Source organism: Pelecanus crispus, chromosome 9, assembly GCF_030463565.1.
Source record: "Pelecanus crispus isolate bPelCri1 chromosome 9, bPelCri1.pri, whole genome shotgun sequence".
NCBI classification, from domain to species: domain Eukaryota; kingdom Metazoa; phylum Chordata; class Aves; order Pelecaniformes; family Pelecanidae; genus Pelecanus; species Pelecanus crispus.
The window spans coordinates 5,325,186-5,447,866 of record NC_134651.1 but is presented as its reverse complement, the minus strand read 5'-3'; the positions used below and the strand labels follow the sequence as shown (position 1 = coordinate 5,447,866).

General features: G+C 40.3%; 2 protein-coding genes across 4 annotated transcripts; one reads left to right on the top strand and one right to left on the bottom strand.

The window, feature by feature from the left end:
- Positions 1–51,932: 51,932 nt before the first annotated feature.
- SERPINI1 (serpin family I member 1) lies at positions 51,933–77,041 on the bottom strand. Of its 2 annotated transcripts, XM_009490728.2 has the most exons (8): positions 76,779–77,041; positions 74,751–74,981; positions 71,838–72,032; positions 70,758–70,962; positions 62,726–62,823; positions 56,522–56,608; positions 55,142–55,231; positions 51,933–53,361 (listed from the first exon to the last, which is right to left on the bottom strand). In XM_009490728.2, exons 1-8 carry the CDS (start codon positions 77,026–77,028, stop codon positions 53,285–53,287), a joined length of 1,233 nt encoding a protein of 410 aa, XP_009489003.2. In that variant the 5' UTR covers positions 77,029–77,041; the 3' UTR covers positions 51,933–53,284. The 2 variants fall into 2 exon arrangements, with proteins under 2 accessions (XP_009489003.2, XP_075572417.1); XM_075716302.1 differs by lacking the exons at positions 55,142–55,231; positions 56,522–56,608.
- Positions 77,042–104,669: 27,628 nt separating this feature from the next.
- PDCD10 (programmed cell death 10) lies at positions 104,670–118,538 on the top strand. Of its 2 annotated transcripts, XM_075716195.1 has the most exons (9): positions 104,670–104,790; positions 110,833–110,906; positions 111,515–111,729; positions 112,529–112,582; positions 113,933–114,050; positions 114,707–114,833; positions 115,231–115,309; positions 115,618–115,700; positions 117,408–118,538. In XM_075716195.1, exons 3-9 carry the CDS (start codon positions 111,634–111,636, stop codon positions 117,487–117,489), a joined length of 639 nt encoding a protein of 212 aa, XP_075572310.1. In that variant the 5' UTR covers positions 104,670–104,790; positions 110,833–110,906; positions 111,515–111,633; the 3' UTR covers positions 117,490–118,538. The 2 variants fall into 2 exon arrangements, with proteins under 2 accessions (XP_075572310.1, XP_075572308.1); XM_075716193.1 differs by lacking the exon at positions 110,833–110,906.
- The last annotated feature ends 4,143 nt before the right edge of the window (positions 118,539–122,681 follow it).

Genomic DNA, 122,681 nt, shown 5'->3' with positions numbered 1-122,681 from the left:
CCCTGTCCTCTAGTGTGAAAATCAGACTAGAGCCAAATCCCACAGCAGTTTTTTTTGAACAGCAAACATCTCTAGCACTGCATGCCGAAATGGAGGGGTGGGGGGGAAATGACACAAAACCCGTGCCTTGGTAGGCTACTACGAACATAACCACAGTGCATGAATATATACAATATTTGTATTGGTACAGACCCTAGTTATTTAATATATGTTAAAAAGAGAACGGGAATCTGGATTTCCTAGGCTATGCCCCATTGCTGGAAATGAGGCGCACGGTAGCTCCCCGTGAAAGTGCGTGTTAATATATAAAAGGAGAAGGTGTGGGATTTTTTTCCCTTTTTTAATAATGATGCCTAGCAATGTTTTTAGTTTAACTTTTTATATGAATGTAATTTAATTCATTTTTCTACTAACTCAATTATATTGTTTTATAGTTGGTTTCCATTCTTTGCAATTTTCCTAACTGCCCCAGACGCAGTGCTTATGTTTCATAGGAATATTTTTGTCAGCAAGTATTTTGGGTTTTCTAGTTACCATAAATCAGATTTACCTTATGTATAAAAAAAAGTTTACCTGATACTGTAAAATGTATAATATGTACATAATCTTCAGAATACAATTATTTTGGTAAATTGGCCTGTATTTTTAATGTCACGGTTGCAGTATTTAATTATTCGAGGCATAATAAAACTTGACTGCAGTCAATAAACTAGAATACAGTTACTGATCTTTCACAAGCGTGATGCTTTGGTTTAGTTTTCCCAATGATGCCTTCATGCTCGATTTTAGAGACTGGCAGAGAAGGGGAGGCAGCGAGGAGCCCCGATGACGTTTTGGGTGCGGTGGAGCAGGGTGAGGAGCACCGTTAGCGATGCTGGCAGGTTTTGCGTTCTGTGGCTGCGCTCTTTAACTTGTGACTGCGGTCCTTCTCCGGCTGGAGCAACAAAGCATCTTGGCCTTTTCTGTCAAACGTGAGTCTATGGAAGAGGAGGAGGGAGGGGAGCCCAAGCCCTTTTCCGCACAACCTTCTCCCACAAACGGGACGAGCTGTCCTCTCCTGGCTGCCCCATGGAGCGGGAAGCTATCCGTGCTGTCTGTGTTGGACCCACTCGGGCTAGGAGGAGAGCCCTTCCTCCCTGGCAGAGGGAGCAGGCTGCCTCTGAAGGTACAGATACATAGCAGAATACAAAGGGCTCTGCCTTTTCAGTCTCTCTCGCGCTTATAATGAGCTGTACGCTTCAAGCATTTCTGTTAAAGGCTACAGCGTTGCCTGTGGAGATGCGGAGAACGCAGACTGTCTTCCGCCACACCAACGGTGTGGAAAAGGCCGCTTCCAAAGTCATCTGCGGGTACAAACGAACTACCAGCACAGCGTCTTCGCATCAAAATAAGCTGCTTCTTGCTTCCCTCCAATTGCTTAAACAATTTGCTGGCTACAGATGAAATTAGGTGCTCGTGTGTTCTGCCTCGCAGACCCTGCCCTTGCCGCTGCCGCTGGGCACAGAGCATGTTTATTAAGCAGCTCTCACAATATCCTTCTGGTTACTGTCGGCCTGTGGGGCTTCACTTGGCTAACTTGTGGCTCCAGCAAGAGTCCAGAGAGACAATAAAACTCTGCCCAGAATGAGAAGCTTCAGAATAAGGGCTCCTATTGTGCGTCGTACGAGCCAGCATTCACAGCAGATGCAATATTTACTTCAGCAAGCATAACAACTTCACATCTAATGTGAATAGTCTTAATGAAAGCCTGTTCTGTCCTTAATCAAGGGCCTATTCACTTCAGACGAGAGTTACTTGACTGAAGATCAACTTTCCAGCTAAGACTTCAGGCTTGGCTGCCGAGAGCAGTGTGTAATCTCCGTAACGCGCCCCAGCCACCGCTCCAGCAACAACTGATGGTTCTTTCCCACGACTCCCCGGCCAACGGTGCTCCCTGCCAGCGCCTCAGAGCTCACGTTGGCGTGACTCAAGATGCAATCCCTCACTTCTTCCAATATTTTTTTGCAAAGGCCGAGGGCAGACCATGCCAGACCTTGCCCAACTGCCTCAGCTGTGGCTGCTCACCCTAAAATGATTCTGACCTCTTTGCCTGACACACGTCACCTAGTGCCAGACCCTGCAGTCCCGCTGGGTAGCTGAGCTGGTGGTAGGAAGGGGGACCCACATGGCTGGTCCTCATTGCCATAGGATGTCTTCTGGGATACACGGAATGCTGACTGCCTTGCTAAATCAAGAAGTTAATGTGTTTATGTGACCTAAAAATAAACTGGAGGTGGCCCACAGCTCCGGCTTGGGGGTGTGCAGAATGAATGGCAGAAGGAAATGCTGTCAGTTCTACTGCTCGCAGAGCATGACTCCCAGCATGCTGCTGTGGCAAAGAGGACTAACAGGAGTCCCGCATCAACAGAGTGAAAGTACGCGTTCAAAGGGAGAATCATAGAATCGTTTAGGTTGGAAAAGGCCTTTAAGATCATCCAGTCCAAATGTTAACCTAACACTGCCAAGTCCACCACTAAACCAATTAACGGGAAAGTAGCAACCCCACGCCTCCTGGCTTGGTGGCTGGATCATTTATAATGAAAGTAAAAACTAGGAATCATTAAGGTTGGACAGGACCTCTAAGCTCATCAGTCCAACCATCGACCCAACACCACCATGCCCACTAAACCATGTCCCAAAGTGCCATGTCTGCCCATTTTTTGAACCCCTCCAGGGATGGTGACTCCACCACCTCTCTGGGCAGCCTCTTCCAATGTTTGATCACTCTTTCCATGAAGAAATTTTTCCTAATATCCAATCTAAACCTCCCCTGGCATGACTTGAGGCCGTTTCCTCTTGTCCTATCACTAACTACGTGGGAGAAGAGACCAACACCCACCTCCCTGCCCCCTCCTGTCAGGCAGTTGTAGAGAGCAATCAGGTCTCCCCTCAGCCTCCTCTTCTCCAGACTAAACAACCCCAGCTCCCTCAGCCGCTCCTCATCAGCCCTGTGCTCCAGACCCTGCACCAGCTCCGTTGCCCTTCTCTGGACACGCTCCAGCACCTCAATGTCCTTCTTGCACTGAGGGGCCCAAAACTGGACACAGTATTCCAGGTGCGGCCTCACCAGCGCTGAGAACAGGGGGATGATCACTGCCCTGCTCCTGCTGGCCACACTATTCCTGATACAAACAGAAGAAAAAAGAAAAAAAAAACCCAAACACTACAAACTAAAAAAAAAAAGAAGTTACATCGCTTCTGGATTTGGCAGCAGTAGGATGGCTATTGGCGTCTTGTGACCAGGTCTAGCATCTGCTTGTCAAAGTACTGGAGACCATTCAAGGAACAGGGTGAGAGTGATGGGAAAACTCAGCTTATAGACAGAGAGTTCATGCTATAATCAGCTGAGGAAAGAAATGCTGGGGTGACTCGAGAGAGAGAACCCACAGAAGCAGCCAACTGGCGAGACAGGAGTCCTCAGCCTCCCAGTGAAAAACAAAACCCCACAAAAAAATTCAGGCCAGAAATAGAGTGTAAATGTTTAGTAATGGAGTTAGTTAGGCATTGCAGCAATTATTTTAAAGGCTGTGATGAATTCTTGATCACTAGACATCTTTTAAAAGTCTTTCTAGTGCAGCCCCAGCTTGGGCATCATGAGAGAAGTCCAACTGCCTACGATAAATTGAAAGGTCAGTCAAGAGGATCACCATAGCATGCTCTAGCCATAAAATACACAAAACAATAACACTCAGGGCAAAAAAAATAAAACCCAGTGGAATTCATTCCATAGGTCAGGAAATCCTCCAGCGGATCAGCTACAATATTATGGCTCCACAACTCACCGCAGTAAAATGACCGCTCCTCGCCACGTTGCCTTTAACAGCTCCGCGTACGCCAGGGAGTTCGAAACCATTTGCAGGCTGAAAGCCACCACGCGCCATCAGGGAGCTTCTCGGCACCGGCGTGCAAACAGCACGCTTTGTATCCAGGTTTTGTCCAAACCTACGCGGTGCCAGCACGCTAACTTAAGGCTTGAGCTAACCCGAGCTGAAAAGTGAGTTAGATAGCTCTACTTTAAAGCAAACATTAGAAAAATCGCTGTGATTAGGAAAGAAACACACAGAGGCACTTGTCGTCCAAGTACAAACTAGTTTCTGACAAGTTTTATCCACTTTTGCTGCAGGTTCTCATGACAAAGGAGCCGCAGAGCCGTCATTGCTACAAACGACCTTCACTCAGCTTTTCGAGTCTGAGCACGTAAAATGTGTTTACGGTGTGCACAGAACTTCTTACTCTGCTACATGCAGGAAATAAATTTATATTATTACAGCCAAAATATTTGCAGGGTGAGGAGAATGAGAAACCCAAAGCTGCGTATCCAGAGCAAGATAAAAAGCTGCGTTCAGTGCACCTGACACATCATCAGCCTTCGAACAGGTTTCCCTTCCACAGTTCTTGCTTTAATAGTTCTTGCTGGTTCAAATACAAAATTATTCATTATTTTCTCATCATCGTCACTTCTAAAGGGAATAAAAACCCAAGTAACTTTGCTGTATCTACTAAGAAAGTATTTTAAAATTTTTATTAGAAGTTCAGCATATTAAAGGTATTTATCAGCTCTGTTATAGTCAGGGATTTAGCTGACAACATTAGCAATGCCTCCACTTGTTCCTACAGGCTGAAACGCACGATGGAAGATTCACAGGCACGTTGTTATCGTTAACCTATGATTCCTCAAAACACAATCGTTGCACTGTAATAAATATTTTTTTCCCCTCAAAGCTTCTTCTATCTGCAGGTCTCAAACTATTTTAAAAAAAGCACTAAACCCTAGCTTAAAGAGAGGCACAGAGGCAAGGTGGTGCAAGTGATTTGGAAAAGGTTTTTGAGGAAACCTGAGAACAGAGGCCAGATCGGGGCTGAGTTTATCCCCAGAGCCCTGCTGTACCTTCTGGTCACGATCTGCAATACTAAACCACATCTTCCACATGTTTCCAACTGCACAGCAAAATGGTTTTATCAGTTCAAAAAAAATTTTTTGCAACAGACTTTTGACCTGGTGCTGAGCTCTCGCTATTTTATTCCTACAGGCCTTGCTTGTATGAGTTCCTGGCCTTCCTTTGCATCACCTCTGATGTCAGCTGGGGCCCACGTGTTTCTTTAGCTCCACGTCTACATTTCAACTGCGCGAATTAATGGTCCACCAAAATTCTAGAGGTGGACAAAACTATTTTTTCATTGTAAGTGCTATGTATGTCAGCCACGTACGTGATGACAGTGTCACAAATTGCCTTGAAAACTCTTGTGGTGCCCTCAAAGCCACAGGCGCAGATACTCCAGCAAACAACCACCACAGAGCTAAGCAGCCAGAAAAGCTGTTGTTTTCAGAGAGTTGCCCTCAGTGATCAATCGACACGATTCCCAGCGTTTTCATAGCCCTACCGGCTTTCACAGGGTGCCCACAAACAGCTCTGCTGCTTCGGGGTGGGTAGGAGTCCCCTTCCCAATCGACCCTGCCAACGTATGAGTGCTGCCTTCTTGTCTGCCTATCTGGGCTAACTCGTCCATCTCTAGGTGCCACTTACATCCTTAGAACAGCTGGGAAACACGGTCCTTTCTCCCCAACGCTTCTTTGATTTCATAAAATAAACCATTGCTGCCTGCAGAATAATTCAGCCAGTTCCATTCCTGCTGCCCATCACCCTACCATGGTTGGTGCTCGATTGAACTGAAGCAACTTTGATTTCTACAAAATGTGACTTGCAGGCTCCGGTAAAAGCTTTTGAGGTAAAAAGAAAGGACTTGGATTGACTACAGCAGGAAATGGCTCAGCCCTTAGTGCCTGCATGAGATTTCTCCCTGGCTACCTACATTCTCGGTTCATTTGTTTCTGTTTGAAAATGGGCCTCTGGAACAGCCATCAGTCACCCTGAGCAACAAGCACGCTCATTTTTGGGGTTCTGCAAGCAATGCACTTGATCATCGCGTGCTGCGCAAAGCGTGGGCAGTTCTGCACCCTGCTTTGGTCGCTGAGCCCTTGTGATTCCCCGGTCACATTTTATAAGAATGTGTGGTAATGGGGTTTTTTCGGAACGAACCTCTTCTGCTCCAGGCTGCAGGAACAAACGAACATCTCCCTGCATCTGATACTAGAGGAAAACCAAAATGTTGACTCTGATCAGAGGTACACAACAAGCTGTTCTGTGATTTCTTCCTGTTTCTTTGTCCTTTTCCAAGAGGGAGAAGGCAACTGTAAAGATGTGCTTGCTGAAAAAAACTTCTGCGTAAAGAAAAATGTCGTGGCTAAGGATCAGGGCTGAGCCACAGGTGTGCCACAGGTCAGAGCCTAGCTGTCAAGCAAGCCACAGCATTGTGATAAATTAGTTACTGGTTCCTAAATGTTTGTAGGGAATTCTCAAGTCCTCAGCAGAAGGCTCATGCGATTCATCGTGCCTTCCTCACGCAGAGGATGGGGTCAAAGACTGGAAGAAGGTGGCCAGGGCTGGCCCAGCAGTACCTCCCGCCGAGGGCAACAATGGCGAGAGATGTGGCTCCACAGCCACCCCTGGCTCCACAACCTCTCTTTTCTCAAATGAGCCAAAAATATCTACCGTATAACCCACCGCCACAAGGGCGAGGTTAGGGGATTTCATGCATCAGAGGTCAAACAAATTGGAAGGTCTGCATTTACATTAGTGTATCTCTAAAGGCTGCTGGGTTTTACCATGAATTTATATAGCGTCCAGTGGAAACGTCCCTCTCCTTTTCAAGGATTTTGGTTTACAACACAAGTTAGCACAGTTTTCTCTCCTGAAAGAGCTCATATTCATGCCAAAGCCGACCATTTTACATTTGTCCATGAGGTGCAATTAAGACCTTAACTATGAACTGAAATAGATAAAAGAGGTGAGCTTTAAGGAAAGGTTAAACTTCACAGGGAATTTTATACACTGCCTTATGTCAAGGGAACAGAAAAAGTCCTAGATGGCACTTTGGAAAAGGCAGCATCCTTAATGAATGAACAAATGATATTGTTAGCTGTTCATCAGAACAAAATAGCCAAAGTTGTGTAAAAATGAGATTATGAAATTAATTCACAGACTATTTGGGATACATTATTCCACCGGTGTCAAAGAGTACGGCAAGAAAGAAACGACAAGCCGGATCTCTCCCGGCAGGAGCTGCAAAGTGCCTTTCTAAAGTAGTAATTGTGGTGAGTAACACAGGTCAGCCCCGTGCAAGATACTCCCGACTGCAGAAGCGCCGAGCTGTTTGTGTACAGGAGATATTGCAAATTGAATGCAAACAGCCCTCCCACATTACAGGGAGCCAATTTTCCGGTCATTTGTTGTAACAGGAGAGAAATGCCATGGCTCCTATACATTAAGCTGAGATGGTTTATAAGACTAAACGGTGCCCTCGCACTCAAAGAAATCCTACCTGGATTTAGCTTTACTAATAGTTTTATACTGTAATGCCAAGGAATAAAATGAGTATCTGGGAAGACATAGAGGGGATCAGAGTATTCATGAAAAGTTGGTACGGAGCACAAATGGGAGGTGGACTACTGCCAGCCACCTCGGCGCACCTCAGCACGACCTACTGAGAGCAATAGTGCTGCCAGAGAAAACGGCTGCATATTTAAGTCACAGCTAACCAGGGTCTGTGCCAGGAAATCGGTATTAAATAAAGATTAAAGGAGCTTTCTATTTCACCACAGGAATAACCAACAGGTCTTAGAAACGAACAGATGCAAATGGCTATTGCAGCAGCTACACCTTTGGAAGCTGAAGAGTGACCTCGTGGCAAGTATCGGACCTCACAGTTGTTTTATCAGCCGCAAAGGACAAGGTTAATTCAGCACCAGCCGGCGTGCTGGAGCTACTGGGAACCGGGGGATATGGAAGGGACCCGAGCAGGTGGGCAGAAGTGGAATAACTGGAGACATAGCCAGGGCTACTGTGCCAGAAAAGGTGCAGGGATGAAGGGCGTAAAACCACATGATGCCAGGTTTCATTGGCTCTAGCGTCCACGGAGCCATTTGCGTTACCTTGAAATTATACAGGTATGTATAAAGAAAACACGGGTATACAGAAATACACGTTACAATTCAGCGCAAGCTATTTCTTAACATATCTACCTGAGCCTTGGGCAAAAGGCCCCTGTAGATGAGCTCAGCTTCGAGTTTCCAGCTACTGTCCTTCTCCTGCAACCTGAGTTAGACCTTTACGAATACCTACAGCCCACCGGCCCTTTCATGAAGAGCAGGAATGTTGCGTGGCACAGCAGAGACAACTGCACTCCTTTACACAACTCGGGCTTCCAAATGCTCGAGAAGACATGGAAATGGTTCCACTTCTTGTTTTATTGATATGTCAGATGGCAATGTTATCAGATCAATTTTTGCTTGTAAAATTAGAGGATGCAGTGTGATAACTAAAAACGCTGAGATGTTTCCAACCTCAAGATCAATATTTTGATAGGTTTTAAAATAAATTTGTTGAAAATAATGCTGTAACTGAAGAAAATCTTTGTAGAAGTGTTATAATTCACAGTGATAAATGTGTGAAGCCACAAACCACGTTATTCCTGAAATGACATTGAGATTTATTCTGGAGAAAGTTTCTTTAAAATTAGAATATTGGACAACCTGATACCCTTTCACAGTTTAAAATAATAGAAAAGTTATTTAGAAAGGAATTTCACATTGGTGTTTTTGTATAAAGGTTCATAAACTCTACCAGGAGACATATCCAGCTCTGCTAGCCTGAAAACTGAAAAACTAAGAGATTGTGTGGGTTATTTGGTGTGGTTCTGCTACAAAGCAAGGTGACTCAGTGCAAGTATGAGGAAAGAATATGTCATAGCTTCTAGCCTTGCTTCGATTTGCCATATTGATTTTGACTGTAATGTAATTAGTAGTTCACCAGGTTATTCTGCATGGTGGTTCCACGCTGGCAGACATTCCCCTTAGGGCTTGTCCTCGCAGCAAATGTCATTAAATTCACAATTTACCTTAATGCCCGCTACGTTCCCCATCCAGACAAACCTTCATGTCATATTGCTTCAGTTAACACGAAGAACGGTTGGTCTACTACTACTTAAGTGTGACACAGAGCACCGTTTTCCTATCCTTTCTTACCCTGTTTTTATTTATACTATTTAGGTTTCCTGCCTTTAACAGTTGTTCTTAGGACAACTGGGTTTCCAATTCTTCGTGTAAATCTGTACAAACGGCACTGCTACCTCAGGTCTTCCCCTTACGCACGAAACTGCTTTATTGAGCCTCACGGATTTAAGCCCTTTGCAGACAATGTCACCATTAAATTAACCTAAACTCAAAATTTGAGCTGCATATATCCAATCCACGTTAGGAGTGGACCATCTGCATTATAGGAACTATAATCAGTGTCGTAAGGAGCGAAGGAAAGAAGGGGGCATTTTCATCTTGTTGGATAGCAAAGGTTTCACATCTCATAAACTATTAAACATTATAGTGTAGAAAAAAGAAGAGATTATTTGAAATTCCTCTGTATCTTAGGAAACTGCTAAGGATTCATGAATATTTCAAGGAGCCCTGGCTTTCTGGAAAAGTTCCTTGGTTCTCTTTGGTGTGCTACAGATGTGGATTTTTTCATACCAGGCACAGGATCACAGACACATGGATTAGGATCTAGCGTATATAAATAAAATCTTTCTATAGGGCAATCCCACGCCTTGCTCAGTTGGTTCACGTGAGCACAGAACAACTGCAATTTCACAAACTGCTAATTCTTTTTGTGATTAACGTTTTCTATAGCCAAATGCGCATTTACACAGAACTTGGTCTGCACGATTTGCTCATCCTGCGTAGTCTCTTACTCTGTTCACAGGCAGCTGAATTTTGCTACTACACGCCTCTTTGTAGAGAGTAGTATTCATCTCGAGTAACAGTCAGGTTCCAGTTTTCAGAAATTTTTCTTTCCTTGCCGTCATGAAATTTGTATTTTTCCTTCTGATGCTGTTTTCTTGGGACAGTTGTGCCCAGAAGCCAAAGCAGCTGCCAGGTTGGATTTCCAGGGGACCCTGCCAGAGGCTCCCTGCCTTTTTCTGTTTACTGATCACTGGGCCCCCAGTTAACACCCCATGCGCAGAGCCGCCCAACGCCACAGAGCCTTACCATCGCAAGCCTGGTGCGAGCGGTGGCATCTGTAACGCGATGGAGTCCAGCCCCTCCTCTCTGCCTCCAAAGCCCACAGATTTCATCACAGCAAATGCATGCAAGGAAAACACAGAGAAACAAAGGAACAAGGCTTCGGCCCTCCCAGGAAGGGCTTGGTTTGTTCGGTTCCTTCTGATTTCATAGGGAGCTAAAGGCCTTCCACATTTTCTATTACCGGGCCCCTAATCAATAACTTAGCCGCCAGCGAGCAAACCACATTCATCCTCTGCAAGACAGGACATACATCTGTCACAGACAGAAAATTGTAAGCTCTTAGTAAATTTTCCCCATCCCTCACAAGATCTGGGCCCACAGGGGTAGCATCTCTTGCACAGTACCAATGCAAATTGATGGATATATCACCCCTTTTTACACAAATCATTTACAACGTTCTCAAAAAATGACAGATCACTTCATTACTTGCTCTTACCAACAGGCAGCAAACACGCTAACGGCCAAAGTAATACAATACCTAATAAGAGGATTAAGTAGAGAAGATTTCTATTTAATATTGTATTAGCAGTAGCAGATACCTTCCCTGCCCATTCTAACTCCCTCACAGGATACAATGTCCACGCTTGTAAGGGAAGCTTATTGACACCTGATCAGTCAATAAATCCGTTCTTGTCTTTTAATGACCCCAAGAGCTGTTTCCACACGCTCACATAATCTTACCAGCAATTTACCCTCTTAAATTAATAATTGCCTTTAGGGCCTTTTAAACCCTAGAACCTGATTTAGCTCATTTGCACCAATTCTCTTCTAATTGTAAACCAAGACTCAGCACAGAGTGGGATTAAGCCTCACCAAACCAAACGCAGCAGCACGTAACAAATAACCAAGAGAGACCGAGACAACAAGACTCCTTCTTTGCACAAAAAGCTCGGACATCTACGAACGGTAGCAAAAAACCTTCTCAAAGGAAGAAGGATGATCCCGGAGTTAGGACACTGGATTTGGAATGAGTGGTTTTGAGTCTTTGTTGCTAAAGCCTGCATATGACATTTGCAATTAGTTTCCCTTCTGTGTTTCAGTTTTCTGTCTGCGTAAATGGGGAGGACAGCACTTTGTTATCATACAAGGACTTGATCGACAAGAATGTATGGAAGATTCATATACAAGTGCATTAAAGCATCCATGCTATGCTAATGTCTCCCATTTAAATACTATAAAAAGCTCAGTGGGCTCTTGACTGAACCATTAAGTGAATGATAGCCAAATCAGAAATGTCCAAGAAAAAAACCAGAATTACATGCTGCTATGAAACACTGGGCAACTCCTATAAAAAAAAAAAAAAATCGATGGGACAGCATAGTCGTAAATTGCTGGGGAGGTGAGCTTTATTTCACGGCTCATAAATGAAAATGAATGTCTAACAACCTGTCAGTCCTGACAGCTTTGCCTCTGGAAAGAGCTGGCTTCTCCGGTGCTGCTGCCGCCGCAGCCTCCATCCCCCGGACCCGCTCCTCCGGGCAGCGGCTCCTCTCCCAACGCAGCTGCGCCCACGCACAAGGAACCCCGGGCTGGAGCGTTAGCCAAGGGCAGGGGTATGCCCATATGGTGTCTGGTCCCCAAAATACCGTGAGACAGCAGAAAACCTCTCAAGCCTCGCAGGGCTGACCCCACCGAAAGCTGCAGCAAACGCAGCATCGGTCAGTCGAGCTGTGCAAACACCTCTCTAAATTGCAGGGTTTATTTTTACATGTTCTGCTCTCTACCTAATGACCTTATACTTCAAATAAACAAGTTATTCACCAATAACGTTATCGCTCCACTTTAAAGAAGGAGGCACAGAGAGAAAGCAGCCTGCCTGAAAACAAACAGAAAAATCTATGACAAGACTATAAATTGAAAAGGGAGCAGGGTTCCCACGTGCCTTGAAATTTGTGTCCCAGTCCAGGACCTAACCAAAGCAGAAAGATGCAGCGTTAGCTAGCCGTTTTTTTGTTAGGAAAATTGTTAACACATGGCAGTCGTCAAATAAGATTGGCAGCAGCCGTAGCGCTACAAAATACATTACAAGAGGGAAAGATGTGTATTTCAGAGACGTGGACTTTGGTGACTGCGCTGTGCTCACTGAACTGGTAGGATGGCTGAATTTGAGGGAAAATGCATGTTAATATGCAAGATGTCCTGCAAACGTGAGTAGCTTTGCTGCTCCCTTAGCTTGCTGGCAGAATATTTACCTACCTTTGTATGCCAGAAACCTAGCACGTGCCAATAAATTATCTCTTTTTGGATTACCATACAAATAACTTGTTTTGATGCTGGCTGTTCACTTAGGGAGCATAGTGCCAACCTCTGGATTCAACAATAAAAGCCAACAGGGGATCTACACAAATTAGCACTTTGTGGCCATATCTAGACATAAAGGTCTATGGGAACAATAGATAAAAATCAAATAAATTACATAAATCCCTATAGTTCTGGGGGAAAAAAAACCCAAAACCAGACTCAGATTTAACCATTGCCCCCTACTTCTTCGCATACGGAAATCAGAACAGACCTTTTTATCTGACAGTGAAAAGCATGAACTCCTGAAACCTTGAGATGACAAACCAGCCTAAAACCAGAATGCATTTTGCCTCAAGCCAAGTCCTTCACCTTATCCTCTCCCCAGACACTGCACTTGCCTTCAGCTCCCTGCTTCAAGCTGCCAGCCTCCTCATACAGCCCATGCCAGGCAGACACTTCCACCTCTCTCTCTGCCTAATCTTTCAACTATTTTCCTTTTCCATAGTGGTTTTGGGTTTGGTTTTTTTTCCCCCAATAATGATTTCTTATTACCCTCCAAAAGGCATTTGAATCTGTTTTCCCAACTCATACAGCACAATAAATTATCAGGAATTAAATTAGCTATCTAAGAGATAATAGACTTGTTCCTTCAAGGGCTAAATGAGTTTTATCATACTTCATCTGGAAGGGTGAAGATTTAAAAGTGTGCTCTTCCAACAGGTTTTGTTCCTCATCATGTATACTGAAGCCTATCTTCAACAACCACTCAAGGGACCAAGAAAAATCAGCTGCTCAGCACAGATGGCCTTGAACTAAAGGTCAAAGAAAAGAGCATGAAAAACATGGAAGTACTTTAAAACTGTTGTTGCAGACAGCAGTTACCTTTCTGTATAGGCTTCACTGTCTCTGAAATGCCTTCTCAGTACTACTGCATTCAATTTAATTTTACAAGTTTGGGTTTGTTTTTTTTTTTGTTTAGCTTTACTTTGTGTTTTAAGTGGGATTTCTGGTATCTCTCAAGAAAGGAAAAAATATTTGCTTCATTGTGGAAGGATTAGGAAATATGGATGGCTGAATTAGCCAAGACATTGTCTAATATTAAAGCAGCCTGGACTCTACATTAGACAATAAAAACTTAACAACAAAATCCCTCAAACACAGACTATGAGAACTATTTTTTCCCCTGTATATAACATCCTGATCCCCACTGGCAGCTGAGTGGATGAAAAAGCTCCACTGGACATGACTACATCTAGGAAAAATGCTGGCTAAATACCTACTGCCTAAAGTCCCTTTCAGCTTGTCAACTGACACGCGAGCAAAATCGAGTACAGTATTACTTCGACATTACCGCTTAAATACTGCTCTCAAATCACGGCTTAGTGCCGCACTCTGTACAGTTTCTTTGCAATGCACGCATTAATACGGAGATTATATGAAGACAGACATCCCTGGTATAACCGGTACTGAACCTAGAACGTTTGCAAGACCCACCAGTTTGTGCTGCCAAGCTGGGCAAAGAAGGCTTTTGTGTACAGGATCTTCCCTTACCTCGGTGAGGCTGGACCAGATGACCTCCAGAGGGTTCCATTCCAACCCAAACTGCTCACGACATTCATCACAACCTTTCTGTCACAAGCACTAACGCTGAATTGCCTTGTCCTGACCACAACAAAGTAATTCCAGCAACCAGACGCACCTGGGAGGCAGGCAATCAACCCCAGCTGCCTTTGGCGAGGGAAGAAGACGCTTGGCTACAGCATGAGTGCAAATATGCAGCAACGGGGGCCGTTGGCTAATGCACACCCAAACTGAGGAAGGGAAATCTTGATATGACTTCACTTGAAGTGGAACTGAGTCGGGGGAGACTTAAATTTCATAATTTTGCAGGAAGAAATGGTGAAACAAAGCGCAACCGAAAGAGTTTGTGATAGATACGTGGGGTGCTTTGAGGAGCTGAATGTGCTCGGCTCTACAGTATTTGTTGGCAGCTCAGGATCTCTGCACAGAAATGGCACCTTGTGAGTCTAAAGAGAGACCTTTAAAATGAACATCTAGTTAATTTTAAGAAGCACCATAATAAAGAGATTTTATTCCTTTGGGCATCCTATGAAAGAGAATTCTTTGAGGCCTGCAGGAAGCCTTGAAAAATAATTTCCACAACCCAAAAAATTAGCACAAAGAGGGGGAAAAAGCACTTTAAGGCCAAGGCCAGCTACCTCAGGCAGGCTCTTTCAGGCATGCTGGACACAACAGACTACACTTTTAGCAAAAAGTCAACAACTGGGAGACCTGGAATGGCTTACGGATGGGAGGAAGAGCAGCAAATTGCACCTGATTATTACTGTCAAGAAGTTCATTGTTTCTCTGTGAAATCTATGTTTCTTTTTGCTGTGGTTCATTCCACTGAAAAAAAAAAAGAAAACCTTTTTATTTTTCTAATTAATTTTAACTTTTGGCAGTTGCACTGCAGTTTATTGGCCAGGGTTTGGTGGCTGCTCTGCTTTCTATAGTTCTTATTGTTAGATAGTTCAGGTCATATTATTTTGCCCAAGACACTATTAATTGCTGTGACAGTTTTCAGTGCTCCTACAGATATCTATCTAATAGATAAGGCACTAATTCTGTGAATATCTTCTCTTCCAATCAGTGTGCTTTGTAAAACAGGATTATACACTGAAATGAATAAAAGGAGATGCTATAGTGAGTAGCTAAAATTAGTACTAAGGGAGTTACAAAGCCCCATGCTTCAGGAATGAACCACGTACCGGCTGGTGACAGGCAGACTTGCCCTTCACTTATCTCTAGGAAAGGACAAGAGCTAAGCGTATCAGAGAAACCCTATTCATTTTCTTTGAAAGATTCCACCTTGGCTCTACTGCACATAGCATACCATCCATACAGCCGTATCTCAAATTAAAGTATGCATCTCCAAGTAAATTAGAAAAACAATTTGTTTTACAGAAAGAGGTGAGTTACAATGTAATTAAAACAACACAAGAAGGCTGGAGAAGGAAGGATGAATTCAGACCAGTCCTAAGGGAACTCCAGTCCTTGCAGTGCTTTGAAAGAAGACATTCCGGTAGTGTACATCATCAGCACAAGAATTTCCATTAGTTACTCCCAGGAGGCACGGCTCTCCTCAGGTAGATGGCTTCACAAATATACCTCTTTACCACAGCACACTGCCCAAGCACAGAAATCACTCACTCCAAAGTCAGTTTGTATTCAGAAACAAAAAGGAACAGATTGAATGGGAACACAGCAGCAGGCTGCTTCGGAAAGATTTAAAGTCGCAGCAGACAGAACAAAAGACGTGCCACTTGCGTAGCACAAAACGCACTCGTAATTTACAGCGCAGTAGCCAAAGAGGGTGTTTCAGCATGCTGTCCCATGGTGGAAAGCAGACAGTACTCTTGGAAAGTAGCTAAATGCAAGGAGAGTGTTAACCTTCAGCAAAATACAGTCTTTCAAGAAACTTGTTTACCAGCTGCTTTTCTGCAGCAAAGTCACATTCAGTAATTAATAACCCAGGCTTTCTGGTCTACAAAAAGGTGTGTAATAATTATCTTACCTTGTTTAGCAGCACGTTGCCTCCTTATTTGCTTCCACTCGTAGGTTGCCAGTTGTCCTCAGCCTATTAGGAAGAACTGAGGCTTCAGCAAATCTGCCGAGGCTGGAGGAGCAAATCACAGTAAGTTCTATGGGGCAAGCACTTGCACAAACCAAATTCAATCTCAGAGATCCCCCCCATCCCGGCCACTCCATGCACATCCTAGCCCTCCAGCTACTCTTTCTTTGGAGGCTCCAAAGTACAGTTCGCCAAGTTTTTACCTTGTTAGGCAGAGCCCACGGATGTTCACTGGCTGTAGCTGGCTATGCTGCTTTTCTGGCCTTTATTTATATGCCCGTAGCCCATTCTTTGTAGGAGACTGTTGACCTCTGTCCTCAGCTTCCCAAAGAACCTAACAAACACCCTTCCCACGTCAGGAGGGCTGCCTTCTATCTGGAGATAGCTGCCTGGGCCCCAGGCCTGGAGGGCAGCGTGGTTTTTAATTCACAGGCAGGGGAAGGAGGAGATGGAGGAACAGGAAGACCAGTAGCAACTGGAATATGAGCACAACCGGAGCCCAGCTCACTTAATGATGGGCCTTACAGCATCCATGCTGGATTCCTGCCCTGCAGAGGAATCAGGCACATGGAGGAAATATGCTTATAGAGGGAGAAATGGCTTTCATTTATACACAGATGTTTATAATTAGAAACAGAAACCGAGATTTTTGTTTTCTCCTAATATTATCATGTAATACCTTTCACGGCAGTTATTTTTAAAAATACCTTGTTTCTTTCAGAGGGGACTACTCGCATACATTTACTACCCAAACCAGCCCACCTCCCCCAAACCCTGGTCCTTCTCTCGCATTATGAACCGCCCTATCTAGCTGCACGTACTGTCAAATTGCTTGGCATTACACACACACTTACCATGTCACATTCTATTTTGCTGTGAATGTAGATGTTTGGGATACCTGGGGCTGTTATTACTCACCTGGACTTTTTCCTCTACGTACAACAGAAGACATTACCTTTCCAGCCACGTTTATAGTTCTAAACTTGAAGATAAGTGTGCAATGAGCACTGCATCAGTCACAACGAAGGTACCGCCATACATCTTCTAAGACCACCGAGGCATTACCTTGTAAAGCTCCTGTTGAAATGTGCCTCTTCAGCTTTGTTCTAACACCGCATTTCCAGCCCTTGCCCAGGCTCGGTCCTCTCATCCCGGTCTACGCAGTCCATCTGTCCTCCGGTGTATCCCCGGTTTCTCCCCAGCACACACCCTCTCACCAGCCTACCCTTTCCCGGTCAGGCTCCCCAGGCACAAACCCTGCCTCTGCACCGGCCTGTCCCCCTCCTTGGGGCTGCAGTTCCCAAATGTCTGGTCCTGGAGAGCTAGCACTGCTTCACAGTAGCACAGGCTTGGACCTGTAATAAATTATACCAAGTTTCCAGCAGGGTTGGTTAAAAAAAAAAAAAAAAAAAAAAGAGTTCCTTGTTCTTCTCTTGAATTACTCATCATGGCAAGGATATAGAGACCTGCACGTGCTGTTATATCCCCTAGACAGCGCTGTGCAGGACTTTGCAGTGCCACACAATTATGCTCGAGCTCAGACACCTTTCATCACATAAACCGCTGCCCTGCGCGTGCGTGCTGTGCTAACGTTACCCTGCATCCAGCACCCAAACTACTTCAGGCATGCAGGTGTCGTGCTGAGTTGGGATATGAAGATCCAGAACTTAAAGGCAGATTTAGGGCAGACTTAATAATGGCCTTTTCAAGAACTGGCAGACATCTGTGGTGTAAATAAACCCAACTAGAATAAATGGGATCATATCTGCAGAGAAATTTGTCCTGGACTTATTCTGGCACCTTCAAGCTGACAAATAGTAGGCACTGAATATAATAATGAGGCACTCTGTTACGGTGAGGTTTTTGGTTCAGAGTGCTTGAGTGTGATACTGTCACAGTAAAAAACTTAGGACAATTTTATCTAGTCTTTGTGGCATGGGACATGGTAAGCACTTTGAGCACTTCCCTCTATAGAATCAACATTAAATTCCATTTCCTCTACAGACATACATCTACCCTTTTGATCTTAAGCTGTGATTTTATAGTTGTATTTGTTGTAATGTTTAAAGGAAGACAATAAAAAAAAAATTGCCGAGGAAAACAGACTGCCAATACTTCAAGTTAGAACCAGTGGTAAAACATTAAGCTGAGCGAAGAAATGCAGCAGGTCTAACCTCCTTATTCTTTGTCTTTCAGACACTGCTGATTTTAAACATCCTCCAAGCTGAACACATGCCTCTATAATGCACCCTGATTTAAACATCTGTCCTCATGAAGAATTCTGCCTTTTAAAGAGAAATAGGGACAGCTCATCGAGAATGGATGCCGTTTGACTGATTTATTTAAACCCACAGAACTTCTTGCTCCACCAACAATGCCATTTTGCCTACACGATACCAAACATACCAACTGCAGTGGTGGACCTGAAGGTGGAACTGGGAGAAACTGCAGGGCAGGACCTGAGACGCGCAAGGAGAGAACAGCTAGGTCTGGGAGGCAATGAAAAGCTTGCAGCAGCCCGAGCGACCAGAGACAGCCTGGGCTAGGGTTTCAGGCTCATGGGAAGCATTAGCCCAACATGGTGAAGGACTTTGCAGCCCCAAGAGTGTGACTGAGCTAACACAAAAAAACACAGCAAGATAAAACCTGGGAGAGTAAAGCTCAAAGATGCGTAAAGCTGAGAAAAGGTGAGAGCTAAGTAATGGCTAAAAAAGGGCTTGGAGCCCTGAGCACAGGTACAGTCTCTTGTTTGGTTTTCCTTGAGTTCAGAAAAATGGAACTTTGTACATTTTACACAGAAAATTAAAATTGTATCAAAGAAACATCTGACTTCATCATCCATGCCTCTTAATAGGAGCATTCTTAAACTGGGTCAGTGCTCAGGTAGTAAAGAGTAATTATAGCAATCTATTAGAAAGAAAATGTGTGTAGAGTAGGAATGGACAATATATTATGTTAACACATAGTAAAAATAAAATTATGAGTATGAAAAAGAAAAAAAAAACCTGGCTTGGATTTCACTCCCCAAGGCTGACTGCACTGTCTCCTGTAGCTTGAGTATTCATGAACTTTCTGGTCATTCCCAATTTGTTACTGTACATGCTTGTCTCATCCCTGTTATGGTCATTATGTTTATTTTTATAGCTGCTTTTATCCAAAGCATGTGTTGTCAATGGCCTTCTTATCTTCAGTGCTTTCAATTACATAATGTGGCACGGTACCTGGCAATTCCAAAGCAAATATATCTTGGGTGATAAATTACAAATGAAAAATGAATGCTCTGACACATCTTAATAGCTTACTTCCACTCATGCTTCCTGCCAGTGTGCCTCTGCATATCTCATACATGTATCCAAATAGATCAAAACATGTCGGTATATTCATGAAATTAATTTTTTCTTTTAGCGCTGATAGCAAGGAAATAATCAAAAATGCCGAAGGTTCTTTATTGAACAGCAAAACTTAAGTGGCAGTGATCGAAAATGGCCTTACATAGACCAGAAGGTATTTGATTTTAATCAGTCAGGAAGGAAATGGTAAAACCAATTAATATACTCGGATCTTCAAAATGAGGTTCTCCAGTGAAAGGGGAGAGTGTTCTGCTTCTCAAAGGTTAACAGCCTCACAGTGCCCTTTTTGGTAACCTAATCCCTAATTTGTGAGTAGTTTCCTTCCTTCCTTCCCTCCACACAGCAGAATAAAGCTGTGCTTCTGCAGCCTTGAAGTCACTGGAAGTTTTGCCATTGACTTTAACGTGGGAAGGACTTTGGTAGTCACTTGTGTTTGGTGAGGAGATAAGCAAGCACTGAGAGCACCGCTGTCCTGGCATCGCCAACACACAAATACCATGAGCAGAAGCCAGGGCAGACAAAAGAAAACTAATCCCCTTCCTGGCCACAGGAACATGCGAGTTGGTCCATGGAGGAAGAGCTAGGCTGCCTGCAGCGGCAGCCAAAGCGGAGCCTGCCGTGCAGCGAGATGCCAGCAAACTGTCAGAGCCCGGCGCTCTGTGCCAGCGGTTTCATGGTTTATGATGATGCAGCAAGCACCGCGACCCACCACGTCACCCAGATCCTTTCCCACAGCATATTTCAAAGTGCGTGCCAGGCAAATTTCTTACAGTGACCTGAGAGTTGACAAGGACCTCAGGAAGCCACTTGTGATGTCCTTATAACCGTTCCGTGCTCCAGCCCAAGCAGGCTAAACCCTAGGGAATCATTGACAAGTTATTTACTCCAAATAGGTGTATAAATCTGGGCTTGAGCCATTTGCATTAACATTCGTGATGATGAATTACAGGCTTAACCGCTCAGCTCTGATTTGCCTCTGACGCACTCTCTCAGCCTCTGAAGCTCGGTGTAAGGAACTAAAAGACATTTTTGCAAGGTCTCCTTTTGCAAGGAGAGCCACTGCTTTCCTCTTCACTGTATTCACATTTAATCCTGGTGCTGCAATGCCCAGTCCTGGAGAAGGGTATTGGCTCAAAGTCTTTATTTCCTGAGTGATTCAAATAATTTGGACCAATGTGAACACAGGTTGGTTGTGCTTCATGTTGTACAAGGTTAATGTGTATATGAGCAAACGGTCGTCTTTGAAATGCTCATCAGGAGCTGATGATGTCTTTTCTGTTACAACTTTCTTTGCTTCCATGACCCAGGTACTGTAATACTTACAGATTTTGTAAACCCTGCTCTGAAATTCCTGGGATCATAATAAATGGATTAAATGAAAAGTCTTGTTTTCTCTCTGTTCATTTAAGGAATCTGTCTTTTGATTTGATCTTGCTCACTTTTTATTTTGTATTGAGAGATTTAGACACAATGAGAAATGAAGAGACAGTTAAAATGAGACTTGGGAACTCCATTCTGAGCACTATCAGCCCTGGACCTGTCCCATGATGTTAGACAAGACTTTGGGAACACTTCGCTAAATTTTCATGAAATGTCAGGTTTGAAGGAATCTTTGTGAATAATTGGAAATTGATTTCATGATACTTTGACACTGAGCTCACAGGTAGCTGTTATTTTAGATTTCAGAGTGCAGTCACAATAGATGAAATCTCAAAAGCTCTAGTGAAATAAAGGCTCTGCTTTTGTTCCATTCCTCCCAGATTTTCTTGAAGCCAGAGATTAGGTTTAGATTGACCACTCCATAACGTAACTGTGGAAAAGCAAGGGAGTAAAACTTAAGAGTAATTTGCTCCAGGCCCATATTTTCTTCAGTGAAGCTGAGCGTAAGTTTGGCAGGAAAAGAAAGTTAGATAGTAATAATCTAATTTAGAACCCAAAATGTATATTACTTTATCCCCAGTTTGGCATGAACTTGAGGCCAGTTTCAAAAGGTTCCTGCTCCTGGGGTTTCTCGTTGACCGGTAACGTTGAAATGTGTCCAGTGTGCTTCCTTGGTCTTATGGCTGTTGTCCAGTCAAACAGCTGGAACCTAATTGCTCTTTTTTCCCAGCTTCCCATGTGACATTTCTGATAGCGAACATCTCATTTAAAGCTCATTGCAGCAAAGTGACTCAAACATTACCTGTACATTCTTGCTCCTGGATGCACTTTAAATAAAATCAGCAAGGCTCCCCAGATATTACCTCGTATTTCTCTGGGATTCCAAAGCCAGAGCATTAAAATAATGAAAGGAAGAATTATGAGAGGAGAACCGGCTTCCTGTCCGGAAAGAATAAATCACTGTCTGTGCTTCTTTCTTGTGACTGACCCAGGACTCAGGTCTAAAGAGCAAAGCCTCTGAGCGTGTTCCCAGGAGAGACTCAACCAGCTCCTAATTACATGTGCAAATGGGTGGTAGCTTCACTAGGAGCTTGTAACTGAAATGTCTACCCACGGGACTGGAGCAATTTCCCATCTCAGTCTCACTTTCTAATGCCGAATTCTGGGCAGAGAGCCTAGTCCTCAAGTGCTTTTTGCTGTGATTTGAACATCGCTGATTTTAATGCTCCTTAGCGTCTGATACCTTGGGAAAAGGCTGTTTCCCTTTCCCGTCTCCGGACGCACGGCCTCACAGCAGTCAGCATTCAGCTGATCGCTGCAGTCTGTCTCTGGCTGGGTCAGTAAGGGTGCTCCTTCAGGCTCTGTTCCTCCTCCACTTTAGCTCCCTGCCTTGCTTCTGAGGAGATGGTGTTTTTCACATACATCCTCAGATGAGAATAATATAGTTCATCCTTTGTTTTTAGCCTTTCCATTCCCAAACACAACAGTGTGGTTTTTTATGTTGATTACTTTATTATACTATATCTGGATTAATTTCTAGATCTGTGGTAGACTACTAGCCTCACTCCTCAGAAAGCTTTCAGGTTTTCTGTTCTTATCCTCCCCCCGTGAAAGATTCCGGTTCCTCTGGACCAGTTTGCTACGCTGTATGGCACACAATGTTCTGCTTTTCCTGTTTCAAAGCTCTGGTTGCCTTGCTGTTTCTGCGTAAACCACATCACCTCTCTCTGAATCTGTAACAGCTTGTTGCTGTGTATTGTTGAACCGTACCCTCTTGATTCTGTAGTGTGCTTACGGAGGGGTTTGTCATAGTGGTCTGTTCCCATTGCTGGGGTGGACTACACTGACTGCATCTAGTTATCAGACCCTGTGAGCATGTAAATACTGGGAAGGAACTGGCCTGCTTCTATGAATTGCAAGAATATTTCCTGAGCATGAGCCCTCAACCTGACAGCTCTTTGCAGTGGTCCGTTGTCTTTTGCCTTTCACAGCTGTAGAAAAGACTTTGAGTGAGATACTGTTATACATTCCAAACCTTGTGATCTAGTTCACGCAGTATTTTGATCAACTGTTTTGACTGCTAGGCTGTGGGAGAGGTAAGGATGGTCTTAAGGGAGAACCTGGAAACTTTTCAAGCTGGTCGTTTCTCTTGCCTGGATCCAATACAGACATTATACAGAGCTGCTGTGACCTTTCTGCTGATAAGTCATTGCACTGCAGAGCTCTACAGGGCTGAGCAGTCATTACTCCTCCCCATGTAACTGAACCAAACCGTGCCTGCAGCCAATACACAGCAGAGAATTTATTGACTGTCTCTGGAATTAGGCAATTCTGTTAATTGTCTTCATTTTCCAGGACTCTGTCATTCTTTTCCTGAACCATTAGGGGCACAGCTATTTGTGTGCCAGCATGAGCTGCCTGGAAAAAAAAAGCTAAAATTGAACAGCAAATGAATCAAAGACAAGGACAGATACCTCTCAAAGATAATTGCATTCAGATATCCTGGGGAGCCTTTGCAAATCCCTTTCCAGCTTCCACAGCTCTTTTCCCTCATTGTGGCTTTGGTTTGAGGAACCCCTATTTAGCAACAAGACATTCCTAAACAATGCCAGCAATGAGTCAAAAGACTTCTTCCCTTTTTCATGATTTATCTCCCCAGTGCTCTCTAGCCATACCAAATTCCCAAGCAAGGACTTTTTGCATTATTTTTTGTTTCTAAGGGTCAAAACAATTGGGGTGGCTCCGCCTTGCCCATCTACAAAGCGCATTAAAGAGCTAGGACATTGGTGGGACATAAAGGAGGAAACTGCATAGCCTGAACTTTTATTCAGGTTTTTTTTTTTTTTTCCTCTTCTTCACAGACTGGATGCTAATCCCTGTACCATTTCCCATAATGAACATGCAGTCTGGACTTGACACGTTTTAAGTAAATGCAGTGGGAGTCAATAATTGCAAGTTGTTGTCTACATAGAGTTCCTCGACAAGAAAGTCACCCAATATGTTTAATACACCAAACTCACAACACTCAGTATACACATTATGTCTTATTTACATATCATTTATCCATACTTACTTGAAGTCTGTGGTATCAGAAACGCATTCAAAAAATTATATTTCTGCTTCAATATCTCTTTGATCAGAAAAAAATAGTAACTTCCATACACAGGATTTATTGTATCTCTTAAGTGAGGTGGTTCTAGCACAGTTGTGATCCTACAAAAATACAGTGCTAGAGTATAGTACACATTCTGAAAAAAAACCTGATATCTGGGGGTGAACAGTCCTCTGGCAGTTTTGGGATACCGTCCAGCATTTTCAGATTTGGCAAACTGGAGAATACACTTAAAGAGAGACAAAAGAAAAATAGAAATTGAGATAAATAATCTTGGGAAATGTTGAGAACAAAATAGACATTGATAAAAACCAAACTGTGGATTCAAACATATCCAAAGTAGATTTGCATGACTGAAAATCTTGATTTGTCATTTGTTGCAGAATTTATCTGATAAAGAGCTAATTAAAAATGTTCAGGTTTCACTCTGTTGCACAAGTTTTATATCCTAGACCCAGTAAAGCACTACAAGTATCTACATTTTTAATAGAATAGAACCAAATCAGTTGTCTAATGCAAAAGAGAGGGCACAGTGTTAGCCTAGACTGAATTTCCTACACTGCTGAAAAGCAAAGATTCAGACTGCAGGAAGCGCAACAGCTTTTATCCTTCTGCAACAGAGAAACCAGGCTCTCTGCAAAGCTTTTTGCACTTCTGTTTTTCCCAAAGAAAAGAAGTCCCTGTTTTGTGGGCATGATGCCAGACCAAAATGGATGGCTCTACCTCCTAATATAGTGTCCCTTTTAAACAGCACATGGGTATCTCTAACCTCGGTCATGAAGCCTGCTGTTTTCTTCTTCGGAAGAGTTGATGGAGCCGTAGCCCCCCCATAAGCATCCCACAGGGTGTTAACCCACATGCTATAGTATTTTTTCCTGTGCCTTTTGAGGGGAGCGTGGACTCCAGTGCTCAATCTCGGCATGTAACTTAGGGCTTTATCTATGCTGGAAAATGATTCATTCTGTCTTCCAACACTGGCAGTGAAAGTAATAGCAGAGTTATCTATATTTAATTGCCTTAAGAACTGATTGGGAGCAGAAGCATAATTAGTAATTGTTAAAAAGTGCTTTTCAGCTTTTCTCTTCCTGAACCTTTTGATATGTAAATAAAATGTGAAATCCATTATTTTAAGTTTACTTTTTAACTTTCACTTTGATATCTGCCTATCTACCTTTAGAAAGCAAAAGCATCACCATCACACTGTCAAAGGGATGCCTACTAGACTGAAGGAAAAAGCCTACTGGAAATTCAGAAAGGTCTTCATTAAACACTTTCTTTTAAACTTCTTTTTTTTCCTCCTCCCAGGAAGACAGGACTTCTTAGACACAGGCTGTAAGGTTTATCTCAAAAATATCAACAAAGCCTTCTGTAGATGGCTGCCATGACTTTGTGTTTGTAGTGGGGAAAAACACGCAACCATGCAGGTTTCTGGAGTTCAGAAGGAACACACTTTGTTCCCCTTTCTGTGTGCCATTTTTTTCTGGCAACAGGGTTTTGGAGTCAAAGCAACTGGGGAAAAACGGAATGGGGTGTGAGATGAGATGAGATGAGATGAGATGAGATGAGATGAGATGAGATGAGATGAGATGAGAACATGCATGAGACTTAGAATAAATTATCTTCCCCTGAATTCTCTACCCTTATCTCGTATTTGAATTTTCATTTCCAGTGTCTGAGGCAGCTCTGTTAAGTCTACACTGCATTGCCTGCAACATACACCTACAGTGAGCGGGGTGTTCAAGGCAGTGCAACTTCCGCAGTGCTGCCACAGAGAGAGGAGAATCCAGAAAAATCAAATGAAGGTAACTTAGTTTTCTCTTGCTTTAGCTCCCATCTTTCAACACATCCTTCTGATTCCATCTCTGACATGCAATGCGATTTAGACTCCTTTCAGAATACACGAGGGATGCAAAGAGACTTGAAGAGAGTTTGAGTAATAGGTAGTTTCTATTAATAAAAGGGAATCTAATCTATCTGCCCTAGTCATTCTCTCTAAACTTGATCCATGGACTTAGTTCGGTTCAAGAACTGCTAGTCATGTAATTACAAAACCTCGTAGGCAGTTTCTGAATATTTTGTGGCTATTCTCAGATACTGGCTCACCAGCCCATGTTCCTGGAGCATTTATGACAGTTGAGACTATGGGAAAATAAGAAGACTGCTCGGGAGAGCTTGTTGTATTTGAGATCCTATTCCTTTTGAACTCTCTCACAATCATTTATTTGTACTGTTCAACTTTTGTTGGCTATGAGATGGTAAGACTTACAGTTGTCTGTATCTTTCTTGAAATTCACAGGGATTCCTCTTGAGTATAAGGGATTCAAGTGGAGTATGTCTGAAGTCTGATAGTCCACTTAGTGTCATAATGTTATTTTCAGCAAGTGATAAGTGCTGAATCTGAGGCATCTTTGGCAGCTGTTTGAAGGATGTAAAGTAGTTTTTATTGACATTCAGTTCTCTGCATCTGTAAAGTATAAAGCATATGGCATCACTGATCACATCTGTAATATTATTTACCTGTAAGCCAACACCGGGATGGCTCTTCACGTAGTCAAAGTCATGACAACTTAGGGCTTCCAATGAGAGATACAAGAATTTGATTCCTTGAGACCTGCTTTCACACTAATTTTACATTTGTGTTATTTTTGCCTACCCATGGACTGCAAGATCATATCCCTACACTTTATACTGTCAGCTTTCTTTATATTGTACAATGGATACATCATTATTGTTGTTCTCAATAGCACAGCTTTCCGTATACCTAGACATACGACAACATAATAGCAACAGATAGATTGTAAAAATATAGCTGTCATGCTCACACCTGGCCTCTCTGCTTGGGTTATGTTCCACCATCTCTTCATATACATTCCTTCAGTTTTCAACAATTTTCCCTTTTAGCAATAATATCACTGAACTTGATGAGCCTCATGAATTATCCACCAGGGATAAAGGAGACATCACCGGACTTCTTTACTGAGTATTTTCAACTTGGGAATGACATGAACTCAGAATAGGAATACACTGATGGATTCTCAATATAATATCCCCCAAAATATCATATTTTGGCAGCTCTCAAGAGTCTGCTCCAGCTATTACTTAGGTAAATAATAGTTTTTATTTCTATGATATTGCATAAAAATAGAAACAGGACATTTTGTCTACCTTGGCAACCTTATGGCACTTAGGTCTGTCAAAGAATTGTCCACCAACCAAAGTTTTTCCACCCGAATTAATCTTTGGAGAATCCTTTTGAAGTTTTCCACCTGGTGAAGATCACCCAGGTCCTGAAAGGAAAGGTTCAACTCCTGGGAAGGGAAAAACAAGAGAAACCACTTACTTCTTTTTTTTTTTTCTTGCTTTCTAATAACTGTATCGTTAAATCTTCTCAATGTCAGAATTAGTTAGAAGGTGAATCTGTTTTATTATGCTGCTCTTGTAACAATTTGTGGTGCCAATGGCCAAATTCACCTTAGAATCATAGTGATGCACTGCATAATTCCTTGAAAGTAAAAAAGAAAGAAACCATCTCTTAAACATGTGAATCGTACTACCCAGCCCCTCCTTCCTCTTGACTGGGCATGCCTCTGTGTGTGTGCTCTGGGTGGAGAAAGCGGGACTGAGTGATTGTGGCTTACTGGTGTGGCCTCTAAATTCATCTGGAAAAAAAAGAAGTGCTGTGCGGTAGCCCCATATCAATATTCCCCAGTGTTCGCGCATAGGGAGAAGCATGACCCAGAGCACTGGATCTCAACGTTAGATGAAGTTACTACCTGATCTCAGGGAGGTTATAACTCACTGCTGATCAGAACCAGCAGTAACGTAGCACCTCCAGCCAAAAGAACTGCTCAGGCTGCTATGAGGAGGGAGTGAGAGAGCTGAAATTAAACTACTCCATTCCCTAACCATTCATTTACCATCAGGCACTAAGCAGGCAAAGAACATCATAGTTCTTATATGCCGAAACACAAATGAAACCCTGTCACAACACAGGAGTTTACTCTTTGCACAGGGTCAGAACCCAAATTACAATATATTCCAGTGTGTCTTCCAGCCTGCAAAAAACTTCTGGTGTACAATGTCATGGTGGCAACCTGAGCTTTAAAATTGCTAACTGCAAGGAGCAGCTGGCACATTATTATTTGGCGTATTTACTACTACAGTACAAAGAATGAATGAGAAAGTTTTACAGCACAGTTTTCCCAGTTCTCTTGCAGTTTCTTTTGCCACTTCTCTGTGTCAGTTACTTGTTTTCTTTTTTTCAAAGTATGTTCTTCTCCTCTGAAAAATAGCTCTTCTTCTGAGGGCCCTGGTCAGAAAAAAAAGATTTACACTAGTGGATGTGACATGGAACTGGCACTTAGTTACTCGCTGAAAGATTTTATATATGGCTGGGAAGATACCTGAAATGAAGAAACATAGATAATATTACAGGTGCATAGGTTTCCAGGCTTCTAAGATGTAAATTAATGTGGAGATTTTTCTACCATTTCTGGGCTCATAATTTAGCAAGCAATCTAAGGTTGTGATGATTTGGTACACGGTTAGTAAATGACATTTCTTCTACAGCTCAGAATAAAAGCTTTTTCTAAATGATTGAGCATAAGCATCTGAGTTCTGAAATTCTGTTTCTATATATTCTTTCACATGCTATGAGTTTATATAGCGATTATGTATTTATCCTTTAATTGTCATGAGCAAGGCATATGTTTGTAACTTCCAGTCCACTGACAACAACTGCAACTGGGATTAACAGCCATACTCAAAACCTCGTTTGTATTAAGAACAACACGTGCTGAAGACTTAAAGTTGATGGGTCTACTGAAATGCTTAAAGCTATGCACATCTTCAAATTCCTAACTAAAGCAAGGACAGTGTGGAATTTTTCAACTGTTTAGTCCCAAACATGCAAACACCAGATTTTAAAATCCACCTTTCATTCCTCATTCTTGAGCGTGTCTGTAGATTGTAATTGGGCCAATTCAGTCTTAAAATAAAATACATGTGCCACTGTATGCAGGACTGGATTTCACTCTCATCTTCTTGTTTGGCATATCGCTATTGCATTCTGAACAATATTTAAATGTTAATGAACTTCTGAGAGAAATAATCAACACCACACTAATACTAAAAATTTTCAAATTATAGGTCTGGCTTTTGTTTCCCATTTTCAAAACTACTAAGGGTATTTTCCTAGTGACTAAAAAGTAAACATGTACAATATGGGATGAAATCCTGCCCCTTTTCAAAACAATGGCAAACTCCATGATTTAAGCTCCTAACATTTAAGGACATACTGTTTGTGTAAATAGAGTTAAGGCTTAAACATGAATATGTCTTTTTGATCATTACCTTCTCTCACTCGGGGACAATGAAGCTGATTTCCTCGTACATCATGTTCTTCTATGTCACACCAACTGAGATACTTGAAGGAATCAGAAGGAAGCTTAAAAAAAGCAAAATAAAGATATAAAAGAATCAGTTAAGGTTTTCCAGTTTCTGGCATTGTGTTTTCTCATCTTTCTGGCCTTATTACAATAGAAATAATATTCATACATGTTTACAATGTCTTCTTCTGCCTTAATACCATCTGGTGAATAGCAAAATGATGTATGGAAGTGAGAATATAATGGCATGCATTTGTGTAAGCATATGCACGTAAACACATTTCTGGACAAGCTTACATACACTATATCCTGAATGCAACTGAGGCACTAAATCTAAATACAGAAAATCTGCTGCTGTAGCTGAGAATAAGAGGTTTCTGCCCATTTTGCTTTTCCATTAAAACATGTTCTGTAATTGCCAGGGCATCAGTCTCCCAGGAGGGAGCAAGAAATATAGTCTCTAACTGCCTGTAGCGTATGGAGTAGGTGTGATACGTGTCATGCCCAACAGACAGCACTGTGATTGCCTAAAGTGGGGGAACCTCTCAGTGCAATGCAGCTTGGTTATTTGCTCAAAATTCCAGGATTTCTTTCACTGGAAACCACGATGGTGGAGCTGAGGGGGGAGGACAGATGGAGCACGCACCTCTGACTCACCCCCTCCCATTAGAGCTGAGCTACACACACCTCCAGAAGCTGGTAAATGCTGTGAGGATTCACAGTTTAGGTGTAGTTTACTACAGCCCCTTCTGGTTTACTTCTACTGATTGGCTCAAATACTGGACAGAGATATTCTCACAGATTATCTGTATTGTTACCTTTCATAGTACTCCTGGTCATAGCACTCCTGGTTATGACATTTTATAGCAAATGTACACAGCCTCTTCAGGATTTATTATTTTATTTATTTTATACTTGCCCATTGCATGCAGTTCTGTGCAGAGTGCTCAAAGGCTTCCTGGGCCACTGAGTCAAATCCCTTGCCACTGCTGACACCACATCATATAATCTAATTTATAATCATCTGATCTAGCTTCGGAAGATAAAAAGAGGCAAAACATAATCAGCTTCAAAGCTGCGGAAGAGATTTCAGCCTTAGTTACTCTTTGTCAGTGTCTCTCCTTTATAAACTTGTTATCAGACTGGTAAGCCAAACACTTACTGGGGAAGGTAGCCCAGAATCACAGTTCTGCCCGAGGAATCCTCTGTTTTGTGATAAAACTGGTGGAATAGTGTGTGTATCGCTTAGGATGGAGCAGCAGGATGAACAGGATTTACAGAATCTTTGATTGCTTGTAGTCAGACCTGAGGAACTAGAGAGGAGATGTTAAACAAGTAATCAATTCTGTTCAGAGAAATGCAAACTATTTTCTAATAGCAGAAAATACAGAGTAGCAAGGGGTAGGCCTTACTACCAGACAACAGCCACATGATCCTGAGGTCAAACCTTAGGTAGGGCAATCCCTTCCAGTCCCTTAATGGGACCTCTCACCTGAGTACCATTTACTTACGCATACGAGGCTTTCACGGATATGGCAAAACATTAGAGAGAGGAACTTACTGGCAGTTTGCTAGAAAAACTCAGTCTTGGAGAAAATTAAGAACTGAACTTGTTCAATAGCATGCTATGTCCCCTTCTATCCTGTATAGCCCTGCTTTTATGGATCCAGGTTGTATGAAAAGATACCTCAACTGCATATTTATTTTAATCCCTTGAGTATATTTTAGTAGAATATCAAGGCTCCAAAGAGTTGAGCTTTGTTCAATAGAGTCTTGAAGTCATGTGCTTCCGTGCTTTGCTAGTTCATTGCCTAAGAACACATTCAGAAGTACATTTTATATAGCCCAAATGATGCAACTTCACCAATTGTGGTTCAGAGAGATTGAATAATTTGCAGACTGGCAGCTGCAATTTAGAAATTTGCCACGGAATACTTAAAAAAAAAAATTTAACTTAGCGTGTGCATACAGCACTATAATTTGACTTTTACTGTACAAGCTCTGTGAGAGCTTGCCAGAAAGTATCAGCTGTCAGTAAGCATCATTAGAACAATTATAGTCAGGAGCAGAAATGGAGAATAAAAATGCAGTTTTAAAATGGTCTAGTAAGGATGGTAATGAAAGTTTCATATTGAGTGGAACAGACAAGCTAAATAGAACATCAGTTAAAACTTACAATTACAGATTATTGGCAAATAATCATGAAGAGATGTATTCTGTTGACCTTACTAAGACTGTTTTGCCTTTTTCAAACATCATCGAAACCCAGTATTACATCTTTCCTGGCTTTTGCCTGAAAGGCATACCAACCGCACAGAACAGTACTGACATACGGAACTACTCCTCCCTTCATGCTTTATGCTTTTTTTTTTAATGGGATCAAACCAGCCCCAATAAACCGTAGGTGACTTAAAGGCAGCTGAGCAAGCTCAGCGTTTCTGAAAATAACAGCTATTTACTTAGGCATTTTTAGAGGTCATCTTGGGGCAAACAGACCATTTTCATGTGTGTGTGCTGCTACAGATCAGCAGGCATTCACACACACAGCAACCCTGTGAAAAGAGGATTCACATTCGGTCAATATATTTAAAAAAAAAAGTGCTGGGAACTCTTGCTTAGCCCTATCTTGGTATTTGTTTTGCTTCTGCTTCCTTGTATGTTAAATGAGGTTGTACCAGAGAAATACACAGAAATTCTTTTATATTTAAGAAAAAGATCTATTATTCTTCTCAGTTTTGGAAGCAGTTTGTAAGGATGTATTCAGCTGACTATTTATAACTGCAAGATTTTTGAAAACCTACCTTCCTCTCAGCTAGATACTACCTCCTCTGCTGAGACATGAATATCCTCTCCTAGTCCCTTGAAATGTGGGATAAAACATTGTAGCTGAACCATTTAACATGGTATCTATTCTGATCTTTTGGCAGAAGCCCACTCACAAAATTCTGTATCAGTGAGAGAAAACAAAACATAAAGTTCCAGAATCAATATGGGATAGATTAAGACTTCTCCAGTCAAGTGGGTAGTGAGATTTCTATTGGAAAGAGTGACAGAAGGAAGTATTTTTCATCGCAAAACTGCCTGAGTTTAATAAGCACCAGCTGGACCTTAATGTTATGTCACAGAAGATTTTTCTGAAGGAGCAAGTGCAACATCGCTTTTCTTTCCCTTGCTTTGTTTTCCTTACTCTTTTGCTGCAAAACTGATGCAAAAGAAATGGCAATGAATGAGGCAGGATGCAATTCCAAACAATTACAGATCACACAATACATGAAAGTAACAAAATTTTCTGCCTTGATTGTGAGGCCCTTCGGCTGGATATGAATCTCCAATGACACCTCTGGGAGCAGCACACTAGATTATGTCAAGCATTAGGGGGAAAAAAATTAGATTCATGATGTCGTCCGGGCTGAGTCATTTCCTCTCACTTTGCCTGCAGTAAGAAATTGGTGGTTATCATAAATCATAGACCTAAACTCTTATGAGAGTGGAATTAATTTCACTAATGGAAACCCTCTGTGGCAATAGCATTCCTCCATTCTCTCTCTTTGTGGGCTGGGTGGGTATCTATGATGTCTTTTAAGCAGAGATACTTGACTATATTTTAAGAATTCTATAAAAGAGGATTGGAAACGAAACTTAAAATGTTAAGGGGGAAAAATGTCGTGTGTGACCAACTTCTAATTTCTGAGGCTGGCTCTCAGTCTAATTGTTTCTATCATGGCTACAGTTTTGCCACTGATGTCAAGCCCATGTACAAAATTTCAGAATACTCAAGTCAACATTAAACATCTAAAACTTCCATCTGGTTAAAGTATGACTTCTCCCACTTAGCTGGAGTTGCCAGCCTGCAAAGCCAGGCTTAGCAAATTTTCTTGGCTCCCTCTACAGTCAGTGGAGACAAGTGGGTATGTCCAGATACCCACTTACTCAACCCAGCCTCGATGCCTATTATTTTCAGCTGGGGTGAACCACAGTCCACACTGTCTATATGAGGACCCCACAGGCTTTCCTGAGAGCAGACACAACTTCAAGGCACCTGAAGTTTGAGGAGGAGGATCCCACTTTAAGGGCCTAAAGGGTGCTTAGAAATAGCAAGACTTCTGACCACTTCAAAAAAGCTCAGGGAAATCATTCTGTTCCATGTAGCATCATTGAAATATATAAAGTAGCCATTTCATCTAAATAATTAAACAAACAAACATTGTACAAAGCAATTCTTTGCTAGCACCTTGAAATCTAGAGTGCTGCATATGAGCTGAATAGAGGTAGCATGGACTGTGGGGGCAAGTGAAAGTAGTCATGACTAACCCCCAATATATTTTATGCTTTTCCCTCAGTGGAAGAGCCAGTGGAGAACTATGTGGCTGAAATATTTTGTAAACTGGAAGGAATGAGTACAGAACAGCTACTGCATTTTTCAAAACATGATTTATGAGATATCAGGCCATATCTTGGAAAATCATGCACTCCTACAGAGTTCACTGTTAAAAGTCACGCTTTATCAAGACGCCGGTGTCAGTCGTGTGTCTGTGAAACGGGTCTGCTTCTCCTCCCACTGACACCTTCGCAAAATTTTCATAGGCAACAAAATGCTGTAAATTTTCTAACTGCAGTGCAAGTACATTTGAGTCCAGCTGACTTTAAGGGTAGAATATATTAAAAGCCCATGAAATACTTTGAAGAGCTATAGCTGAGCCACTTCTAAAACTACACCAGTGACAGATATTCTGAGTGAAAAACATTCCTCCTGTGTATTATTTTAAGATATCTGGCCATTTAGAAAAGACTGCCAGTCAAAAGACGCCTTTCTGCTGATATAACTGGCAGCCTTGATAAACAAACATTTTGGACTCTAGAGCACAGGTTCAGCTTTGCCTCATGGCAAATGGAAACCTCAGTGGCAGAGGAGTAAAGATAAAGAAAGCTATAAGCAAACTCTTGCAATTGGGATTTGAAAGGCTTTTGTCCCAGTGTTTTGAGCAGTTTTGGGGTCTGGTCTAGCTTCCAGTAGTCTTATGCCCAGCTACTTTTCATGAACCAGCAGACTCGAGCAGGCTTAGCTTTCACTGAACCATGGCTGCTTTCCCTGTAGATCTGAAATGCCCTTCATAAAAGATATGGGAGCAAGTAGTAGGGCTATTCATACTACCTCTTTGCATATTCAGTGTTAGAATTCCCATGGTGCTCGCTACAGCTTCACACCCCACCAAATCACAGAACACATATGATGGAAAGGCCCGTGCTCCCACGCGGTTGATCTCAGTGGAAGTCTGGTCAGATTGCTATTTAACAGCAAAGCGCTCCAAGCTCTTTCAGTCCTGCTACTATGCAAGTGAAAAACATGGACCATTCTAAAGGAACCAAATCTAATATATTTTAAGATCATCTTTAAGGAAAAAAAACCCAACCTAACAAATAAACTAAGAAAAGGGCGATATATGCTCCCAAAGCAAAGAGTTCTTATATCTAGGTCAGAGCTGCTGATTTTGCATAGGTTCTAGGACAGCTGGTTATGGATCTGTCCAAACCACTTGCACAAATAGCTGTTTGCTTGCATGATACAAACACCCAGTTATTTACGTCGTCTCAGTCAATTGCACATGCCAAAGCTGATCAACATAAATGAACTCCAGGGTTAACTTACAAATGCAATTTGTATAGGTATTTAAAAGACAGCAAACTCAGAGTTCAGGCTGTGTGTTGTTCAAAATGCACACAATTTACTGCTATGTAGCAGCTGTTGCTTGTATGAAACATTTATTATGAGAACTCTGTGAACTTAGAATAGTAGAGGACTTGGACATAGTGTTTCCATGCTCTATTACCTTTCAATTATTTTTTATAGGAGTTTTATGAGACATTATGCAACATTTTGAAGCAGTTCTTTTGAAGCATAATTTAGTGACAAACACACCTGTAAGTTATGGTTACAGTACATTCTTGCTGTTAGCTGTATCAATTATCTTGCTTTATGCATCATAAAATTGCCCCCCAAAAAGACAGAATTAACAAAATTAGGTCTTATCACCATAATTATACATTCCTAGCATATTAACTAACATTCCATGCAGCTCTTCATGGCTCTAACTTGCAACGATACAAATTCCACATCTCAATCAATGTGCCTTTCACACATTTTTACAACAAATTACACATTTTTGTTGAGACACCTTTTGTCTTTCAGTAATCGGCCAATGACACCAAGAAAAAACCCCATTTTTCTTTCTGTTTTCACTGCACAACAATCTCCATCAGCAATACGGGTTGGTACGTTTTAAAAAGATACTCTATCCTGTAACACTACCTTTGTTGTCAAAGCATGTCAAGCCAGCTGTGCAATGACTACAGTTACTTCTCTTCTTTCACCCTCCTACCTTTCAGACATGTCTTGCTGCTGCATAAAATCCTCACATCTTGCATAAGGCTATTTGTCTACAGCCAAAGCTTATCTTCCCATCTTTGCCCCTGCATGGCGAGGTAGTTCTACACCCTCTGAAGAGAGGTAACCTGCAAGGATCCTGGCTGGGGCTGTATGGATTCCCTGTCTCCAAGGAAACACTGTCACCTCGCAACGCAGTCACGTTAGGAGCTATTGTTACCAATCTCTTAAGCACATCAAACAAATTCCTGTGATGACCTAGCTGGTATCAATGAACCTTCTTTCCAGAAGGTGGCTGAAGATAGGTTGGTGATACCTGTAGCAAGATACGTGATCATCCAGAGGAATCTCTGCTGTGCTCACTCCAGTGACTTCACTTTTCTGAATTGCTTTCACAGTTTTGCCCACTTGAAGTTTATCTTTTCTTTGCTTAAAAGATTCCCTGCTTCATTAATGGTTGTTAAATGCCTTGTTAATTTATCCAGGAATTTTGCCTGAAAAGAAAATAGATACTTAAAGAGTCTCATAGTTTATTTAACCTTCATGAAAGTTCTCCATGAGCATCTCTTCACGCTGTTGAATGTCTTTGCCTCATCTGAACGTGCTCAGCCATTTTATAAACAATCTTCCAGGCTTTCTGCTTCGAGTTTGCATCTGAGAATGAAAACAAGAGACTCTTCTCTTGGCGGGAACTGACAGGTCAGTTTTGTGTCTATTTTTAGATTATATTTTTCTTAAAACATTAAAGCTATAGGTTCTGAGAATAAGTCTAGCGAAGCTATTCACTTCAAAATGTGTTTGATATAATGTTCATTTGGTTCACTCAGACTCTGGCAGTGTGCCACTGATGGAATTGCAGCAGCCCAATATTGTTACGGGCATTGGCTAGTCCCTGCTGAAGTTTACAGATGGCTTTTAAACTCTAACAGTAGTTACGGGAACCAAGTTTCAGTGCTGTGCTGTGTAAGGTTATAATAGAGCAGTCAATCATGCCCTATTGATCTGCATCTCCCACATTATGGGCACAGCTCCTTCTTCACTTGAGCTCCTAGGCTCCATACTGAAAGAAGAGGGGATAAATAGATTAAGATAAATGTGGAAAAAAGTACACAGTAACCCCCTCTGCCCAGGGACAGTCAGCTGGAAATACCATGTAGTCACGAGCATCTATGGTTCAGACTTTCTACCTTTCAATTTTTTTCACAGAAAAATTATTCCCTATCCTCCCTTTCCTTCAGACTTCTCTCTTCTCTTCTTCTTGGTTGTTATAAAGGCTGATAGTTATAAAATTTTTCTGTGTAGAAAGGCATGTGCTTTCCCCAACAGTGACTGAAGTCTCCAAAACATTCTCTTAGAAATTCTGCTGGCAACCTTCACTGTGTCAGTATAGTACAGGAGCATAATGTTTATCAGAAAATTTCAGCTCCTATGCAAAGGTATTTTGTGGTTCCAAATGTTGAATTGTCAAATCATTATCTCTAATTTGATGAAGTAATCATTCCACACAGGTTTCACTAAAACTTTAGGTGGTACAAACTGAGTTTATTACAGGGTGGGCAGGGGATGGGGTATTAAGAGTTTCATCAGGTCACTTGAGCATATCTTTTCTCCATCTGCTAAGAAAAAAAAAAAAATTCAAAATTAAACAAGACTGTAATTTGGGGCCTTTCTACTTACTGTTTTTTCCTCTATATATAAAATGAAAGGTTTTGGTCCACATCACAGCCTGATGGGCTTCACATCTTCTGTGGCAAATGCGTTCCTCACAAAGCATATGAAAAATTATCTGTGTGCTATTTCAGTGAAATGACGTATTTAAGATGGTGTCTGCCTTTCCATTATAAACACTATTTTTCAGATCTTTACAACCTGCCCATAAAAATGCACTTCTGCCAAGAAATTCAGCAGCATGTCCCATCCCTGCAAGAAAGAAATAGTTTTCCCCAACTTATCCAATTTTGACCAGTAATTTTGTCTTTGAAATGGCTGAGCAGGGCAAATACAGGGTGGGCATCAGTCTTAAGCATGTGGCTCTCATCTACATTCGACCGATCGGATGCTTCCCTGCATGTCCTACAGATACAGCTGGTGCACTCCTGAAATATGTATGAACTGGGCAGAATACATCTCACTCCGAGATCTGATTAATGACAGAAACCATTCAAATTATTATGACTGCTATAGACCACAAGAGGCCCTATTGTTCTGTGCACCATAGAAAGTCAGTAAAATAGAGTTTGCTCCAGAGAGTTTGTAGTCTAATTGAACAGAGCAGACAGACAAAGAGTAGGAGAAAGGAAATAATATTATCCCTCCCCCTTTTATACAGAAATAACTGAAATGCTCAGACCATGAAATCCTGGTGCTGTGGTAGTCAACAGCAAAAATTCTGTTAATGTGAATTGGGTCAGCATGCACACAGGATTCACAGAGACTGACTTCGTTAAGATCAGACTAGGTGAACAATCTGGCTTTAAAGTCTATGCTTTTACATGGCTGAGTTTTTCCGATCTGACATCATGTTACTCATCGTTAAAGAATACTTAAATGACACTTCTCTGTTATAACATTTTTCTGATTCAGGGATACAGCAGCTTGTAAAAATCAGCTTGTTGATGTAATTTCATGTTCTTTATGTAAAGTTCATTCTTTACTTAGTGTTACCCTGATACTTATTGGTGATATCAAACCATTAGGTTGATGCCACCAGTAAAATCAGATGTAAAAACTTAATGACATTATAGCGACAGCAGAAAGTTAATTTCCATATTGATCTTACCTGGTTTGACTGTATCCGGGAATCCATGGCATTCAAGTTGGATGAATCAGTTAGAGAGAGAGAGAGAATTTCTTTGAATATTTCATTAGTATAATCTGCATGGATAGTCATAGGAAGCACTAGAAAAGAAACACAATATTAAATGCGTTATGCTCATCTGTGCTTCAGCAGCCAAGCAGGCACACTTACATAAACTAACTGGTTATTTTGCTGAGTTACCTAGGCAACAAATTTCTTTTTGTCCTGCCCATTCAGGATTCCAGTAAACTATTTGACTCCCACTGGTAGGATCTGGAGAACATTCACAGGAAAAGCCAAGTACAGCAGAATAAAGTCTTGGATAGAAGAAGAGCAGAGTTAGTGAAACATTTCATGAGGGTTACCAGACAAAAAGGAATCAACAACTAGCTGCATAAATAATTGAAGTGAAAACTATATATGTCTGGTTTTCGAAGGTGTTACAAAAGCCATGAATTCCAAGAGGGTTAGAGGGGCTGTAACCAAGCAACAAGTACTGAAACTTGGTCCTCTATTCTGGAAAAACAATGGGCTTACAAGTCATAATGACAATATCTGGCACTAAAGATTGAGTCTTCCCATTGATTTCATGGTCTTTGGATCAAGCCATAAAAAGAGATGTTTATGGAATGAAGAATGGCATTTTTATTTGGTTTAGGAGAGACATTTCAGTATCAAATCTGACTTTTCTAATAAAATACAGGCCAACAATTTCTGGATGATGTAGACTTTTTCTGACACTAAAGAAAGATCACGTGTAAGTAATGTTTTGAGATTTTTTTCTCAAAAGTTTCTTTTCAAAAAAATAATGGACATAACTTGTTTTCTCTTGCATTTGTCAAATTATCTGTGGATGCATGAAAGAGAAAACAAGATCATATCCCAAGTGAAGTTGGTGGCACGCAGCACTCCTGTTGATTGATGTGCAATAATGATTTTTCCCATTACATGTCTCACTGAGATGAGATATATTTCCCCTTTCACCTTAAAACATGGCTTTTTATATTGAACAAAATTATTGCATCCCTAATCCACAGATGCACATAAGCTTACACTTAACCTTGTAGCCCTTAAGAGTAATGCCATTGGATTCAACTGGAGCAGAATCAAACTTGTATGCACATGCAGAAAAATCCCAGAAGGTATCTGCCAGATATCTGCCAGATTTTTCACAAGAGATTGAACCAAGCATTCTTTAACAGAGGTCATGGTTTAGAGCTCATTGAAATTGATAGGCAAACTACCATCCATTTTAATGAGCTTTCTGTCAGTCTTCACTTGTCCAAACACCATTTCTGTCTAATTCTCAAAATGTGAAACACCTTATCCAAAGCTGCCAAAACAAACAAGATCAGACATTTGATGAAGCCACCCAGAGATGAAAACTCGGATATGAGGGCAGTCTCGTTTGCCTCCATCCACATCTTTTATTATAAATCTCGTTTCATCTTTTCATATGTTAATTGTTAATAATTCCCGATGGAATACAACATTCATTAAGTACTTCCTAATTTATTGAGCATAAGCCTCATCAGGTAATTTTAATCATATAAAAATCATTCTAAATTCATTTTGATAAATGATTTCCTGTTGCAGTCTTGTAAGCTTCCTTTTACACTGTGTCATTTGAAGCAGTATCTCTGGTTATTCTCCTGTCTAACTTTCATCATTGCAGATGCCACTGTATTTCCATAAACTGTTTTATTTATTTGTGTAACTGCTGCAACTGCTAAAGAGTTATGTTCCCTTTTTTGTGGAGAACTGATTACCTGAATTATATTGAAAAAATTGTTTCACTTCATCCATCAAAACCCTGCCTTCCTGAAACTCAGGTCTTGCAAATATGGGAATACTTAGGAGTCACTAGAGCACTCCTTTATTAAACCGGCTTTATGAAGTTGTCATATGTTAGATATTTAAGATAAATAGGCGTAATCTCTTTAGGTATGGAATGGGAAAACTACTCACAATACATTTGACTCATTCAGTCTGCCATTATCAATACCAGCAGTTCTCATATTTTTTATACTGGACAGCCTTTCCTTTTGTCTGAAATACTTTGCACCCTTCCCTCCCTTTCTCCCCCGTACCTTCCTGCCTCACATGTCCATCTGTTTCATTCATATACTGAAATATGTTTCGTTGTGTGCATGCACACACAATATACCAAGCTCCACCTGCACAGCAAACCCATTTTACATGCATATTTACAGATATGCGTATTTGTACATGTATAGATATTTGTGTGCGTATGTGTGTGTGCACATATGCAACTACTGTGCAAAGACAGGTAAGGAACAGAGTGTAAGTATTCTTATACAGATGAAAATTTCACAGAAGACCATTGAATTTCAGTACAAACGTGCTTTAAAACATATCTACTCTCTTTCAAAGATCTATCCATTCTTACTTTTGTTTCAATGATACAGTATGTTTTACTGAACTACATTTCTGGTTGATGTTATTCCATTTCTGGGCCAAGATGGTAAAAGCTACCCAGCTCTACATATGCTAGGAAAGGAGTGAAAGAACGGGAAAGCATGCAAAAGCAATACAGTTGAATAACAAACATAATTCGTTTGTTTAAAATTCAGAGACACCTGCCCCCACTGCAACCAAAGAAGGAGCTGAGAACTATGAACATGTATTTACAGGCAGAACTTATTCCTGACATCTCTGATTTTTGTATCCCTATTCTTTCCCCGAGTCTTATTGCAAAAAAAAAAAAAGTAGTTCCAATGAATGTCTTGTTATTCACTGTCTGCAAAGATAATAAAGATGTTCTCTAGCTGAAAACAGAAAGCAGGGCCTCCTATGATCGTGGGGAAAGGAAGAGAGCAGCATTGTGAGGAGAACCATCTATTTTTATTAAAGGTGTTTGTTCATGCAGCTTTTGTCAGGAAATCCAAATAATTTGCTCCCACTTGCTTTCAGTTTGAAAAAAATGGCAGCCTTGTGTTACAAGAAAGGAGAAACAGCCTTGTTTCTCTCCAGTGCTTCTTTTATAGGAAGGAGACAGACACACTGTAGCTGTCCACAGTTCCTGCATTTAAAGCTAGAAACTGGCATGTCCTGCCAAAAGAAATTAAACGTAATGAAAATGTGTTTCTGGTCAAAGTCAGAGACTGCATTTGCTGTATCACAGTATATGCGTCCTGAGGGCTACACGACTTTCTCCTTTCAGCAGTACTGGGGGTATTTAAGCATTCTTGGGACTGATTTTCCATTGCTTTGACCCTCGGCTAAGTAACTGTACCTGCTGCTACGCAGGTGTGAGTGCTGGCCTCGCCAAATGGGGAATTTCTGAGTAACGAGCATTTTGCATTCACAAGGCACAGATATAAATATCTATTTTAAATCAGGTCTGCTGACTTCAGTACAGAAGGCATTCTTGACTCATATACATTCAAAAGACAAGAAGACCTTAAAGCGTCTCCAGCTGGATGATGCACCTTCCCCCTACTCCACACAACACTGTCTTTCACGTTTGGGTACTGTAGGACACCGAATCTGTTGGCAGGCCTTCCCAGAGCATGTGTCTGTAATCACTGATAAGGGGAGTGCACCATCAATATGCATTAGTCTTTCCTGCCAACTGATTAGTTTCAATCAGGGTCCAGTAAAAGCAATCCACTGGCTTGAAAGAGAATGACTTCATCCAGTGCCTCTCTCTGCTTTAGCTGTTTTCAACCAAAATCCCCTCTGAAGACAAATCTAGATTTTTTTCATAGGTTTGTTCCCCCACCACCACTTACATTTTGCTTTAACAGAGATGAGGTGATATAAGCAGCAGCTTTTCTCTAAGGAAAAAAAAAAAAAAAAAAAAAAGAACTAAAATCCATACTATTTAGATCCATTCTGATCTTTGGACTTCAGAGAGGCAAAGTCCACTGCTGGCCTAAAGGGGGGTTATGAAGGTGCTCTAAAACTACTTCATGTCACTATATTCTCCAGTCACAGACCTGCCAGACCACTGAACAGTCTCAAACATAAACTAAAGCCATCTTTCAGCTGCTCTGCTTTGTCTTGCTCTGCCAGATCCATGCTGTATTCCAGCCATTGGGAAATACAAATTTTCTTTTCTCCTTGACTGGCACTGGGGGAAGAAGGGGGCCCTGTCTTCAGCAGGAAACATTCTGTGCTGTTGTTGCTTCTTCAGGCAAACAACTCTTATTAAAAAACTAAGTGACCAGATGTAATTCTCTTGATTAAGGTAGTTTAATATTTCTATCGATACTTGCACTTTATTGTGTTCTTTCAGACCCCACAGTTTTTGCAGTTGAATTGTGAAAGATCAGCAACTGAGCTTCAGTAGTATTCCTCCTCATTTTGCATGCTGCCTTTGCTGTTTTGTAGAGCTACTGAATACAAAATGAAGCTGCAAGAGTGTGTCTGCTCTGTAACTAGCAAGGCATGAAGTACTTCTTTCTACAGCTGTGGAGTACATTCAGAATATTCAGAAGAGTGTCGCAGGAGATGTGATTCAATGTGTGACATTTAGTGTGCTATTGTGTGACACCAGATGATTAATGCTCACAGCAAAACACAGGCTGGTTTAAATAAACAAAATTAAATATATTTTTATGATTATAGAAATCATGTGTTAAATCTGTGAGGGAACATCAGCTGCCGCTTCCAAATGCTTCGTATTTGTTGGCTTGTTTTTAAATGCTTTGATTGTTCACTGGATTTTCCTACGACATAAATCCATTGACACTTTGGCCCAACAAGGCGAGTCAGTAATTTGGACAGTAGCTTGGGACACAGTGGGTAGCTGCACATCAGTCTCCATCTGGTTTTATGATCAGCAATTTACAGCATCTTATTGTTCCCACTTTCAGCCTTAGAAAGACATCACGAGAGTTTAAATGGGGACCTCAACCCCGGGCCACACTAGCAAGGTTCTCCCTTCCCTGCCCCATGGGCGTTGGACCAACTGTACTTGTCGGGCACGCAGCATGAAGCTTACTTTCTCTGTTCGGCAATGTTATTTTCTGTAGAATGAGTCACTTGGGCTACAGTCAAGTGGGTGGATCAGAGACCAGTTCCGAGTCCAGTGCGTGCCCTGGCAGCGCTCCAGCTGCATATTGGAGCACAACCGAATGAGTGAAACCACCATCCCTCTGCATCTTCCCCTCCACGGGAAGGAAATGCAGGCGTGCAAACCACTAGACCACAGCACATGCACCTTTGGTGATCACAGGCACAGGTGTGGAGGGGAAGCCAAAAGGAGTACCAGCATCGCAGAAGAGGCAGAGCCACCATCTCCCTTCAGATCCCAGACCTTAGCTGACAAGCAGGTAAACCAGCATTTGCCTACACAACAGCCGTGCCCCATGCGAAGCAAAATTTCAAGGTTCAAGGTAAGTTTTGAGATGGAGGACAGGAGCAAAGATTGTGATTTTACACTCCTCTTCCAACTGTGTTGGGGAAAACAGAGTCCTAACTGCTGTGTCTGTGCAGGTTTAGAGAGTATTACAGCAGCAGAAGTCACCAGCGGCATTATTGCCGTGCTTACAATGGCATGACACACAAAAGGACAGTGTCATAGGTCCCCTTTAGTTTATTGGGAGATTGTCTGTTCCGTATGTCTGTGCTAAATGTGAATACAACTGCAAAATGAATAATATCCAAGCTCCATTTGAAAAAAAAGGCTTTGTACAGAAAATGTAAAAAATAAGCGGGGCTTTACAGCATGAAAGATATAAATGTAAAACATGTTTTCCACTTGAAAACCTTTGTTTATGGAGTCGTCAGGATGCATTTTCTGTGGAGACAGCAAAGACTTCGATCTGCCTTTTTCCTGAATACTGTTCAGATTATCGTGCTTACAATGAAGGGTGGAAAATGGGCTGCCAGATGGCTAATGGCCCTTCTGAAAAATAGCCTTCTATGTTGCTTTTTGGAAGTCACTTGTCATGGAACTATCATAAGATAATCTCCGTACACTTGTCATTCATAGAAGGAAGCATATTTTAAGCAGGTGTTATCAAGGCTAAGAGAGCCTGAATTAACTTGTCTTAAAGATACTTCCTAGTGCACTGCCAATACATCTACTAACAAGACACTGTATCTAGAAAATACATGCAAAGCAATACAGAGGCAGCATATAAGGGAATGAGTTCTGCCAGCTCCTCAAACGGGGGTCACGACTCCTCTTCAGGGCCCTCTGTGTTGACAGTGGCTGGGTGGCTGGTGAGCTTTGCCACTGCCCACCGTGTTAAGCACTGACATCCCTTTATTTCACCAGGATTCTCTGCCTGCATCTGTCTACTTATATTTACCCTGTGAATTCTCTGTGCAATGATTGTAGGCAGAGAAATATGCTGCCAACTGTCTCAAGAAGCCTGTATTAATCTCATTTAACTTCAGGGACCTAAAGGCAGGAACCTAGACAAGCTAGGCTCCCTAAACAGTTACTGAGAAAGGGAGAGGGGGCAAGCAACCTTTCTATTCCATTATAGGCATCCTGCACCAAGGAAAAGTCCTCCAGCCTCTAAAACAAGAGGCAGAGAGTGGCTTAATTATTTTGTACTGCATTGTCTTATGGTTTCATGCAAAGATACTTAGATGAGGTTTTGCTTAGTTATTGTAACATAATAGTAAAATAGCAACAGTATTTGTGATTCTCACAGTATGCCCGCCTTTAATGGAGTGTACACACACGCCATTACACGCTCACGTGTACACACACAAAATACACCTTCATAAATTCTACATCTTAATAGAATAGACCAGACCAGACTATTTCAGTTGGAAGGGACCTACAACGATCATCTAGTCCAACTGCCTGACCAATTCAGGGCTGACCAAGGTAAGGTGTGTTGTTAAGGGCATTGTCCAAATGCCTCTTAAACACTGACAGGCTTGGGGCATCAGCCACCTCTGTAGGGTGCCTGTTCTGGTGTTTGACCACCCTCTCCATAAAGAAATGCTTCCTAATGTCCAGTCTGAACCTCCCCTTGTGCAGCTTTGAACCATTCCCACATGTCCTGTCACTGGATATCAGGGAGAAGAGATCAGTACCTCCCTCTCCACGTCCCCTCCTCAGGAAGCTGTAGAAAGAAATGACGTTGCCCCTCAGCCTCCTTTTCTCCAAACTAGACAAACCTAGAGTCCTCAGCCGCTCCTCATAGGACATGCCTTCCCTTTCACCAGCTTTGTTGCCCTCCTCTGGAGGCATTCAAGGACCTTCACATTCTTCTTAAATCTTGGGGTGCGGAACCACACACAGTATTCAAGGTGAGGCTGCACCAATGCTGACCAGAGCAGGATTACCTCTTTTGACTGGCTGGTTATACTGGAATGCACCCCAGGATGTGGTTTGCCCTCTGGGCTGCCAGGGCACACTGCTGGCTCATACCAAGCCTGCTGTTGACCAGCACCCCCAGATCCCTTTCTGCAGGGCTGCTCTCCAACCACTCCTCTCCCAGTTTATACTTGTGCCCAGCATTACTCCATCCTAGGTGCAGAACCTGTCATTTCAACTTGTTAAATTTCACCCCATTAATCATGGCCCAGTGCTCCAATCTATCTAGATCCCTCTGCAAGGCCTCTTGTCCCTCAAGAGAGCCAACAGCACCTCCCAGTTTGGTATCATCAGCAAACTTGCTAATGGTGTATTCAGCTCCTGCATCCAGATTGTTGAGAAATATATTGAACAGGACTGGCCCCAGAATCGAACCCTGAGGAGCACCACTGGTGACCTGTTGCCAGCCAGATGTAGCCCCATTCACTATGACCCTTTGAGCCCTGCCCTTCAGCCAGTTCTTCACCCAGCGCACCATGAACCCACTCATCCCACAGTTGTCCAACTTGTCCAGAAGGATGCTGTGAGGGACTTCATGCATGCTTATAGCCTTGACTTTCTTTTTTTTTTTGTAGAAACACTGTGACTACAAGTCCATTTCATATTTTCAGGTAAGTGGCCTGAAGTAATTTTTGCAAACGAGGCAAATTCATAGATATATCAATACCCACCTGGTTCTATGACTCATGCATCAGGGCACAGCCTGAGAGAAATCTGCACATGGTTTAAAACTGAGTGAAACTAATGGCAATCTTTTTTTTTTCTTTTATGGACTACAAAGGCTCCAGCTGACTCTGATAAAAATTAGCTTTTTCTGATGATGCTCTTTGCTATGGGTGTTTTGCACACTATGCGATTGTTTGCTTGACTTAAACATTTAAGGTTATGGATCTAGACATTCCATAATTTTTGCTCAGAGGTAACTGCACTTTCTCCCTTAGGATGGCTTACGCCTACCTTGTTGCAATCATCATACTGAAGAGGAAGAAACGGTAACATCCTCGGCTCGATACAAGGCAAGCTATTTTACGAATGGTTCCAAGCTCTCTGTCCCACATGTGTCATGATTCAGAAAGTCCGTAATCAAGAGATCACCTCCTCACTTTGTTCCATAGATGTATATGCATTAAACTTGGAACAACACTGGAAAATAAAGGAATTAAGTATTCAACGTTAGCCTGTTCAACCTGCACCCTAAGAAACTGTAGCAGTAAGACCAGCACTGAAATATTGTGATAATTCACAAGTAATTTCTGTTCAAAAAAAAATCTGAAGTGAACTGTAGCACATCATCTGCGATTCTCTTTTTGTTTAGACCAGGGAGAAAATTCTACAGAGGAAAAATCAATGGAGACACATATGTAAAACAGGCAGCAGCAACATTAGAATTGGCTGCTTTTACCTCTCTCTGGGTTTCACTGAGGGTTTTAATAGCAGCTCAGCTGATGAAGACATATCCTTGGTTCAGAGCTGGCAGGAGAGTTTTATGGACTGCTACTACACGCTGGTAATTCCAAGCTGCAGCCTGACCCAAAGAGAATGTTTCCCAGGAGAGCCAATGAATTTTAAGGCCAGTACTTCTCTTGTAATAGACTTGTGAAATTTTATTAATTTCTGTGTCAAACTATGCCAGCTTTCTGGCTGTTACCTTTAGAAATATGCCATTTACAAAGTAGATTGACAATAACAAAAGCCTCAAAAAAATAGGCTTTTTGTATCAGGCTGTTGCTTACTGGTGAGGCTTTGGCATCATCCAGACCATTATCCTTACAGGTCTCAGGGCAAGATGGACTTCTTGATGTCTTTTATTTCTTTGCACGTTTTGACATATTTCCCTCACTCTGTTCAGGCAATGCTATCATACGGTTACCGCTTGTAAGCACTCCAGCATTGCAAGTTGCTTGGTTTTAAAACATGACTCTCAAATACATGTAAACAGAGTAAAAATGTTAAACTGTGATTGGGTCTAAACTTTTTTGGTAGCATTAGAATACTTGAAGGAATGGTTGAAGCCCATCTAAACAAATTGTTCGTAAAGAAAACCCAGGATTCTTCCATAGCCAATTCCAATCCCTTAATGAGAGCACAAAAGACATGATTTAGACACAACCCAGATTTCCTCTGTATGGTTTTTTTCTTCCTCGCTTAAAAGTATTTCTACACAAATGCAGAATCATTTTTCTGTAAGAATTCTTCCCTCAGTTTGTCCAAAAGATGACTCTTCCATAGGGAAGAGAAGATGTGCATTTATGAAAGCTAGATAGTAAAACTTGTTATTAGTAAGGCATGGGTCATATCTGAAACATCATTCATATTGTGATTCAGTGTGGCTGAAAAGATAAAAACTCAGGCAACGGGCTAAATTCCCCAGCTGCAGGAACAATTGCAATCTTTTTCCTCAGCCAGGTCCTAGTAGACCTAGAATTTTAGTACCACTATCTGCCAGATTAGTTTCCAGAACAGTGTTGCAAACACATCATGAAGAAAAAAAAACCTTTCAGACTATTTGATCACAGTCAAAAGTGGAGAGCACCATGAAGACTTCTGCATACCATGCTTTTTAGGGACAGCTGCCAACATTTTGAGCTTTGCTGTGCTTCGAGTTGCACCTACCTGAGAATGATTAGCTGCCTGAGCTCCAGGCACAGCCATTAACAGAGTTTGGAGGCTCCATTTGCAAGGTGTTTTGAAAAAGTCTGAACAATTTCTAAAATAGTGAGTAGAACTGAGACTGACCTGTTGTTTGGCTAATACATTTATTTTCACCACCTTTCTCCATTTACCTGCCTGCCAGAGTGACTGTGAATAATGAAGGATATCGGAAGGATATCCTTCATTAGCCTTACAGCCCGGACTATTGCACTGTGCTATTGTCTATAAACTGCAATTTAAACTCCATTTTACTACATGACTTTTGTCTATCCTTTTATTCAGTTTGCCTGATGCCTAGAGAAATTGGTCCATGACTCAGGCTTCTAATTACTGCCGTGAAATGAAAAACATTCATGTGGATGCTGTTGTAAGAGCAGTCCTATATAAAGAGAACATCGCTTGAGAAGCAGGTCATTGGAGGTAACAGGTACATGGTGCTGTTCATGGGTTTTACAGTACCAACTATGTTTGTGTATTACAAATGGTTTCCCATGTGTAACTTTGTTTTATAGCCCTTAACCAATACCAGCTGGAAGCTACCGGACCAATTAACAAAGGTCCCCAGTAAGCAGGCAGAGTCTTCATTCTGCCTGGACCCCTGTAACTACTGCAGCTTCATAGAAAATCCTTGGGGACCGCTGACAGTTTTACAAGCTAAATTAATCTACACTTTCTCATCAACTGCGTCAGTAGATGCGAAGTAGCTCACAGGGGAAGTGAACTCACTTCTTGCTGGTATTATCTGAGTTACTAAGGTACTGTTTTCCTCCTTCCTGGCACTGGGTTTTGGGGGTAAACCATCCATCTCTCTTTAATCCATATATTTCCATTTTCCACTGTAGGGACAACAGCAAAGATTGCCCATTAAAAGGGACAGAAACAACTCAAGATTAGCTTGTAAGCACCACTTGTGGACTATGCCTTGTCATCTTTTTTAGAAAATCCTCACAAGAAAAATATTGCCTCCTGCCCAGGAAGGGAGCAGAACACCTGACAGTGGTGTAACCTCACCGTACAAGGAGAGAAAGATGCTGGGAATCTGCTCACGCAGAAATTCTAGTGACTGTACGCAAGGCAGCAAGGAAGGGGGGAAATAAAAGAGGTAAGCAAAAGCAAACAACAACAGAATAATAGGGCCAGCATATCAATGACTTCAACCCTAGTTATTTCCCTCCTGTAGTCAAGAAAATGTGTCTCCTGTTGCAGCACTGACACTCTGAAGTAACCACAGTAATGCTCTACTGCTGTTCATGGAGATGGGTTGAAAGAACAAACTTTTTCTTTTATTTCACCCCACACCAAGTACACAATGCGATCACGCAGGCTATAAACTGGACAAAAATTCCCCTATGAGCAATGAACTTAATCCAGCAATCTGTTAGGAAGAATCAGAGAAAAGTTTGTAACACAAAGCAGTTTTCTGGGGCATTTGTTCCCCCTGCTGCTGATTATTAATCTCAGGCACTTGGGTCCAATTACGCTCTCAAACTCCAGCACCTCTCATTGACTTTACCAAGACCTACATATACTTGAGTCCCATTCAGGACGTTCAGCTTTCTGAAACTCCCATAGGATTACTGTCAGCAGGAAGGTACTTCTCAGCTTCTTAGAATACAGTGACATCTTGTGGTTTCTTCTTTTGTCCATCATTGAAAAATAAGAATTAGCCACAAAAGCTTTGACTAAATTTTTCGTGTTTCTGGTGTAACACTAAGATCTTACTTGTTTGAGGTGCTTGATTCCTCGAAACTGATACAGCAGTTTACTTTGCCATCATCAAGCCTTGTGGAAGGACAGTGAAAATTAGTGCTTGGAACAGCAACAAAACCATTCCAATTCATCCAACATGACAAATTTTTGTTTGAATGTAGCACTAATCTAGAAAAACTGTTTGGTGCTCAAGGTCATGTAACAAGTGGGATCTTACTAGTTAAATAAGTCAGTCTCCAGTGGTAGCACCACTACTAAAAGGATTCGTAGGAAAAGTACTCTTTCCAACTGCAGCTCTGAAAAGCATTTCCACCTGGACTCCAGTAGATGTACACAAGAAAGAGAAGATGATAGCATCAGGCAACTGCATCTCATACTTAAACTCCATCTGCATCGCAGAAGGATCTCAACAGACAGTGTCACATCATGGGTCACTTACACAGCACAACTATAGAAGTTTCAGTAATTTATTTTCTGATATAGCCTCCAACACAAAATACAGTTTTTATTTTTTTTTTAAGACTACACACCTAAACTCACATATGAGCCACTATTGACAAATTCCCCTTACCAAAAAAGAAAAAAAAAAAACCAACCCAAACAAAAAGACAAAATTATTTTGCTACTTTTGTCTCAAAAAAGCAATAGCATCTTTGAAAGGAACATTATACAAAATCTAGATCAAAACCCACAACGGAATAGTATTCATATACCTCAATAAACTGGTAACAATACTTAAGATATTACCACTACTGAAAAACAGTATTATTTGAGCTGTTCTCACTGTGGTCTACAACTAACGTCTTTGCATAATTTGGCAATAAATCAATTCATGTTGTTGAAAACCAGATAATTCTCAATTTTCAAGAAACATGAAACGGCTATTTTGCATCTGCAAGGACTAGGAGAGTATCAAGTGAAATAACTAGTGTTTGCATTTGTTTCTGCTGGTTTTCCTACATGCCCATTTAGGCAATTCTCAGAATCAGATTCAGAATACACGATTCTGCATCATTCCACTTATACCTATGCTCAGTCCATCTGCTAGGGAAGTCTGTGCACTTGCCCAATATCCTCTATAAATACTTCTGACTGGCAGCTGTCCTTCCATAATTCCATAGCTTTAGTTCAAATCTATCTTCAGTCCTTCCCTTGGTAAGAAGCATCTATGCTGCAAGGAACTAATGCAAAGAAAACACAAAATTGGTCAGGAAGAACTTTGGATGGACTGAAAATAAATGTAACTGAGGGTTGCCATCTGCTTCCTCATGTCTTTCCAACTCAGAGTGAACATCTCAAAAATTAGCCTGGAAAAATGCAAGAGCTTAAAAATCAGGCTCCCATGAGGTTAAAACCACAAGAGATCCTTAGCATATGGGTCACTTTTACAGACACTAGGTGATGTTCACAGAATCACTTAAACATGAAGAACCAGCCCTTATGTAACTCCATGTCAAAGGAGCTGGTTTTACCTGCAGAGAGGCTAGTTCTGTATCTGGGTAAAATTAGCCCTGCTCCTTCTTTTCTCTCCCAAGCATAACATTTTTAGCTATACAGAACTAAAGTTACAACTTTTGTCTAAATTTGAATACAAAAACTGTCTACCAAGTCCAGACTATAATACACTAAGGGTAATAAGCAACAGCAGTACACTAAGGAGCTCCATTTTTCCTTCTGTGCAACAGAACTAAACAATTCAAGGAGGCAGGGCTAGACATGTTCAAATGCTCTTTCTCCTAGGGAGCATAACCAGCCTCCACAGAGAACATCCATCACTTCACAGTTTGACCTGCGTGATTTTCACCAGCAGTATAGAAAAAGTGAACAATGTGTCAAATTTTGGAAGTTCTGCTTGCATGAATAACTTTGTGAGCAATATCTATGCTGTTTTGAAGTGAATGTATGCCAGAGAAGCCTATAACTAAAACCAAAGTTCAGCCAATACGCATTTGTTTCCATAGAATTCAAAAGACAAAACTCCTATTGACTGAGAAGAAACCCACTTATTATCCAAAAGTTTGCATTTATGATCCGTTTCGAAGGAGCTCCTCCCTTCTTTTCTCCTATTCTCTCTTACCTTTTCAATAACTTCTGTTCTTTTTTATATTGTGCACAATGAGGGAAGAAATAATTATATGCCTCTCTGGTGACAACTGGTCCTTCTCCTCCTGCAAATGGAAACAGCAAGTAATTCCCCTGCTAATATTTACTTGTGGTATGTGTCATTCTCCTCTCTGTCAGTTTTTTCTCAATAAAATGTTAGGGAATAAAAAGGATTATGTTGTTCCTTCAGACATTTATTTATGAACAGAACATTTTTAGACACTTAATTTTAAGGGTTTGGGGTTTTTTTTTTAAACTTTGAGAAAGATCATTCCAGATCACTGACGTGAGAGACTGCAAACCTTAGGTTAAAGTAGAACAACTGCTTTGGGGGAGAAAAATATGTCCACACGAATTACATTACTATTCAACTATTTTACTTCAGTCACATACATAGCTATTCTACACTGACTAGTCTCAAATATTCATGCGATCAGACTTTATTGGCATCAACAATTATGGAAGGTGAATAGCAGAGTCGCATGCAGGAGCATTCATAAAAGCAACATTTTAGAATCACGTGTGGGAGAGTTCACATAAAGTCTACCACAGTTATCTTGTAGAATCAAATCCACTAGGCTTAATTTGTTCCATTAACTTTGACGAGAGAGCATATCGCAGTCTGTTTACTACTTTTACAGGAACAGGAAGAGATCACATTGTCCAGATGTAGTTCTTCAACTCTATAAATTATCATCAAGGTTTGCCATTTGCATTATTCAGAGCTGCACACATTCCGCTCCTGTCTCATTGATCAAGTCTGGACTGTAAAAAAATGACGAATAATGGATTTGCAAGGTTTTTTGCTTTACAATTCACTAGAACAAGAAATGGTTGTTGACATGTACACAATTTTATTTTAAGGACACGGCAATCACAATGACAGAAACAGAACCATTACTTTAATACTGTAAGCCTTCCTCTGGAAACTGACTTGCACACACTTAGATCTGAAAGCATTTTAAACAATATCTTGGGGGGAAAACACAGCAAACCTTAAATATATTAACTTCAAACATTATGTGCTTATCTCCTCTTTTTGGTAGCTGGTGGCAGTTAAAGCTCTTCAAAGTCATGGCCACTTGTATTCATTGCTTCAGGGTGCATTACCCTTCCCATGAATAACACAGTACCTGTGGAAAAAGTGGGAAGGGAGGAAGGGAAGGAAAGATGTCAGAACCAAAAAGGAAAAGTTGAGGTTATGACGAATACCGATAATAAGTCCTAGAGCATGTGGTGCACAATTTTTATAGGAAAGTATGTCTCAGAGAACTTGGTAGCTGTGAAAGGCAACGGATCAACAGCCCTAGAGAAGTGGACCTCTTTGTATCCAGAACCAATACAGTACAGAGAAGAACAGTGAAATCCTCTGCGTTTCAGTGCCTCTGCTTATCCAGAAATCAATACAAAGGTTCACTCTCATTTCAATGATTCTGATGAAGGCCCATGAAGTACTGCCGCTGATGTCAAGTGGTTATATGACACAGTACTGGTTTCTAGGCTGGGGGGCTCCAAAGGTGGCAGCTAACCTTAACTGAAGTGTGAACACCTAATCAGAGTAACCTTCATGACCACTTCTGACCCTCACACGCCTGAGCTGCTGGACAATGTTCCTCACAGAATTGAAAGCGAGCCCTAGAAGCCACCACACCAATCAGTTAACGATTATTAATAGACAGATACTTTTGAGTTCACAGATTTACTCTACATTAGAGCATGCAACCCACTACAAGGAATTCTTTATATGAACATGGCTCCCCTACGCTATTTAATCACCATTTATACCTTTACCATTTTATACATTTCTATCTAACCTGTTTAAACACAGTAATCAATCATGAGCACTTAGGGTATTCTTGAGAATAAGGGTAACCATCACAGAATTTTTTTCCAAAAGGTTTCTAGCCTTAGATTTCTAGATTAGTAACGAGCTTTCAGGTTTTAACTATAGTTGTTGGCAATTCCTCTTTCTACACGCAACATCAATGCCCATACAACATTAAGAACTGCCCCAAGGCTACCAAGCTCTACTCTGTTCCGATTTAAACTTTTCTTTTGGGGGAGATTTTTGTATATCGAGTAGGGAAGAGGGCAGATACCCTCCCCCAGACACATTTTTGCCTAATTATATGTCTTCAATAGCAAGGACGCTCAACATAGTTTTGGTCAAAAAAAACCCCTAAGAGTTGGTATCATGCCTTGCACACAAATGACCCCACCTAGCTAGATTGTAAGTATTACTGCAATTTAAATGGTTTAATAAACATCGATACCTACGATGGGGATCTCAAATACAGAAAAAAATCTGTCAAACTGAACCTACCTGAGTTTGCTGGTAGAACATGTAAGACACCACAACATGCATACCCATATGATAGTCTGTTTTGTCACCCAGTCACATCAAGACAAATTACAAATACGAAGCTAAGGAATTACTTAATCATTGCCCATTTTGCTGGTGAGTACTGTTCTCATCCCTTGCCTGCCACAGAACACTTCAAGAGCACAACAGAATTATTCATAGCTGTAATATCTGTCCATTATGCAAATAATTTGGTACCAGGAACATATCTCACTGGTCTTACTACAGCCAAGCTCTTAACGGAGTACAATGATTATGGATATTCAGGGCACTAATGCTGTGTTCTCTGAAGAGAAATGGTGAATTTTTCTTCCCCAGGGTTTTTAATCATGTAATTGTGAATATTTTTAAGAATTATGTCAGATTTTGGTGTCTTTCTTGGAGAAACATTAAGGGGACATAGAAAAGGTCAGTCTTTCAATATTAGCTATTTTAAGACAAATTAAGGAAAATTCATAACAAGGCCAGTTCACTGATGAAAATATGCAATTTTCTTTTGTACACTTGATGATGTACTGTGAAAAATGTGAAAGAATCTGCAACATTCTCACCTGTTCTTCTGTTTCTGAGCAAAAAGAAAAAGGGATGATCAACTATAACTTGAGGATACAGCACTGCCATTCTGCTAATGGCAATCATTCCTAAAGGAAAAAGAACATAGGCAACTTGTTAAATATCACTGCACATTCTCCTGCTCTTCATGAGAGATACTTGTGAAACTCACGAGCAGACACAAGTCCCACACTCTCAGCACTAAGCATCACCAAGAAATAGGATGAAAAAATATAACTGAAAATGAGAGGGACCTACAGAGTAATTGCATGCCTGTTTACGCTTTAAGAATGATTAACAATGGAGAGTGGCACAATTTCCCAGGCTGAGGGAGCAGCTTATAAATTTTAAGATCCAGAACCTCAAGAGGAGTTATTACCCCTGCTCACTTGTAGAAAGATAATGTATTACGGTTAGACAGCACTGCTGACCTGTTTTAAACAGCTCCAAGCCTGCAGCTGATAGTAAAAGGTAACCCTTAATAACTAGGGAATATGCAACAACTAAATGGGCTGATCTTGCAGCTTTTAGCTTGAGTCTTTAAATAATGCAGAGCTTGAAAGTGAAATTAACTGGGAATCAAGCAGAATTTGGCTCTGTGTTATTTTTATTTGGAGATGCATGGATTTCTCCAATACATTATTATTATTATTATTATTTCCCAGTGTTTCATTTACTTTTACATTTTCACTGCACTGTTAATAAAGACTCATGCATGACAGTAACTCTGTCCATACTAATGTTACAATTCAACCCTGTTACTGATATTCATGACCAGGGAAGTCATTCTTCCTTGCCTCAAAGACTGGTACAAGTAGCAGCAATTAGAAATCACCTAATGATACCTATTGGCAACTAATGTAATTTATCTTCAGGAAGAGCATGTGATAACCAAGTAAACCAAACACATGGCCATCTAGCATTAATAGGGGCCAGCTATGTTTTTGCATTTAGGACTTCCCATCTTGCATCTCTGTATGCGAGCTTATTAAAATGCAATTGCAACAACTCTCAATTCCTTCTAACTATTCTGGATCAAATGCCTCTGACCATCTCAATTAGCAGATCAAAAGTTACAAATGCTGAAGTAAAGAAAACACAAATTGCAGTCTGTACCCTCCTGACAATCAGAAGCAAAATAAGGAAGATGAGGTTTCCCAAAGGATGCTCAAAATTCTTTGGGAAAACACACCATGTTAAAAAAGCGCTAACACTTTTCATTTCCAGGATTCTCTTCTGAAAAGCAGTACCCTTGCTATGCTGTGTCTTCACGCTATATGCTATTTAGCTTTCCTGGCTGTACAGCAAGTCAGTTTTAAAAAATTAATTAACACAGAATAACCAGACATTTGATTTAGTTCTGCTTTTCAGTCAGGTACCTGAGGCAGCAGCAGCTTCTGATCCTTCCTCATTAACTTCTAGAAATGCCTTGTGAAATGCCTTTGCAAGGTAAAGTTCTTTGTTATCTGGAGAGGAAAAGGAAACACACTTCAAGTGGCTCAATAGTAAGATTGAAGTATTTAAAAAAAAACCCCAAACTGCCAAAAAACCCCAACACTATTATCCACCTTCTATACCAAGTAGGGAAGGATAAGAGCTTTGTGCATAGGAATTGCATTAAAATACTTTCTGCCAATGCCTTTAATAGCATCATTTACCTCGCTTAAATTTGTAGTGCTCTTCTACGCTATGAGTATTAAAATAGCTTGGCATTGGCTAGAGCACCAGTACACCAGACAGAGTAAAAGACAATCCTTGAACACAAGATTTTAAATGCAACCACTGGGAAAAAGGATTATGACATTATATGGCAACTACTTATACATAAAGAATTTTATTTCCACATTAGGTGCAATATAGACTTCCTCAAGGAAAATCAGGCATTTTCTTTCTTCTTGTCATTGTATTTAAAAGAAACTGAAGATAAATATTTATTGCAAAAACCACCATGGAACTAGGATTTTTCAGCCTTGTTTGTTTTCTGTCCTTCTTTGTCAGTATTTTAATTTCAGTCCAAGCCTACTCCTGCTTAAGTCAGTGGATGTTTCATTAGTTTTCTTCAGTGGCTAAATGATCAGACCTGTTGGAATACTCAGCACCTTGCAGGAAGCACACATGTAACACCATTTAATCTGTTTGACTAAGTTTCATCAGAAAGACATAACAAGGATTAGATACACATTTATTGTACCTGCATAAGATCCACAGTAATGACAGAGCACAACCGGCAGGTAAGAAAGGAATAAAAGTTTTCTCAATAGGGAGATACACAGCTATGAAATTCTGATCTAACCACCCAGTGAGACAGCTATACCATTTTTCATTTCTGAACCCTCACAAAACGTTCAACACCAAAACTCTAGCTGAAGGCTGACTAAGGAGGGAAAGTTTGGGACTATTCATCTAATTGTTACCCATTTATTTTGGCTCTCGCAATGATAGCCACTAGTTCTAATCTAATGCAAGCTAAAACCAGAAGAGACAGCAATATAAAATGCCTCTCCCCAGCAGATCTCGTCACTGCTACATACACTTAGAACTGAAGCAAACCTCCTAGTTCAGCTGCTTAACTTAAATCTCACCAACAAAAGCCCCAAATCATTCCTTTGGGATTGTGTGCAGTAAAACATATACTAGATTGCTAACTCTTGTACTAGTTCTCGGCTTCAGTTGCAAGCCTTCAGTAATGCTATCTTGAAAGCTGGGATAAAGTTTCCGCCGTATTACTTTAAAGCATGGGACATGCAGCATCTGCTTGTCTTGAACACTAAGCACAATTCTCACAGCTTTTGTCTCCTTAACTGTTAACAGAAAGGCCACCTGAAAACACAATGTGGTTGCATTCCAACATCACCTTTAAGCCTCAAGCATTACCTGCAAAAAATAAATCACAAGCTAACTAAATACTACAGTCAAGTGTTAAATAGTCATCTGCTAAAGTTTCCATTCCATTATGGACCCTTTAAGACTCAAGTTTTCAAAAAAATGTTTTAGAACAAACACTGGATGTGCAAGAACATTTACATAGGTGATAACGGATAGATACCCAAGGCAAAAAGGGTGCCAGATCCACGCACATCAGTAATTCCTGTTGTGCATGTCTCACGTTAGGCGTGTGCTGCCTTTGTAGACACGTCAGTTAAGATTCTTGGTAAGTTTATTGGTCAGTTCTGCAAACTCTACCTTCCAGGCAGCTGTATTTTGCTGTCCTTGCTTGAGACCATTTCAAAGCTCTATTAAGCATTTAAGCTATACAGCACATACCAAAGGAAAACAATAACTTTGCAGCCTTTATAGAAAAATGCTGGTTTGGGGTTTCTTATCTTAAACCCAAATAAATTTTTAGGTCTAATAACAGACAAAGAACTGCCCACTTAGCCTAATCATGTATTTTGATCACGTTTGGGTTTTTTTTTTTTATTACAGTACTTAAGCCTGCTCCTGTGACCTGCAATATTCACAGCAATACTCCATATTTTCATCCTGAATGGTTTCTTTTGCATACTGTGGTGATGCTTATGGTACACCAAGGTACATTTCTGGTCAGAACACTTAGGACCTCAGAAGATTGGTCTCCATCTGATGAGCTTATAGACCCTAATTCAGACAGCGTAAACATTGCTAACATTTACCATCAGGTATAATAGTAGGCCTACTTGTAAATGTATTCAGGATTTGAGTATTAAAAAAACCCCAAACAATATTTTGTTAAGTTGGCAGGAATACAAGAAGTGCACTGCAGATGAGACCAGCATGTCCAATTAGTCTAGGACACTGCTCCAGCTACAGTAGTACCGTTGCTTCAGAACAAGATATAAGAAGCCTTACAGATGAAAACTAACTCTCAAAAGAAAAAGATCCTCTCAGCCAGCATGTGCCTTATACCCTAAACCAAGTTTCTGATCCACAGAAAATATAGAACAGCTTTATTCAATGTAGTACAGATAGTTTTGATTGCTCTGAAGCATTTTTTTTTTTTTTAATCCTACCAATCTCATGACCTCAAGGAATACCCAGCAAAGATCTCTGGTTAAGTTTTCCATAAGAGAAGTACTTTCTATTTGGTTTCAATTTGTTGCCTTTCACTTCATTGGACATCTTTGTCCTTGGATGGTGAAAAGAGCAACTCCACATCCCAATTTACTTCCATCTCTTTATATTGCCATGATCACATCCCTCTCATTCACCTCTCCCTGAAGTGAATGAATCTGTGTTCATATGGAAGCATAACGTTGTCACCTAGTGTTCAGGCATTCTTCTCTTTGCTCTGTTTTATGACTGTCAAATCACTGACTGCAATACTTCAATATCATACAGATCTTGTCATTATTACACATATTTCCTTTATGGCTTTCACTGTGGATAAGTTGGGGCTTACCTGAGTATCCACTATCATGTCATTTTTCTCTAGCAGTGTCTCTGAACCTGGATTTTCACAGGAACCAACATGATTTGATTGTTAGCATCTCAGATAAGTCCCATGGAGATTTGGTATCAAAGTTTAAGCTTTCTGCAGGACCCTAGACCAGATACCCATTAATGTGTGGGAGTAGTCAGAGGCTTACTCCTAATGTACATGACTCTTAGCATCACATTTCATTTGTCATTACACTCCATATGCTTGCAGACTCCTACTCAGAGCTGCCAACTGGTTGCTCTGCAAGTCTCATTTCAAAAAAAATGCAGGTTTATTGGCTTTTCTTGCTTAGGTTGTCCCAGAAAAATTACACCTACCTCAGTCAAGACTTTGAAGAACAATTTACTGGACTGGTGCTCTTCTAACTACTTTATATTGTGAATGTAAGTCATTAAGATTACTTCACTGCTTACTGAAATGCAGGTCACCTCGAGGTTAAAAGCAGTTGCCATTAAGGCGTTATACAACAGTAAGAAATATTATGATCATGAAAAGGAAGGAGAATTTTAGTATTGAAATTAGTTCAAGGGTAAGTCCTAAGTGGTGTCAAAATACTCAAGTAGCAAGTTTACACGCTGTGTAAATTATCCCAAATACCAGAAGTTGTTTCAAGATTATTTTGAACACCTGATAGAACTGGAGATGCCAGTAAAACCTGTCAGTCTTTTGCTGAAAGTGAGAGTCAGAAAAAAAGTGCAACTAGACAGTCAAATAGGAATGCCCTCCTATTCACCTGTGTTAATTGACAAAGAACTTAATTTCTGCAACAGAGTAGCATTTAAAATGTGCATCCGGATTAATACTTTCTCTTTGGTTGCTCACAATCCTAGCATTCTGGAAGGTAAAGCTGCTTTGTCTACTTCCATTTTTGAGATTGAGTGAAAAAAGCAAAAAAATTCTAAATATTGAAAAATAAGTCTCTAATCCTACAATTTGATTTATATCCATTAAGCCCACATAGAGTTTCACTGAACTCAACAATCTGTGCCTGGATCTGATCACAGGATTAGGGCCGTTGTTGAAATTGCAGGCGGCTTTCCTTGACAATCATCCAAAGGCAAGAGCAACAAGAGAGGGGGAGGAGAGTATTTTTAAATGCAACAGAATTTCTCAAAAATGTCCTTAGATTTTTTTTTAATTATTTGTATCTTCCTAAATTAAAAGCCCAGACAAACATTTTGTTCAAATATCTGCAGTTAAGGTTTCATGAAGTGCTAAATTTTCCAGAGGGCTGACACTGAGATGCATGTAAACTTCTGGCTTCAACTTCCCTGGTACTTGACATACTATTCAGGTATTTGCAAAAGCAAGCTTTCAACATTTTTCTTCACAATTTTTTTTTCCCCCCTTCCTCCTCCCTCCCCATTTTACATTGTGAAAATTAGAAATAGGAAACATATTCTGTATTTTAATTACTTAAAATTTCATCTCCATAGCATCAACAGCAGGGTTTTCATTAAAGATGTTACTTCAAAAACATTTTCTTATACTTAATTTATGAATGACCTTTTCATCACCTGGTGGCACACACCCTTTTGGGTGAAAAGCAAGAATGTTACAGTAAAACTCATGAATTTTCTCTATACACTGCTCTACATTACTTAATAAACAAGTTAATCTTTAAATGGCAGAGGAGTATGGTATTTTGATTTTGTATAGTACAATTGCCAAAAATATAAAACTTTAAACAAGTCATTAGTCGCATGGATTAAAACACAAGCAAGTTCCAACCCTTTTGCTAACCTCTTGACTACAGAATTAGTCCCCGATATATAGGTCAATTTTACATGAAATAAGAGCCAAACGCTGCCTTTGTGGTTCAATCTCCCCTATGTATTTTCCATTCTCCTCAGTACTTTTCCTCAAGTAAATACTTTTCTATATATAGCCCAGAAATTATTGGAAAGCTTACTTTTCTTTGGAGTGCCAGAGAAATTGAAGGTGTTATTCTGAAGAAAAACGGTACTTTTTTTAAAGAAGGATTTTTCATTTATTCAAATTTTTTTTCACATTACCTAACTCCAGCTTTTCCCACAATTTCACTGGAAGAGTGAAAGTGGCAAAGGAGTGGAATAAGCTACATGACACACTATAAACAGTATTTCAAACTTAGCAAAAGTGAAAAGGCTACGAAAATCACAAACATTTCTGCTGTAAATTTTAGAGGATGGTTCACATTTGTTACCACTATTTGGAATAAGCCACACAGGTGTGATTGCTTCCAGAGACAGACAATTAAGAACAGTTATTTCCCATCAGCTAAGGATCTAGCTGGCTGATTAGGCAGTAACCCATAGAGCAGAAACACACACAGGGAGCAGTATATAAGCATAAATTACAAGAACATTGACAGCAATCTCACACTGGCACATGCTTTTAGAAAGAGAACAACTGGGTTTGCCAAAATTCAGGTCTAGCCAGACCACGCTAAATACACTGCTTGCGTGGCTGCTTTTGTTACGCCAAAATGAAACAGCTTCTCAGGCAAAGATGACTCAACTACCTTTTGTGCCACTTCAATACCTTTTAGGAAAGGTATTTAAAAGCATAAATATATCATTTCCACCGGAATTTCTAAATGTACTGCATAGTTCAACTTCTGAAAATGAAGCGTTGACAACATACTGAAATAGGCAAGCAGCATATGTGACTAAATTGCTTTTATCTCGGAACTCTTTCTTTCCTGTGCTGTTTCTATACAGCAGGTATCTGGGGAGATGACTAATTGTACAACAGCTTAATGCTCTTAATGCTGTGAACAAATAGCCTCTGGAGATAAAAGATGATAACCCCCTTGTTGTGCGAATCCCATTTGCCATCAAGGCATTGAAAACATATACTGCTCTAATGTGGGTCTGCCTCTTATATAGCATCACACTTTCTCTACATTTCTAATGAAATCCAATTCTGAAATACTCAGGGTGAACTTTCCCAGGCCAAAAATTCCCCACCCCACACACATACCCTGATGGATTTCTCCCCTGCCCCACCTGCTCCTACAGTAAGCAAACTCTCACATTATGCAGAAATCCCAAAGGATCCAAAAATTGCTGGCAGGTTTGGGGTTTCCCCCCCCATAAAACCACTTTGAAGAGCATGTTGGTTATCTTTAGGTGATTTTATTGCTTCCTCATATACCTTGAGAGACAACACAAGAACCTCTTACCAGACATCGCAGTGAGGTCAGCACTACTGCTGAACAGCTCCGTAATTCCCAGACCTCTCCAGACATCCTTCAGATCAATTTCCTGTTCTACTGTGAACCTGGAGAATGCAACAGAAAATTACAAAGAGCCCAGAATGGAAGTACTATTTATTGTTATTAGAAGGTTAAAATTTCTAGGTAATGACAATTGAAACACCGAGGTAAACAACGTAAAGTAGGAGATTCGGCACTGGTAGTATAGCATAGTGACACCTTCTACAAAAAAAGCTTACAAACAAATTAGTTTACTTTCACAGGTGGGATTTTTTTTCTTAACGCAGAAGCAATCAGAAGTATGCTAATGGAATGTACAGTCCCTGACCATAAAACCTCAGTGCAAAATGATGCAGTAGCTAATGTAAATGCTTACTTTTTATACAAAAGGTTTACTATAAAAACGGAATTTAATTGTATACATACTAGAACAGAATATCAAATAAGGCAAAGGACAGCGCAAACTTCATAGACAGCCGTTGGCAAAGAAGGAGTAAGAAAGATATTCCATTTTTATTTAGACAGTATAAGCAAAGACCAGGAGTTACGACCATGAATATAAAGCATTTCTGACTCAACTTCTAATTACTCTGGTGGCAAAATTTTAATTGGGTTTTGATTGCGAGTAAGGAACAGGGAAAACAAATAGTTGTTAGCACAAATGCACATGTGAGTACAACCTGGCAGGATTTCAGGGCTAGCTTGCAAAGCTATGTTCTAAGCTATGTTACTATGCTGGAAGAACAAATTGAGATTAGTCCTGAGGGCAAGATTTTGGGCAAAAGCTTGTTGTCTTTACAAAGACTTCTTTTCAAACATTATAGAAGTTATGCCTGGTGTCAGTAAGACAAAAAAAAAAAAAAGACTCAAGTCCTTTATGTATGGCCAGAAACAGACTGGACAGCTGGAGAAACAAAGAAATACATCAGAATAATAATAAGAATGGCAGCCCCAACCAGAAAATACCAGAAGTCTACAGACAAACACAAGAGACCAAAGAGAAATGTTTGTTATGGGTGAGTTAGGGGTTCTCTGTAGAATGACCAAACAAATTATTAGTGATTTAAATTATGCCAACAGTGACTGGTTATAACTGTACAACAGAAAATATATAGTCCAAAAGGTGGTGTTACAGTTTCTCCAGCAAGCCATTCAGTCCGAAACAACTCTGCAATTACACTGCAGTCCTTAGTGAAGGGTCTTACCTGTGCTAGAACCAAAAATAAAATAGAATGTTTTTCTGTGCAATTTCTTGTAATAATTCTTTTTCAGGACTAAACTTCCTCAACTACATGTTCTTTTCAGAGGAAAGGACAGGCCAGAACTCTGAGCAAAGAACAGCTGATGAAGAGCTGAGATGTACGATACATTGGCACGTACAAGCCCTGGCAGCTTGAACAAGAATAATCTGGATATCAAAAGACAACTGGGTAAGGGTCAAGTGGATCTTCCTCACTTACAACATTTACACAGAATGAGAAAAATCCAATATACAATCTACATTCTTAATGAACTTAGAAATGCCATAAGAAGCCAAAAATCTGTGATGGAATAGACATTAGTCATTACCCAGAGAAGAATTTTATGCAAGTTAAAATAAGATCTGGAGATAGTTCAGGATCGATAAATCACTGGCGGCACCGCAAGTCCAGATGAATTCCAGGATATGCCTGGAACAAAACCACACGAACTGATTCTTGCGATTTTATTTTTTTAGCAGTTCTCAAAAGAATCAGAAGAGACCAACAACATGTGCCGGAGGAAGCTTATGGTGCTCTGGCATATTCTGCATCAGTCAGTGTGGGAGCATTTAAAAAAACAAAAACAAAAAAACCACCAAAACACAAAGATGGCATTATCTTTATGAATGAGATGTAGGTACACAGATGAGATGACCTGAAAACAGCCAACAGGATTGTAGGAAAGGGCAATGTGTCCTGTTAGCTTTCTTCTTCAAGAGGAATCATCACTCACCTTCCTCTTAGAAAGCTGTGGACACTTGCACTGGTCAGCAGGGAGCTCACAAGACCTTCTGCACAATTTTAGCTTTAAGCAAGTTGCTCATTCATTCAAATTTCCCACTGGTTTACAGGCTCCAACCCTACAGACTAGTTTTACCCCCACTACACACTTGTAATGTAAGTCCAAATCTATTTTAAAGACTTCAGTAAAAACCCTAAGAAAGATTAATTAAGACTTGATTCCTGATTCCAGAGTTAACTAGGGTTAAACACTACGGAGGTTCTGTCTGTGCACATTGAATAAATCCAGAAATAGTTCCTCCTATATTAAAACTATACTACAACGTTTTGAAAAACACATCCAACCGTACCTACCTTACAAACATTCAGAAAAGGCAAATTAATGTTAAAGTGCATTTTATAAAAATTTCAGAGTGGTGTATTTTCCCTTTTTTTTTTTTTTTTTGCTTTTATTTCACCACAATTAGTATTAAATATATCAAGCTTTCAAGATAATTTAGCTAGTAAGTAGCAATTTCAAATGAGTAAAGAGTATCAGGATAGGACACTAGCAAGAAAAGTCTGCATGAAAACCAAAATTTGCTGTCACAAATAAGAAAAATAACTGCAAAAAAGCATTTTTTCCAACTGCAGAGAATCCCTATAAGATATAAATGGAAATCAGGCAGGTTTAAGTCTGTGGACCACTAGACAGAGAACACACTTATCTGCTAAGCAATGAATTGTAACCCAGAAAGCAAGCATGACAAAAGATGCTCTTGCATACTAATCAAGGAAGAGGTGTGGGAGACGCTCTTGGGCAGGAAAAAAAACCCACAAAACCCCACCCCAAAAAAGTAAAGCCCCAGCTGAATATGCATCTGAAAAAAGAAAATGCAAACAAGTTGATTGGTTATATTGCTGAAGAATACCTATAGGAACAATAGTAGCAGTCACTTAATTCCTGGATAGAGGCTATACCCCTGACTAAAACCTCTGGAAAGGCAAATACTGAACAGGTGGATGCGTGAAGGTCTCTACACTACCTATAAGAGTGAGTTCCTGCTTTTTATGACAAATAAAGTAGACCAAAAGTATCACATCTGCTGTATAAATACCAAGCCATCCCTTCACAAAAATAAAATCGATTACTTCCCTTCTCCTCTTTTAATTTTGTCATATGGTAAAAACTCACTCTGAACCACTATTCAAAATAGCATCTCCCCTCCTGTCTCACATGCCCTGAAGAGCAGCGAGAGCTACAGATAAGCTATTCTTAATGATATTTCAAATATTTTGGCTGACATCAGAACTAGCCTCTTTTGAAAAATAATAGTGCTGCTTTACACTTTGAAATACAATTTCAGGCTATGTAAACCGACATAAACATTCAGTACGAGTTATCCTCCAGTCATATTTGGATTTCTTTGCATTCCTTATAGACAGTGATGTAGGTATTCAAAATCAAAGCTGACAACCTAGAACATAGAAGAGACATTCAATCTCATTTCCCAAGCCAGACATTTGCTGTACCTCCAGACTTTGGAAATGCTGAGCTACGTGATACTAGCCCTGACACATGGGTATTTGCAGTCTTTGTCGCATATAATGAACCAGATGGTCATATTTTTTTCCACAATCTCTTAGGTGCTTCTGGTGCTAAAAATACTATGAAAAAACAACTTCAACACTTCAGTATCAGAAGTCATGGAATAGTTGCAAGTGGGAGCATTAAAAACCACAAAGGGAAGTCTGAGAAAGCTCAGACACTAAAGAAAAAAAGATGAGGTATTTTCACCACAGGACCAGAACAGAAACAGAAAGACTGGTCCGTTGAGTCAAGAGGAGAGCTTCTGTACTTAAGCAGTTCTAGAAGGTTCATCAACACACATGTTCATAGGCATACACTTCTACAGACCACCTTAAAAAGCACTGGGCAGAAAGATATTAATAAGGGATAGAGACTCTGCCTATCAGCTGTTAGCCAAAGTCAAGGAAAAGTGAAGACGCGAGTTTGCTCTATATTTAATTTTTACAGTGTTCATTTGTAAAGTCTCTCTACTTCCTACATGTAAGAGGCAGTCTGAAAAGCTGAACAAATACACTTCCCTTGATTTCCACTGTCTTTGGATCTCACCCACATGAAAAGAAGAACAGAACGAGACACTTAGAAAGTAGAATTAGACTGAGAAACTAACAAACAGTTCTCTGGAGAGTTTAGCAGAGAATGATGATGTTTTCATGAAATTTAAAACTTACACAAGCATTAGATTAAAACAATGCATTTATGTCATCGACAGTCTCCTCAGTTATGTATCTGAACCTTTAGGTTTTGGGTAGAGCATTAACTTTAACATACCATAGCAGGCCATCTTTCTTCCATTTTACAGACTTTCAAGACAAAAAAAAGATGGCTTCATCTTGTATGATGCTGTCCAACCCTTCTGAAATGCTGAATTTTTCATGAAGTCCTTAGACGCTCAGGATCCACAGAATCAAGGATTAGGGTACACTTCCTAGTTATACAACAGAAGTGAACTAGAGCCTAGTGTGATTTATCCCAAAGACTGTAATTTCAAAAATTCGTAATAGTTCTGAACAAGCAAAAGCAAGAAATTCCAGGTTTTCAGATTGGTTCTAATACATTACATTCTGCAGAACAAAAAGCAAAGGAATGGCTCCATTGCTTGACATCAACAATATTCTTGCTTGGAGGACAGGTCCTTGGGATCCCGAGTCACTATTTTAAGCTAGCAAGCAGCCTATAATACAAAGCTGCCAGCTGATATCAATTCCAACATTTCGGTTGGAATTTCAGCTAGGTTGTCCTGAGGTGCTAGAACTAGCTTGCATGATTTAACGGCCTGAAAACAAACAAGCAAGCAACAAAAAACCCCCACTAACAGCAAAAACAACCCCCCCCCCCCCCCCCATACTGCTGCTCTGATCAGGTGAAGCAAGGCAGGTTATGGTTCTTTCTCTGGCAAAGCCCTTCTATCCAGGGCTAAATATGGACTGCAGAAGTTGGCTAAGGGTGTATTTCAGTGGGACAATTTTATGCCTCTTCCGTGACCATATCTCAAGAACAATCAGCACTGGCCTAATCCTCATGAAAAGGGGACTCAAGAGAGCATGTTAAGAAAATGAGAGATTGTCTGGGTTTTTTTTGTTTGGGGTTGGTTTTGGTTTTTTGGTTGTGGGTTTGGTGTTTTTTTTTTTTTTTTTTTTTTTTGAGAGAGAGAAAAGAACCCTCAGCTAAAGAAACTTGTCATTTCAACACTGTCTAAGGCATTTTTAAGATATTTTAAATGTACAAAAAAAAGCAAGAAGGTCATTATAGAGAGCCAGGCATACTGGAAACAATCCTTAAGAGGAGATCTGCAGACTGTAGCGCTGTTATTAGGTGCCAGTTCCTCCTATGCTCTTCAAAGAATTTATGTTAGAGACAGCTTTGTAAATTAGATTCATGGCCTGTTTCACTCTTGTGCAAAAAGTGGATTAAAATGTTGATCACTTTAGTCTGGGTTAAGCTGGAAACAATGATTTGAAAATGAAAATGAGGAAGTATAATTTAACAGTTCTGTACAAATGTCTCCTTTGCTATTAAGAGGAATAATACACAATTTCATTTGCACACAGATAATACAGACAGAAATTGGAAAGTTGTGATTAACTCTGCTTTGGCTAGTCATTCAGGTTCTATTACAAATGTATAAGTTTAAAAAATGTTCACTTTATAATTGGATAGTATCTTTCAGGATATAAAAATTTAATTTTATTCCACTGCTGCTTTCAGTTTCTCAGTGGACAGAGCCTGCAGGCCACATTTCATAACATGCCTTTCTGAGTCAGAGCATAAAATATTTATGAAGTGTTTATTTAGAGCATTGATAAAATCCTGCAGATCACCTCTGAATCCCTAATGGAAATCCAACACCTTGGGACATGCAATTAATCTTTGGAATTTTTTGTAAGGAAAAGTGCAGTATCAACACATGGAATTTCAAGCTCATGACGGCTATCTTTTATAATCTGAAAATGCTGAAGGTAATCAGCACCTGGTTGTACCTGCTTTGCCTTTGTATAGCCTTAATTCACAAATGTCTACCAAGTTCTCTGAGGTTCTTAGATAAGAGCGACAGGCATGACAAGTAGCCTGAGGATGGAAGAAATAAGGATGTTATATGACCACACAAAACCTAAGCCTCAAACTCATGTCTGAGAACCTGGCTACAGAGAATCCTGGAGTCTCTGCTTCTGGTTAAAAGCAAACAAAACCCAAAACTACCTCCATTAACTTAATTCAAGCCATAAACATAATTAATATGTTTTCAATGACATTCATGTATTTAACTTTAGATACCTAAGCTTCTTAAATTTGGAAGCTAGTTTTCAAAGATTCCCTACATAATCAATGGACAGAGACTTCTGTTGTGAATCTCGCACTCTAAAAATTCTTTGAGAGATGTCCAACTTCAGCACCTGATGCACAGGCTGTGAAATGCTCCAGTTATAAAAGGAAAGCTTAAGGGATGGAAGAATCCTCATATCTCTTACTTGTCATTAACATCTAGGTAAGGTTTGCCTAAAGCCAGCAGGACAAATAGCCTAGGAGAACCCCCCCTTCCCCTGCACCTTAGTAGAGTGTTAACACTAAAGCTCCTGGGACCTGAAGCTCCAAGAAACAAACAACAACAACAACAAAAAAAATCACAGGAATAGCATACAGTAGGTTCAGTTTGTATAAAACCTGCAATGCAGCTCTTTGCTGCTCTCCCTGCTTCTTCAAAGGAAATGCTACTTAAAAAAGAAAGGAACTCTTACTAGGGGGCAGAGAAAAATAGCCCCAAAATGCAGCTGCTCCCTCGCGACTCTGACTCCAAGTGTAATAGCTTTAAAGAGAAGCAGAATTCCATCTCGAGTTGGAATCAGGGCACACTGACAGCACCAGTCCACCTCAACTTAATTTATCCTGCCTACCCTTGTTTTATTGTGCTCAGCTGCACTTAGCTTCCTGAAAGTGGTCTTTGCTTGGAAAGCAAGCTGATAAACTGCACGGATTCTTGCCTGCTCTTTACACAAAATACAACAAACCCAAATCTCCAAGTGACCGGAAAAACAAAGAACTATTTTAATGATGAAAAGGATTCACTATAGTTTATTTTTCCTGCTGCCATGTACCAGCTGCACAGTGCCACAAAAGTAGAATAAGCAGAAGTGATCCACATCAAACTTGTGCCATATTGTTATATAAACACTTCAGTGAAATCATTATGAATCTCTTGAAGGACATCATGATCCAACTATACATTATTAGTGACATTTAGTAGTAAACAACTCAGTAAGTGTAGGGCAAGGATGAAAAATATTTGAAGGTAGATGAAATAGAATTCTAGGAAAGATAACTAAGTGGTATATGTGAGCAAATATGCCACTGAGCACACACAACTTATGTCTACGAATGAACTAATAGAAGTTTCATCCCTTCCGGTAGTAACGTCTTGTTATTCTATTGCTCTTCTAAGGAAAAAGAAACCAGCACTTATTACAACTGAGAAAAAAGACGAAAGACACGAATTGACTGGAATTACCTCTCAACACTCAACCATTTGTGTCTACACAGACACACACCATTAGAACTTTTTAAATTAGCAGCACATAGATATCTAATTAGGACCTAAATGAAACATTTTAGCCTTTCTTAATTCAGACTTGCAATATTTCTATGGCTCCCATCTAAATGGAACTTATCCATAATGAGTTCTGCAATACTCATTCAGAGTGGATATATTCCTGATGATGAAATTCTTCTTTCTGGAGCTTACACATGAAAGGGATGCAAATGCAGTGCTCGTCTGTTGCTCAACCAACCATCATTCTGCACTGCATGCCCCTGGGCTTTCTTGTCAAAGCATCCTTCCCGTGGGTGCTACATAACCGCAGACTTGATCAAGATGTTCAAGTTTTACCTACTCTGCTACTCCAATCAATTTGAATGCAGTCTTTCCCCTTCTACTGACAGGGGAGCATATTCTCACCTTGGTAAATACACTTCCACTTTCTGCTTCTTTACAGAATTAGCCCATTCATTAATCAACGAGGCTTTGACCAGTGGTTCCAACGTGACCAGTGGAACTTCCTGTCTGGAAAGAACGATCATCATACTAATCTCATCTCCCTCATACGGTATTTCCAGAACTTGATAGATACCTCCTGCTTCATTGGAGCCATCACTGAACTCTCCTATGAAAGAAAAACAACAACAACAAAAAGCTATTAGAAATATTTTCTTTTGGGTTTTTTTTACTGGAGATAGGGGAAAACCAGAAGGTTAATACTAGGCAGTATTTATTAGATATTAGAGACAAAAATTACCCTCTTTATTCTATTCTGTATAAAATTTATATTAGTTTCTTCATCATATGATTTGAGGCTTACGTCTGCTTTCTTAAAGAAAACAAGCTTATGCAATCACAGAGTTTGTAGATTACCACACTTCTGAACCTATTATCTAACTTCAGTTGATTAGACAGAAGTCTAAAAGTTGTTAAGACTGCCAAGACTTTCATGGAAATGGGCACAAGTATTTTTTTATTCAGGAGAGGTAATTTCTCAATGATGAGACCTAGTGAAACACTGCCAATTCTAGACACTGCAGAACCCACTTGGAGTTCAAGCTCAAGATAAAACCAATCATTACTTCTGCTGTTCAAAGAACCCCTATTTTACCTTTCTAAGGATATCACAACAGCAATGAGCAAACACTATTCATTTTAATATTTAGCACAGTACAAGAAAAACATTTTAGTGAGAAGCAGGACTAGCTCAATAATTGTAAAGAGGTTAGATATAATGGATAAACATTCTGAAATCCACCATGTGGCACCAAACACATACCTAAAAAAAGGTAATTAAGAAAGAGGCCTTTATAAGTGTTGCTATCTTGTTATAATACACAAGCACACTCATTACAAAAAGACATCAGAGTCCCTTCATTGGGCAAACGCCTCATTTAAAATTCTAGGTGAAAGAACAGACAACAATACAAGTGAGTATTACTGCAACAAATCTATTAAGGGAAGACTTATTAGCTTTAAATTGCTAAAGCTCCAACTCACCATAGTAAAACTCTCCCTGCTGGTACATCATTGGAATCTGCACTTCACTTTCATCATCTTTAGTGAAAGAAAAAGTTCTGGTATTTTCAGGTCTGAACTGTGATTTCCAATTGCCTTTAAAGTAGATCGCGTTGATGAGAGCCAAATGAGTTAGAGCACCAAAATCTCTTGAAGACACAAAATCTTTGATCATATCTAAGAAGAAAACCAACTGTCAGTCTGCATGTCAAATTGAGCATTAAATCAAAACTTAAGACAGCTTGAAAAATGCAAAAAAATAAAAAGCTGTGCTAACATGTAATTTCCAATTCAGAGGTTTCATTAAATCTCAAATTAAACTGCCAGTGTTTTGTAAACCTAAATCACAGTGTAGGTGCATAAACCCTTCCATCGAGCACATGTTAGTCAACTGTTTCTTGATCACTACTTAAATATAACCCACAATGAAATCAAGCGGAAAAGGGGTCACATAAGGCATGTTTACACTGGTGCTGTAATACGATTCAGCACTATCCTCTTAAGGTCAGACCTTCTACAAACTTTGGCTCCAACCCAACGAAGCGCTTAAATGGATGCTTAATTTAAAGTGTATAAGTATACCCACTGGAAATTCACCTGGGCCAAATTCTGAAGGAAGCATTCAGTTTCTAATCAAGTAATATCCAACAGACTTCCAAGTACAGACTAATCATAAAAAACCCCATAAATTTCCTAGCATTTGTTCCACTGACATTAGCTCTTGAAAAGCGAAAGAGAAAAAAATATCTAGCATCTGCTCTATTCATGGGAGGTATGTCAGCTGAGCATGGCAGCTGCTTTGCTCCTACTCCTCAATAAGTCATTTGCATCAGAAAACAGTCTGTTACCTGCTTTAGCTCATCTTAAATGGCTTGCTTTTCAGCAAAATAATTTTGAGTTTGTTAAATTTGGTGCACTGACCAGATTTGTCACTGTTCTTGAAGAATTACAGCCTACTTCAGATAGCTTTCTTGCTCACTTCTATTTTTAACTGACATTGCAATGCAAGGTGTTAAAATAAACACATTCCTCAGTCTGATTATTACTTCTTAACCCATGGTTTAAAATACAGATTAATTCTGCTTTCTGGAGCATAAGACACTAACTGGTGTGAAATTTGTGTATCGTAGGGCAGTATTTCTGGGTTGCCGTTCGTAGTTCATTTATTTTATCTAGAAAATTCTTAGAATTGAGGTTTGACCCATACTGCCATACTCACTCTTCATGGTCGGGGGAGGAATAAAAAAAAAAAAAAGGAAAAAAATAAGAAGGAATACACTTCCAGTTTTTCCATTTCTGATTGGTACATCATATTCCCTTGGATTTTCCAGCCCCATCTTGTTAATACGCTAATGTACATTAAGAATTTTTGTGGCCAGAGAAAACTTTGACAGTTATGTTTTTTGCTCTGAGCCTCCCATCATGCTTAACATGCTGGAATTGGAAACCTGCCTGCCTTGTACCCCTTTCCTAACGAGAAAATGAGCCTCCTCCGTCAGAGCTGGCAGGCAGGAGAGAATGAGATCTAGTGGTCAGAGACCAGGCTGAGGGACTGTTACTATCGCAACCTAATGCTGAGAGACCCACAGCTGCCTTTGTTAGCTCTGCACAGCTCCTTCCAGGGCAATGGTTATGAGCTCGGTCAGCACATGTGGCAGGTATTAAGCAGGAGAACTTGTTCTTTCTAAAAGAGCATTTTACTTTGCCTTCAGACAGACACCACGTTTCTCTGAAAACACTCTGCAATCTGCTGCATCACTTACATTCCTTCTATTTCTGTAGCTTGAGATAAAGGGTAGAATTTAGTATGAATATAATAGCTGCCATTTTTCCCTTGGAAAAAACCAGATAATTTCCAAAATGGAATAACAGTATTAAATGAAGTGTTTTTCCACTTTGGTGCCATACATTTCCATAAAGCATTATGGATTCTTAAATGCTCAGACTACACGGTGATGTGTTAATTCCTTACAGGGGATCCCGATACCTTCAAATTTATAATGATGTGACTGATGTTAGAGCCAGATCCCTGTTGAATTACTCTTAAAATATCAACCTCCAGAGTGTGCCAGATGAACTAGAATGAGATTATGCTTTGATCCCTACAATGGGGGACAAACTTCACTCCCATACCTTGAGACTCTGCATGTATTCAGAAAATGTCACATCTTTGGGATTCCACAAGCGAAGCAAGCACTGCATCATGCAGATCTGAATGTGCATATTTACATCGGTAATTTTGTGCTTACTCCCCTGCTGCAAATTTTTATTGTGAAACTCTGTTGACAGTCTTCCTAAGACCAACTACTTTCTCAACATCCTATCTAGTTTTCTCACATTGGAAAAGACTAAATTACAGGGTCTGACTTTGTGGTTCAAAATCATCTTTTATATTCTTTGGTATTCTGTTTCTCAGTACCTTCTAACTATGAGTTCCTCAGAGAGCTAGTGATACTCCACACATCCAAAGCATAGGCCAATAACCCCTCTGTAGACAACTTTTCTGCAGTTAGCAACGGTACTTATCTATTTTTTTTTCTTTTTGTAATTTAATACCAAAATGAGTTTTAAAATACTGTTAAAATGCCTACCATTAAAACATTGTCTTTCAATAAATTTTACAGGTACTTTAAGATAGTAAGACAAGGGAAAAATATTCAGACAGATACTACCATATGATTAGCAGTGGTTAATATTACTTAAGACAGATCATCCCTGCACGGGGTGGGGGGAGATTTCACAAAGAGCTGACACTAGAATTCTTTTCATGGGAGGAGATACTTTAGTTTCAAATGGAACAGATAAAAGCCAAGGCAACAAGTCAACAACATTGTATAACTTTGGAAACACAAACACTTACTGCAGGAAGTATATAAAAGAATCACGTGGACTTACTGTTTGTATGATTCTCCACCCACTTATTGATGTGGGTAGCTACAGCTGCACTTTGGCTGAAATCTACATTCTCTACTTCAGCTTTAAAGTATTTTTTCACCAACTGCAGAAATTTGTCACTGATATGAAACCCATTCTGCACATAGAGAGAGTTAGCAATATTCAGAACATAATGACTTTCTTCAGTAGTTGCCATATCAGAAAGGTCCTTCAAGAAAGTAAACTCTTCACCTGAGGAAAGAAAAACAGATTCAGTGTTTCAGAAAACGAAGTTATTCCATGTTTTTTTCTGCTGGAAATTCAGAAAGACATTTTCCGAAAGAAAAAAAAAAAACCCAAAACAAACCAACAAACTTCCCCTCCCCCCCAATAAAACTGTTTCTAAACCTACACACACCTTCTGAAAGAACAATCTACAAGGCAGAAGAAATCATTTAGAGCTTATTTCTTCTATTATCTATAATTAGCGTAATTAACAAGACATTTGGATCTCATCACAGACAAAGCTATCAATAGTAATCCTTTCAACACTAAAAGGGTAATTAAAAGAAATTATTCCTGTAAGTCACACTTTTATGTCTTGCCACCACAAATCCTTATCAGAATTTTCGTTACATCCTAAAAGCCAGTTGTTTAAGGAAAAACAAACTTCAAGTTTTGAAGCTAAGGACTTCCCCATAGACTTCTCTCTGCAAAAAACAGGTCTAGAATTTTCCAGGATCCTGCGTGGGGTAGCACAGAATCATTTGCTTGGATAATGAAGAATCCTGAGTAGGATTAGAAGTAGTCTGCTTTAAGACAGGAAGCTTGTAGTCTTGCATTATCTACCCGAAGCTGAAGTTTGTAATTTAAAAAAAAAAAAAACCTTAAAAATTGAATGCAATGATATACTCCAAGCAGAAATCATTGGAGTACTTTCACCGAATACCACTCATATGCAAGAACAGCGAATGGCCCAGCTCAAATCAACTGCGTAACTTCTTCAATTATAGCTAAGGGATAATTTATCCATGTTTTCGAGACAAACTGTGGAACTAAGTATGTGCTGTAGTCTCCGGAGAGAGGCATCATCTGTGCAGCGGTACCATTGAACACATCTTGAACACTGTATTCAGAAATTCCTCCCCAAGATCCTTTCACCAAAGACCTAAAGACCAGTACATTATATGAATAAGAGATTTCATTCAGGTTTCAAACCAATTACTTTGACATCAAAACTCATAGAAATTGCCTCTTCAGAGTCATTTTTTGCCATTCACTCATCCCCTCCATTTGCAGTCATATTGCAGTTGCTTGCACTAGCAGAGTGTGCTTGCACTCCACAGCACAGCACTCCATCCAGACGCATGACTTAGCTCATGCCATACTGCAAACAGGACAGTGTGGTAGTGCTGTTCTCTGCTACAGAAACGAATCCTGCTTCTCAGAAAGGCTGATGGGAACACGCGGTGTATCGTGCTGAAACAGCCAAGATGCTTGTATTTCCGAAATTACCTTGTATATCTGCATGCAACATTATGCAATGCAGACAGAACATTAGCAACATAGAATTAGGGTAAGGAACCTACAGGTTCTACCTACAAGAACCAAACAAGTTGTGTCAAAGTGAGAGACATTTCCAGTTAAAATAGTAATATTTTCATACTTTCTTATAAGCAATATTACTAAAACTACTGCTTTCCTTTTCCAAGTTTCACTATAATCCCCCAAAATGATGTTCCTAAAAATCTTCTTATAACTCTGAGGCAAAGCCATGCTTATTTTGCAGGTGGAAAGCAAGAGCAACAGTTAACTGCAATTGCTTAAGATTCAGGTGTTGAAGCCAGGATTGTATGTTAGCATCTCGAGCTTATGCAGAATCCACTGAAGCATGCTTCAGCATGCTCAGGCCATCAAACAGGATGCTAAGAAGCCTACTGATATATAACCCACAGACATGACCAGGCCACTTCTATCGTTGTTCAGGCATTGCCATTTGTTTCTTGAAGACAAAAAGCCCCATAGTAGAACATGACTGAAAGGCCTTACCATTTTTTAAGCTGTCAAAACCCAAGGAATGTCGAATTTCTTTCAAAGTGGTTCCATGGGCTCCAAGCTCTACCATTCCCATGGCTATTGCAATGCTCAGGGGAGAGAAAAGAATATTCTCATCTTCTCTTGCAGCTCGCAGCTGATTGTAAACATTCACAGAAAGCTCAGCAATGGTTTCATCAGGAAAATTTGTCTTGAAGGCTTTGCTTTGCAAAACAAGCAAAGACAACAGTCCAAGGAAATACATCTCTCGAGATTCTAAGATCTGCAAGAAAATTTTAGAGAAAATAAGTTAACCTTGTTTAAGTAATAAAAGATTCAACTCGAGAGAAAAAAGAATAGTAAACTTTTAGTCTTAAATCTGTTTGTGGGAAAAAAAGCTAGTTATGGAGTTCAATGCACAATTCAGTTATTTGGAGGAGAAACTAGTAACGATCTATTTTCAAAAAAAAAAAAACCTATTTCATTATGTGACTATGCTTTTGAAATCTTTCAGCAATAGATTAACAAAACACGACTTCTACAGAAAAAGACCTCAAGGACATAGCAACAACGCCTTTCCTACTCTTACTTCTTAATTTTGCTGTTGTCATTGTTAAGCAATGCTGATCTGGAATTAGTATATATTTCTGTATTTCTTCACCAAGGAGACCTGCAAATCCACATTTCTTTCATTTGACCTTCCAGTAAGATGTGACTTAGTTCAGTCACTCTAAGCCCCAAACTGGTCAAACTATTTCAAGCAGGGTAAGAGAGCTTGCTGACACTGGTGACAAACAAAACGTACCATGATGTTGCTCAGTTGCAAAACACATGGCAAGCAGCCAAAAAGTCTTTGAGAGAAAATAAATCATGCCTTGGTAACCAAACGAAATCCCTTTTGTTAGTAAATAATGGTGAAGTTAGGTGGTTATGCTGGCTAAGAGACAACACCTCCTCAGAGATCTTTAGAAGATAAAGTTTTGCATACACCAGTGAGAAAGATCCAACAGGGGAAACAAGAAAGTAAACTAAATAGAAAAAAGGGGTTAGCACTAATGCTTTTGACTAATCCATCCTCCAAGCTCTGCTAAACTGCTTCAGTAAGCAACAGTTCTCACTCCATCCCAATTTAGCTCATCACACAACTACCGATATTAAAATTCCAGCTCCTGGAGCAGCGTACGTATGTCTCCATCCTTCCATTTTTCCTTTAAACTTCATGCTCCGTTGGCATATGACCCACTACTGCCAAGTGTCTTGGGTCAGAAACACCAAGCCAACAGAACTTGCATTTCAGTTCCTTCTCTTTGCCATTTTCGGTACCTCTAACCCATAATGAAGCAAAGATCCCTGAAGCAGTAGGTTAGACAGTACAAGACTAAAAGCGTTAGTCCAGAAGTGTTTACATGTTGTTGTGCCAGTCTGCAGGGCTTGTCAGCATGGGACAAATTTGTGTGAATGTGCTATTCTGTTGCTCAACTGAAGTCAATTTGCATGCAGCCAGCCCAAGTGCTTCTGCCTTATGCTTCCCAGCTCTCCTGTGCCTGCCGTTACCATGGGTTTCTATATACCTGACACAGAGACCCTTAGTAAGCTTTATATTATGCATTTCATCTTCAAAGGACTATGCAGCATTATCTAATTAACTCGCACAACACTGGATGATACATAATTTAAGCATTATTACTCAGATTCTGTAGCTGAGAAAATATAAAAAGCAACAGGGTACATAGACGTGCCTTGGCAGCAACTGATGCAGTCACTAGTTAAGATTCCTCCTGTCCCCTAGCCACAGATCAGCCTTTTGTTTATTTTTTCACTGAGAAAATTAAACAGATGAACCGGTGCAGCAATCATACATGCTTCAGGGGAAAAGGACAGGCTTTTAGTGTGACACGGTAGCTAGAGCCTTGTTTCTCCCCTGCCCCACATCTCCTCTCTCACGATTGCTTCCAGACATGTATGAAATATGCCCCTTTTCTCAATTTCTAATAAGCCCTCCTCTATGCTGTAATCACTTCATCTCTCTGGACTACCCGATCAATCTTCCTCTGATTCTTAGCAAGATATCAAAAATCTCCACCCAAGGCTCTTATTCTATTTAAGAATGGCACAGAATAAGTCATATAAGCCTAAAGCGCCAGCTTCATATTGTACTTACTACTTGATGCCTCCATATTTCAGTACACTTATAAAACTATCCGGCACTTTGCCGCCGCCCGATGGAAAACACTTCAGTCTGAGCCACGACCATCGCTATTCACGTCATAAAGACTGAGACTATCTTTATTGTCCAAAAACATCAACATACCACAAACTTCCCCAATAACTGCTTTTCTTAATAGTAGGTTGGGGTTTTTTTTCAGCCTGTCCATTTATTAATTATTGACTTAAGGATATTAAGGTTTCTGTTATAGAAAATAACTGGATTTCTCTGTTTTCTCTGTGATTCTGGGCATTCTAGATTTCTTTCTTTAAAAAAACCAAGAGCACACATCTCTCCTAACATTACATAATATAAGACTTCGTTCAGCACATCCCTGTGATAGACGGAGCCCAGTATTAGTCTCTCATCCTAAAGGCAAGGATGGTGTATAAACTTATGGCACGCAGGAGGTCTATAGCAGCATCAAAAATAGTACTCAAAAAAACCAGATAAGCAGAAGCTCATCTGTGTTTTGTTGAGGATGAATGCAAAGCATCAATCGTGGCTTTTAAACTGGCCTGCAAATTTGGGGAATCTCACATCCTAATCTAAGCAAACAAGTTGCGCTGCTCAACACGGATGCAATTACAGAGAGAGCTAAGCTTCCCGCCGCCCCGTATCAAGAACTGTTTGAGCTCACTTTGAGACCTGACAAGGTTTCAACAGACGTAAGATAATCTTCAGTTTTAAAAAAGGAAATTTCCCCAGCCTTTTAGTTGCAGAGGCAGCTATTCAGCACTCCATCACTGGTCTTTGTGTGGCAAACAATTCAGATCTCCCCACGCTTCCCCTTCCACATCACTTTTAGTCTAGAGAGGTTTTCTAACAGACTTCACAGAGAAGTTCCTCGTACACACATCCAGGGAAAAGGAAGAGCCAGGGAGGCGGGAAGAAGCTCCCAGGTATAGGCAGAAGATGTGGCCAGCAGTTTTGCTGGCAGTGCTTTCTTAAGATATTCATGAAAATATAACTTTCTTACAATGTATGAGTAAGAGTACAACGTAAGGGAAGATGTTTTAAAGCAAACTGAAGATCTGTGGGAGATGGTCAGTGGGGAGAAGGCTGTAAAACAGAACGGACATCTGATGAAGCCTTGCCAGCCAACGTGACAATGGTCTAATCTTACCAGTTTAATCTGAGATGTCTGCAGTAAATTCTTCAGTTCAATTCTTCTTGCACTTGCTGGTACAAGCGTACACTGTTCTACTGACAACTGGGAATCCAGCTCTTAATTATCATTCTAGTCGTAACAGTTGCTGCCTGTCTGATTCTGCCTTACTTTAGGCTATATTACTTTTGGTTTTATGCTTCCTCATGCCTCTTCATGCAGCAGGTCTTGATCCAAAGAACAGCCAAGCACTTATTATGGTGCAGCATGTTCTCAGCATCTCTCTTCAGTAGGAGTCGAGGGCACTCTGTTTTGTTTCCACAGCAGTACAGAGAGCATTTTTTAAATTGACTGTACCCTATTCACAAACATAATTTAAGTGAAGGAAATGAAGCTGAACATTATGTAATGTACGTCCAGGACGTTAAACAATTCCCGTGAGTATCATCAAACTTTTCAGTCGGTCTTTTTAGACTCTTCCTCGCAGTCATCAGCAGTGCAGTCTGTCATTGCTGTTCTGCATCAATGAAATCTAGTTAAATAATACCGCATCAGCTAAAAAGGAGTCAAAGTCCACACTGAACAATGTTTAAAAAAAAAAAATCAAGAACCATCGGTTTTAAATGTTACTGCATACATTTTGCATTTATTGGGTACCTATATGAACAACAAAAAAAAGCTGTTAAAATTACTTCCACTACTCAGTCACACAGATGTTAAGACCAAAGATACGAATTTCTCATTTGAGGGCCAGTCTCAGTCAGAATCTAAGTTTTGTTTTATTTTATCTTAATTGAGGCATGAACACCACTTTCTCCTACCAGGCACTCAAAGAGTCAGTGCAGGCAGACAGACATGCTCCTTGCAATAGCCGCCTCTTGGAAAACAACTGCGTATCACAAATCATCACTAGCTACAGAGGTTTGTCAGAGTATTAGTTTTGCTCTTGCTCGCAACTGTTCTCAGGGAAAAAGTGCAGCAACAGAACGCTAAACAATGCAATATCGCTTCAAAAACCTGAGAAACACCTGTGCCTCCAGACGAGACACTACTGCACGGTTGTGCCTGTGCAGGTGTATCTGGCGACTTTGACCACAACTTCGGTGTGAACGGGCTTCGTTAACACACATACACTTCTTTACTTGAACACCAACTCCACTCAGTTTGACATTCCTGCATGATTCTTCTGGTGTTTCTGCTCTGGGTACAGAGACATGCCTGTTTTGTCTGGGGGCTTCTTTCGCTTTTGGACACTGCTCTGTACAGGGTTTAAGTTTCTTGCAGCCATCTTAAATGAAGGCACTCCTCTCTTTCTGATTTTTCTTGGTTTTTGTCACTTCCCTCACATGTTGCTTAAAATAATGAAAAAGAGATTCCAGATATATGTTGTTCAGTAGTTACTTGCATTGAGGTCATGGCTAGTTCAATTCCTGGGAAACTTTTTCACTCAACATTTCAGACACCTTCTGCAAAGATGTCATCACTCCCAAAATTCAGCCTACAACATTTCCACAACAGGTCACAACCAGCTCAGTGTAAAGGCAGCATTCCCATTCACTTGCCCTGTGGCCAGCAAAAAGGTACTCCAGTACAGAAGGAACACCAGTTTTAATAATGTTTGAAGAAAAAGATTAATAGACTAGAATACAGCACTGATTAACTATAGCTCTTGTCTTTCCCCAAGCATAAGGCTGGAATGACTAAGAGGAAGTAGAACAACATCACCCCCTCACACCCACAAACTCTGAACTATTCAGTTGATCACATATGCTTTCAGAAAAATGCAACAGGGGCAAGCATCCTCTGTAAGCCAAGATATTTTGAGATCTCATATCAACAAACCCAAACTGAGTTCACAGACATGAAGTACCATGAATTTTGAAACAGTAAGAATTGGACTCAATGTAGGAAGATGCAAACAATTCAGTTAAGGCTTGAATTCTAGTATCTTGTGCATAACACACAGGTTGAGAAAAGGGGTTATAATTTCCTTGTCTTTTACACCTCTACAGATTGTGGGTTTTATAAAGAAATTCATTTATGGCTTTAAAAACCTAGAAAATAAAACTATGATGTATTGCCTTAGTTCCTCAGCACACAGACACTAAACTAAGATTAGTTGCCTTAAAGATTACTCTTGGCTACATGCAAGCTAAACACCAAAAGTGTGGGAAGCACAAATGAGAAAAACTGCTGATTCCTTCTGATCAGCGTATAAAAGAAAAGCTTGGAGAGAAAAGCAAGTGAAGTAACAGGATTGATTACATTCTCTCCTGTAAAGAAGAGCATCTGCAGGAACAGACAGAAGTCTAGCAGAACAATTTTATAAAGTGAGAGATGAATTTTCTTAGGGAGCAAGCCCTGCTGGTCAGAGGAAAAAAAACACTATCTATTTAGGTAGGAGCTGGGTGCCACCTCCTTCCCCTCAAACCCAACCACAATTGTATCACGTTTGTGACAGATTAATTATGAAAGGATAGCCAAGTTTGGTGAAATTCAGCCACTACTGCTTTGCCAGTTAATAAACGCGACAATTGCCGCCGGCACCTCTACTCTAGCTGATTTCTTGCAGGCAATCTTATCAAACGATACAATACCAAAGAGGGAGAGACTGCATAACTAGTAAGAACAATTTAGAAAATCAACACAACTCTCCCTCCAAGAAGAAACCAGCGAACACCAGTTGAGCAGCGAAGACGCACTGAGCAGTTAACAAGATCATCAGCTCTTCACCAGGACCAGGCGCTGGTTGTCATGGCTACCCTGAAGGATGTGCAAAGGAGCTATGCAGCGGTAAGGAAGAGCTCCTGGACTGGTTTAGCCTTGCTTCGGGCACGCTGCCCTGCAACAATGGGGGAACGTGGCTGCTACTACAAATCTCAAGATTCTCACAAATCCACTCAATCACTTTGTACTGCAGAACAATCCAAGAATTGTTTCTTCAATCCTTTCTTGCTTGGCCCAGGAATCCAACCTTTCAGATTTCTATTTATTTAAAGATTGGGCAAAAACTGCATCTCCAGCTAGCACTACTGTTCTCACACCCGCAACGTTGTGCTTTTACCTCTAGAAAATCCCACAGAAGTAATGTGGCACTTCCTCCCATCAGTCGCTTACTTTGTTCGTTGCCCTTTTCCTCCCGTTCATTCAGCTGCTCTCTCCCTCCAGCACAGGGACTGACAGACAGTGTACTGTGAAACAAGGCTATAACCTGAGCCGACTTAACCTGAAAAATAATTTCTTTTACATAACAAGTGAAAGCAGACAGGTATACAGGGGACAGCAGTGCGAAGGCTAACCGCTGTAATCAAGCATCTAAACGGGAAATCTACATCCTACCAACTGCTCTAAGGGTCTACTTACACAATCCACTACGGCACGCTTAGATGTGGAGTTGAGATACAGGAGAGCCTGCCTGAAGGTGATAGGAGGTATATGAAAGTACCAATTCGCAGAGCAACAGATATGCAATTCATGAAGTGTTATTGCTTATAGCCAGAAGAATATACCCAAGGAAATGGGAGGATAACTAGATGTCCATAAAAATGTTTTAAGTTATGGCTATTGTGGACAGTGCAAGCAGTACGTGAAGGTATCTACAAAGTACTTTGGTTTTTAGAAGTAGCGACAATCATGTGAAATGATACATGCCTCTTGATACCAGGCAGGCACATAAAAGCTAGCTATGACATGTTACATTTAGCCAGCAAGTCAGCTCCTTCATATTATGGCATGTATCTAAATTTTCTGTGTTGCAAAAAATGTTTATCCTTAGCTTATGTGAGCACATTACCTTGTCAAACAGAGATTCTACAGACACATCTAGAATCATTAAGCTTGTCTGAATGTTTGTTTCAGCGATGTGCAATGACATCCATATTTCAATCTGCACAAACATTAGTAATAAAGTTATAGGATTTTATCACCATCTGTCAATTATGGAGTCACTGCCTTCTGGAGTAGGAAACCTTGAGGTTAATTTCATCAGAGAGCAGCACAATAACAATATATCAAATACTGGGCTATTTAAACCTCTAGTATCTAGTGACTAAGACAAAGAAAAGTCACTCGATAAGAAGTGTTTGGACCATACTAAAACCTTGCTCTCCAAACACACAGCAAGGCATGCCCCTCAGGATTCTTTATTTCTAATTTTTATATGACCCCATAACACCAGCAGCTTCTAGAAAACCTGAAAGGAAAATGGCACACTGAAAACTTTCATATTGACAATTTCTACCATTAAATCCCAAATGTTTTTAAACTTTCATGGAGCTTGGCACAGAGTCACTAACCTGCTGAGGCAATTATGCAAGCCAAAGTTGTCTTAATTGAGCTTCCTCAAGCATAATCCCTCAGCTCCAATTAAAAAATAAAAAGAGAAGCTGAGAAGCCATGTCCAAAATACTTAAATTTGAATAGCCTAAAGCAAACATCTAAATCCATGTCTAGACAATTAAGCAAAGGTGGTCTTATTTCAAAAACTAATAGTATAAGGTCTGCAATTGAGAGGATCCATATATAATTTCTCTGTTTCTTTTGTCTAGGAAAAAAAAAAATTAAGAAATTGTTTGGCAGAGTGCTTTTATTTGTGACAGCTACAATGTGCCCCACAAAGTAAAAGCTATAAATAAGAAAACACAAATCAAACAAGTTATGTGAAGGAAAAAATTTGAAGTGTTAGAGAATTTGGGGATTCTAAAGGCTTAGAATTGGGGGTCTGCATGTAGCCCTTCTGTGAAAGTCAAAGCCTGGATGAGGAGAGCTTCAAGGCTAGAGATCGAAATATGACATTGGATCTGCTTTCAACAAATCAAAAGGGGGAGTCTACATGTCAAGTCCCACAGAAACAGCTTAATCAGGCACAGATTGATTTTTTTTTTTTTTAAAAACATATATTTCTGCTTCAGTGAGGGTTGTCAGTCCTGTACACCATGCTGAATGAGGTCATTCCCATACACTCTGGTCTTATGGTGAAGATGTTGAACTCTATTCACTATTGGCAAGAGTAGAACTGGCTGAAAGAATCAGTGAGTTTCATTTCAGAAGCATGAGTTATGTGCATTTTGATATTAGACAGCTTTCTGGGGATACTATTTGACTAACAAATTAAAACTTAATATACCATCAAAACAGTGACCAGATCTCAACTACTACTTTTTTTTTTACATTTTGCAGTAAGTTTAAAATTTGGGGCATCCTATTCAGAAGTGAAATGGCTGGATTTCCCACAAGAACAGAGCAAGACACACACAGAAAGGTCCGCATCGGTGCCTCAAAGTCGCCTTACCTTAAACCTGAGGGCCCAGCAGTGGGAACCTCCCCTTTGGACTGATTTTGCTATGGAAGGAGGGACAATGACACAGGAGATGAAACTGGTCTTAGTCGGAGGCTCTCAAGAACCAATTTTGGCAAGTTCTACCTTTGGAATTTTTCTTCTTTCAAATGTCTGGAGGGTTGACCAAAGCTGGATGCCAGGTGCCCACCAAAGCCACTCTGTCACTGCCCTCCTCAGCTGGACATGGGAAAGAAAATACAATGAAAGGCTTGTGGGTCGAGATAAGGACAGGGAGAGATCACTCAGCGCTTACTGTCATGGGCGAAACAGACTCCTCTTGGGGAAATTACTTCAATTTATTAACCTACTCTGATTTGATTGGTAATGAGAAATAAAACCAAATCTTAAAACACCTTTCCCCCACCCCTCCTTTCTTCCCAGGCTCAAATTCACTCCCGATTTTCTCCACCTCCTCCTCCTGAGCGGCACAGGAGGACAGGGAATGGGGGTTGGGGTCCGTCCATCACACGCTGTCCCTGCCGCTCCTTCCTCCTCAGGGAGGACTCCTCACACTCCTCCCCTGCTCCAGCCCGGGGTCCCTCCCATGCAGACATGAACTGCCCCAGCGTGGGTCCCTCCCCCGGGTGCAGCCCCTCAGGAGCAGCCTGCTCCAGCGTGGGTCCCCCGCGGGGTCCCCAGCCCTGCCCGCAACCCTGCTCCAGCCTGGGCTCCTCTCCCACGGGGCCACAGCTCCTGCCAGGAGCCTGCTCCAGCGCGGGCTTCCCCCGGGGTCACAGCCTCCTCCAGGCACATCCCCTGCTCCGGCGTGGGCTCCTCCCTGGGTGCAGGGGGATCTCTGCTCCCTGTGGCCCCCATGGGTGCAGGGCACAGCTGCCTCGCCATGGGCTGCACCCCGGGTGCAGGGGAATCTCTGCTCCGTGCCTGGAGCCCCTCCTGCCCTCCTGCACTGACCTGGGGGGCTGCAGGGCTCTTCCTCTCACGTACTCTCACTCCTCTCTCCAGCTGCAGTCGTGCAGGTTTTGTTTCTCCCCTTCCTAACTGCATTATCCCAGAGGCGCTCCCACCGTCGCTGATGGGCTCGGCCTTGGCCAGCGGTGGGTCCGTCTTGGAGCCGGCTGGCGTTGGCTCTGTCGGACATGGGGGAAGCTTCTGGCAGCTTCTCACAGAAGCCACCCCTGTAGCCCTGCACTCCTAAAATCTTGCCACGCAAACCCAATACAGAACGAAAAGGCCAACGTAGTACTCCACTCAGTGCAACCATCTAGGTACGCTACCTTAAATGAGACAGTAGCACTATTTTTCCTTCTTCAGATTTCCTTAGGGCAGTTTGGAAAAGGAAAGGAGAGGCAGGGTGTGATCTGATTCTGTAGTAGTCATTTTCTATCAGAAGCAGCAAAGATGGCACACTGCAATCAGTTATTTTAGATACAAGAAGAACTTCTTGCCTGCTCTTGCATGTACTGCAAATTCCCTTACTTAAAATAAGTCACATTTCTGTTATTTTACTGTGAAATTCAGTTGATCGGCAAGCTCCCAGAAGCAAGCTCCCAACTATAATTTAATTAAAAGGGCAGTAGCTAAGTTTCACCATATGCAACTGCCAGATGCAATCACTGCAGTTTAAGTCTAAAGGCGACGTTACTGCATGTACTGGAGCGTAGTTTTATAAGTGATGAAAGCTGTCACTTATGTCACAGACTTTGCTATAATGCATTATGGTATTACAGTTTCAGCAGAACCAAAAAAATATTAATAATACATTTTGTTGAAAGCATTTACAGCAAGTGAGTTTGGAATATGTTTCAAGTGCCATACACGTTTTCTTGCAACTCCATATTTATGCAGAAAGTCCCTTGAGATATGTTATATTAGACTATAGACTTTGCCTGGCATTATACAAGCTCTCACAGCCAACTGTAAACCTTCAAAAGTTGGAGGACTGAAGGGCACAACTACTTAGTGGCAAACAAAAACAGAACAGGAACCCTTCACTATTCAATGGTCTACAGGACCAGGGAATACTGCGTCAAAAGTACCTTCAAGTTGTGTCTCTTTGGAAGAGACTTGCTGAATACATTTCAAAAGCCTACCAACCAACTCAAGAAAAATTTTACATATCTTTAACAAAATGCAATGAAGAATGATAGTCTTTAAATCATCCCAAAATAACTAAATAGACAAGGTATATATTCACTGTGAAACTGTTTCAAAAGTTCAAAGCAGAATCTCCAATACATTGTTCAGCTTCCTTCACAAGGACTTCAGAAGAAAAACAGATCAGGCTATGGATATAACTATGTCAAGAAGATGAAGAAAGTTAATTAAAATGTATTAGGATTTCAGAAGAGGAGTCTATCACTTCATAAACTGAATGCAAATGTGACAAACAAAACAGCTTGCTTTCCCACAAAACAACATTGGCTTTAGACTTGCAATCAACATTGGGCTCCATTTACATTTAGGTAATGTCACTATTGCCAGGAGAGTTATTATTCACTTATGTTAACACTACTCAGATCAGAATTAGTTTCTCACAGTACAGTATTAAGATACACAGATTGCTTTAGAAAAAAAAAAAAACCACAAAAAATTAACCCTAGCATTAAAAGTAGATGTTATACCCTGATTAATTACAAATTGCAATTCATCTTTACAAGGATTGTTATTTATAATGCACAGATGTTGTTTCTCCAACTCTTCTCAGCTTCACAGTCCGTTTCTGCATATAAGATGCAAGACCGCAGCAGCCGCAGCCACTGGTGAGCTTCCAGCCAGCTACAATTACTCTTAAAGCAACTGCGTGTATCAGACAGACTGTCACGACAGCCCTGGTCCTGACAGCCGGCAACAGCCGGGTATTACGCACTGGCCCACACTCGCTCTGGAGCTCGGCAGCGTGCCGGCAGAGCTCCCCCGGCCACCCCGGCAGCCCTGGCACCTTCCATGCTGGCAGCTGCTCCGGAGCCAGCCAGGGACCGCGCTGGCGGAGGCGGCCAGGCCATTACCATGCAGTTAATAGAGCTGTCCTGGCACAGCAGCTGAAGCTGGACAGGACCGATGAAAGCCTGTTTTTAAAACCAGTTGAAAGAGCTGTTTTGGCAAGTGTGCTGAGCCTGACCAACACAGCCACGGTTGATACAAAAATCAAAATGAAAACAGCCTGTAAAGCTGGTCTTGCACAAAAACTTCAGAGAGAAAAGAATGAGAAAGAGTCGTCACTCAGAGGATGTTTACTTCTGAACCAGCAAAATGGAGTCAACAAACAAGTACATTTCATCAAAATCAGTAACACTGAGAGAAAAACTTAGCACTACTATGTAAGCTTCACCACTTCAAATATTTATCTACGATAACAGCATAACATCTGTTACAAAATAAAGACTTTTTTTTCTAAAAACTACAGAATAATCTGGATACAAAATTCAGCTAGCAGCAGGATTTTTTACTCCGTATTTCACACAGTGGAAAAGTCCAAACAAGGCATATGGTAAGAATTTCTTTTTTGATGTGAAGGATGCTGGTCACCGATCTTCCCAAAGGAGTGAGAAGCACGGAAAGACCATGTGGAAAAGAAAATTAAACTTCTCCTTCCTCCTGCCCTAAGGCCAATTCCAATTCTTGCCTCTTCAGCTTCAGCATCATTGCTATCTGCTCTGCTAGTAGTTTTCACATATTTTCAAATATTTTCATTTGTCTCTCTTATCTCCATCATTTCTTCAACTCCAGAACTCCAATTTTATATTGCTTCCACTTGAGAGCAGATCTGCAACTATCTTAAGGGGGGTGGGGGGGAAAAAAAAAAAAAATTACAGACATGATTACATGGTTACAGACACCAATACAGACAACTAATCAACTCACATAGAACCTGGACAGGAGGAAAAAACAGCTAGTGTGGCATAGTGGACAGAATTGCCACTAAAATCCTTATTTTTTTCTCCCCATCATCATTCAAGTCCTTCCTCCCTTTCGCTTCTTCATAAGCATCCATGAATTTACCAGCTTAGGAAAAAAAAAAGCCCGGGAACAGTAGTAGCCTCATACTGTTCAAACTGGGTGAGCTGGCAGGGTATGAAGACAAGGAGCAAATTCAGTGCCCTGCATGTGTTACTGAAATTGTTCAGAGAGAATATTTGGAACAGCAGCAGCTTCAAGGGATAAATGGGAAAGTTGGAAATGGAAAAAGAAAAAAAAAAAAGGGGGGGGGGGGGGAATCCCTGCTGTGCAGGTATCTTATCCACAAGAGAAGATATGCAACAACCAAAGAAATATAGCTTCTTCAGCTAGAGTCAAAAAACAAGGCTCATTTTTCTTGGAGGGAAAGGAAAAAAGAAAATATTCACATTTTTGTTCTAATAGTTTTATTTACCCTGGCCTTGAAGCTGTTGATATATGCCTCTCAGCTCACCATGGACAAAACAGCTCGGTTTAGAGTCCAGTATCAAGCTGTGCCTGGAAGGTAGAATCTGGCCTCGAAGCGCGCTTCTGCGGATCCCTGTTCAAGCCCCATTGGTTTGTGTTTATGAGAACTGATACTGTTCCAAGTACCCTCTCAATGATGAGCCATTTAAACAACACATGCAGGGAGCTGAATTTGTCTTAATCTTGCTTGTTCTCCCACACAGAGAAGTTTGTATCATGTTAGATCTGATTCTAAACGCTAAAGCAATTCACATGAAGAGCAGCACTCATGAAGCACTGAAGAAACAGTCTACTTCTGTTGTTCACTGGCTCACATCTATACAATCTCCCTGTGGCTATATAAACACATTCATGGTACATTTTACACAGGGTGTTTGGGTTTTTTTTTTTTTTGTTCAGTTGGTTGGTTTTTTGTGGGTTTGGGGTTTTTTGAGGTTTGGGTTTTTTGTTTGTTTGTTTGGCTTTTTTTAAGATTTTCAAATGGGTTTTTGTAATTTGAAAACTCCAATACCTTACAGAAAGTAACAAAGTCATTTCTAACACCCAGAATGAAAAATGAGGGTTGAAACCTCATTGCCACCCCCTCCCAAAAATAGACTACCTGTTTTCCAGCAAGTCTTAGGATTTCCCCCCAGGATTTCCTTTGGCAAGTTAATATTAATTCTACCTTTTGTTATAGAGACTATAATACTACTCCCATTTTTTGTATTATATGCTATGATTCATGTGCGTCTAATATTTTACATTGGCGGGTAATATACACATTCTTATTAAAAATTAGGTTAATCTTTTTAATTAGCGTGGCTTTGAAAACTAAATAGGCTAACCTGAATTCTTGTGCCTGTATATAAGATCCCAATTTTCAAGCTTTCCACAGGTTATCTGATTGTTATGTCTAAATTAAGTTGTTAAATAGGCAAGGTGGACAGCTGTACCTGAAAGCAAGGAATTTAGACCCGGTTTGTGCCAACCAGTTCCATTAACACAGCCATAGCAGAAAAGATGTTTTAATTTTCAATCAATATATCTCAGCAGCAAACTCATTAGCCAACACTCAGCCAGAACGCATTGCCTCACACAGACCTCCTGGAGTTGCTGCAGCTGTATGCAAAGTGTTGCCCAAAGCGTGAGCATTTTTTTAGTTATTCACCACAGAACAGTTATTCTATTGGATCCAAACACACCCCAACGTGTAAATGGGTAAAAGCTCATCTCTCATCGCACAAAGAAATCTGTTAATCCTTGAAGAAGCGCACAGAGATCAACTGCACATCTTGTGGAAACTAGATTGTACACCTCAGCCACCTCTGTCTCATCATCAGATAAAATTTATCACCGTGATACATGAGATACTGTTTAAAATTATGGCTAGCCCACCTCTTAGTGGGAGAAAAGCAGGCATGGTGATAGAATTTGAAGGGGTAACATTACTTACAGTATGAAATGATCTACCTAAAGTTCTTTTTAAGTTTATTTTGTCTTTGTTCAAAGTCATCCAAGGCAGAAGATAAAGGCTCTCTAAGTGAAGCACAATGCTCAAAGATTTGTTGTTTTACGCAGTAAACAGCCTGTGTACAGGTGAAAGCAGCTCAACTGTATCAAGTGTTCAATCCTGTTTGACATTCAACAGCATGGATTTCTGTGTGGCTTAAAAAGCAAACAGTAATCAGCTGAGACATCAGCTTTGTGCTTGTTTTCGTAAAAATATAGGGAAGTCAATTGCAGCACACATCAAACCTTAAAGAGGGCACGTCTTTCCTAGCTCCCAAAGTCTGCAGTAACCAAGCCTATTATTAATAATGGAATAAAAGTTCACTACACATTTTTCCCCACTGCTAAATTAAAAAGCTAGGACTTTAAACAATCCAGTCTTCACTGCATACAGACTTGTAATATTTGCATGCTTACTGAGACTACTAAATACAATAATAATGATGTCAAACATGACCACACACTTGCCTAGGTAGGACTTAAATTTATGTCTCTATATAGCCAGAAATTAATAGCCCAACATTTGTTTTCCCATGATTCACGGGGTTTCAGGAATTGTTACGATGTACTAGGAGGGGCAATGAAAGGCCTAGTAAAATAATGGATTAAGAAAACTCTCAGTACAGCAAGACTTGAAAACACACTTACCACAGCTGTAATTACAAGCCTGAATGGCCACAGCTGATCCCTAACCTCAAACACTGCTTACACTCCCATTCAGTGAGTCTGCATTAGGAAAAAAAAAAACAAACCTTTACTATGGCCTTATTAAACAAACATTTCTTTGTAATTGTTTTAAAGGTTCTACTAGTTTAACCTGTTTATATAGAAAGAGTCAGACCACGACATTACAAAATTAGAGCGTTAGCTATCTCAAAGTCCTCAAGTTATTCAGACTTTCATAAGTCTCACCGCTGTCTTTTTGCTGAATTGTTTCAGGAAGGGAACTGCAACCGTATTCACCTGCTGTTTGACATTGGCAACTCACCACTCCCTCTAACAACTGCTGAGATTACTTTATCCAGGAATGCATACTAGAATTTTTTCCCTGTAATGTCCTGATCAACCTGTGGATCTCTCAGATAGTGTATTTGGTTTATGATATTGCTAATGAATTGTCAAAGAGGTTGAGCCAGTTACTGTGAAATAAAAGCTTCTATTCTCAAGCAGTGCCTTTCAAAAACCAGAAGTATTTTGTCTAAGTAATTTTCTCCTAAGCTTGACTGTGACACCAGTCTAGCTATGAATTCTTTGAGGCAGGTGCTTATTTTTTAATTGGACTAACAATGATGCCAGTTGAGGTAGCCAATTATGAAAGTAATGCGGATTTAAAAGCTCAAGTTCTGCCAGTTTGGGGATGCTTTATTCCAGTCTCTATCTTTGATATCAATCATGGAGGGAGAAGAAAAAAAAAAAAAAGGAATTAAAATACCATTCTGATTCTGTGCATATAGTGGATGGGACAAGCAGAGTCTCAAACTGTAGTAACAAAATGTCAGGCTGGACTTGAACAACAGCATTTTGCTGGCAGAGACAATGAAGCTCTGGAACAGGTTGCCTGGGAGGTCTCTAGATCTACTGATATCCACTAGATCCCTTTAAGGTTAGACAAGCATGTCAGGAGTCAAGAGACAGTTGACTGTGACTTCGGAAAGTACATGAACTAGAGGAGTGAGTTTCAAAGTTCCTCATATACAGCATACATTTTCTCCATCCCCCATGTTCTGAAAAAGATACGCACGCATACATGTATACATACACACGTACATCCCTCCCCACCCACATACATTCTATGGCCCCATTTTATACGAATCATAAAACTAGGTACCTCTTAAATACTGAAAGCAGTGCTGAAAAGGACTTTATCTACCTAACGAGCCATGTTTCACATGGAAGACGCATGAAAGGGAAAGCAAGAGAAAGACTATATAAACCTGCTCCTGATCTACGTTCTATGCAAAATGAAACAACTGTAAAGGGAAAACCAAGAAAGGTCCAGCTCAAAATCCCTTCTGGTTCAATGATTTTGGAATTCTTCAGCAAAGCAGGCATGTAAGGTTCAAATCTCTGTTCTGCATCAGATATGTAAACACAGAAGTAATCACTGGTTTGTGAGTTTTATGGCTGGCATATAAACCCCGTTAGTTCTGTTCACTATGCATCTTTGCTTTTATTCAAAAGGTCTGAAAGATTAAGAATTTTTTCCCTTGGCTTGAACTAATATTACAAAAATATTTTGGAGCTACTCAGAAAATTTTGCGTGTTTAGCCACTCAAGCCATAGGGGGGAAAAAGTTAATTACACAAGCCAATTACGCATTTAATGTCCCAGGGCCAAGTCACTGTATGTCCACAGGAAGCATTAATAAACATGATTTACCTCACTTTATAAAAGTTGTGACTACCATTTTTCAATAACTGAAGCTATCAGCAATATGGTACTTCTCTATACCTTACAAAATTGAATCAAATGGCAAAGGCTACTTGAATTTAGCTCAAATGCCAGTTTCTTGTGAACATGTTCTCTTTTTGTTCCTATATATAATGTCAAAATTCAGGGCTGGATTTCTGAGAGTGCAGCACACCAGGGCTCAGCTGAGAACACACAGGAGGAGCCAAGCACACGAGGTAACAAGCCTCTATTTTGGTGCCTAAATGGGAGGCAAAAAAGGTAAAATTCCAGGGTTAAAAAAAAGACACACAAAAAAGTATGTCTGCTTGTTTTCAGAATCATTACACCTTAAAGACTATATGTAGAAATGGCCCACTTTGCATTTCAGTTACTGAACACATGAGAAGTATTTAAGAAGTTTCCTCTATGGAGTAGAAAACATCACAGTACTATGTACTTACAGTCCAAGACACATTAAAGTTAATTCAAAGACTTCAATTCTGTCGTATCTTGCATATATGAAATCTGCGTGCACACAATAAAAACCTTTCATAAGTTCATAAAATTCTTTTTCTGTAATGAAAAACGTAAAGCCTATTTGAGGAGAAGTACATAACCTTTCTGCAACTGCAATACAGTGTACAAAGTTGAAAGACTCAAGCTGAAGACAAACATCTTTGGCTGCTGATACAGGAGAAATTCAGAGATAGAATAGACATTTTATTTTCAAATATAAGAGACCAGCAATAAAAGAAAAAATGCTGAAACTACCTTGATCTGTAATAATAAAAAAAACATTGCCACTTGGGTGTTTTTACCTCAGCAACCTGATGCCTTTGTTACGGGTTATTGATATTCCGCTTCTGAACTGCTACTGAAATACCACCAAGCTGTCGGCTCCCATTCAAATACTGACCTGGATGCATCTTTCATGTTTTGAAGGCAGACAAAATAATTGTAAATTGGTATGTATTGCTGTAGACTAGCAAAGCCTAATATTTCAATTATGAGTGAAAGGGAAGAGATTCCTACAAAGGAAACAAAACTGGTAACTTTTCTTGCCATACAGACATGATGGTTACAGTATAATTTAGCACATAAGCAAACTTTAAGAATTGCGTGCCAAATTACCTTCAAGTGCAAGTCTTCCAACAAACTATACATGTCATCAGCCTTTGATATGCTTAGTTTGATAGAGAAACATGCTATCAACTCATCAGGTAACCGCTTCCAACATATCAGAATATAGGAAGATCTCAATACCAACTTAGACAGCATGTATTAGTGCTTGCACTCCCTGTTTGCATTACCAGATATAACAGCATCATGATTTTTGGAAGGCATTTTTATCACATAAAGGCTACTGCTAATATCACTATGCCAGGCCTTTTTACTAGAAACTTCCAAAACTTAAACAGTGGTTCATCCAGCATACGCACGCCAAGATTAGCCCAAAGTTAAGTCTTACCATTTTAATAGTTTTTCAGAATAAAAATATTCAGATTTTTACTCAAAACCAAGAAAAAAAAAATCACATTCCTGCAGAAACAGTTAATCTCAGGTGAATCTGTTTCAGAGGCTACAGCCCAACACTACTCAGGCCTGGAAATACTCTAAAACAAATTTAAAAAAATGTACCAACAAGAAAAATAAGTGATTTCCCTAAGCGTTTCCATAGCTTGCAAAAAGACATCAATTACCATAGCTTGTCTTCTAAATTAATGATTCTCAGTGATGGATTATTTATGCAAGTCAGCCAGCTGAACATTATACTTTGACTCTGGGGAGAAAGTATAGCATGTCTTAATTAACTATATTGTGTATAAGCCAGAAGACAAGTCAGAAAAATGTTGTTTCTCTAGTCAACCAGGTAAAATGTAAGAAAATAAAACTAGTGGTAATTCAAATACGAAAAAATCTTCAGTAGTCTCCATAATCCATATTTAACGTGAAATATCAGGAGCACGTTGCCTCAAGTAAACTCTGTAAAGTAGTTCCAAATTGCTGTTTTGTTGAATGAACTGACTTCAGATCTACTCCGTTTAAGCGTGAAAAAAGATGGAAATTCCGTGTCAATATGCCGTTTCCTGTCATACGCACAACCTTGCAAGACTTCAGTGATGGCACATTTTCTAGTTTCAGAAGGATATCAAGTATTTTCAGAGCCTTGACTGAAATTCAACTCAACGCTGAATTTTTCTATTAGTGAATGATACCTTATTATCTCAAGTATTTTCTTAATGAATGCTGCATTCTAACGGCCTCCTTGAATGTACGTAACATTTACGTGTTGTGTAAGTCTACCAATGATATTTGTTACTTTGATCAGGACAGTGCAAAATACTTTTACAATTCAAACAATATCTAGGATTTGCAATTGTTAGCTTTCAAAGGGTTATTCAAACACTGTATTGAAAGATTTGCAAAATAAAAATGGGAAGTCTATGATAAATGTTACCATTTATCCTTAGAGTAATAGGAATGATCTCATATCTCTAAAATTCTATACTAAGCTGCTCTAGGATAGCAAAGACCACCATGCCCGATGAATTATATGACCACCTAGTTGCTTACGCAGCTTATATACAATACATTAAGGTTGATAAAAGTATTAATCACATTCAAATAGAACTTTACCTTTTAACAAACTAATACCCAGATGCCTTACGTTCATTATGGAATTTTATTTTATGAGGAGGAAGAGTCTGTTTTCATTTTATATTAGAGAAATGCAGGTTAAGTATAGATTAAATGAGGTGTCCACTACCAAAGGATCTAAAAAACAAGCAAGCTTTTTTTTTTTTTGTCTTCTTCCTTTAAAACTATCCTGTCCATTGGCGTTACCTTCTCTGAGCTCCCCGGACAATCCTAGAAGCCTTTGAAAGCAAAAATTTAATTTTGGCATTGTTCTCTTGGTGCTTCAGCACTATTTCTGGGGATTCTTCTAAAGCCCTACAATTCTTAAGGAATTAAGTAATAACTCAAAGACAGGACAGTTACATAGATAAGGATCAGGAAAAGATGGTGAGTATCAATTCAATTAGTCTCTACCAATCCTGAAATGACAAACAGTGGGAACACACATTATCATACATCTGCCTCCATAGGGCTTTCACGACAGGTGACAATGATACCCTATTAGACCTAGCTCCTGTAACAATTCTTATATGCAGATTTGAATTTATGTTGCCTTTTTTTTTTATGTTTCTCCTTGCAAATACAAGACATGCTAGTGTTCTTGTTGAGCGATATGCTTCCATCACTTCAAGAATTTATTTTCACCGACTGAGTGGAAGCTTGTCCTCTTGAAGCTAAAGGGTATTTTGCTGTCACTTCATATATGAAGACCTGGAATCGGTTATGTCAAATTCACAAGTGTACTGTGTTTAGCTATTGTATGTGTATTTTCCTCCCTCACATTTGTATATGAAAAATTACCAATGGCATTTTTTTTGCTTCATGCACATCATCCCCTCAAAATAAATCTACTTACAGTCAATTTGTTTCTCATTCACTTTCATGGATATCTTCCCTACACACCCTGCTGCTCCATATCCCCCATAATGAGACATTTCTGCTTGCTTGTTTTTCTGATATTTGTTTTTCTCGGTATCTCCTCATAGATCTAATATCCCGCTTTCTTTAGTGTTTCCACACATGCACGGTAGGGAGAGCAGATGGAAACTGCCAGCTACAGATGACGCCAAGTAGTTTCTGTGCAAGCGGAGACTCCAAAAGCTCTAAAATCCACATGAGTTTTTGTGCTACCATGACATTTTCTATGCCTCAGAGATGCTGGGGAGGACTAATCAAAGGCACCTTCTTACAGGAAATTGAAAACAAGCATGGCTGTAGCATGCAGTGACAACACAGGTGACAGTAAATTGAGGAGCTACATTCAAGCACGCATGGCACCCAAGGCTTCAGAACCTGTCCCCAGGAAGAGGAATGAGAACACTCACAGCTACAAAGCACCACAAACATTGTTTCAGGCTGCTTAGTCCTACCAGGCATCATCCTTCTATGAAGAATGTTACTTCATGTCTTGCTGAATTCCCAATAGGTACTTAGAGATGCTCTCTACACACCTGAGTCTGTCAGATGACGGGCAGGGGGAAACATCAGAAGAAGTTATTCATTAGCCATTCGCTTGTCTCTTTGCTTGTCTCTGACCTGAGGCAAAGGCAAAATATCCCTTCCAGACTTTCACTACTAACAGTTACGGACAACATATAATCCCCAGCCTGTGACACTGACGTCAACATTACTGCAGGAGGAAAATGAGATCATAGCAACCAAAGACTCTAACAGGATTGAATTAAAAGGGTTCAGCTATGCTTCTCCTACGTTTATGTCGTAAGCGCGAGATGTTTGTTCAACACCTTGCCTTACTTCTCTTAGATTCTCAGACGCTGCTGTCTTCTTCCCAGCTCCTCAATTTGCAGACCTCCACTAGTAGCTTCTTTGGACAGAGAGAACGGGGAGGACAGATGTGTTCATGAATTCTGTGGCTGGATTAATCACAGCCAGAGTCACCAGACAAGTTAAAAAAGAAGATGGTCCATAGCACATGCAGTCATGAAACAAGATCTTATTTTTCACGCTAGACCATGGAGGTGTAGCAGGCACATTAAGCATTAAACCAGAAGTCTCTTCCATCATCTTTAACTCAATGTCGGCCTTGTCAAATATTATCTGAACCTTTATTTTAGAACCGTGGAGTCGGCTTTGGTTTTTTACTTTTTTTTTTTTAAGTAACAAAAACACCTGCTGCCTGTAATGTTACTGTGAATAAACAATGTTACTTTAATAAAGAGGTTTTTATTCACCATATGTAAGTGCACATGCTTTTAGAGACAAAATAGAATTACTACAGTGTTTTAAAAGTCCATATCCAGTTTAATAAGAGACTAGTTTATTCCTCTTTAGGACTTGTAAGAATCATTAGACATCTTTCAACTCCCACTAATTACTTTGGTTTTGGCAGACATTACTGTTTCCTCCTCCTGCTTTTTTGAATAAATCTGAACCTAACAAGTCAATAAACTGACATATTTACAGTAAAAATAACTTGGCTTCCCTCTCTTCTTCCTCCCACTTCTCATATTTCTCTTTGCAGATGAAAAGGTTATCGTTCACCTACAGGCTTTACATGTACTTCCAGCAATTTGGGTAGGGACCTAGGCGTCTTTCCTTTACATCAACAAGATCTCAAGTTGAAGACCTGATATTACAGTAAGCTGTTCGTGTTGTCTTAGGTTTTTATCAATAGCTTTAAATAGTTTAGAAAGTAGAGCAAACGCTTTCTTTTGAAAAAAAGATATCCAAGAAAGAAAACATGAGTTGCTTCAGTGAACTTAAATTGCTATGTGAAGTACACAATCATTAAATGCTCCAAGAACTGCTTTAATTTAAAAGTGGGAAGAAAAGCATTTGAAAAGGGCAGTTTTAGTGTACCAATTAAAAAGGATGTCTTAAATCTTTAAACCTATTTTCTTTCTAACTACAACTTACGTAACTGAGATGTATGGGGAAAACTGGGGCAGCGAACGTTACCTCAGACATAGAAACAGTTACTGAAAAACGACTTTTTGCTATATCGTCAAGGAAGGAGGCAATCTCCAGTGCCTAAGTGATCGTGAGGAGTTCAGACAGGCTGTCTTTAGCAAAGTACCCATGCTCCTAACATTACCTTGACACGCCAAGGTCGGTTAAATAAATCATGTTGAAAAGTAGATGTCCAAGTTTTCCAGCTTACTCCAAACTTCTACAGAATAATCAAGGGCTGGAGTGGCATCGCTGCTCAAAAAGCACCAGATGCAAAATACAGCTAGTGAGCAAGTGTTTGGGCATATTATCTTATTGCAAAGATAATTAAAGTGTTTGCTTTCCTGTGGTGTCTGAGCAAAATTCTCAGAATTCAGTCAGAATTCCAAAAACACAGCAAGTGTTGTTCAGAGAAGTTAGAAAGGAAATGAGAGTTCTCTCTTCTCAGATGAGGAAGTCCCCCAAACCCACTGCGCATACAGAAACATGGATGATAAAAATAGATGAAAACAGAAGAGCACGGGAACTGAAGTTCTTCCAAGGTTTGGAAAGACCATTCTTAGCTAACAAGTGCTCGCTTCTGTGTATTTAAGAAATCCCACTGCACACATGGTACAGCTTCAGTTTCAATTCTGACAGAATTGATCTTTCTAGAAGCAGCCAATTGTCCGCTAGCCCCACCAAGTCATCATGGGTTTAGAACTGTCAGACATACACAGCAGATTAGAAATAGTTTACATTATTGAGCAATTATTTGTTTAGACAGAATGGTAATGGTGAAAGACTGCAGGGCTGAAGTACATAAATAAGTGGAAAGATGTATTCCAACTAATAGGCTAGCTATTCGGTTAAAACTGAATACAACCATGTTGTTTAACTTCCTTCTTCTAGATGGAAGAGTACTGGTCATTATTGATTCTTCCTGAAAGAACAGTCTCAAGGTCTGAAAAAATCTTTCTCAAGAATTAGCATAATATTTAAACACTCAAGTAAACCAAAAATCCTTTACAACACAGGAGGTTAAATCTTATTTAACCCAAAAGCCAGACACATATTTAACTCATTAACTTGTATCAATGAGAAATTTTCTCTTTTCCCATCTCATAGCGACAGCTGCTTTGCAATGACTCTAAAAGACCAAAAAGGATGCAGATAACTCACGCAGCTTTTATCACATTAGCCACAGTCTGCAGTTTTCATAATCATTAGCTTTGAAGTCTATTAAACAAAGCAGAACATGACCTTACAGTTGATACTTTAATCACACCACATAAGAACAATTCTTCACCATACATACTTTATTAAGGCCACCAAAGGAGATGCTTTGTTCAGACCTACTCAAAACAGAGGCAGAAAAGAACATTACTGTTGCACAGCCAAGTGAAGCCAGGGAGCGAGCACACTGCAAGGAGGGTTCGCTGCTTTTAAATGCAGAGTCACCGGACAACTTCCAACACGTACCTCTGATTTTGGCTGGGCTGAGGGATCAACAAGAAGCAGAATGTATGCATGTGTACAAGACTAACAGAAAAAAAGAAATTGAAGCTCTTAGTTTTAAAGTAACGTAGCACAGCATAGCTTCACTTATTAGCAAAATGCACAGATTATCTTACCTACATTTATGTTTAGTACAATATGTACTTTAATACTCACCCTTCTAGAAATAGAATTTTGGGGAGGGAAAATGAAAAAAGATGACATGGCATTCTTTCAGTAAAGCCAGGAAATTGAAGAGACTTCATTCAGGCATTGATTGATCCTACCTGAATTCTCACAGTAGTGTGTTGTCACAGACCTTCTCCAACACAAAACCCCTTTCTAATGACTGTACTAAGCTCTTTACATTATATAAAAAAAAAAATACATATTCTTAATGTGATTGATGCAGTTTACTTACATCCCTGTCATTCTGTACTGCTTTAAATACCAAGCACAGAGGGAAAGGAAGTCCAAAAACTTTACCCTTATTATTTAATTGTGGGATTTTTTTTGTTTGTTTGTCTTGAAGTGGATAGATTGATTACCTCCAGCACAATTTCACAAAGAAATTTAAAGAAAATGTGCTGTTCTGTCAAGTCAATCATTCAAGATTCAAAAGTATTTCCTTTCCTCCTGCAGGAATGCATGTTACATTATTCCCACCCCAAGTTCTGCTAACCTTTTGTCATCCAGTTCACAAGACTAGCAGGGCTCAAAAGACAGACATTAAACCCCAAAATTTTACAGGTATTTCCAAATTTAGCTACTCTGGTCTTTCATATATTTCAGGAAAAATACAAGGTTATCACTAATCACAGTTGACTATACAGACGTCTTGCCGTACCATCTGCCCATTACACTGACATGTAACCAGACATACTGACTGTATCAGCGATATGCAAGTGTGCATAAAACAAACTCAGGCACAAACTTTTAAAGCCATGTTTGCACATCAATTTTTAACATTATTTTGAACACAAAGCATAATGAAGATGAGGACAGCCTAAAGACTGAGCATAGGACAGATGTACCCTATATTAATTCATATTCAGCCAGTGTTTTACAAAGACAGAATAACATACTGCCGATGCAAAACATGGATTGTCAGAAATTATTTTAAAAGGTATTCAGCCACGCCAAAAATGTGCCTTCATGGACGATGAGCAACCAAAAAACAAATTTGAAATTTTGAGGAAAAAACCATTAGATATGTTAGTTGAAAAGGACTTTAAAGGGCTAAGAGTAACTAGATCCTGATGTGAAGAATCCTACCAGCACTAACGCCTCTCCACTGCTACATTTTGTGATACATAAGATTAGAAGGTGAGTTAAACTACACATAAACATGACATTTACATCTACAGAATAAATTTCAAAAGAGTCATCACAACCATGCAGCCTTCACAGACACGTGCTCCTAGAACTCTGCTAGACTACATACGAACATATACACAGTTTTCCATATGGGAGGAAGAGATGACAGGAGGTAGCAAGAGAGCCAAGTCTTAAGAACGAGCACAGAAACACACCACACCAGTCACTCAACAGGTACATTAATCCCAGGCCACTTTTGGGATCAACTTGAGCCCGCAGCGCTGTAGCTAAAGTGTTCAGTAGGCCAAGACACACAGGATATTTTGTGGTTTCAACAATGAATATGAAAGTAGATGAGTGACAACTTCATGAATACTTTCACATGCATGTGAACAAATCATTTGCTGAAAATGGTAGATAGGGAAACAAAGTCAAAGCAAATTTAAAAACCCAAACTCGATCTCAAGTTCGACTTAAGAATGTGAACACCTAAGGCAGACAGTCTTGCGAAGATAAATTTTGGAACTCATGACTGCATTTAACAGCAAACTTAACAAGCCTTCATCTTGTATTGCCTCTTTAAGTTGCCCTATGTAATTCTGTAGACAACCCATACCTTAAAGAAAAAGCCAACAACCGCTCCTCCTCCCTCCCTCACCTCCTTGACAATTATTCCTCATCACACTCAACGAAGCCACAACACTCCTGAAAAATACAATGGACATAAAAAAGGAAAGTGCAAATCTGGTCCAAGACCACACTATTTTAAAAAAAAAAAAAATTTGGAAAATAGCATATTCTATTTTTAGTGTTAGCACTGGTAGGACTGCAGCTTTGTAGCTTTACTTTACAACATCCTGATTTCACTGAAAGGATAAAATACCATAGATGTGCCTTTGAATCAATCTATGCTACGATATTTTGGTAAACACTCCTCACCTAAGCCGAACAGCATCATTTTCCATTAGACTGAAGTACTGATCGCATCAAAAATGAGGAGACAAGAATTAGGGAATCAGAGATAGTAGGTGATTAATAATACACATTTCATACACACTGTGCAAGTTTCAAGTAGCCCTTTAATACCAAGATGTGTGGAGTATTTCCTATGTGAGAGATCATACACAGATCTGACTAAAGCAAAACAAGGTGGGGTGGGGAGGAGAAAATTCAGTTACGTTATTAATAAAGTATAAAAATCCAGGTGCTTTTTTTTTTTTTTTTTTTCCTTTTTTCCCCCCCATGGTGTTCGTGCTCACCTATGTGAAGGTGGTGGGGAGCGGTACCGTGCGTGGGGACGCGCACACGATCTGCCTGTCCCCCACAGACAGATATCAAAGTCTTCCCACTTCGCCATCTCACTGCTGCAAGAACTTACAGCCCGTGTTTGACAAGTTTAATACTTTAGCTGTTCATTCGCACGGTCGCACCGGAATCCACGTGTCTTATTAACATTAGCTAATACTGATCGGTATTTTTATAAAAAAAAAAGCAAGTTTTAATAGCGATGCATCAGAAACGCGGGCACAGACCCAGAACTGAGCGAGCGCTTCCACAGTTGAGCTCCTTTTAAATCGCGTTTAAAACTTTACATCTTAAAGCTTCGCAGTAACGCGATTACCCCGACAAATAACGCACGAGTTGACTCAGATTTTTTTTTTTTTTTTTGAAGAACCGAAAGACAAAATGCCCCGTAGACACAGGCGGTCTGTCACTGGACCGAGTGACAGGAGCCCAGGGCAGAGCAGCCCCTCACCAGGGGGGTTCGAGCCCAGCTGCGGGCGGGCAGCGACCCCCAAGGCCACCCCCACCTGCCCGACACCGCCTTCCTCGGCACGGGCGGGCTCCGAAAAACCGCGGCCGCAGCACTTACCTCACTACAACTTAAAACCCAAGTGCTCCTGCCGAAGCGCGCCCGCCGGCGAGCGGGGCTGCGGACGCCTCAGCTCCCGGCAGGCGGGAGCCCTTTCCTCCCCGCCGCTACCGGCAGGCGGAGGGACAACGGGTGACCGAATACCTCAGGGGTTTGGGGTTTTTTTTGCCCAACTCTGAAGTTCTCCAACGGGCGGGGAAGCGGCTCTGTTCCCAAGCGGCTCTGTTCCCAAACGCCGCCGCCGCCTCCTCCTCTCTCCGCGCCCCCCCCCCCCCCCCCCCCGGCCCCTCAGGCGCTAACGGAACGCGGCCGCCACCAGCGCCTTCCCGCCTCGCGCGAGCCCGGGGCGTGCCGGCGGCCCCCGCGCGCAGCCCCTGCCGCCACCCGCACAACAGGGAACAATGGAAAGCTTCGCTCAATTTAAGAAACATAACCGGAGCCGCCACCCCGCCACGTAACACCCCCGGCACCGCCAACAGCCAAGGGACGAGCGCACTCACCGGCCCACTGCCGCCGCCGCCACCACACCCCCGCCCGCCGCTCCGCGCTCCACCGCGGCTCTGCGCCCCCCCCGCCGCCAACGCCTGTGTAGCCTCACCGCCCCGCCCCGCCCCGCCGAGGCCCCGCCCACACCCGCCGGCCCCGCGCTCCCATTGGCCGCTCCCGCCGCCTTCTCCCCCCAGCCTGGCCCCGCCCAACGCCGCCTGGCATTGTGGGGCTTGTAGTCGCCGCGCGGCGGACTACAAACCCCAGGGGCCGGCGCGGCTGCCGGTCCGTTCCGGACAACGCCTGGTGTGTGGTAACAGCAGCGGACGCTTCCTCCTCCCGGGCGCTTCCGGCGCGGCGGCGAAGCCCACTCGAGAGCTCCGCGGGCTCCGTGGGTCGGGGGGAGGCGAGGTGAGGGCGCTGCGCCTCGCCGCTGTGCCGCCCGGCGCGGCGTGCGGCCGCGGAGGAGCGGGCGTGTTTGGAGGAGGGTGGGGGTGCCCGCTAGTGTGTTTGCGTAGGGCCTGGCTCGCCCTTCGGGGCTGCGCCGCGTTAGGAGCGTAAAACTCTTCCCAGCATCGCGGCCTGGCCGAGGGGCGGCGGCGGGGCGGCCGGGGGCGGCGGGGGCGGCGGGCAGCTCCCGCCGCAGGTGAGCGCGGCCTCGGGCCTCGGCGTGCGGGGCCGGCGGAGGCTGCCCCTTCCCCTCCGGTGCCGGCGGGAGGGCCCGGCCTTGGCGGGCGGGTGACCCGTTTCCTCTCGCCTCAAGGCGGGGGTGCAGCGGGGCGAGGGCTTGTCCTTCTCCCTGCCCTTCCCTTCCCGCGGCCCTCCGGCGCCGTGGGCGGTGCGGGGCCCTCCCGGCTGCGGGGTGCGGGCAGCGGCCGAGGGGGCTGCCCGGCCTGAGGGCCCTGGGCCGCCCCGCGCTGGCTGGCGAGCCCCGGGAGGGCGGCCGGGGGGCCGCCCGGGCCTGGGAAGCGTAGGCCCGGATGTGTGGATTATTTTTAGCTCGCCCTAACGTGGGAGCGGAGCTGTCTGAAGCGGCTGCCGCAGGCGCCAGCGGCGCGGCCGGTGCCTCCTCAGGTAGGGTAGGAGAGAAGAAGGCACCGGCTCCTTCCTCCGGCTCCGGGGCCGCCGCGGAAAGCTCCGGAGGCGGGCAGGGCCAGCAGACAGCCCGGGCTGTGCCTCCCTCAGCACCGAGCGGTCTGGGGAGACGCTGGAAGCCGGGGTGGCCCATTCCGCTGCTCACTCAACTGGTGAGTTTGGCTGGTGCCTCTCCTGGAGCTCACGCATACCAGGGCACAGGTGGATGCCTGAAACCCGGGGCCAGGCCTGTGCTGTTCCTGTTGTCAGAGGAACTGACTGCCCGCTGGTATTTGTTTACTCGCTGGAATGTATTTGTACATTTGAAACTGTCTTACCTGTCCGTGTTTGCTGGAAGTAATAGCTTTGCTTTCACATTCCCCAGAAGGGCTTGGAAGAGAAGCAGGGGTATGTTGTTGTGATCCTAGGCGCTAAGAACCGCAGCCTGTTTCAGTTACGCTGTGTAATAATTTTAATGTTGCTAACTAGTGAAATTGGGGCACAGTCCAGGAGGCTATAGTTTCTCATGTGGTAGGCAGACACAAAAACCTGGGTGTATCAGGACAGGCTAAATCACTTCCATTTTCAAGTTCAGGATCGCAGAAGAATATGAACTAATTGTAAGCCTGACTTCAGACTAGGCTTGGATTTTGTTTGTTTTTAAGTTGACGTGATTCTAAAAATAGACATCTTGGGTTTATTGTGAGCTCGTGTGATTTCTGAATTAGTCATAGGAATCGCTCTTACAATTATCAAATGCATAAGCAGTTACGCTTTGTCAGAGTGAACTCAACTGTAAGCGGCTATTATAGGTGTATGGAGATGTTTGGAAACTGCCTATCTCTATTCTAGTGACTGGCATTTAAAGATACTTTTAAAACTTCATTGCTGTTTTCTGGTGACATTCCTTTTGTTAACTCTTCAATGAAACTGCTGGGTGTAAAGAGTTAATAGAATATGGGATCAATACAGTAGAGTGTGTTTTTTAAGCTTCCTGTTATCTTTACTGGGTTTTAAAATACAGAGACTGTTATTGTAGCAGTTGATCTATATGCTAATTCCAATGAATTCAACGAGACTGTCATGAAGTCACCTCAGTTGTAAAAAGAAGGAAGGTAGTTCTGTATCTGAAGCACAAAGCCTTTAAGCTTTGTACCATATAGTCAAAGTTATACAATGGGAAATAATCACAGTCTATAATTGAAACACAGAGCTGGCAGGTTAGTTACTATCTGACAAGGAAAAGGAGGGTGGGGGATTTTTTAAATTTCTTTTAAGTGACCATTAATGAGGGAAACTTAGTTACCAAGCTGTGTGGGGGGTATGCATGTAGTTAAAAGAGCATAGTCTGCATTTTTTCTTTCTTCTGTAAAATTTGCAACTGTAATTAGTAAATTACCTAAACTCCTTCCTCCCATGCACATTGGCCTTACAAATAGGAGCCAAGCTCTTTGGCTCTGAATTCTGGGTAGAATTCATGCTGCTATTTCCCTTCCCCCACTCTTTCTTCCTGAACTTAAATTAGTTTTTCTGGTAACTCAGGGGTCTCAGATCAGGTTAAAGGTAAAACCTCCTCTTGAATCCTCACTGCAAAAAGTGAAGGAGAACTTCTTGGCAGTTAGGATAGCCTTTTCTAGCAGGAATAGAGCTGTAGTTTTTGCTAGAAGCCAACTGTTGAAATAATCATTCTGGTAGATCACTGCCTCAGGCCCTGTTCCTCTTTAGTGCTTTTCTAAAAAAGAATATTAATGTCTAGGTGCTTAAAGTTTTCCAGGTCTAAGATGGATGGAGCCTGGAGAAGGGAACAGAGACAACATCAGTGTATAGGTAGATCTACTGATGATGTAACTGAAGATTGAGATCCTGCCAACTGATACCTAATGTTTCTGTTGTTTTAAAACTCTTCAAGTTGTAATCATGAGACTCCACTCTCCTCTCCTTAAACACTGTTTCGAAAGATGGTGTTAAACAAACAGCTTGCTTGCATGGATACCTTGCTTGTTTTTGCTCTGGTCAGTGAGCAGGTGTGTGTTTGGGGAAGATTACTGCACTCTGTCGTGGTTATATTCTCACTAAGCAGCTCTGCAGTTCTGCTCCTTGATTTTAGTGCGTGACCAAAAGTCTGTCAGTAAATGACACAGACTAGAGAAAGCAAATGATCACCTTAGATACTGATAACAGTAGTTACACATTTTGGGAAGTGTGCTGGTTTTTTCTGTTTACCTTTTGTGGCTTACAGGAAGTTTATCTTAATGTAGTTTTTTTCTGATAAAAGTTCAGTTGAATGATTTAAAATGTCATTGGATGGAGAGGGACGAATAGGTCTACCAAAGAATCCTTCCAAATGTGTTCCTTATCTAAAATGTACCAGTTCTGCCAGTGTTTGCTGAATGGCTGGGATAATAGTTTAGTGCTAGAACTTAAAGGTTAGAATGTAAGATTTGTATTGACAGCAGAAGTATGTACTCCATGTTAATATAGAATAGACTATATGATTCTATCTCTTGGAATATAGCTTGATGTGTTCAGTGGCTTCAGTCTGAGCAGCAGGATTGTATTAGCTGGCATCTTAGCATAGTTCTCAAATTTAGATTCTCTTTACATTCCCTATATCATTCTGTACATTCTCTCAGCTGGATGATTTCATCTGATGATGCAGCATGAAGCATGACTTCTAATTACACATATATAAATTTGAATCTGTGGGATCACTGTAACAAAAACGATCAGGCTGGCATGCAGATTAATATTTGGCAGTCTGTCTATTCCAGACAGCATATCTTACTCTCATCTCCTTGTCTTCCCCCTCAGACCAATTAACAAGTTTGCCAGCTAAGTAACACCTTTTTTGCATCTTACAGCAATTTGCCAGGATTTTCTGAACCATGCGACCACATTGTGCTGTTCTAATAAATCACCTTTCCCATGGAATCTTATTCCTTTTTTTTGAGAATGTAAAAAAAAAACAATTGGCAGGTGAAACTAGGGTAAACTCATCTCAAATAAAAGACTCTTGAGATTGTAGTGAACTGAAGTTAAGCTTTTAGAAGACAGTGTTGCCATAAAGCTTGGCAGCTATGCAGATGGCTGCTTTTGATCACATACCAAAAGAAATACTGAAAACTCCTAGCTGGTCCATGATAATGTGCATTAAACTTTGGCTTTAGTCAGGCTGTTCTGAAAGCTAGTGGACTTTCTAATAAATTAGCTAAATAATAGAACAGAAGCTTCAGTTTTCATGGGGGTTTGGTCCATAATCAGGGTTGAGACCTTCTTTAAAGATACTTGTATGTGGCTTAGTGCAGCTATGACAAACTGTCTTTCTGTAATGCAAAAAAATGTGGGGTGTTTTTGTGAAGATTTTTATCCCTGCTATTTAACAGTAGCAAGGACTGCAGTGCATCTAAGTTATATCTGAAAGATGTGACGAAGTTGATCCCTAGCTGCAAAGACAAATAGCGTGGCAACATTATCAGTCAGATACTTGCATGATACTTCCTGGCGTTGTATCTTCTGGAAAACGGGAAGAGTTCTGGAATAATGAACAACCAGTGTGATACATTGAATATATTTCTTTTCATATCTTGGCAACAGAAGTATTTGATGTTCTTATGTATTTCTTGCGTGCATGTGTATGTAAATCTACCTCTTGTCTCCAGTCGCAACACTTGTATCCTTTGTGTTAATATAAATCCAAGGTTTTGTATTTTGTTTGAAGAGTGTCAGTGTCTGGTAAAGAGGTAATAGATGGTGTATAATTGTTTTTATATGAGGGGTTTAACTGTACTGTAGATTAGTAACAATAGCTTATGGCTCTTCAGGAGAAAATGAGTTCTTCGTGGTAGTCCACAGTGTAATAGTTTTTCATCATCATAAAAATCCATCATTTCAGTTAGTATTTCCTTTTCTTTGTGGATACTGCTAACCCATAAAAACAAAGTAATTATATCTAATGCTTATTTTGTCCTTTTTTGCCCTTCTTCCTACGATCAGAAATCTTTTGGGTAGACTAGAACAATGTTCAATGACCTGATTTAACCATTTTAAAAACTTAGTCTGTTGAGAATACAGTACTCTAGATTAAAAACTTGCAGTAAATTAACCTGCAAATGCTCTCTTCAGTGGTGCTTGTTAGTGTAGTATCTTGCATGAATATATATTTTTACTGAACTTCCAAAAATGTAGAATTAAACAGTAAAATAAACAGCTCTCCATCCGCTCTGCCCTTTACATGCCAGCGTCTTTAGTGCAGGGAATATGCATGTATAATAAATGGGACAGCTTGTACTTGCCGTTGCGAGTGAAAACTTGTTCAGACAAGTTCCCTCCCCCCATGTGAGTAGACCTTACATGAATTTATGTAACTCTGAAACAAGTTCTTTAAAGATATTCAACTTTTTGAGGAATGATGCATATTCACTTGTATTCTTCCATGTTATTGACAGCTGTAAAATATCTACGGGTAGGTGATAAGAATGTAAGAGTCCTGATCTTTGCAATTCCATCCACATGGACATACCTCACTTGCACAGACCCCTTTTAATGTCTCAGTAATCCTATTCTGTGGCTATAGGAATCTGCTCATGTATGTCCTGATGAAGGGTTGGAACAGTAAGAGAAACAAAGATGAGATTTTGCAGTAAGTAGTCCGTGTCAGAAGACTTGTATACAAGAGCTGTTGCTTGTTACTATATTCATGTTTAATTTTTGGTTCAAATCACGTTTTAACTGTTGGCTGTTTCTGTAGTGTGACCAGTTTTTCACTTGTTTTCTCACTTTGGGGTATATTCGTACTGCCTAATCACATGCTGAGATGAGACATGCATGATATTTGTAGTCATCCAAGTTCTTCTCTGTGCTTACTGTAATCAATAACAAATTTCACTTGTATAATTATAGCTAAACTACTGCGTACCTGCCCTGGGCAAAAAAGAATATCTGTTCTTCTATTTCAAACAGCTTGAAGATTTTTAGCTAGTGCAGAGCATAATGAAGAATATAGTTTGAAGAAATATCTTGGCATTTTTTTAACCTGTTCGAACTATTGGGAAAAGATACTGATTACTGTAGTAGCTTCCCTTAAAAATTTTACTTTTTTCACTTACTAAAATATCAGTAAAATCAGAACACAAACATACAAATGTCTGAAGCTTGTTAGGAGGAAAAAAACCATTAAATACTCCAAGGAAATCTGAAAATTAAAACTGTTAATCTCTTTCTGTGTATCTTTATTCCTAACTTGGACTTTAGGTCTTTAAACTCGATTATGTTATATAAAATATTTTAAAAGAATCTTATGAAGAGAAAATATAGCGGGCTGTAACAAAGAGTTCTTATGAACTGTAGGGTGACCTTTTTTTCTTTTCCACATAATTTCAGGGTCTGAGCAATCATCACTCTGTGTTGGATATGATGAGCTGGACTGGGTGGAGAATTTCCAAAACCTGGGTTCAGTTACTGGAACAATAATTTTCCATTGAGTTAACATAGCTGTTGACACACCCTGAGTGGAAACATGACTTAAGACTTTTGCTTATGAAAACAAAATGTAGTATTTGGAATTCTAATGGGTAGAAAGTAGGCACTGATGTCCAGCAGAATCACAGCTTGATGCATATGCAAAAATATGGAGTATTTATAGATAGTCTTAATGTTAATTGTCATAATGTATCTGTATGGGTTTGGGGTTTACAGCTGTAATGTTTTTTGAGCTTTTTATATATGTGAGTTGTAAGGAACCTTATGCTGCTGCTTACGAGTGGTAGCAAGATTTTTGTAATACATATCAAATAAAACCACTTTCAGGAAAATTAATTCTGTAAGAACTTGAATTAAATGTAGTACCCTACTTCTTAAAATACCTGTTCACTTAACAGATTTCACTTAGGGTTTTGAAGTTAAATGAAGTGGTCATTCCATATTTACTCAACTCATGTCATAAGTAATTCCTAGTTTCTAGGCAGTAACAACTAATGTTGTTTTGTGCCTTTTCATTTTTAGAACCTGTCGGTCATGAGCATTCATAATTGTGTTTGTTTTTTTTTTCCTCACACAACCTAAGGACAATATATTTTTCAAGTTCTTCAAGTATTCTTGCACAACGAGGAAAAAGAAGAAACATTTCAGTGAATGAGGAGTTTTTTGCTTCTATAGTGTTTTCCTTGAGAAGTGGGTCTTTGAATGAGGATGACAATGGAAGAGATGAAGAATGAAGCAGAGACCACTTCTATGGTTTCCATGCCTCTCTATGCTGTTATGTACCCTGTCTTCAATGAGGTAAGTCACGTTTGGCTTTAGAATGTAATAATCCCCTTGACATTGGGGAAATACGGTCACAGTAACAGGTTGCTCATCTTGATTGGCAAAGCTTTGTGTCTAACACCATCTTCATAAATGATCCAGCCACCAAGCCAGGAGGCGTGTGGTTGCTACTCTCCCCTTAATTGGTTTAGTGGTAGACTTGGTAGTGTTAGGTTAATGGTTGGACTGGATGATCTTAAAGGTCTTTTCCAACCTAAACGATTCTATGATTCTATGATTTTTTTCCATGTCCTGTTTTACCCTTCTTTCCACAAATACAATTTCATGCTCATCAAAGATTGCTAGTTGTCTTGGCCCTGATCGATGTTTCTTACCTTTTACAGAGGCTTTTCACAAAAATGCTAGGTCTGGTATTCTGTGGCAGGAAGTAACGTACAGCTGAACATGTACCTGTGAACAGCTTGATACATTTTAATTTTACTGCTAATGGCTGTAATTTAATAAGATCCTGTTTTTCTGCGAGTACCAGAGGTGGTCAAGATGTTCTCAAAAGCTTCTGTCAGACTTCCGCTGTAGGCTGGATAAATGCAAAATAATGTCCACTGACATGTTTGATTTTTATGGCTTTATTTTGGGGGGAAATCTTTCCTTTGGGATTAAACTTTATAGTCTCTCTCCCTCAAATGAGACCAGTAGTTTGAATGCTTCTGTCAATTCCCTTTTTCATTATGCTATAGAAGGCAAGGCATGAGTGCTTGACTTGTTTTGTTCAGATAACATTAGAATTGCTAATAATTCTAAACTTTTATTGCAGCTAGAAAGAGTAAATCTGTCTGCAGCTCAGACACTGAGAGCAGCTTTTATTAAGGTAAGAAGTAACTTGTATTGCAGAATAACTGTTTAAAAGGTAAAACATATATGATGAAGCTAAAAAGTCAGCTGTCTTGTTTCCTTGTGTCTTTGTGTCTGAAGACTGCATCCTTGATCCAATAGTCTAAAAATAAAGTGGACAATTGCATGGACTGTAAGTTTGAAATGTCTGCAAATGTTATGAGTAGAAATCTGAATGATACAAGCATATTGAGCAGTTTTAAGTAAGCAGAATCTTGTCTTGTCCATGTAGTACAAAAGCTTAAATGAGGAATCAGTCAGTGAAGGTAATAAGGTAATAAACTTAGTCTAAATATGACTATGTAGAATAGGTGCTCGTGAGAAATAGACACGTAGCAGACTTTGAAAATGGTTTACAAAGTGAATGGTAATGGGATTTTTTTGTGGGTAAGGTCAATGTTTGTATTTCTATCCAGCAGTAAATGGAAAAAAAATTCTTCCAACTTTTCTATTATATTCCTGAAGAATGAAAATACAGGTATTCCTTTAGACTGCTGGTGATCTTTCGAAATTCTTTAAACAAAAATAATTGTAGACGTGACATCTTAATGTGTGGGCTGTGCAATTAAGTAATACTTCCTTGTTTCTACACTGAAATCTAAGTGTACCTAGACAGTCTTAAGTCTCAACTAGAGCTTGTACAAGTTAAATGTTTTTACGACTGGTGGTAAGGAGCTAAGCTGAATGCAAATAATGTAAAAACTGAGATGCTGATGGAAATGGTAGCGCTAGCTAAAAAAACCACATACCCGCATTCCTATTCAACACAGCATAATTCTTTCATAGCAGCACAGGTAGTGTGAATACCTCCACTGTTGGTCTAGCTTAGCTTTACTTAGATATCTCATCAATCAAAAGTTTTTTTTTTTCTCTGAAAAAGCAATTCCAAGATGATGTTTGAGCATATGATGTGATTCATAAGAGGCACATTTATAAAATGTCATGTGGAAGATGGGGGAGTAGCACCTGTGTTTGAGTGAATTAAATCCCAATGGATACAATATGTTTGTCTCAAAGCTTAGTGTTTATGGAAATAGAACAGAATATAGAATTTAATGAAAAAAAATTCTTACTCGAATTGAAATGACTGGAAAGGCTTATTGGAAAAGTTGTTCATACAAAATCATTGTTGTAATCTGAGAAAAATGGATGTTGTAGTGGAAGAATGATTTTCAATGTAATCTCCTAGTTTAAAAGGCATTAGACTTTTTAAGTTTCTAGCAAAGTCCTGCAGTATATGAAGCAAGTTCCATAAAAATCTGCCTTGGTGCGCTTGCGATATCCATGTCTTGCATATTGAAGAATAAAAATTTTCTTCGCTGTACAGGCTGAAAAGGAAAATCCAGGTCTTACACAGGACATCATTATGAAAATTCTGGAGAAAAAAAGCGTGGATGTAAACTTCACAGAGTCTCTTCTGCGTATGGCAGCTGATGATGTAGAAGGTAATATCTTGTGTTGAATAAGTGTATTTTTAATTACACTGTTAACTAGGAACATGCATTTCTCTATCTCTGTTTTCAGAAGAGGTTATTTGTTTCTTAATAGATTTTTTCAGCATGGTAGAAGAATATTTGTATTTTCTGAATGCCTCTTTTAGAGAAGTTTAATCTCCCTGAAAAACATACTTGACTAACTAGAGAAAGAAGGAAAATGAATGTTTAGAACTATGTTTATGTGGGTGCATAGTTCACCTTTTGCAATGCGAACAACCAGAAAAAAGCATATATGGAGTATAATACTCACCTTCCTTTTCTCTGCTTCAAACTAAAAGCAGTAGTTATACTGTCAGAGAAGGGGAGCATACAGTAGCCTTTAAGTTATTTTAATACTGCATTTGATTAGTGTAGTGTCTTCAGTGTCTCACTTAAAGTAAGATGGCCTCTTTTTCCAGCTTGCAATAATAAAGATTATTGTTGCACTGTGTTGCTACTGATGCAGAGTGTATTCACTGCAGTTTTCTGGTCATGGCTATTTTTGTGCTGTTCACCTTCAAATGTAACATGTCAATACTGCTGCATTTTGTGAACTAGTGTTTTTAGCTGTCGTTAGAGACTTGAGGAATAACTAATGGTGTTTTTGAACGTGTTCTTCTTGTTAGAGTATATGATTGAAAGACCAGAACCAGAATTCCAAGATCTTAATGAAAAGGCACGAGCACTTAAACAGATTCTTAGTAAGATTCCTGATGAGATCAATGACAGAGTGAGGTTTCTTCAGACAATCAAGTAAGTACTGTATTATGCTTGGGTGGGGTTTTTGTGGGTTTTTTTTGCAGATAGAGGGGTCAAACTTTTATTTAAACCTGAGTGTTCAAATGCTGTAGGAGATGCTAGCAATGCTGTTCCCATTGGAAAGGAGCCTGATCCTTGCTTATAAATGAGCAGAGTTGAGGATTTTTAACAGGAGCCCCATGTTACTAGACCGAACTTTGCTTGCTGATTCCTAGTTTGAATTCCTGTATCACTGGTCTAGCTCTTTGCATTTGGTTTTGCTACATGCTGTCTGACATTTAGTCTGTAGAGACTGTTTTAAGAAGTATTTGACTACTAGGAGGGGAGTAAATTCCAACATTTAAATAGGATAGCTTGAAGATATTACAACTATCTTTTTATTGCCAAATAGGGACATCGCGAGTGCAATAAAGGAACTTCTCGACACAGTAAATAATGTCTTCAAGAAATACCAATACCAGAACCGGAGGGTATGTGCAATAACTCTTTTTATACAATATTTTTAATAGTATAAGAGGAAGCATATCCTTTTGATCAAAGGATGAATAGGAGAGCTTAACAGGTCAATGACATAATACTTTATCAACAGGATTGTTATATGGTATGTCTTAGCAGTCTTATAAGAAGAGGGTGATTTCTCTGCATGTCATCTAAAAAAAAAATCAAAATTCTTATACCTACATAATGTTAGACAATCTTCTCGGTTTAACATCAAGATTCTGACTGTACCCAACAATATGTGAACTAAGACTCTGCTCCTGGTGTTTTTGTTTCTTAGGCACTTGAGCACCAAAAGAAAGAGTTTGTAAAATACTCCAAAAGTTTCAGTGATACTCTGAAAACCTATTTTAAAGATGGAAAGTAAGTATGTTTTTGTACTAACATTTTACATAATGAAAGGTCTTGTTGACTAGCAGGGGAAAATAAGACAAGCTTTTGGGCGTAAGTTACCTTCTTCAGGACTTGCTAATATTTTTTCCTCACCTGCGTCCTCAGACCATCATGGCTGCGTTAAAATACTTTTATTCCTTTTGTAATCCTTTCGAGGAAAGGGAAGTCTGTTAAATGCACCACCATACAACACCCATGGGCAGTATTAGCTTTGAATTTGAATATGGGAAGTTAAATTTCATGGACTTGTGTGGTTTTTTCAGTGACAAAAAATTTATGAATGCTTTATTGAAAAAAGTAATCTATGTATTCGAAATATCATTTGCAAACACTAAACATCTGTGCAGCATTTTCTTTGATTTGCATTTTTATTGTCCTTTCTTTATAGCTTCTTATAGTGCTTTGCAGTATTTGGAATTACTCAGCTGATTAATCTTTTTATATTTGAACATTTTAGCCTTCAAACTGAGGCTTTTTTCAGGTCTTCACCTTGGGTTTTGAAGTCACTAGTCTTGTATATGTCACTGTAGTGACTGTTTTGGATGAAGACTGTATCCCCCTCAGCTTTTGACAGTGCCAAAGTGTTCTACGTGCTGCTGTTTTAAAGATGAGAACTAACTTTCATGTCTGGTCTTGTTGAGCTTGGCAAAGACTAAGAGCACGCAGGGGATGGTGTGTAACTAAAGGAGAGAGAAGTTTTGAGACCAGCTGTGAATACTACCTTGCTCCTATCAAAGCATTCTTTTTTATTTTTCCTGTTCTTATTGAAATTTGGGCTAAATTTGGTTATGGTACCAAAATGAGAAATTTAGACCTTGGTAGCTTTATGATTACTGAACAGATGTATAGATAAGTTTTCACGTGAACTAAGTCTAAACAGTCTCAGTTGAGTAGAAAACTTTGAAAAAATGGGGGAAGGGTTGGATGTGTTGTGCATGTATCCCAACCATACTGAAAGAGAGCAGCCTTGTTTAGCCCTATGTGAAGTGAATACTGTGCTGTGTATTGTGGGCATAAGCTTTAAGTGTATTAGGAATTACCAGTATTGCAAGAAATCCCAGGTAAGGCTTGTATTTCATATCCTTGTGGAATCAGAAGTAATTTAAATCTGAACTGCATGTTGAATAAGATAGCCTGCTCCCACTAGAAAGTAACAGCACTAAACAAAAGTCATGTAACAGGCGTCATTACTGAGCTGAAAAACTTGATGACCCCACACCCCTTTCTTAATAGAAAGGTAACTAAAATAGTGCGTTAGTTCCGTATGCATGCGTGCTTAGTATTTCTCGAGGAAAGAGTTGCAAATTCTGAAATTACTTGGGGTTGAAATGTTCAGCTCTGAAAAGAACAGGCGTTTAATCATCATCTGCTTCACTCTTTTTTTTCTTAGTTAGCTAAAACCCCAGAATGAAATGATTGAGATGTCAATGATGATTGAGAGCCAAAGTCTTTAAGTTCCTGCCAATAAATGTAGTCTTTCAAGGATTAGTTCTGCAATTAAGTCTATCTCTTTGCCAGCGGTAAGCTTCAGGTAGATCATGATATGGTAAAACATCAATATGCTTCCAATTTGCAGAGGCTAGATGCCAATATATTTAGTTGCCCAAATTTAATGCTGTATTTATTGAATGACATGTTTCTAAAAATGTCTGAAGTAGTATCTTTCTCTTTTAACAGGGCAATAAATGTGTTCATAAGTGCCAACCGACTAATTCATCAAACCAACTTGATACTCCAGACCTTCAAAACTGTGGCCTGAAAACTGTATATGTTGAGAGTTGTACTTTTCAATGGTGGATAGGGTACCTTTATATGTAAATTTTAAAGTTTTGACTGTATAAATTATCAGCCCCTCTCGAGGGGCCTAATGCAGGATTTTGAATGGGATTATTGCCATCTTACACCATATTTTTGTAAAACATTGTAGCTTAATCATAATCTCACAATGAAGATTTTGCATCACTTTTTGCTATTATCATTCTTTTCAGAATTATAAGCCAAAAGAATTTACGCCTTAATGTGTCATTATGTAACATTCCTTATAAGAATTGTAAATACTTGGTGTTCTGTTTCTGACATTTTAACTTGAAAGCGGAAAATTGCAAGATTATGTATTTAACAATATTGGTGGCAAATATTCAATAAATAGTTTACATGTTAGACTGTCTTTTTGTATGTGAACAACAATGCATAACTCATCTTTCTAGAACTGCAGAACATTCATTAAATGGAAAAATTAAAGTTGTTTGGGTGCTTAAAGCTACTGGCAGTTCAAATCAGTAGAAAATTAAGGTTTTTCCTTAAAGCTGAGATTTTTGGCTGTGACCTAATACTAGACCAGAATATTAGAATATTCTATCTAAATGTCTTTGGCAAAATAATAAAGAACGCCAGAAGTAAGGTGTGCTTTTGTTTTTGATAGGAACTAAATCCCACTTCTTTTTTAATCTTCTGTTGGTGGTGAGTTAATAGGTTTTTACTCCTACAATACTCTGAGGTTTTGTGCAGAGAATTACTTTAAATATATGCAGCTGACTATGCAGCAAAGGATGAATTTAAAATATTAAGATAACTGGGTTTTATATTGGTACCCTTTTGGGAGGGAGGAGGAGAGAAGATAGAACTCTTCCAGGTAGCACTAGTGATGTCTATACTATGCATGCCGTAAGGCAACTTTTTTCAGGGACTGAAATCATGTGAGACCTTGATTGAAAAAAAAAAAAACAACTTGTCTATGTAGATAAGGTTAAGAACTGCTGATGGACGGATTCAATTTTTATCATTGTGATTTCATGGTAATATTTCACAAGTTGTATCTCGTATGCCCCTTTGAAGTGCACCTTGAGTTTATTTTGAAATAGAATTGTTATAGAATAAGGTTGTGAAAGTCTTCAAAATATTTACATGGCCATAACTAGTAAGTTTAAGGAAGAATGTGAAGCAGTTTATAAAGCTGCACAAGCTGTTGCAGGAGGATCGCTTCAGACTGAAAGAGCACAATTGCTACAGAACTATTCCTTGTTTAGGTATAAACGATGAAGAAAAGGTACAGCCAGACATTTCTTGCACACTGGCCTGGTGCTGTATTGCTCATTTGGGGCAAGTGCCTTATCCAGAGTTCAACAGCTGGGTCTTTGAATTTGGTTATCTGCTTAAATGATCTAAAAGGAGAAAATGGTATCTGCAGCCCTCCAAAATAGCGCTGGATGTTCTGCTGTATATCTGCACATGGAAATGTTTCCTTGATGAAAGCACTGACTGTAGTGAAACATAATGTGAAGGAGAGTATTATGTAAAAATGAGTTCTTGGGAATGTATGTTGTGAATTTGTTAGCTACATAAAGCTATAAACAGGACGTGGTCCTTAAAGCTTGCTGTTCAGGCTGTTTTCTGTTTTGACAGTGGTGTGTTGCATTTACTAGCAAATTGAGCTTGGTAACATGACAAAGGGATACACATACAATTTATAGTTAAAATTTTTTGTTATTTATTAAAGCTTGGCGTGCTACACTGTCATTTCTTGGAAAGTTGTAGAAGAGAAGCAATGTTAGCAGTTACAAAGGAGGCAGCCTGACTAATTTAGAGTAGTATTTGATTTGCATCTTTTAATTCTGTAAGTAAAAAGGCTGAGTAGACATCCTCCTCGCGGATGATGTTCACTTACGTTGTGGCACCAAAGGACTTACTGAAAACTAATTATTTAGGTAGAAGAAAGGGAAAGGCACCCAGAGTGTCTGATACTTCATTTGTCTTGAAAAGAGTGTTTGGTACTGGGGAGACTGCACCAGTGGCTGTGAGGAGGGAGAGGAAAGCTCAGGTTATACTTTGTGCATTGGACTTAATTCCAATAAAATTCTGAGGTTTTTCTATCTTCTTGGATTGAGAGGGACAATGTGTTAGTTATTAGTTGAATGATGTCATGTTATCTGCAGGTGTAGTTAAAAAAAACCCCAATGTTATGACTTGGGTCCCAAACAAGATGCTGTGTTATGTCTTGCTAATTGATTCCTTGAAGTTAAAATCAAAGAGGCTATCAAGAAATTAACTGTTCTGTTCATCAGTTCTTCCTAAAACCTTTATTGGGTAAAAGGTACCAAGTATAGGGCTAAGTTTCAGGTAGTCTGGCCAATATGTTTTGGTTTATTTGTAACCTTGTTGTGATTTCTTTTTGTTACTCTTAAAAGTAATGGAAAATTATTCATTGTAATCGATGTCTGGTAATGGGCAAACTTGAAAACTGATGTCTTCAGGTCACACTCTTCTGTTGTGGGCAGTGAATCCATATCCAGTGGTCTTACAAACTTTATTTTCCACTGAGTATGAGCTGGGGCATATGTCTGTCAAATTTTATTGTGGTTTTGCACTTTATTATTCAAGTTACCTGACTAGCTAAAGATAGTTTCTCTTAAGGATTTCCAGTACAGCAGTTAGTGTTGCAAAATGCTATCTGAAAATTGCTGCTGTGAATGTCGGTTATAATTGATATGATAATGTTAACATACAGAAAACCGATCTAATAAATAAAATAAAACTTTGTATATTTGTTAATGAAGCAAAGAAATGTCTTAATCACTTGTTTTGATCTTTCTCAGCCTATAAAGAAATGAAGAAAAGCTTAGATTGACTTATTTCTGGTTAGAAGCTTCTTGTTTTAATACTGGTAAAAAGTTTTGTTCAAAAGTCTGTAAGATGTGCCAGGTGCCCAGCTCAATGTAAGCTTTATCTTGAGTTGACATAAAGTGGTAAGTATGAAACTTCGCACTGTTCTGGTGTCAGAACTTTTATTTATCCAAACAGTAAGATGAGATAGTATCAGCCTTGATTAAGCGCTATCTTTTCATATAATCTTATCTAGATTACCACTGAACTGTTCCTTCTTAATGTTCTTCTCGGATTTTCACTCTAATGTCAAGGCAAGACATGCCTTATTTATTCTGCGTGTGTTATCTGACCTCTTTATTTTACGAAGAGACTCTGTGTTTCTCTGAATTGGCTGGGGAATGAAAAAGGTTATCTAGACAAGCTTGCCGCAAATCTAAGTTTTAGATTATTCCATTCTGAAGGGGAGATAAAATAAATGTAACTTATGTGTGAGATACTAACAACCACATTTGGCACAGCAGTGATTATCGCTTATCTTTGGAGTAGGCACCGGCTGTTCTGCTTGAGAATATTGCTTTGCTGTGCTCAGCCTGGCTCATCCTCCCACAGGACTAGCCAGTGCCCCCTGAAAAAGGTTTTGCAGGCCACTTCTACCTGTGAGCTGTGGGAACTCTTCTAGCTTTGCATAAGGATGCAGTGCATTTGTTCACTTTGTCATTTTTTCACTCCACTGTTTTGGTTTTCCTCATCCTCCCCTGGGCAGATATTGCTTTCAAGAGATGAGTAGGAAATGCGCTTCAGGAACTTCCTAGCAGCAACCTTGGTGCTAAAAAATAGGACTGAAAAGATGCTCCTGGGTCATCAAGTTTGGCTTACTGTTGCAGAAATTAAAAAGTACTGTATAATGTTGGTCATAAATCTGTCAAGTTCGATTTTAAGGCCAGCTTCTTTGTCCTCGTTCCTCATTAGATGTCATTTTAAAACAGTCTGAAAGAAAAAAAATCCACCTTCAAATACTGAAGCTTAATACGCTGCGTAAATTTAATTTACGACAAAGAATTCACTAACCTTGTCCACACCAATTGTTCTTTTTCCCCTCTTCTTCGCTTAGTCTTGGGATGAATTTTATACCATCTTGGGCTTTGCTTTTTAAAGATTCAGAACCCCAAGTTTCTGGTCTTCTCTAAAAAGAGTAGAAGTACAGGCAATGCTAAATTTGCTCCTTTGAGGCTGAGATAACAATTTTTTCCTCGTGCTTGTTACACAAACTTGAATTTTGCAACAAAATTCACTGGAGATGATGTCTCTGAGGTGGAGGAGGAGGGGGGCTTGGCTCATCTAGGGATTTCTGTGGAGGTGATGTCCCTTAGCTTCTCTGTCCCTCTCTCCCGCCTCACAGCTTACGATTTTGTAGACACACCGCTTGATTTCTGAGACGATGCAAAATGCTTCTGACCAGGTACAACGCACAGTAGTTGTCTTGCTGGATGGCATAAGCACCTTCTCCGTAACTTTGTAATTTGTGCCTTTTCCTCCTTCACCGGCACTGGGATGTGGCTGGGAAGCAGCCCGGGAAGCAGAGCGCGCCTGCCGCGGGGTCTGTAGGCAGCACGTTGTCGTGCCAAGCACTCGGGTAGTGTTGGGGAGAGGAGCTCTTCGTTAGGCATTTACACCAGGACTGATGCCTAGGTGGTCACGTGTGATTCTTTTCTCTAATTTAGCATATATCGCATGTCGTCTTCGCAACTACTTTTGCAAGATCTGTGCAAGTACACAGCTTTTTTTTTAACATCCATTGTAAGGGTGAGGAGTGCAGGTTGGCAGCATTTGAGGTGCAAGAATTGTTTGTGCCTGCGTTGCACTCGTCATAAAAAGCTCGGACTGTGATAACGATGCCTGGACACTACCAGAGTACATAATTATAGGATAAAGGGTTTAATCTGTTCCCCTTTTCTGCCACCTTGCAGTGCTTCGTATCACAGGTCAGGCTGTGTTGAGCTCAGTAAGACTTTACCTGGCAGCATATGCAGTGAGCACTTGCAATTTTAGGGCTCTACCGTTCCAGAAAACGTGCGTTCTTGGTTAAGATTAGTTTGGTCAGAAAATTTCAGTTAAAAGTTTGTCTTTGGTTAGACTTTGCTATTCCTTTGGCATTTGTTTCTTCCTATTAAAGATTCATAGGTGCTTCCTTTTTTAACAAGTAACTGAAGATGGCCATGGAGGGAAGTTCAGTTGTTTTTGCAGGGACTGTGACACTTGGGAGCACCAAGAGGAAGGGAAGCAAAAGACCGAGCGCTGTTGGGGATGTTAAGCTCTTTTTACCCTAGAGACAAAAGCGTCCCTGCTTCC

Excerpts from the sequence above, each read along its gene's own strand:
- SERPINI1 (XM_009490728.2), bottom strand. The coding sequence starts at position 77,028 with ATGTATTTCCTTGGACTGTTGTCTTTGCTTGTTTTGCAAAGCAAAGCC. Across the intron at positions 72,033-74,750 it reads GGTGGAGAATCATACAAACA|ATATGATCAAAGATTTTGTG; the intron begins GTAAGTCCACGT and ends TTTTCTTCTTAG. Across the intron at positions 53,362-55,141 it reads GCTCAGAAACAGAAGAACAG|GTACTGTGTTATTCATGGGA; the intron begins GTGAGAATGTTG and ends CTTTTTCCACAG.
- PDCD10 (XM_075716193.1), top strand. The coding sequence starts at position 111,634 with ATGAGGATGACAATGGAAGAGATGAAGAATGAAGCAGAGACCACTTCT. Across the intron at positions 111,730-112,528 it reads TGTACCCTGTCTTCAATGAG|CTAGAAAGAGTAAATCTGTC; the intron begins GTAAGTCACGTT and ends CTTTTATTGCAG. Across the intron at positions 115,310-115,617 it reads ACCAATACCAGAACCGGAGG|GCACTTGAGCACCAAAAGAA; the intron begins GTATGTGCAATA and ends TTTGTTTCTTAG.